This window comes from Phascolarctos cinereus, unplaced genomic scaffold, assembly GCF_003287225.1.
Source record: "Phascolarctos cinereus isolate Bilbo 61053 unplaced genomic scaffold, phaCin_HiC Scaffold_726;HRSCAF=1367, whole genome shotgun sequence".
NCBI lineage: Eukaryota > Metazoa > Chordata > Mammalia > Diprotodontia > Phascolarctidae > Phascolarctos > Phascolarctos cinereus.
In genome coordinates, this window is record NW_027556098.1 from 217,301,874 (window position 1) to 217,446,052 (window position 144,179).

Genomic DNA, 144,179 nt, shown 5'->3' on the forward strand with positions numbered 1-144,179 from the left:
AAACTATAAGTAGACCTCTATCTAGCTGCACCTAGCTATATATAGAGATCTATCTAAAAATTAGCAGATATGATAGGTAATTTGATAAAAAGCTATCTATCTAGCTATAAATAGAGCTAGATATAGACAGTTACATCACAAACAAGCAGAAAAATTACAAGATTTGTCTGCCCTTTGAAATATGTCCTGGTTGGAAAAAAAAAGCCAACGTAGAAAAAAATAACCACTTTCATGTTCTAAATATCAATGCATGATGAATTGGCATAGAATACTCAGTAAAAGATTATGAAAGCAACTATTGGAACCAGAATAAAACTAAGAGGAGGTATAATAGTGATTGATAAATTGAAATTTCATGCAGTAACTCAAAATAAAAGTCTGGATTTGACACAGACTGATTCTTTTATTTGTAGCCATAGCTGTCACTACTTTAAAAGAAGCATAGTTATGAAAAAGGACAGAAAAGATGAAACTTGAGTGGGTACATGCATTTTAATGGTTAACAGTAAACAATGTTCTTACATATTAGTGGTCAGAGATTAACTTATCTTGTGTTTACCTGGAGAAGTGATTATTGAAAAATATGTGGAATTTATGTAATCTACACCTTTCAGAAACAACTGTATACTGTTATAGGTTGAAAAAAGTTCAAGATACTAATATAGCAAATATATGCCTGTATAAGTATTCAGGAAAAAACTGCATATTGCAAAAGTCATTTGTATTAAAAATTACACAAATCCAATAACAATATGAATATAAAAAGTGACACTGCAAGAATTTTTTGCATTAAAGAGCTATGCATGTTTTAAGTCCATAGTTTAATCCACAAGATCACCCTTCAATTCCCTTTAGACAGAAGCATGCTATGAGTTTTAATTTCTACTTAGAATCAGTCCCCAATCCACTACTAGCATAAAGCCCATTTAAGCAGGTATGCGGGTGGCAGCTTCCTCCTCTGCATCAGCTCGGTTTGCGTTAATTTCTGCTAGTGTTCGCCCAAATCGAGCCCATTCATCATTGCGGGGAACAGCGATTTGCTATTAAAAGAAAGAAAATGTTTTGTGCATGCTGAAAGAAATTAAAGAGATCATCTTACCCACTATCATTTCTGTTTGTTTTCAAATAGTTTTTCCACTAAAAAATAATCATTGGCCTGAATGGCCTTTCTATAATCACTGGGACTATAACAATGACTTACAACATTTACAGGAAAAAAAGAACGGTGTTTGTGAAATGTGTTGTGACAGCACTAGAAATGACTTCTCTATTATCACCATCAGCACAAGATACAATAATAATGATGCTTTGTAAATATAATGCCTACATAGCACTTTATGGATTTTCTTTTGCTAGGCAAACTTCTCTTCCCTCTGATGACTAAGCTTTGTAGAGTACACAGCCACCAGCGAAGGTGAAGGACGTGTAAGCTACATGCCATTAAAAAATGCTGATTCTGTGTTTAACTCCTTAGAAGTTTGGCAGTTGGATAGTTAGGATTAAAATGTTTGCTAGGAAGGTTATCTATTGATCATTTATATGACATTGATTACCTTAATGAGATCGTCTGAGCTGAATTCAACCTCAGTGAAAAGGAGTTGTAATACGGGAAGTAGTTTAGGGAGGTAAGAGAAGGAAGAAGGAAAGGAAGAAGAAACTAAAAGAAAAGGAAATATTCCCAAACACTAACAAATGTCAGACTCCTATTCCCTCCCTGCTCTCCTAATTCCTCCTCCTCCTCTTTCTCCTCCTCCTCCTCCTTAATTTTTACTGTGGGTACTTAGAGATTTTCCTAATAATCCTTTCCCTACCATGGCCTTCTCGATGAGAAACTGATATATCTGATAATGACCAAAATAAACCGTGTTTGGTTTGGGGAAGAATGGACATTGAGGAGAGGGGAGATAGGAGGAACTTGGTTTTATTTGTGATTCACAAAATTCAGAGACCAAATTAAGTAAGAAAGACAAGAATACAATCTATATCTTTCGACAACCTTGAATATTAGTTTAAATTTTATTTATGTCTTTCCTGAATATAGGAAGTATGATACTAATGTAAATCTCTCTTTCTTTCCCTACCAATGTTGTTAAATTCAGACACGGAATAATTATAGACCTGAAAAAGGAGACAGAACATCTCATTCACTAAATTTTGCCAGCATCATTCTACCTTTCCAAATTATAGTGCCAACTGTGATGATTTTAAAATCAGTCTTTGGATTCTTAATTCAGTTCACACAATCACCAAATAATAGTGCTAACATTCTGGTTACCACTGAGATAATCAAACAGAAGAAAATTCTGGTTGGATCATTGCCTGGTCTTACTGAATCCAATAACAGAGCAAAAGAGCATCTCTGCATATTGCTATCAATGCAGAGACCAGAACACTTAGCTCCAATTCTTTGTAAGTTTTTCTGAAACTACAGCACCTTTCGTTATTAGAAATACAATACATTATCAAATTTTTATCTTACTCTATTGGGGAGGTGGGGTAGTAGTGGTGGTGGTGGTGGTGTCACATTATCTATTTTTAAAATGCAACTAACTCCAGAATGAGCCAGCTGGGGGGAAAACTTCACTCTGGTCAGTCTGTTTAGTCTTCACAACCACATACAGTTTTGTAAAGTACACAAACCACCACCATGATGCCAGAATCACATTCACAGAGCCTTTTTGCTGTAATGCCTGAAAGCCAAGTACCTGTGTTAGAATTATGAAGAATGAACCACATACCTCTCCCACATCATATATAACTATCTGTCCTTCAGAATCGCCTACAGCAATCTCTCTCCCAGAATGTGTCCATCTCACACGATTAAGAGCAGGATTACCCTCCACAGAAATGCTTGCAGTCGGCACCTGAATTCATTTAAAATACAGTGCATGGTTAAAAGTTTCATCAGGATTTCTATAAAGATGTAAAACAGTATAACTCTTCTTTCCTCTAGTCTGGCTACATTTTTGGAAAACAAACATTAAAATAGATATAGAATTTTTCCAGCATTTGTTCCTGTCAACACATACTAGTTTTATGAATGAAATTATAACCAATCCTTGAGAGTACTTTGAGAAAATTATTTAAACCTTCATACAGAAAGTTCTTCTATAACCTAAAACCCGATTTTAAAGGAAATTTCTTCCTTCGTGATCAAAGAATTGTTTTTCCCACTCTTTTCAAACTTCTTAAAAGTAGTAAGACAATTTAAAAATACATAATCAAAATTCCTTTTAGGAAGACCAGCATCTAATTCTAAACTACAAGTGTGCCTTTTGTGGTTTGCATCTCCATTACCCATAACCCTCAGTTTCTATAAACCACCATCCCAGGCTTCCAGTGGTATTCCATCTTGTTCCACAGAGGAGTCAATGAATTAACTAAAGCAGCAGGGTAGGCTTCTATCATGAGAAATGACACCAAGACAGTGACAATCAATGGGAATAACAAAACTTCTTCCCTTCTAACCAATCTGAATGAAGCAGATCATAACTACTAACTCCTAGTCTATCTATACATGACAAAGAGGGATTTCTTTATCACACAATGAAAAATGCTTGATTTCCTCAAAATCTTCCTGTATAAAAATAGTACTTAAAACAGCAATCTAATGTCAAACAAAAGGCAGTATTTATAGTTCTCTTCCTAAGAGCTTGATGTTTAAATAAACAAAATTAGTGTTACTTGTCTAAATTTGGTTGTAATACAAATGACCTATATTTTAAAATGATTCCCAAAATCTATCTCCAAAGCTATCTGGTTAAAGATACTAAGGAGATAAGGTTAAGGAACTTGAAAAGTAAATGATTCAAAATACCAATGAAGTTGCTTTATTTCTCTGGGTCTCAGCTTTCTCATCTTAAGAAAAAACAAAGGAAAAAAAAGAGGAGTTTGGACCAGATCACTTCTAAGGTCCTCTCCAGGCCTGTATCTGGGATGCTATGATATAATTATAAGCAATGGTTTACATTTGTCTGTAAATGAAAATTGTTACTAACTTTCACAATACAGAAAGTGCTTGATAAGCCATAAAGTGCTCAACAAGAGGATTATCATCATCATCATCATCATCATCATCATCATCATCATGAACTCCCTATATTATTAGACACTATTAGAATCCTCAAGTTATTCCCCCTGGCCTATGAATGACTCCCTGGCTCTGGGGATGCAAAAACAATTAAAACTTAAAGGCCTAGAAGCTAAATCACTGGTCACAGAAAATAGGTGAGAACACACAGGAGACTGGGATATGTACAGACAGTACAAAAAGCTCTGCTCTTGGTGGCAATGCCAACTTTGGGTGCTAATGCTACTACTGTATTTCCCTACTATACAGTAATACAGAATCTTAAAAAAATTATAGGGGCAGTTAGGTGGCACAGTGGATAGAGCTCTGGCCTTGGAGTCAGGAAGACCTGAGCTCAAATCTGGCCTCAGACACTTGACATTTACTAGCTGTGTGACTTTGAACAAGTAACTTAACCCTGACTGCCTCACCAAAAAGAAAAAAAAAAAGAAAATTATAAGCTTCTCTTCAGCTGGTAAATTGCATATGGTTATAATTTGAGAGGAAAAAAGAAAAAGAAATCACATTTATGATTAGATTTCATGGCAAATTCTAGCATATAAGTTAAGAGTTTGGGTGATTTTTCTATTTATTTAGGGATAAAAAAATAGTACTGTTTTCAATTACTTACGAAAGCGACATTAAAATGTTTTCCCTCCCAGTCAAATACAAGTAAGGCCTAGCCAGTAGTCTATGAACAATACACAATTCTAACAGAAAGGCTAACAGTCACTTTAGAAACTCAGAATTAAGGTTAACATATGCCAACTACTGGCAACTATCAAACTTCTATGTTCCTAGTGTAAAGTACCCCAGTTGCCTTGTGAATGGAGACTTTGCCAGGGCATTAGAGACATGATAGTCCTTTTGAGAAATGAAAGGAAATTCCCCAGTGTTCTTGGCCAACATTACTCCTCCTCTCAGTTCTTCACAGCAGGCTCTTTTTTATTTAGTGTACAAAGCTTATTTGGCTTCTTTGTGATGAAACTGCAATCACATAGCCCCTTTTACATTCCTTGGGATAAAGGGAATTTCACAAATTATTCAATAAATCTCCAATTTTCTGTTTTGCAGTGTAATTTTTGTCATTTTGTTGCTCACCTCTGTGTCATTGTTGAGATTCCACAGATCCAGTCTCCCCATGCCATCCACACAGGCAAACAGGGCAGGGTGGGTGGGCGACCACATCACATCATAAACATAATCTGAATTGTCTTCAAATGAGTATAAAGGTTTGTTATTCTGAAATGGAAAAATTGATTTTAGCACATGCAAAAATGTTTCAGTCAAGAAATAGTAAAAATATTTTATATAAAAAATAATATGCAAAAAATACTATCCTTATGGCCTATGCTTCCATGGTATTAACTGTGGCTATGGATTAAGATTACAAAGCTATGGATTACTTTAAAAAAATTTCCTATTTGCTTACATACGGTTCTTCTGATAACCTCATTACAGGGCAGAGGTTTCTCTGGATTCCTGATGGTTGTGCCAGTCAAGCAGAGGCCCTGGCCAGCCCTAAGTTGGGGAGAATTTGAGTTTGGACCTGTGATGGCCAATGCCTGGTGTCTAAAGACCAGAGTAGCTAACTTCACAGAAGTTCATCATCAGAGATCAACCACAGGGTAATGAATATTTAGGACACAGCCTTCCAAATTTCCTTTTGCTCTCTTCTTATATTTTTAATATTTCATTAATGATCTTTTTTTTCTGCATCATTCTCATTATCTACCAATTTCTCCCTTCCTCCCAGTATAAGCCAAGCCCTTTCTTGCAACCAAAGTGTATTCAAGCTAAACAAATGGGTACATTGGCTATATCTATAAATGGATGCCTCTTTTTATACCTCTAATCATCACATCTCTGCCCAAAGGTAGGAAGCAAGCTACATCATCAGTTTTTCTGGAATCCTGACTGGTCACTACACTGATCAGAGCTCTAAAGTTTCTCAATGTTGTTTTACAAAATAGGTTTTCCCAGGTTTCTCAGACTCTATCATATTCATAATTTCTTATTTTTACTGCATAATAATATTCTACTACTTTTATCTCATGATCATCCCACTATATGACGTGCCACTTTTGGGGATAAATTAAGATTTCATAAATAACTTAGAGATAGCTTTGGGAGAATAAGAATGAAATGAGATAAAGCATAGCTAGAGTGGAAAGAGCAATGGACTAAGGAATCAGGACACCTGGATTTTACTTCTACAATTGCTACTTATTAGCTCTCTAAACCTGGACAGCTGGCTCAATCCTCCAGGGCTCAGTTTCTTCATTTATAAAATGAGGGGAGTTGAAATAAATGATCTCTAAGGCCCTTTTTGACCCAATAACATTCATTTTAACAAATATGTTTAGGATTAGCTGGAGTATTTACTAAATATCTTCCACATGTTTGGTATTATAGTAAATAAAATGGAGAATACTGAAATATGAGACACTGTTCCTGCCTTCAGGTAACTTATAATTTAGGTGACTGACAAGACTAACACATTAAACTGCAGTGAACAACATGAGGCTAAATGATAAAATGGCAACCAGGGGTGGGATGGGCTGACATGATTGTAAGTATCATAAATTCAGAGGATTTAATGAGACCTATGAGTCAGAATAGTGTGTGGGAACTAAGAGAGTTTTAAAAAAAATCAACTGCCTAAATATAGGAAGAGGAAGTAGTGAGATGAAAGTTTATTATGAAAAAAAAATGTGGTGTGGTTGGAGAACTGTAAGCTCAATAAACCAAAAGTATGATGTGGTAGCCGGCTGGTTTTATATGGGCATAATTCCAGAACACTGGAGGTGACAGTACCATGGTTAGATGCTATCTGGAGTACTGCATTTAGCTCTGGGTGCCACATTTTAGGAAGGACACTGACAAATAGTGATTCTAGAGGGCAACTAGGATGGTAAGGACCTTGCACCGTGTCATATGAGCATCAGCTGAAGGAATCAGAGTTGTTTAACCTGAAGAGGACATGACAGATGTCTTTATATATTTGAAGGACTACGACATAAAAGAAGGAATAAACCTGTTATGCTTAAACCCGGATAGCAGAAGTAAGATCACTTTGGTTTCATGGGCCTTGAACAAATCAATTTAACCTCACTAGCCTTCATCTGTAAAATGAAGGTTATTGGACTAAAAGATTTTCAAGGAAACAAATTCTTGCACATAGGAGGCATTTAAATTTCCTTTCAGGGAAGCACAACAGAATGCTAGACTTGGAATAAGAAGAGGCTTGGTTTGAATCCAATCCAATGACATGAAGTACCTATGAGACCATGGCAACTCACAACTTCTATGTCTCTAGTTCCTCACCTATAAATACATGGATTAAGTTTCTGGTTACCTCCCTCATGACATTCTTTTGAGGAATAAATGAGATAATGCATATAAAGCACCCCATAAAACATAAAGTGCCATATGAATGTTGGTTATTATTATTTTTTTTGGTGAGGGCAATTGGGGTTAAGTGATTTGCCCAGAGTCATCCAGCTAGTGAGTGTTATGTATCTGAGGCCACATTTGAACTCAGGTCCTCCTGACTCCAGGGCCAGTGCTGTTGTCAGGAAAGACTGCTTTGCTGGTAGTCCTTAAAGAAAGAAATACAGGACTATAAAACTTAGGCAATTACAGCTGTATTTTTAAGTGGTATACTCAAAGGGGAAGTTAGGTGGCAGTTCTAAAGAAATGCAAAGACAATATCCCTGTGAGTTCAATGATCCCTAAGCAGCTGACTCTGGCATGTCCATTTACAGTGCCTATTTCCCTCCTAAGCTCAAGGCCCACATCACCAAAGGTCTGCTGGACATTAGCGGCTCCATAAGCATCTCAAAATCAACACGTCCAAAATGAAGGCCAAATCTCCCTAAATCCACTCCTCATCTGAACTTCTTTATTTCTGTCAAGTGCTACATTATCCTTTCAGTCACCAAAATTTGTAATCATGGAGTCATCTTCAATTCTTCACTCTCACTCATTCCCCATAGCCAACACCTCTCACATCCATACCTCTTTTCTACTCTCATGGCTGATGCCTTAGTTCAGGCCCTCACTGATAAGCTGCCTAGACTAGTACAAGTCTCTTATTTGGATCCCTAGCCTCCAGTCTCTCTCCTCTCAATCTATCCTCCAGATGATTTTAAAATTGGTACTTCTGAAATACCAGCCTGAGCAAGGGAATTCTCTGTTTCAGAAACTGCAGGATAAAACATAAACTCCTCTGTTTGACACTGAAAGGACTATCTTTCTAGACTGATTTCACAATAATTCCACCCCCTACTCCTCAAAAGATGCACTTGATATTCTGGCCAAACTGGAGTAGCTGTTGCTCCCTGTACGTGACACTCCATCTTCTACCTGTGTACCTCTGAACAGACTGCCGTGCACGCACAGAATGCCCCCCCTTTCTCACCTCTGCTTCTTAGAATCTCTATCTTTCCTTGCGGCACATCTCTTCCATCCTACAGCCCCACTGGCCTGACTGGTGACCGACCTTCCCAGACTGCTGTTTAAGGAATGCCCTAGCTACATGTCTCACTTCATTTACCACTCTCTCATCATCTTTTGTCCCACTATGCCACCACACAAATGCCTTTACCTCTTCTGCCCCATGCCTTTCCACTGCTGGAACCATGATCTATCATCAAATCAACTCTGCTATTGTTCCTGGATAGAGTGTGTCAATCTGCTCCCCAGAGGACCCACTCACCCATGTGTATCCTTACCCACATATAGCTCCTTGAAGACAGGGCTGTCTTTGCTTTGGTAATCATATCCAAAGAGCTTAGCCCAGTGCTTGACAAATGGTTTTTCATTCATCCAAGTGCAACCTACAGATGCTCCTTTCTGAATACCCTTCCTCCATAAGCTATTAGTGTTTTTAGCATCTCTCAGAAATTACTTTAAATTTCTGTTGTACATATTTCATATTTATTTACTTGTGTACGTGTTCCCACCCAATAGCCTTTTTGGCATCCCCAGTATCTAACATCCTGCCTGGCACATGGTAAATGCTTGATAAAGGCTCAGTGAATTGGTAGTTTAGCCTTACTTCCCTCAAACACTATATAAGGTTCTCTGATCCTATTCATCTAACTCTGACATAATTTGCTTTGAGAAAGGTACCCAGATGAGGTGTTCTGTTTGTTTGTTTTTAATATGAAAGAGGTCATAAGAGACATGAGAGACTGTGGACATTGCCAAACAAGAAATTCTGAGAACCAATATTCTAAGCTGTTAATGACTATCAAAAAAAATGTCAGACCGGTCAACTTTAAGATAGATCTTGCAACTCAAGGTTTTATTCAGATGGAAATGTTTCATACATACACTAAAGATTTCTTTCCCCAAAAAGTTCAATGTATTTTAATGGCAACATGCAATGAGCACAATTAGGGTAGAGCTCTAAAGTAATCACCAATTTTACTTGTGGAATGTTTTTTTCTGAGAAGCTCTTATTCTCACAACAATTTACAACCTCCAGTATTCTCCGGTTCCTAGCTTCCAAATTCAGTATTCAATGGGGACTGGGAGTAGAGATTTTTCAGAAAGACTCACTTTAGAATGCCTACAGCCACGTATCAGATATAATTTCTTGGTCTTCAAACTTTAATTTAAGGACCAATTTTTGGCCCAAACGAACTGGATTTTTGCTACTTTTTTGCATTATTGAAAACACCTAAGTAACCGTGCTAGGACAAAGAAGTAACGAAAACAGCTAGATGATCTAGGACTCTGTGCAACTGCCTTATAGATTTCCTGACTAGGCAGAGATTAAAGGCTGGCTGCACAAGCAGAGCTACTTTAGACCAAATTAGACACAGCGCCAAGTTGAGATTTCCAGGGATTATAGAAGACTTGGAGAAAGAAGAAGCAGAAAAAGAAAAAAGGGTGTGTGGGAAGAGTGAGGGAGTGCAGGAAATCTTGTTTTGATGCTGGGGCTATGCCAGACTTTTCAGGGCACAAAGTTTCAACAGAACAGGATGTCTAGTACACCCAGTTTCTCCAAGCTTAAATTTGAATATTGAAAACTGTCTTGGGTGATCAAAGCTCTTAAAAGAAGAGGTGTTGAATGAAATTATGTCCTCACTGCTAGAGGACATATGAAATATTCAATGTTTGTTAAATGCACAAAGTTGAAAATACCGGTTATGAAAGTCTGGCATGAAACTGGCATGATGTTCTGTTTTTAAAAAGCAGATCATTAACAAATTATTCCTCCTTCTTAAGGAGGATGGAAATTGATATTATTAGGTTAAATATGAGAAAGCATAATTAATTACATGATCAAAATAATAAACTCTGGAATTAAATTGGGGATCAGGATTTAAATATTTACTCATAAGATTTTTCCTCAAGGCATTTTTTTAGAAGAGATAAGGTTGTCATTTATACATATCTAATATTCTCGTCCTCTTGTGCAAAGCAGAACTGGTACATTAATGTGTAAATGCACATGCAGAATAGTTGAACCCTTAATATTTTCTGGAGTCAATGTGAAGACATATGAAATCATACTTGATTTCACTCCTTGGGCTACACTAACACAGGAGGGTGCTATGTGATGGGGGTAGTCCTTAGGAATAGAGTGTGATTATTAAGACATAGGAGTTATGCAGAATATTAAGCTGGGCCTGTGAACCAGCAGCAGACATTATAATCTTTGACATATCATGAATGACCCTTTTCATATAAAAAAATAAACTAGAACAGTTTGCTTGTGTAGCTTTATGACAGAAAGCATGGCGTAGTCAACTAAGTAAAAAGCCCTGTGTACAGTTTGACGCAAGAGATATATATGAAGACTGTCTTTGTGACAACAGTAAATGGAAAAAGAGATAGGAAGAAATAACATAAAAAGGCAGTAGACATTCATGTCTGTCTTTCTGGGCTGGCTACATATCTTTGTAAGGTACAGGTCTAGAGAGCTACAGGAACCGTCATGGAATCTCAGAGTCAGAAGTTCTACTGGAGGCCCTCTAGTCCAATCTGTACTTACAGATGAATTCTCTTTACAACAGTCCTCGCAAATGTTTACTGAATGGGAGAATTCCTTTTTGGCTTAGTCAGCTAGAAGAATAGAGGAGACAGTTCCACACGGGAAAAAAGAGAGTTGTGCAGTGACCTCAGGCAGCTGGGGTCTTACACCTCAGAAGCAGAAGCCTGAAATGTTCTTGAAGGTATGCTTCCTGTTTAAAGTAATGGACCAATTAGAAATTTCCAACCTCAGAATTGATACTGTTGAGGACTGGGAAAAGTGGAGGTCTCAAATTAATGACCAATAAACAAGACAGTGAAGACATATGAAGCCAGTGAATTTTGGAAGTCAACCAATTCATCCAAGAAGCTAAATTAAAAGGAGGAGATGGCCTTGGAAAACACATTAATTTCTATGGTAGTTAAGGCCAAACCTGGACATATTACTGTAACTCAAGATTTCTAAACTAATTTCTGAATTAGACTAAAAGAGTCAGTAAAGGGCAACAGCGTTTCACGGAATGTTTCACCTCTAGTACTTGTTTTGTGAGGAAGAAAAAAAAGTCAGATCTAAGAGCAGCACATGGCACAGTGGCTGGCTAAGGGCTACAGCCAGGCTGGGCCTGGAGTCAGGAAGACCTGAGTTCAGATCCATCCTGAGACAATTACTTGCTCTGTGATCCTGAGCAAGTTACTTAACCTTTGCCTGCCTCAGTTTCTTCAATTGTAAAATGAGGATAATAGCACCTACCTCCCAGGGTTGTTGTGAGGATCAAATGAGCACAGGTACTTGTAGAGTACCTGTCATACAGTAGGCCCTTAATTCTTTCTTTCCTCACCCCTCCTTCTTTCCTTCCTCTCTGATCCTTCTATAAAAAGACAGCACCGTTGGAGAGACCTAAGCTCGTATCTCAGCTCTAATGGGTACTACGTGTGTAACCTTGTTAAATCACTTAACTGTACTTTACCTCAGTTTCTTCGTCTGTAAATCAGTACTTGGCACCACCTATCTCAAAGGGTTGTTGTAAAAAAAGTAATTTTTAAATTGTAAACTATTAGGTTCTTGAAGAAAGGAAGACAATTATTTTAGCCATTTAGGACGGAAAACTCTCTAAAATATCTTAGCATTCTCTGCCCCTTTGAACTAAAGATACTGAATACAATCCAATTTTTTCTTGATGATTCACAATCCTCATTATAAATAACGATTACTGTTCTCAGTTTTAAAATACGATGTGGCTGTATATACTTTAGGGATCTTTCTATTTTGTTCTTCACTGGCAGTTGTACTTGCTATTACTATTTTAACTGCCCCAACAGTCCATATACTTTTCTAATTTGAGGATTCTAATCTGCTATGGGTTATGAAATCAGATAAAGAAACTTGTTAAGAATTTTGTGCAAAACAAAAGCAAAGAGGTTCTGATAAACAGCAAAGGCCTTTTCTATGCAGCAAAGCATAGGGCTTGAGTGTGAGGCTCTGGGACATCTCTGATGGTCACCAGAAACTGGATGTCTGGATAAGTGGGGTATTACTGGATTTGCTCAGCATATTATGAAGAAAAGAAAATGCAAACTATACAACATATAACATATGACTGTGTTTTATCTTAATCTAATCTGATTTAACTAATGAATATTTCCAAACAATCTGAGTTTAACTTTCCTATGTGGCTTATATTAGAGCACCACCTTGTGTCAAAACTTTGAGAAAATGACCAGAAAACATTCTAGGTACCTTGGTTGTCCAAAGTTTCACTGTCCAGTCAAATGAGGAAGTCACAAAAAGATGTGAGAAGTCTACAGCTCCAACTGCTGCATGGCAATGGATACCAGTTATTGGTCCTTGGTGTCCTTCAAACATCTCACTGATCCCAGCTTTGCTGTTTTACAAAACAAAAGCAATCAGGTTTGTCTCTTTGAAGCTACATTCTCTATAAACAGACAGTGTACACACATTTAAATATCAAACTTTGTCAAAATTTTTCTAAACTTACTGTGGGCAGTATGACACATTGAAATAATTCTAGGAAAAGGGCAACATACTGATATTGGATGTTATCCTGTCCAGATTTATTCTAAAGCTGAAAGTAAAATTTGGAATCACAAACATTAAAGTACTGACAACATACCTCCAATAGTCCAATACTCCAACTGATAGAATAGTGAAAGGCAAAGAAATGCTACACAGAAGAGATATAATTTTGGCTACTTTTAAAGCTAAGAGCTTTGAAGTGAGGGTGATCTGTGTTTGAGATGAAACCTAGATACTCAATTTTATTTAAGGAAGAAATTGATAAGGCAGAGCTAGACAATTTCAAAACAGATGGAACAGCGGGAGAAATACTAGTCAATTGAAGATGTGTGCGTGATGTTACTGTACAATTATCAGGAGGACTAGGATAAGGTTCAAATTCAAATGAACACTGACTGAAATGCAACTGGTAATTTTTACCTTTCTATGTACAGCTGAAGGGCCAGTTCTAGGAATGACAGCTACAGCATTCATATTTAGAAATGCTGAACAGCAAAATAAAATCTCTAATCTACTACCAATATACAGGGGAAAACAATCCATCATTTTCCTTTTGGTGTGAAAGTTTCCATTTTGTAAGTTTGAAAATAATGCGGTTTTCCCACACACAGTAAGTAGTTCCATGCAAATTCTACTAAAGGGGGGGGAGCATAGTTAGTTTAAATATGATTATAAAGGAGAATCTCTATCAGCATTACAACTTTAAAATAAACAACAATTCCAAAGTTTCTAATCACCTGCCATGGCGACACGCTGTGTATACAGAGCCTTCTTCACTTCCAACAACAAAGTTGTTGACATCTCCAACAGGGAAGGACATAGAAGTGACAGCTACAGCTTTGGACTGCTTATGAACCAACTCCATGCTATCCTGCAGAAAAAAATATGCGGAACTATTTAGACAACCAATAACTGTTACTTAAAAAAAGATTTTTCTGATCTTCATTGCTCTTTCAAAACCATTCTGTTCCCATTTTAATCCTATCTTTGCCTAAAGTACTTTTGCAGGTCACTGCAAAAAAATTTTTTTTAATTATACCTTTTCATATAGCTATAAATAACTAGTCACACAGTTTTAGGCTGTCACAAGTGAACTCTACCTGTGGATGGGAAAGCATGTCCAAACTCCATGAGCAAATTTTTCCATCAGTGGAGATGCTAATCAAATTGTGAGCGTTCTGAGTTCCAACTACGTTCACACAATACACAGGGTGCTAAAGGGACACAAAGCAAAAAGAGTTTTAAAGGGTTACTTTGTAAACAAAACCTCAAACTTCCTAAGGTTCAACTATTGGCATTCTCCTTTAGACCAAACCATCCTAATATATTTCTAAAGCATCTTTAATATGAACAGCTTTGTTGTTTTTTAAATCGCTACATTTAAGAAAGAATACTGTCTTGGAAGAAAAAAGGGCTTCTAGTAAAAATGATTTTCCATAGTACAGAATGAAATATGGCTGCTGAATGCTGATGAATCTGTACATCAAAGCATGCTTATTCTGGAAGACCCTGATAAACACTACTAGGCACTTAATAACTAAGGAGTGAGGAATCTTGTAGAAGATGTTTTATTTCCCTACCGTATGTGCAGCAGCTGAAAGTGGGGTTCTCTGGACCGGAGTTCTCTTATTGCTTCGATTATCCCACAATACAATTTGGCCTGAATACGTACCACCAACTACCAGATTTGGATGAAATTTTGCAAAGGTAGCCGACATTACAGCTGACTGCAAATAAAAACAGGTGAAAATGTTATATTTAAGACTTAAAAGGGGGGGGGAAATAATCTAATGGTTTACAGAAATAAACTAATCCTTTCCACTACAACTGAACATTTTCTTTGTTTGTCAGTTAAAATATTTCTAATTAAGTCAATTTAATGGCTCATTTCATTACAATAGTTCACATTTTTATTTCATACGGAAAAGTGTTAGCTTTTCTCTTTAGAATTTTCTTTGCTAAGAGAACGCTATAGAGAAAAGGGAATTAAATATAACGTTTTACATAAATATAATGAAGTAATTTCTGAAGTAAAAAATATTTCACATCATTATAGTATCAAATTGTAAGATAATTATCCCCACACGTTGTCTTGACAGTAATCTGACAGGATCAGATTATATGCTAGTATTGATTCAGTTAAGTGATTTTTCAGAATTATGACATTATGAAAAGACTTTGTCTTATTGCAAACAGAAAAGATTCGCAAATTTTACCTTTCTACTAAATTCATTTTTGAAATCTGCATCTGTTTCCTACTCTGAACATATGTTTCTACTTAAAACTAGTTCCAATTCCTCAGGCCATATAGAAGTAACTTAGTGGGCCAATAGTCTAATTGTATATTCAGTAAAACTGTTCGTGAGAAACTTCCCATGGTAAAGGCATTTTATAAAAGCTTTCCTTTCATATAAATCAATTAGAATAAAGGAAAAAATAACATCAAAAGACAGTGTAGGTGTGATTAAACAATATGAAAAATGTCACAAATGCTACAAGACTATTTTGAACTAATTCTTAATTTTCAGTCAACATCTATTTGCAAATACATGTGGTTTAGTAAATGCCAACCCAATGAAATCACCATGTTGACAAGAAAAAAGAAAAAGGGCATTTGTAAATTCATCAATAGAGGTTCAACAAGCAGGAAGACAGTTTCTCACATCCTACCTGGCAGTGAAACACATACTCTGGGGTAGTTTTTTTGTATTTCATATTCCACACAAGGGCTACCCCATCAGGCTCATGAGGAGCATCTTCATTGTTGTTGTAGGAGGCCACGAGCAATTCTGGGTACTGGTCACAAGAAATCAGATGGAAAAGAAACTTATATCAATGAAAATGGTTTTATGTTCCAACTACTTTAGTTTTCACTACCAAATTAATTTGAAACTAAAAATGTCTGTTCCCTGTCCTCAGAAAGTACTACTTTTATGGTCAAATGCAGTATCCCACTACACTTATGCCTGTAAGTTTAAATTCTGTTTTTATGTTAAAACTGTATTTTATTCAAATATACATTATATATTACACTGTCTTATGTTCTATTAAAGTCTGTAAAACTGGGATTCAGCTAGCTTTTACCCTGGATTATTCCCCCAAAGGATTAAAGTTTTCAGTCTCTTCTTCCAAAGTCCAGAAAATGAGATGAACTTCGTCTGAGAATTATTTTAATAAATGTTTATTAATAAATCATCAATGGTCTCTTCTGTCCTCCAATAATAATAGCCTAACTGTACAAAATGAAACATGATTTAATTATTAAATATCACTTTTGTTCTATTTTACCTGAGATGACCAATCCAGACAACTAACAACACGATGTTTGGACCAACGTTCATCAAAAAACTGCCTGTTTAAGGACAGTTTAGCACCTGCTTGAATTTCTCTGGAATTAAAAAACAAACAAACCCAAAAACATAAAGGATAAGACCTTATATTAGACTTTTTCATCTATAATAATTCAACTCTTATCATGCCACAGGTCTTAGTAACTAAATATTACCCTTCTTTATCTTCCAAATCTCTCCCACTGTAGTCAAAGAAGATGTTAATCTGCTCAGAAAGAGCTCTTTCTACAATTCTTGTGGAATGATCAAAGAAACTTAGAAACTCTTCAGAGTGCAGGATCTGTTGTTTTTCCTCTTCAGTGAGCTCATGAGGGGGGACTGGAAAACAAATATTTCTTTCTTGCAGATTTACTTACATCTGATAAATCACTTATAAACCAACCCTTTCTCATTAAATTACTATTTTATAATACCTTTTGTTGCACAATAATATCGTTCTCTTAAAAAGTGAAATTAAGACATTTAAAAAAAGCATTTGTACCTTCTTCTTCATCATCTTTCTTTAAAGTTTTCTCTTCTTCAGGTTCAATGGGTGGTTTGGGGGTTACAACATCATCATCTTCTTCTTCATCTGAAAAAATAAAACCATTGCGAAAAATATATTTCCACCAGAATGAAAACACAAACAAACAAACCCTGTACAAGGCAATGTTCTTCACAAATTATCATATTAATGAAAAAATAAATCATTTTAAAGATGAAGCAGGGTACAAGCAAAATATGCTGATTTCTAAAAATTTGTCTTTAAAAATAACAAAATTTTGGTTTCTAATTCCATCTCTAAAAGTAAAGAGTGTTAATGAGATCCTATTTTGGGTAAGTTTTTGTATATGAGTATATAGTACATTGACAGTCATACTAAATTCTGTAGTCATGTAAACAAAAATGAACAATTGTAAAGGATTCCTAATATAAAGTTCTGAAATCTTAGAGGCATTTATCGTTCAACACAAGACAACATAAAACTACTGTACAGTTTTATGTAACATGCTTATACCTTAACGTGCAGAATATGGAACATCAAATGTCTGAAATAACCTACAGAGTTACTTGCTTACATGTGATTTAAAACTCCTTAATAACTATTAATAACTAATAGATCTTCATATAGAATAGCAATGGCCTAGATTATTAAATTATTAAATCAAGTTGCTATTCTGAAAGGCAGATCTTGTTAAAGCTCATAGTAATGTGACCACATTCTATTTTCTATTATTATTATTATTAATGTAATTTCCATCACAATCATCATTGTATTTGGCAATAAGAGTTTTAAAATAAAACGTTTTCTCTTAAATTCAATAAAGAATATGCAACAATGATGTCGCCTAATGATAGGCAAGGTTAATGTGACTTTTGTATTCCATATGACTTCTCAAATCCTGAAAACAAGAAAATTACATCAAATTACTTATTTAAAAAGTTACAGAATATACAGCGCCTATTTTGTCTTCCTCTGCATCCTAGAATGGATCTGTGGGAAGAACACATTCAATTTTATTGGTTAAACAGATTTCTCATCTGTCTTTAAGGGAATGGCAGCAGGAGTCTGCAGCATGCTTCATCTCAAGTAATGAGACTATTCAACAAGGGGATTCTACTTGTTAGCCATAGTCATCTCCCTGACCCATGTTCAAAGTTATCTAACACACATATACACACAACATACACAAAGAGTGGTCAAGGGATGGGAACCAGCTGCCAAGCCATGGTCCCAGCAGCCAGGCCAGCTGACTAGATAGCAGCAACCAGATGGTACTGCTGGGATTGTGTCTTTCTGCTATGAGGTGGCAATGGGATGGCATAACATTTTTCTGCCTGACTGCTTCCAATCATGTCTTTCCCCAATGGCAAGCCTGTGCAATTACCAACACTCCAGGAGGTCTACAGACAAGCCTTTACCCTGCAAACAAAATACAGCTTGTAGGCCATACCAGCTGCCAAACCACACACATAGTGTTAGGTTTAGAGAGCTCTAAAAATCTTTCTAACTCTATAGTATAGGCAATAAAGATATAACAGTATCTGTAGGAAAGAAAGCTTTAAATGACACTGCATAATGCACACAATGATACAACCTCCAACTTAATCAAAATGATAATGACGTATGCCAATCCTACATTACTTGAAATTGAGCGATTTTTACGTTCTGACAAGTTTACAGAACTAGGATAAATGGCATGAATGATTTCAATATATGCTCCTACTTTTGAACCAAATGGTGAAGGTTAAAATTTTTCCTTTCAAGGGCCTCAATCAGCCACAAAGGAAAACAGTAATCACTGTCTTTTCAGCCAGCCCAACCGCATTTGTCAGCCCTTTCTCCGTCAATGCAGCCAGAGCAATCAACCTGCCAAACATTCAGAATGGAAAAACAATCTGAAAATACAGGGTATAATGCACCTGCCAGTGAAAATGGCCATTTCAAGAAAAGCTAGTGATCTCAGTGACCCTGCTGAGGAGGTGGTGGTGCAAAGGGGAAAGAACGCGTAAAAGAATTCTTAGTGATCTCCACTCTCTTGCACATTGACACTTCCTTACAAAGCATGCCAATTACAGCTTTTGTGCTACTTAAAAAATGAAAGCTTTTTTGGGCAAAATAATCACACAGAGAAACAGAAAGACACCACTCCTTTTTAGATGAATTCTCATGTACAACGGACTATTAATCTGAAAACAGTATAACCGGTAGCAGCTCTACACCGTACTGTTCAAATATAAAGCTGATATCTAGTCTTTACAGGTGGAAGTAATAAAAATTATTTAATTCCATTTAATGTAAAAGATGACATTAGACTAGCAAAGCAAATGTTTTAAGATTAAAAATCCAACATGTGGAAATACAGATTTCTAACTGCTTCACATGATTATTAATCGCTACTCTAATCAATTCTGCATTTAATCTGAATTCAAAGTTAAGTTCTAAATTCAAAAGGTAAGGGGTTTTTGCTACCCTGAACTGGTCATTCCTTAATATCATGAATTATACACAGTAGCCTCCCATCCTCATCCCTTTCTCCTCCCCCAACTTTATTGCATTACACTGCTTCTAAGTACCATTTTCAATGACAGATGTCAAATTCCTGTCATAATGCATGTGGTCAGCACTTTAGTGCTAAGTGACCTCATAATCTACATATTTTAGAGAAAAGATCTTGTAGAAGATCTCTCTCTTTTAACATTTAAAATGTAAGCGGAATATATTATGCAGTGATCTGTATCCCTCCATATATGACTCTCAATACCAAATGTCCCTATGTATTATTATTTGCATCTGATGATAGCATAGTAGCTATTTAAATATATGTCCTCCAGATTTTAGTTTTAGAATGACTATATTTTAGAATTTATTTAGTTTTAGGATGATCTCCAGTTTAAAAAACTGCTGATTTAAAGCTACTATCAGTACTAAAATTTAGGTCTCAGAAATATTATTCTATAAAAAATTAAGAAAAATGGGGAAAAGTTATTTTATTTGCCATAAGCAAAAGAAAAGCCATGAACTTAATAGTTATAAAACAGATTAAATAATACTATCTATGTAAAGATTAAATTTACCGAAGTAACCAATCTCACTAACTTGATACAATTCTTCAAAAAGAAGAATCTCAACATAAAGCTATTGAAAACAATATACTTCCTTCATCATATCCTAATGTTCTGGACATTAAGTGTTTATTACTCTCTCAATTAATATACATATACATACATATATACACACACATATATTATTAAAGACATTCTATGCTAGTCCTTACTGTATTAGAACATATTTAAAACTTGAAAAAACTACACAGAAGTAGGAAGACTAAAAAACGGGACTGCCATGTCACATCAATTTATTGATGAATATTCATTACAATATGCTAAGTGGTTAACTCCATGCTTTTTCTGACAGGGGATCTAAGGTTATAAACTGAGGAGTAAAGAGTGAACAAAAGTAGCAGTTACTTTTAAAATGACAAATCTCTGGTCAATGAATGCTAAAACTAGGTTTAATGAACCACTGAAATTTTACTTTGCGTTAACATCAAAATTGTGATGTATTTTGGTGAGATGGAAAGAAAAGCTATGCTGTAAATTAAGCTGTATCTAGCAATAACACTATAGTGAAGTTTCAGTTGTCTGAGTAATCTGTTGCTACAGAGTAGGTTAATCAAAGTTAAATCATCTGTGAAATGGGTGGCTTTTGTTAAGCTGAAGGTGTCTTCAGATCAAGTTTTCATATCTGTATTTCACTGCACATTCAAGGCATTTTCTAATAATATCCTAAAGCTATACACACATATCCGCCATAAAATTATTTCAAAATACCCCTGTAATACATATTAAATTAGATAACATTTAATAAAATATTCCATTAAAATGAAAGTTCTTTTTAAAAAACTCACAACACATCTTGATTCTGAATATCTATCCCTAATCAAATACTGATTCATTCATTAAATATTTCTAATTCTATGATTTATTGAATATCTTCTCTGTTGTAATACTGCAAGTCTCCAGTTAAGTTGAATGAATAATTGTGCATAATGTGTACTCTGCTCTATATGAATATATCACATTCTCTAACTTTGTTGGGCACGTGTACCTTACTTCAAGATAATGCAAAACAATCTAATAATATGCAAGAGAGTAAATGCAATTATTTACATTACAAAAAGGACTTACTGCAGTGTTTCCTTAAATAGCACATTTCTATGGTACCTTTAAGATGTGATTCAACTTAGAAAAACTGAATTTATGTAATTTCTGTGAACACATCTAGTTCATAAAATGAAGCACATAAGTACCAGAGAAGAAGCAAACAGTCCCTTCCCATAAGATTTTTTTTTTAGTTTTTAAATCATTCTACTTTTTACCTTTGAAAAATAAAAAAACCCAAGTTTTCAATATAAGTAGAGAATTGATTTTCCATTAGTATTTATGAAGACAGCATTTCTTTTCCGTACCGTTTTCATTTTGAGGAATGTTATTTCCACTTGCCTGATAATTTCCCCTTTCCATACCTCATTCTGTCAAAGGAAAAATGAATATAACAGGATCCCTTTACCTTCCAACAATGAAATTAAGCTAATGTAACTTGAGACACACACAACAGAACCAATTTCATTTGTTATCTATGATCTATTGACACATCCAACCCTCTAAGGTCACATGGTCTTTTTAAATGATTTTGTTCCTCAACAACAACAACAAAAAAACCATCAATGACTCACTTTTCCACTAAGAAACAGCCCACTATTTATGTTCTAATGGAAAAGCTATTTTTCTGACAACACCTTATAATGCCTTTAATAATTCTATTTCTTTTACTTAGTTACAACAGCTTATAAATTTGATCCCTATCCCTCTTCCCCATAAAAATTCAAATTGTTCACTTTGGCTGCTAACCATTTATACCCAACCAGTGATATGTAAAATCTTTACACCTTCTCAAATAATTCATTTTCTCATAACCAAAGTTCCCATCTATTCAGATTAATGCTTTCATCAAGCATAACGCTCAATGATACCATGTTTCATTATATTCCTTGCAGATTCTTTAAGAAATGAAACGTTTTGATTTACTGTTATTAATATGCACTTGAATAACAATAAGAGTTTTTAGAAAACATATCATGTAGAAGACCATTCAAATGAGGATCAGGAAATACAGATCATCTGGCAAGCAAAGCCAATGATGTAATGGAAAGCACTCTGGATCTGGAATCAGAAGCCATAGATCTGAATTTCAAGGCTTCCACTTGGACACTTGGTGACCTTGAGCATATCAATGAACCTGAATCTCAATTATTTCAAGTAAAAAAGAAGAATAATACCTGCTATACTTACCCTTCAAAGTGGTTGTGAGCATCAAATGAGAACGCATTACTAGGTACATTATAAACATATAACATTACATAAATGTGAATTGTAATTCCCATTGTCACAGCCTTGTCCTTACAGAGGAATAAAAGAACAAGAGCTGTGTACTATCTAATTCCCAAAGTCAAAAAATGTACGAGAAAAAAAAATCAAACTTACAGATCAGTTAGAACCAATACCAATATTTAATCTCAAACCAAAACCCAAATCAATTTTGTGAAAAACACTGTCAAACTGGTAGAGAAGGATTCCAATTAAAAAAAGCAACTTTCAAAATGGTCACAAGAACTTTTACAAAAGTAAAAGAAACCCAATAAGTAACCTCACTTTTCCAGTAGTGTATCCACTGGCAACCACTGCTAGAAGGTGGAGGGTACACAGCTCCATGTTCCTACAATGAAGCTCTTTACCTGCAGTTAGTGAAATTGACTGAGATCACATGATCCCAGTCAATTTCGCTCACAGCAGGTGTTTTAAGTGAAGCACCTCAGTGCAGAAACAGCACTACCAACTTACACAGTAAACTTGGAAGAAAGAAAGAAGATGACCAAAGGGGGAAAATAAGGAAAAGGGACAGACAAAAGAAAATTACCTTTTTTAAACAAGGGGGACAGAGAAGGGGAGAGAAATGGATCTACACAAAAAATTTTGAAAGCAAGATAGGCAATGGGTTAGGGCTAACAACATTTTTGTGTCGACATTATTTTTGCACTGATTATCAAGGCTCCCCAAGTTTAGACCGACGACTTTAATTCACTGTCTCTTACACTCAGATGGAGATTTGGGCAATTTTGTTTCGTGGTGAGTCTTGAAAATTTGTTATAGCTCTTAAATGGGAACCAATCAGGATAAGTTTGAGAACCACTGTATTAAAGCAATGGCTAAGCACCATTATAGTTAAGTCTAAAGTGTTTCCATTATAAAAACCCTAATTTCAGGGTTTCTCTCTTCCCTTTTCCCCCCAAGCCCCACAAATTATGCCATGAAACTTAATGTAAGAGCCCTGGACATGGAAGTAATTTTCTTTCTACATCATTTGATAACACTCTCCTTATTTCCATAGTTTCAGAATAGCCCCAGGATCACTCTACTCCAATTATGCACCTCAACCCTGTCATAGAGGAAGGACCACCTCTGCTGAAAAGAGGGTAATTTAGGGTGCCACACATAGTAGGCACTCAATAAGTACTTGTTGAGTGTTTGTGGCCCCTCTGAAATTTGCAACATGATGTAATGAACTGAGCACTGGATTTGGAGTCAGAAAACCTGGTTTCAAATCTCAGCTTCCTCATCTGTAAAACAAAGGGTTTGGAATAGATGATCTCTATGCTCCTTTCCAATTCTAAAATCCCACAAACATATAAGCTTAATAATAAATGCACCCATAAGAACCCATGAAGAGCAATTATAAAGTTGGTTATGATAAGGCAGAAACACCTATTAAAAAATAGCTTAAGTTCGCCAGTTTCAATTTTCACTAGTCAGGCCATGGTGACTCCTACTCTCTACTTTGCTTAAAAATTTTATATATATATATACACACATACATATATATAATACATATATGTATACACACATATGTATATATGTGTGTGTGTATAGATATCTATATAAAATGTTTCTGGATTCAAGAAACACCTACATGTAAAATTCACTTGCTTTATTTACTCTTTATCTCTTCCCTTAAATCTATACAACATTTTACAGTTATAATACACTTTTATGTACATTATCTCATGAGCTTGACAACACTTTGATGATAATAAGGCAGGGGCAGTTATTATTCTCCTTTTACCAATAAGAAAAGTAAGAGTCAAAAATATTAATTTACTTATTGAAATTCAGACTAGAACACATATTTGTTCAAATCCAAATTATAATGATGTATTAAAAAGAACCTGATAAGCTCAGCTGAAATCAGGTTATAGTTGTTAAAAATTAAAATGACTGCTACCTTTTAAAAATAGCCTGCTTTGGGGCAGCTAGGTGGCCCAGTGGAAGTCAGGAGGACCTGAGTTCAAATTCGGCCTCAGACACATAACACTTGCTAGCTGTGTGACTCTGGGGAAGTCACTTAACCCCAACTGCCTTCAAAAAAACCCTACCAAAAAAGCCTGTTTTCCTTTTATTTCAGTCACTGAAAAATTCTGAAGAAAAAAAAACACCTCACTATAATAGTATGACATCATTAAAAAAATCATAGAATCTCAAAATGTGAAGGAACCTCAGAGACTATTTTGTATAGGCCATACTACAACAATAATACGCTCTATACTTCCCTGAAAGTGTTATCTAGCCTCTACCTGAAGACCTCTAGAGCTAATCATTCCCTTTTTGGTTCTTAGGAAATTTTTCCATATATCAAGACATTGTTCATAATTCTGCCCTCTGAGGCCAAATTAAAACAAATCTAATCTCTCTTCCAAGTATGGCCCTTTAATTACTTAAAGACAACTATCATATTATTTTCCCTTCCCAGTCTTTTCTTCTCCAGATTAAACAACCCTCAGTTCCTACAAGTGATCAGCAAATAACATTGTTTTGAGCCCCCTCACCATCCTGGTCATCCTATTGATGCACTCTAGCATGTCCTTGTTCTTCCTAAAATATGGTACCCACATCTGAACACAGTAATGTAGATGTGCCTTAAAATTTCAGAGTACAATGAGACTGGGACAGGTAGGTGATGCAGTATAGAGCTCTGGCCCTAGAGTCAGGAGGACCTGAGTTCAAATCTGGCCTCAGACACTTACTAGCTGTGTGACCCTGGGCAACTCACTTCACCCTGTTTGCCTCAGTTTCCTTGTCTGTAAAACGAGCTGTAGAAGGAAATGGCAAACTACTCCAACATATTTGCCAAGAAAACCCTAAATGGGGTCACGAAGAGTTGGACACAACTAATTGACTAAAAAACAATAGTTAGAGTATTATATCCCTTATTCTGTGTCTTGGACATAAAAGGCACTTAAAAAATGCTGAACTGAATTTAATTCTGGATACCATTTTCAGTTAACATAGCCTAAGACTGCATTAGATTTTTCTGGATGTCACGTCACAATGATGACATACACTAAATTTATAGTAAGCTATAACCCCTGAGTCTTTTTTTTTTAATATAAGAACTATTATTTAGTCATTTTCCCCCATCCTGTAGGAAAACAGCTGATTTTTTAAAACCTCAGTACAGGACTTACTATGTCTCCTTCAGCTTGTTGAATTTGGTTGTTGAGATTTCTTCTGATCCTGATTTTGCCATCCAACATGTTAGCTATCCCTCCCAGTTTCATGTCATCTGAAAATATTAAATTATCTGCCAGAGGAACACTGATGACCACCAGGCTTCATATGACTGAACACTTAAATAATTTGTATCTATGTACTTTTTCACATAATCTTACAAAATTTTAAGGTATTCAGAGTGATTTAATCATAGGACGAAAATGAAAACATTTATTCTATATAATAGTCTCATTCTAATAAAAGTATGACATTATGCTTCTTTCAAGGTCAGTGTAATTATTCAAGGTCACATTAACACTTGAAAATAGCTGAAATTCAATTTCCCTTTCAATTACTCTCCAAGTAAGATTCTAGAGACATAGCATGGTATAATAGAAAGATCACTGGACCAGTAGTCACAAGGCCAGGATTCTAATACAAGTTATGTGAGTTGCATGAAATTTAGTTATGCATGAAATGTGGTAATTTAGTCACACTTTCTGGCACTCAGTTTCATCATTTGTAAAATGAAAGAATTTCATTTATTAAACAAATATTTACTAAGCTGTCACTTAAGCAAGGCTTGGTTGTAGAGACTGGAGATACATGGGACATAGTCCCTATTCTCAAGGAGCTTCCAAAACAAAAGTTGGGAAAACATATGGAAATAATGGATACAAGGGACATAAAGAGAAAGGAAAGATCCCCAGCAAAATGTCATAAGTAATCTTAGGAGAAATCACTTTTTACTTGTGGGTTGGGCTAGATGACCTTTAATGTTACTTCCAGATCTAAGATTGCAGCATCATCAAAATAAAACTCTTTATATACAGTCTTCTGAATAGCTGAAAGTAATTCATTGGCATCATATCAATGATCCTCATAAAAACTAAACAGAATTATTTATATTTTACCAACAGGGAGATTGATATATCCAGAGGCTAACTGGCTTTCCCAAATTACTGAGTGAAAAAGAACACAAATCTCTCAATTCTCAATACAATAATTTATTCACTAGACCATGATGCCACTCGTGTAATTATTTAAGTCATTTGAATAGAATGGAAAAAATGCTGGGTAGTCTGTGCAGTCTTATTATAATAACTACTTATTCAAATTTCTAATCAAATTAAACGCTATAAAATAGTCATATTTTCACATTTGTATCTATCAAAAATAGGCTTTAAAAATGTAACTTCATACAAATTAAATCTAGTTAATATTAATATATTATGAAAGTTTACAAAAACCTTAGAGTACTTTTCATTTCGAAAACATCCAAGGTGTTTAACAAATTGATATATATCATCATGTCATTAAAAACACCATCACTAAGTTTTAAGTTAAATGATAACTTGAAAAAAAGGAGCCTTGTTCTATCTGCATTGCATTTTCTAAGTTATACATCTAATAATGCGGCAGTAAAAAAGTATATTACTAACATAGATTATCTTGTACCTAAATTAAAGCACTGGCATTTTTATAAACACTATAAGCATTTCCTGGACAAATATGGAGAACATTAAGTGTTGAAGGACTTAATTTTTAAATTAAATGGGCCATAGTTTTAATTAGTATCTGTGATTTAAACCATTTCCTCTCCCTAACCACAAAAAAGCTTTACTATGAAATTAAGTTCTTTAAGACTTTTATAAACTAAGTCTATACTCCGTGTGACCTTACAAGTAACTATTTCTCGGGCATAATTTTTGTGCCTTTCCAGTTAACTGGAAAAGACAATTTTTGTAGATGTGAAAATGTGAACATTCCAAAAAAGAAGGTCACTGGCTTGAAACTCTGCAATGGACTAAAAGAACAGATAAAAATAACTACGGGCGACAGTATCAACATTCTCTAGTGGAAGTTTGTGTCCTAAATGTATGTGCTCTTTCATGAGTAAATTACAAGGCCAAATGGAAACTGATATTACGATTCTCCACCCATTTTACTGGACATGGGCAAATGCACTATGATTTCTACACATGACCTCTATATCTCCAAGGTGCAGAAAAGGGTCATTTCAGTACTTTTCAACCTAACCTACATTGCTTCCAATAAAATTTTTGTAATGATAAAAGAAAATTTCTATGACTAATGAACAAAAATGCTCATGTACAAGTCCAATCTAAGCTAATCAAAGGTGTTTATGTAAAAGCAACATAATGGAGCATATAGCTAAAACAGAGAGGCATAGGGGGAGGAAAGTTGGACTAGATGGCCTCTGAGGCCCCTTACAGTTCTAGATCAATGACCCTATGAATGGGTGAATCTATCATTCACCTTCATAGATAGATAATTATAAAGAATATCAAAATGCAATTAAAATACAGATGAAACAACAGAAAATAATTGTTTTATATTCTGAAAACTTGTACTCAAACAGGAATAAGACATTTCAGTTGAAATTTACTGTTGTTAGTAAAAAAAAAAAGTGACAAAATGGAATACATAAATATTAATGTATTGCATAAAATATGTAAAAATTACAAGGTAGACCAGTTTAAACTTCTATCAATTTCTCAATTGAAAAAAATCACTATATTTCATAAACTTTCACAATAAATCAATACAGAATTGAGAATCTATGGGAAATATAAAAATTGATATTTACCTTCTTTTGGTTGTGCCATAACTGGTGTCTGAGTCTCCTTTGTGTATGTGACAATTTCTCGGGGAGGAAAGTCAACTTGTGTAATTTTAGCCATCCCAAGTTTAATTGGTCCTCGTCTAAATAAAGTGAATACAAATATTTTTTAATACAACAAATGGCATACATTTACAATTTCAAACCACTTTAGTTTGGGAAATTAATAATTTAAAATGTATTTTCATCCCACATTGCTAAAGTATATAGTTACAATTTAAATAAAAATAAAAATTACTATAATCACAAATTTCAAATGAATTTAAACTAGTATTTTAACAAAATGAAAAATAACTATAAATAAAATTGTAAGATATTTCTGAACATTATACAACTGCTGATTTTTAAATATACAAAATTATTTTTATTGAGTGAACAGAATAAAAAGAATTTCTTTAAGAAATGAATTTCTGGGTGGAGACATTAATTAAGACTTATGATTGAGCTATTTTCAAATAAGTAATCAGTAACATTATTTGACATAGTTATATTTTCTAAATGAAGGAAAGAGGAAAATTGGGATTCACTCAATAATAGCTCAGTTTCTGTAGATTCAGAATGAAGCAAGTAACTTTAGGGGTTTTATTTAAAATACTATTTTTTATGTATTTCATTTTGCAGGAAATTGGCAATCATGATTATTTCTAGTTTGGGTTCTAAAATTTTTAACTTTTCTCATTATACTTCTGCCTAATCAGTATTACTCTCAACTTTACACAGGGCTAACTGAGGTACAGGAACATTTATTAAATAAATTATCTTTTGAGGACCATAGATAATAAAAGCATATAGGTTCCCCAATAAAACACTTTTTCATTCCTTAAGGCAGGGGAAGATTAAAAAATAAACATTCATTTTCTCATTTTGGGAATGGGTAGGGAAAGACAGGGTGATGAAGAAAAAGGATAACAATCATCCATTTTAGGCATCTGAGCAAATGGATGTAATTTAGAATTGCAAGTGATTCCAAATTTGTGTTTTCTAAGCTGGCATTTATTTAACAAACTCATGAATAAGTTCTCAACAATAATGTCTTAAGTAAACCTTCCCTCAAAATAAGTTATATTCTATATTTATATTCTCTACCCTATAGGATGGTATAGTGGATAGAACATCAGCCTTGGAGTCAGAAAGAACTGGGTTCAAGTCCTATGTCTCATACCTAGTGGCTGTATGACTGTGGGCAAGTCCCTTTACCCTTCAGTGCTCTACACAACTTTCTAGGACTGCCAGTTGCAGAGAATGTACTAATCCGAATTGGTAGAGAGAATTTCCTCTACCAATAAAAACACAGGTTCAGCCCCTCTCCCTATATATGCTGTAATTCCCAGAGTATCACAGTAGTATCACCATAATATTCAAACAAGTGTCCTGTTAACAAGGGATTTTAGATTAAAAATTTTTTTTCAGGGGCAGCTAGGCGGCACAGTGGATAGAGCACTGGCCCTGAAGTCAGAAAGACCTGAGTTCAAATTTGGCCTCAGACCAAACACTTGACACTTACTAGCTGTGTGACCCTGGGCAAGTCACTTAACCCCAACTGCCTAAAAATAATAAAAAAAAAGATAAAAAGAAAAAAAGAAAAATTTTTTCTCATAATGGGGCACTTCCCAGTATTCTGAAACCAAATAAAAACCCCTATGTGATTTGATCTATGGAAATTATTAGCCAATTAAAAAACTCTGCTACAAATGTTTTAAGCATAGAAATTCAATATCTGATGCAGGGTTTAAGAAAGTTTAAAATGTGTTCTCTATTTTAGGACTATAGTAGTCTTACATAAAGAAAGGAATAGATGGCAGTGTGATGAAATTATATATTAAATGGGCAAATTTAGGAGAACTTTAATCTGGAATTGCAATGATCACAATTTTTTAAAAAAGTTTTGTAGACTTTAAAGGGCAAACCATATGAAAAATTAATCATTTAAACTTCTGAAGGGGGAAAAACAGATCAAAAGTTAACTCTAAATCAGTTACATTAGGTCTAGATTACTGATTTGAATGCATTTGGCCCTTATTGCAACAAAATTATAGTATATTAGAAATATATCTTCCCCCTCCCCCCAATACAGTAAAATCTCATTTATCTGGCAATCTCAATAATCTAGAACAACAACTAATGAAAAATAAGAAGTAGACCATAAAGGTTTCTGAATATAACAAAACTGATGTCACAAAACTTAGGCCCTAAGGCTTAGGTTCTCAGAAGCTAAGCGCTTTTATTTGATAATTGAGTTTCTTATAGAATTCTTAATCTCATTTCCCAGATAGCAAACAGATTAGAAGCAGTAATACAAAATTGTGGAAGGGATGCTGGAAGCAGGCACATTGATGGCACCAAGAAATGACAACTAAATAGGGAGAGAAATGGAAAAACTAAAAAATAAGACAAAAATATTCAAAAAGAATAGCATTTTGAGACTTTGGCAGAAGGACAAATGGCCTTAACACCTCAAAAACCACTGGGAGCATCACCCAGTTATAGCATAGTGCAATAACTAATGGTCAGGATAATCTTGAATTATTTGGAAAAGGTTAGATTATGTTCAGCAAAAAATCTGTGCCTGATATTTGCTAGCTTTGTGGCTCTGGACAAATCATTTAGAGGGTCACTGCCTCATGCAACTCCCTCAAACTTGATTCCTGTATTAAGTTACATGTATTAAAGCAAACTTGATTTGGGAAGGTGGGAAAATTTTAGAAATGCTTGCATCCAAAAGGATAAAAAAAAACCAACCCAAATATTTGGTCCCTTAATTATACACAAAGATTCAATTATGTGCCAGATAAATGAGCTATGAACTGTAAAACAAATACTTTTCAATCTGTACTGCTTTATCTTTTATACACAAGAATAATGTCACAAAATATCACATTAACTTATTAAAAAATGGAAGATAAATCTATTCAATACCCCAAATCAGAATCGGAATGAAGCTGGAGAACTGATGGATCAGTATCCCAATGCAGCGTCCTGATTGGTTGTAGGCCAACCATGCAGCATTAGTGAAAAAGGTCATAAGTTAGTGAAGCAAATAATTTCTATAAATGTGTAAAAATCATTGCTTATTCATTGTTTAAGATTTAAACTAAAAAAAAAGATTTAAACTAACATTCTGGTTAGTAGAAACAAAAACAGTTAATATTCAAAGCTTTAGTTCATGCAGTAAGGAAAATATGGTTAAAGGACCAACCATATAATTCAGAGCAGTTAAAAGATATATCCAATATTTTTGGAAAATACAAACTGCACAACAGCAGATAAGAATAGCACAAAGCAAATAAGACTGGCCCAAATCGTACATTATTTGTAAAACACAGCAAGTTAAGGTAGAAAATGTTGCATCCTTATCACACAAAATTAGTTTTAAAAAAATCTTAGCATAGTAACAATCTTGCCCAGGGCATTAAATGTGTGCAGGAAATTGTCATATTGGTTAAGGAAATGAGTCAACACATAAGCCTTTTGGTAAGGAAACCAAAAAAGACTATTCCACTGGGATACTAAACGACTAGAGTTTCCAAAATGTGACCCTGCTGTAATTTACAGGTTAAGCACTGCCTTGGGCTTCTTCTATATGTCATCTGTTTTTGAAAGCAAGTAAACTTGATTCAGTCTTTAAAAATTACATTAGAATATTTAAAAATATAATTACACACATTATTTACACACAGTGTTTATATTACTTTTCTAAAAAGCAAATTTAGCCTAAATTAATCTTGATTTGTTTTTGGCTTTGCTGGAGGATAAACAAAAACAATTGTCTGAATTAGCTCAAACTAGTCTAGCCAGCTACTTCCAATTCTACTAGAGAACAAAAAGACATTTCTTCATACCAGCATTCTTATGATTATGAATGAAAGCTCAGTTATACATAGCAATACATGGAGACCACAATCCTTACACATACATTAAACATAAACACATGCAATCCATTAATGCTATAATTTTAGTAAAATATATTTCCGCACATTTAAAGAAAACACAAGAAGCTACATATGCACCAGTAAAGACACGATGTGATTTTGTCTACTGTATTTACCAATTTAATTGACTTATAAAAGAAAACCTTTATTTTTAAAATGCATACAGCAGGCTTTGGAAGCTTTCTATAAGACAAAACTAAAGACAAACCACAAAAGTCATCTCTCTATTTACAAGAAGATTCTGCATACTTTGCATAGAGAGAGAGAGGAGATGACAGGGAAGATCTGCTTTGTACGAAACAATGAAGCCAACAAACTTGGGCTCTGTTAGACTAAAAGGGGATTTCAAGAGATGTCCTACAAGGAATGCTCTGTCTTCAGACTCTGTATTATAAAATGACTGCTATAGCTGCTATCAACGACATAAAATTTCATATGGAGGAAGAGGTAATTTTAGTCTCTAATCAAACACGGTTTTAATGGATCAAGGAGCTGACTTCAAAATGCCCCCGGAAGTGAAAAAGGCATTGCAAAACAGAGATGCAATGTTTCTACAACTAGCTTTTGATTACAGGACCTTATAGACAGAAAAAGAAAAAGAGAAATGAAATTCACACATAAATCCAAAAGTCTTATCTTAGTCAACTCTTTCAACATTTTCTCCCAACAAACCGTTGACCAGAGCTACTAATAATTAGCAAAATTGACTGCATTTCATCTGGCTTCTTCTCTTCCCCCTCTTTGCCCCCTTGTCTCAGGTAAGGAAAAGGTGGCTACTGAGAATTAAGAAAGCCAGAAGAAAGAGGAATGTGGGGAAGTGAAAAATCAGCACTTAAAGCAAAGAGGTTTAGATTCAGGTTGAAAACTACTTCTTAATTACTAAGATTCAATGTTCATTTCTAGAGAGTTGCCAATTTCATTTCTTATTATCTCTTACATTTTTTCCACTAGTAATGTTCTCGTCACCAAGAAATGGAGGTTATGGCACTTTTATCTTTTCACTTTTGATTGACTATATATCCCAACTATTTCTCTATATCCTGGGGAGTCTATAAAATCCATCCCAAACATTTCTCTCCTCTCCCTTCCCCCTTATTGTTCCATTGCCCCTTCCAAAGTATCTTCCCCCCATGCAATTATAGAATCTTGGCAAACTTGCTAGATCCTTTCACTTGTTGAACTTTTGGGGCTCATAATTTTCCTTTCAATATTTCTTCTTAACATCTCTACTCTTTTACTCTATTCTCACCTTTCCACTTTCTGGCTTTTCAATGCTCACCACTCTCTGTCCTTTTCTGTCAAATAATGTCTTGTATATTGGCATTTGGAAACACCATTCACCTACCAACCAATTCTCTCACTTCTTTCAATGCTAAATTCCTTTGCTTATCTTAACCCTAAGACATTTTTGAAAATTAGGTAGCTATCTTTCCCTCCATTCTTTTGAGAATTTAGGTCTCTATATCAGACTATAATTTTAATAAAAATATACTATAAAATGATAGGACCAGAAAGGACATCAGCATACTCTACAATGACATATTTACATATTCAACTTTAAATTTATAGATGTTTAATATATGTAACAATCATGTCAAATATTTATTGAAATGGAAAAGAAAAGTCAATGTTCTATGACATACTTGTGCTAGTCACTTATTTTTCAAATAAGACATATTTTCAAGCAAATATTTATTTGTTTTACCCTAAATATTTAAGAACATTTCTGTCTAAAAATAAACACTAAACTCTCTCACATTAGTGTGTATTATGGTTATAGAATTCAGGTTAATTAATATTTACCAAAATTAAATGAGGTATTTCACAGAACTTCTATCAGTTATGATTATGCCAGTAGAAAATACCTAAATTCAACTTCTCAAAAATTCTCACTATTACAAAAATAATTTTTAGATGAGTAACAGTAAAATTATTGAGACAAATTTATGGGAGGGCATGGAGAGAGTTTCAGGAATCAATTACAACCTGCATCATTGTAGAGAATGCTCATGTTGATGAGATGACAGATCTATTAGAGTATCTGAGTTAATAGTGAAGTAGAGAAAGCCATCATGAAGAAGCAGTTCCAGTACCTGGTCTCAGAGCCCTGCCTACTACTATGATTTTTGAATTTTCTTTAAGATGTGTATGGAAAAAAAGTTGAGTTTCTCCCTCTTCCTTCCTGGGCAACTACAAAATAAACCTGGGAAAACTTGCTAGACAATATCCCTTCTTTCTCCTTTTCTATAGAAAACAATAGTACATTTTTAAAAAGTTGCTACATAATTCCATGTCATTTAAATTACTTACACTTACAAATTGTATTTCACAGCAAACCTAATGTAACATACTGTTCTTACAGAATTTATGTTATGTCTACAAGTTAAAAATGATAGGGTGAGCAACGAACTTAAAAATAACGCAATCATTTTTCCTAAGAACACTAACAATAATAAAACACGTAACTTATAGATAGTGCTTTAAGTTTTGCAAAGTGCTTTAGACAGCAGTTTCATACTAACTTAAAAATAATGCAATCATTCTTCCTAAGAACACTAACAACAATAAAACATATGACTTATAGATAGTGCTTTAAGTTTTGCAAAGCGCTTTAGATAATAGTCGCATACTACAATTATTAATCCTATTTTACAGATGAAGTAACTGAGGCTTGAAGTAGTTTGAGTGACTCATCCATGTTAATAATGAGTATCAGAGTTAGGATTTGAGAAAAGTTTTCCTGAGACAATCTTGCAATCTGTCCTCAAAAACATGCTGGATCTCAAACTATTTTTGCAACACTTTAAGAAATCTTCTATTATGTTTACTAGAGATCACAAACTTCTCAAAAAATTTTCAACAGATAGTAAATTTAGAATTATTAAATTTAAATTATTAGAACTATTAAATTTAACTTAAGAAACTATGGAGGTACTGTTGTGAAGGTAACTATGATAGGATGAAAAAATTCCCACTCCACAAATCAGAAATTGAAAACCAATTTTAAATGTAATATTTATATAATAGGTAGGCATAATACATCAAATACACACATTTATAAAGTATAATAAATTTTTCCATTATTTTGGAAGGATGTTGATTATGATGATGATGCAAAAAGAGGAATTATTTGGAAATCTATTTGGCAAACAAAAGTATCACCAGATATAGTCCAAAATGTGGACTACTGGGATATCTTCCACAAGGTATCACTATTAAATACATTTGACCTTTATCACCTATAGTTTTTGAATACACTAATTTGATCCAAGACAGATGAACTATCTTATTAAATTATAACACTGTTGATTTTTAGAACTATTTCCCCTGTCTCTGTTAGGAAGGTGAAATGGTTAGTTTTACAATCATCCACTAAATGTAACCAATCTCTATAGTAAGTTATTTTTAGTTGCTTAATTACCTTGCTAATTGCCTCATCTTTCCATTTTGCTCTACCCAAATGGGCATGGCTAGTGAGCAGGGTTCAAGTGGAATGAATAAAGTCTCGGGAGACACATTTTACTAAAGCAATTTACACACACACACACACGTACACGCATATGTGCAACATGTATATTCTGGTCTAGTCAATTACGATAGTACTTAGGAGATTAACACTCTGAACTTTGGTTAAGACTATAGAACAGTCCAGAACTTCATGTCATTTCATTATTTGGACTGTTAAAAAGAACTCTTTAATTATTTAAAGAATAATTATACCATTCATCTTATGGATCACCCAAACCCTTTACTTCTTTTCTTCCTCCTCTTCTTCCCCACTTCTGGACCTTCATTATTTGTCTCAACTTCAATCAGGAAGGCCAAGAAAGGCAAAAATTCATATTTAAATTGCTGCTATGTGTCACATAAACCAAAGCATTTTTGGGGGGGAGGGTGAAGGGGAAGAAACTAATACTTGGCAAAAAACAAGGGCTTTAGATTAGCTATGTATTTTTGTCATACACTTAGCTTTGACTGCAAGAGACAGCTGAAAGCTGTATTTTTAAATGTTTTCAGCACCCAATTAAAGTACCAAAATACAGAATTCAAATATTATTAGAGATCACAAAGAAAAAGGTTAAGACCAAAGTAAGAAGGATTTGGAGGGTTAATACACAAATCCTAAAAGGTTCTTCAGCAGCAACTTAAATTATAACTGAACTTTGCTGGGAAGTTACACGTGTGCAGGATCCTAAGACAAATCTAGAAAGTTATTATTTTTTTTAATAAAGGGAAAGTAAGTTCAGGAAATACTAACAATGAAAAAGGTTAAGTGTTCTTAGCACTTATTCCTAATGCTTTGTGCAACATTTTTTTCCCCTCAATGAGTAAAACCAGTAATTAATACAACATGCTCATATTAAGACATGCTCATATTAAGAAGAGAGAATAACTCATCTATTATAGGAAGAGTTTATCTGAGAAGAGACTTTCCATACTATTTTTTTTATTGACTCCAAAAACAGATTACATAATCAAAACGTCTTCTTAGGGTTTAAAGAAAAACATTTTAAAGTACATTATCTGAACCTATTTTTATCAAGACATAAAATGGCATGAAATCACTTCTGCTGATTTAACAGTATAATAAAATTAAAATCTCTTAAAATTTCCCAGTTTAATACAAGCAACATCCATGCCAATCAGATTTCAAAATATCAACACTAATTCAACATTGTTATTTAGAATTCTCCTAAAGTATCAACAGTATTTGGGCAATGAAAGCATTCCATCATTAAAATATTAAAAGAAAATTACTGTACCTAGATCCCACGGCGCCATCTCCAGAGTCTTGGCTTCCAGCCTCACTTGGAGTACTCACAGATTTGGAGGATGGAGACATAGGAGGAGGGACTAAATAGTGAAACAGACAGGTATCCGCTGTTACTACTCGAAGAGGTTGTACAGCTTATGATGTTTCAAAATTAATTTAACATGAAGTAATTAACACAAAGAAAAATGGCAAACAAAAAAAAAGAAAAGAAACACGAGTGAAAATGGACAGTAGAAAAAAAGGGAAAAAAGACAAAGTTAACAATGCATGCTGGACATTCGTGCAATTCCTCTGACAATGCATTTGGGCTTGATATTAAAAACAAACAAACAAACAAAAAACCTAAAGACAACTACGGAAGTGCATTCTGATCTGAGCCACCACTAAACATTAGCACTAACTTTCAAAGGAGACCATTCCTTCTATGCTAATATTTTACTTTTAAAATCACAAAATAGTTATTAACATTAACAATTACTTCCAAAATTACAACTACAAAATAATTCTAGACCATAAAGTTTTACTTAAATTTTATAAGAATTTGAAGTCAAAGGTAATTATCCCTAATATAATAATGTTAAAACACCAAGATTCATGTTTAAATCACTTCAGTTCTTTTTCCTTTAAAAGTATAAAAATTTAGAAGAGTCATTCTATGAACAAAATACAAAAAAGGAATGAATGTCTCCTTTAAAGGGTCCATTAATTTCCAGCAAGTTGGGTAAAAAATGCAAACAAGCCATAAAGCAACATGCCTTTTAAAAGTGATGCACAACAAAAAATGACAGCATGCAGCTTAAAGAAGGCAAGACTGAAGTTAACTTTCTTACCCCAGTATTCAGATTAATAACTGAAGTGTACAAAGATATAGACACCCAAAATATTCTTAATCCCTTCTTATATAGAAATGTACATTTTTCACAGTAGATAAAGCAAAAAGAGAAAAAACTTATCCCATAAGATGGAAGTTTTCAATGCTATATTATAAAATATCAGTTGGTTGCACATAGTCCAAGCAACTGAATTTAGTAATACTTCACAATTATTATTGCAGGTAGCACAGGAGGATCATCGCTGCCATCTTCTGGTTAAATTATACCATGACGGCCCAGAGTTCAAGTAGCTTTCAAATAATATTTCAATATGCAACATTAACATATTTTAAACTGACTTTACATCAAATAGCTACTTCATTGTAATATTGCCCTCAAATAAAAACCTCTTTTCCAGCTATAAGTGAATTAACCAGAGAAATATTGTTTGAACATTTCTTCAAAAGTTATAGTATCTAGAAATAGTAAAGTCATTTATACATTTATACATACAAATGCTTCTATATACTACCTTTAAACCAGCAGGTAACAAGAGTTTATATAAAGCAAATACAAAACAGTTACCCAAATGGCTGTGATTAGCTAGCAAACCAACTACTGGACTAGAGGACTTCAAATATCACTGGAGTGTCTACAGAAGAATAGCATGGTGAAGAGGTGCTGGGTATAAAGAAAAAAACCCAGACTAGCTCCAAAGAAGTTAATGTTGTCTGAAATGGGAATCGGTCACATCAGGCTCTCCCTATGTTCACTCAGGGTGCATTTCTAACCCTTTCTTCACTTGCTGAAATTTATGAGTTCTTCTGTGACCTGGCCTAGTGAAAGCAATACATAGTTACTTCTTTCAATAACATTGTTTCAGGGTCTAACGCTCAAGGGACAATTTTTAAAATACATATCTTAGATTTCTAAAGGAGAATCATCTCTAAAGGTACTTTTAAATTTACAAGGAACATTTTTAAAGACAAGATATGGATATCTTTCACTTGTTTAATTCTTTGCAATGACTACAACATTCTCTTTCAATTTAATAAACGTATGGCCATTTCACTTATCAATGACCACAAAAACATCAGGTTCAAAAGAACATCACTAATTTGGGCTTCTAGATAGAAACATCAAATTTGCAAAGTAGCCAAAAATCTTTTTTCTCCCAATTTCTTAAATCATAAATTAGGAATATTTTACTATTTGGTAATCAAAGTTTACTAGCTAAAGGGATAAGAGGAGGGAGACAGACAGATAGATAGATAGATAGACAGATAGATAATCATCATCATCATCATCATCTCTCTGCTGAACTACTCAATACAGTTAATGGAAAGGAAGATCACTCTGAGTTTCCACAGTGGTCTCAGGAGTTTAAATAAAGTCCACTTCCACTATTGAAATAATAAATATTCAATAGCACAGCCATGCAAAAATGAAACTTTACATAAAAAAGGAGAATTCTACAGAGCTAGCTGTAAGAGTAGCAGATTTGAGGACTAACAAGAAAAAATAATCAGATGCAAAAACAGCTATCATCTCTATACTTCCAGATTTTAACAGATCATTACTGAAAATACATGGAAGCCTCAATTTTCAGACATGTAGAAAATATATTGGAACTTCAGGAAGATACACAGGCTAATAAGACAAAAGTTAATTCTAGCCACAAGACACCATTAACATTTAGGTAAGAGGTAAGAACTAGAGGTATTAGAGGTAAGAATAAACATTACTACATGAGCCCTCTAGTAAAACAATGCCTTAATCAGATCACTTCAAACAGCATTGATGAATTTCCACTTGATATGGATGTTACATATGAATTAATCCAAACTGGCCCAAAATAAAATCTAAAAGAAATGGTAATATCAACTTAACTTTATGTATATGAATAAATCTAAGTTTCTTGTCAACTAAAAGAAAATCTAAGTGAAGGTTTGTGTTAGAGACACCACAATGCCTTAAAATAATAGTTAAGTCAAAAGTAACTCTTCACATGTAGGCCATTATAAGGAATCAGAATCTAAAAACTAGGTACTTTCCTTTCTCTGTAACCAAAAGTCAGTCAGTCGAAGCCAAGTGGTCTTTTCACACATTCTCTCTCTTCTCATCTTTGCTTCCTAGCCTCTTCCTTTAAGTCCCAGCTAAAATACTACCTTCTACAAGAAGCCTGTCCTAACTCCCTTTAATACTATCTTCCCTCTGTTGATTATCTCCAATTTATCCTGTATAGCTCTTGTTTGAATTAGCTGTTTCCATGCTGTCTCTCCCATTAGATCATGAGCTCCTTGAGAGCAAGACCTGTTTTTGCCCTTCTTTATGTCCCCAGCATTTAGCATAGTGCCTGGCACATAGCAGGTGACTGATCTACAAATGCTTGTGCCCTTGACAGGACTTGACCTTGGAGACTAGTCCAGCATCAGTCCCAAACCTTTCAAGGATAAAAAATAACATAGCTGCCTGTTAGCTTGTTAAGGAATAGTAAATAGTAAAGTTAACAGTTCTCAGACTGCTCCTGGGTAAAAAATCAAAGCTGAAACCAATGGATGAGAATCAATCACGTTGAACCTCAAAGCTTCAAAAGAAAGGAAATGGGGATAGCCTTTCTTGTCTCTCAACTATGAGACTCATCATCTACTCTCACTAAATATCCCATGTTTCTCCCCTCCTTCACAACTCAGTGAAACATTAATTTTTCAGTGAAGCCTCTTCAGAATAAGTTCATCAAAATTTGAGTAACCTCATCAAAATTTAGCCATGGGTATATTCAAATTCTGTAACAGAGGCTCCCAAATGTGGGATGCAGATGCCTTAGTGTCTGCAGGCATCTTTTTGTTCACTTAGTATTGCCATTTCCATTTTAATTCATAATAGATTTTAATCATCATGGATGAGCTCAATTAACACATGTAAATTGTGTAACTATTTGTTTAGTGGGGGCCCTGAAATGTTTTTATTAAGAAGGGGTCTTCATGTTTGAAAAGTATGAAACATTGTTGTATAATAAAGATTCTTGTGATAAGGAAAATGTTCTGTTTGGCTTTTTCTAAGGTCCACAGCCTTTGTCATGTTTCCCAAAATGTAAATCTCAACTATTTAGCTTCTACTATGCTAAAGAACAGCAGGGGAAATATAATTAAAATGTGTTATGAAAAATAAAGATAATGGGTCTTACATCTCCATTTTTCTTTCTAACTATTCAGTGCTCTAACACTCCTTTTATCTCTTAACAACTAAGGCTGGTTTTATTTAAGTTTATAAAAGTGTTACTGTGACTACAGTTTCATATGCACATATTTACTTGTCCTCCTCACTCCCCCCCCAACTCTCTCCATTGAAATTTCAAGCCCCTTGGGCAGGGACACAATCTTCTAATCTTCTACTTCCTTTGTAACCACTTACAGTGTCCAGCAAACATAACAGTGGTTAAGAACATTTACAGAAGAAATAATTAAGTCTGTTGGTCTAGATAATGAGAAGGCTTAATTTTACTTGTTAAAAGAAATCAAATATTTCTTTGTTAACTAAAAGTTGCTAGATCTTTTTGAATGTCACCACATAAAATTAAGATCTTCTTACATTCATGAGGGGGAGATGTTTCAGAATCTGCTTGCTTAATCACAGTTGAAAAATTTCAAAGACAATGTGGCATTCCATGACTTATTCAAAGACACTTTGTGAGAGAATAACTTGCTCTGATGACAAATGGATAACTGCTAACAAGTTACCCCACAAAACATTAAGTAATGTGAATTTGAGCAAAAAAAAAAAATCAGTCAGCCATTTGGAAAAACAGCAACAAAAAAATAGTGCTCTTGAAAATTTTCCTAAATGTATCACTAGGGGGAAAAATTGCCTTTCAAACAATACAAAAATAATAACATAACCTAGTAACAAAACAGGTCTCCTTTCTGCATGAGGCCTTTCCCATTCCCCTTTTCCTCACTGTTGATGGCTTCCCTCTGAAACTACCTCCCATTTGCATTATATATACATCTTGTGGGCACACAGTTGTTTGCATGTTGATTCCTCCATTATATCATGAGCAACCTGAGGGCAGACACACTGTGCTTTGGTCAGCACATCTGCATATGCCACAGTAGCACCTGAATGTGAAGAGAAGAGAAAATCCTTTTTTCCTACAACACCTAGTTTAGCTGCCACTACCTTCCCTACTTTCTTCTTGATACTCTAATATGTAATAGTGCTTTAAATATACTTGGTGCTTAATAATTTTAATTAACTCAAAATGGCTTAAGGGGTATCTTTTAAGTTAGAATAGGGCCTTATTATGCATCATGTAATACAAGGGTTATATCCTCTTTTGTGAAGTGAGTGTTGGGATCACAGAAAATTCAATAAAAATTGAATATCTAAAGAAAATATATTAGCACTTTAGTCCCAAAATGTTACTAACTATAAGCATCTATTTAAATAATCATGCATCACAAAATATGCCAGCATTTCTCCTCTATTTAATTGAGGACCTTAAACTGGTATAATGACTTAACTAAGGCTTGGGGTTCAAATCCATCCCTCTCCTTTTACAACAATATTCACAAAAGAAAACTGAACAACTTTGGATAGAAAAAGATAATAAAGAAATAATCTGTATACATGTTTCCTTCTATATACATACATACATAATATACATAGTAATATATACTCAAATACTAATACTATGGTAATAATACTAATATATTCATTTTCCACAAAGTTTTTTTTCTAGTTCCACATTAAAATAAAATTAATTCTCTCAAATAATCCAGGTACTCTGAAAGATGAAAGGTCACAGACCATCTTACTCATATACAATTTAGATGACATAAAGCATAAAGTCTTTGTCCAAAAGCCTAAGAAAAATCAAGGGCTGACCATAGAGCTCTTTACCAAAGGAAAAAAAGAAAATTCTTTAATCTACCTGTGTCTAAAGCATTGAGGCTCACAGAGGGAACCTCTCCCTGCTATTTAAAAAATTGTCAGTAACGGCCAAGAAGAAAGATAAAATGGTCACCTGAATCATGAATATATGATTATGGGCATGTTAATTCACAGTATAATCCTAGAGAGAATAGAGAACTCAATTATACAATCACTTATGGAGTCTACTATGTGCAAGCACATTAAGCACTAGAGAATAAAGATAAAATCATCCTCTGATCATACATATCTAAAATAGTTGTCACCAGCAATCTCTCTCCTCCCCTCTAGAAACACTGTGCAATACAAGTTATTACAGATACTCTTTAGGGGGGTAGGAAGAAAGATTCCAGTAATGACTCTCCATAGTCCATTCATGTATGAAGTCTCCAAACCAACCATGCTTGCACGGTATTCTGAAGACATGCATTTACAAAGACATATCCTTCATAATGCTCCTTTAACAGTCTGATAATCAGCCTTGGAATGAATAAGAGTCACTGCACTCTATTCTAAGACTTGATTCTATCTTCAGAATAAAGCATACTTTGTTTCTTACCAAAAATTTCAAAAGAATCTAGAACAAACATTAATCTTTATTTGCCACAGTATATTTAAGCTGTCTCCACACCCTTGATTTTAATCAATCAAGTAAGCATTTCCTAAGTACTTAATAAGTGCTAGGTAGTATAGTAGGCTCCAGGGGTATAAAGACAAAAATGAAACAGTTCCTAAAGCATCTATTCTATAGCAATAACAAACATAAAACACACATATATTTTGGGAGAAAGTGATAAATAGTAATTAAAATTTGGAGAGCCTAAAAAAGGGTCTACAACTATTCTATTTGACCAAGAGGAGAGTTGAAATATGCTATTTTACATATCTTAATCTTTAGTATTATTTTTAAAAATTGGGGATGAGAGACGGAAAAATATGATTTCTATGATTTCACTGGAGTAGGGAACTTCCAGTGAAGAAAACTCTCTCTACCAATATAGATAAACAACTTCTGAAATGTATTGTCTTAAAGAGTTGCTTGGGACACTAAGAAGTTAAGTGACTTACTTAGGACTGCATGTCACAGGGGCAAGTCTTAAACCCAGGTGTTCCTGACCAAAGCCAGTTTCCTATCTATCCTATCCTATTCCATGCTCCCATCTATAAACACTGTAACACATAAGTAAGAAATATGACATTGAATGAAAAAGAAAGCAAAAGGAATAATGGAGACATTTAGAAATATTTATACATACATACACACATACAAATAACAGACAGACAGATTTTTATATGGCAGTACCCAATCCTGAGGCCTTTTCAGGATATCACCTCAATAGCTTTCAAGTCATATTGCATTTTTGTGACTAAAGGCATACAGACTCCTCAGCTCTTGCTATTTACTTCAATGGCCATATGAAATTAAGCCAAGGTACAGGCCAAATCCAACCCACAGGTCAGAAGTTCCTCACCCATTTTACCTGGCCAAAGTGATTTATAATTCTTGTCGATAATAATTTTTTTTTTTATGCTTAAGAGAGGCATATTCCTAACACAGTGGGGAATTAATTACCTAAAGTAAATTGATTTTGTTCTTGGCCACAGCTAGGTTCTATAGAACACCATAAGGATTTCTTTATCATACTGACTTGGCAACAGTATGCACCTACAGTATGAAGCCTGGGGACTACATTATATCAAGGGTTCGGTATCTGAAACTCATTTTCCCTATTAGTTTTTAACATTCATCAGTTCTAATCAGGCATGTAAATGACCAAACATTAACATTACTTTGAGAGTCACTTTTAGATAACTAGGGGAATTAAGGGCAACTAGCCAAAGATGAACATTTTAACTAGACCTGACGAAAATGTCATCATTGGAGTTACTCCAAATCCAAAACAAAATTGGAGCCACACATGTTCAAATTATTCTGTAGCACAACCAATTAGTTGATACACTTCTGTACTAGCACAACACAATAAAAATGCTTTTCCACAATAATGTGACTGAGTTTTCCTCAGGTATACTTACTACCATTTCAGGATTTTTACTGGTTTAAGTCTACTACAGCTTTGAATAATCCAGAAAAAGAGCAAACAGACAGTGAAATCACTGTCCCAAGGGATACAATCTCTATATACAATCTCCTCTTATCAGCCAGGGCAGTGGAGTGAAGCTTTAAACATCTCTCTACTTCTATTCTCTTGAGTATCAGCACTGTCAGAAAATCAACCCATCAGTCTTCCTCTAGCTTTCAGGCAGGCGAAATCTCAGGCATTTTGAGGCAACAGTCACTTAGCCTAATTTAACTAGAAAAGTTAGCATAATGAACTAGTGAGTCAGTATATGATGATAAAATAATTAAGTCTGCAATACTTTGAACATTGCCCAGATATGCATGTGTTGGATACATTTTAATACATAAAGACAATTCCAAATAAATGGAGCATAAGATTAATGCTCCTAGAGGACAGACACAAGGAAAATGTACCCCATATCACAAAGCTGTACATTCTCTTGCCAGTTTCACTTTTTAAATAAGTTAATACACTATCCAAAATGTGGGGACATGTTTCTACTCTCACCCAGAGGAGATTCCGGTGTCAGCCCCATGCTCTGCAGCAATGCTTCTGCTTCTCGCCTCTTTTTTTCAAGGTCAGATTCTTCCTGTACTGGAGCAACTGCTTCTTTCTTCTGATCAGTCTAAATTTAAAAAGAAAAAAGAAAAAAAAAGCATAATTCAACTTACTTGTGGTGTGAGACATTTATAACTTCTTGTGAAAAAAAAATTTTAACGGGGTGAAGAGAAGAAGGAGGAGAAGGCAATGACAGAAATGATGAAAACTCTATGTAAGCAGGCCACAAGCTCTTGCATACTCAACCAAGCTAAAAAGAAGACCATGTCTCATGTCTGGAGACCAGCCAGGACAGCAAAAGGCTCATTAGCAGAAGGGTGGCTATTAAGTAATAAATCCTCAGACTCTGGTAACAGATGAAATAAGAATTCAAACTGGCTCTCAATCCTGTGCAGTATCTTTCATGCTCATGATGATGGTGGCAAAGCAGCAGAAAAGGATACTAAGAATCATGTTTAGATTACCAACAATCTAAAATATTGATAAAGGATCTAAAAATTGTGTGATTCTTAGGTATTTATTGGAAGAAACTAAACTCCACTTTATTATGAAAGAGACCAAAACACAAATAAAAAATGGAAGTGATAATGATTTACTTTATTACTTACTATAAAATTCACACAGTACTTTCCTCACAACAACCCTGTCAGACAAATCTATGATCTCATAACATGGATATTCTTTCCAATGTGCAGAAGACAAGTCAGTTGACAGTTTAACCTGTGTGACTACTGTCCACGTCCTTTTATAAATGCTCCTAAAGATCCCACCCAATATGGGAATATAGGCCAGTAGTCTGCTTTCCCATAATCTGCTCACGGGATTACTATTAACCTCAGTACATGATGTGCTCTATGAGCAAGTCAAAATGACACTGAAGAAGATGAAGTGAAGATGAATGATTGGATCTAACCAAACACATACAGAAGAAATCGCTGTCAGAAGTGATATATTAGGCATTCACAGATCAATTTTCAAGGTAACTCAAAAAGGGGAAAATTCCAAAAGAATGGAAAGATCACTAGCTATATTATTACCCAGAAAGTGGTATGCCTACTTTCTCATCTCTGTAAAATCTTTGCAAGAATACTTTATGTACATATTGAGGGCATCCTTTTGTAGAAGACTTTTTGCAACAGGTCACATCTTCAGTGTCACATAACACAGAAAGGAATAATGGCTACAAGATCCCACTGTGTTTAGTTTGCTAATTTTTTTTAAAAGCATGTGATTTGGTAGAGTAACATGTAGCTTTAAACCTTCTCTAACAAGGTGCCTCCTATGCATGCATTAAAATCATACAAGATTCCCTTATACTGGCAGCTACAGAAAACTTTGTTCAATTATCCATTGATCATCAATATCAAGCATGTGTACAACAGGGACAAGTTCTTCAAAGATTATCAGAGATAATTATCTTAGGTAAAGCCCAAATGGAAGCCAGATTACTTACTCCCACTGTTTGTGGGAGACACTGTACTGATTACATGGAGTCCAAGAAGACTACAGAGATTCCTCAATTAGATGAAGAGTCACTCAAAATAGACTAGTTTAGCAAGCAACACAGAAATCCAAATGGATGAAGAATACATATTGCCTAGATTATGACATATAGTTTCACAGGCAGCCCACTGCACTTAGTGCATCAGTACACGTCCTGATAAGCCACTGAAGATAATACTGAGCCAGGACCAGCGATTCACATTTGAAAAACTGCCCAGCAATTTTAATGATCTCAGTCTGATCTCTAACACTAAGTCTCCTGGTGATAACCATATTACTATGAATCATGGAACAACATGGTGTCAGCAGAACAATGTAGACGAACCAAAGGGCAATGGAAAGTCATACAGTAGGTCTAATTAGATTGCAACACAGTAAGAATAACAATTTTTTATGGGGAAGCAGCATAGAAAATATCAGCAAAGATGCATGACTAGAAAAAGATGTGAGCTGATCACATAAGAAGAATGATGGATATGATGGATAGCCTGGCAATATAAACAATATTAAAATACCTACAAGGCTTCTGTTACATTCGGTTGATCATCCGTGGAGGATTTATAAAAGGATACTGTACAAGGACCAGAATCACACATGGTAAGAAAGCATGAAAGGGGTTGCAATCCATACTGGTCTCATATCAGTGAGATCACAGATTGATGAAAGTAAGTTACTACTGCATGTTTTCAGGATATGAACCAAGTTTGGCATAAGAACTAACAGATCTTTTCCAAAGAACTTAAATGAATGCTTTCCCTCTTCTACCAAAATACATTTCTAGTAAGTTGTAAAGAAGTGAATGGAAATTTTAAAGGCCCATATTAATGTTTTCCAAATATGGCAGAAGTCTTCATTAAGATTTTCATAAAAGGAGACCTAGGGAGCATTCAATTTCCAGTAAAATGCACTGTGGAATATCTGTACCCAGTTTGGGAATTGTGGTTATAAATAATCCCAAGGAGAAGTGCAGAAGCAGTACTGGACATCAGAAAGAGTGCCGGATTTGGAGTCACTTACTAACTACATGACTTAAGCAAATCATTTAATCTCTTTGGACCTCCATCTTCTCATCTGCAGAACAAAGAGGATGGCCTAGCTGGCCTTTGAAGTCCCCTCCACCTCTAAACCTGCGATCCTCAATGCAATGGCTAACCACCAATTTCAGGAGAGGGATAATAAAGTACGCTGCCCTTCTCTCAATGAAGATGCGACAGACTCAAGATACAGAATGAGATATATTTTTGGATATGGACAATATGGAAATTTGTTTTGCTTAATAAAACCCTTCTCTAAGGGTTTCCCCCCCCCAATTATGGCTATCATCTCTATGATGATGATTCTTACATCTATTGATCCAGCCTTAACCTTTCTCCAGATTCCCATTCTCTCATATCCAACTGTTTATTAGACATCTCAAACTGGATGTCCTGAAAACATCTTATACTCAACATGACTCAAAATGACCTCATTATCTTTCCCTACAAACCCTCCCTTCTTCCTAACCTCCCTATTATTGTCAAAGGTACCACCATACTTCCTTACAGTCACTCAGGCTCACAATATAGGTGTCATCCTCAACTCCTCACTCTCTTTCACTCACCATATTCAACCTGTTTTCAAGTGCTGTCAGTTTTACCTTTGCAACATCTCTCCTACATGCCCCCTTCTCTCCTCTGACACTGCAACCACCCTGGCACAGGCCATCATCACCTTTTACCAGGTGAAAGACTAGAGAGAATATGAGAAGGCCCAAGATAAAACTTTCAGGAACACCCAAAGTTAGGAGCCTGATATGGCCAATAAGTCAGAAAAAGGGACTGAGAAAGAGAGGTCAGATAGAGAGAAGAACCAAGAGAGAAAATTGTGACAAAAATTCAGAGAAGATAGCGTACCCAGGAAAGAGTGGCCAACAGTATAAGAATAAAGCCTGAGAAAAGGTTATCAGATTTGGCAATTAAGAGATTATTGGCAACTTTGGAGAGAGCAGCTGCAGCTGAGTAATGAGAAGGGTTGAGAAGAGAAAGGAGAGGAAATGGAGGCAAGAGGCATAAATAGCTTCCTCTGGAAATTTGGTTGTGAAACCAGAGGACAGATATTAGGATGAATGAAAAAAAGATATTAAGTCTAGGGAATTTTTCAGGATGTAGAGTCTTGGGTATGTTTGTAGGTGGAAAGGAAGGAGCCAGTAGATGGGGGAGACTAAAGATAAGGAGACCAACTTATGGGGTACTTTCCTCCAGTGATAAAAAATAAATAAGTTCATCAAACTTAAGTCTATGTTTAGAATGTTTAATGTCTTATACACAAAGTAATTTCAAGAGTGGAAGAGTGCTTAGCAACTGCAGTGATCAAAAAAGGTCTTCAGTAGGGAGATGGCCCTCAAGTTCTCTTGTGCAAACACCCATGAAAGATACAAAGAAAGAGGGAAGCAGAGAGAGGGGGTATATGGGGCAGTGAAGCAAAGGCACTGAAGGAGGATAAGATAGGGTAGTATGTATACAGGAGACAATGAGCCTTCTACTTTTGCCAGAGGACACGAGGGGAACAGTGTCAGATTAGACTGGAAAGGGTGTTCAAATTTATTCAAACCCTACCGATATAAATTTAAGGAAAACATCAGGGGAAAAAAAATCCATCAAGATATGTGAACCATCTGAGCTTATTTTACCAACGAAATTATTAGCTTAGTCTTATATTCTGTCCCCTTCGCATGAATATGTATGTCACCGCCAATTCATGGTTTAATCCCATTAAATTAATTCTATGAACATGTTTCACAAACTCTCAATTGGATGCCAATCATATTACAGACAGTCCTGGAAAATTAGATGCCAATCATAACATGATCATCCTTGAAAACTGAAAAGCAATAATTGGCCATCTGTCATCTTTGGATAGATTAATCCTATAGATGATATTCTGGGATAGCTCTTCCAAGTCTGAATCATGATTCTGGCAGTTGCTCATTATTTAATCAAATAATGGCTTAAAACTCCAACTAGCTTATAATATAGCACAGAAAGTTAGGCTGGATGCAAGAATAACTTCAACACACATCATGAATTGAGTGACTGATAATGGTGAACTTAAGAAATTCCTAGTATTTATTTGTGCTACTAATTTTTCCATTGCCCTAAGAAAAGAAACAGGAAGTAATGGCTATTGTACGAAGGACTGAAGAAAAAAAAAAGTGGACAAGAATCCCACAAGATGAAAAACCACAGTGGGGCATCTGTGAAAGGAGTGCCCACACCAATGAAACGATAAATCGACAAAAGTATCATAGAAATTAATTTTTGAATAGACTTCAGATGTAATATGCTGATATGCCATTTAAAATATATCACTAGCTTATTTTCATCTATCTAAAAAACACTTTCTATAAAATAAAGTGATAAAAAGTACATTTGATTGCAATACGTATAAAATATTGCTAGGGCTTTTCTATAGAACTAGCACCTTCTCCATCAGTAAGAAATAAATGTTTCCTCTATCAAATACTCACTATAACATTCAGGACATGGCCACTATGCCACTAATTAGGCCCATGCTATCAGATTATTATCATCTTAGATTAATAAAATATTAAGATGAGATAAATAATTTCAAAACCCAAATTAACTGGTTTGCCATTTATTTGTACTTTATGGCTTGATATGTTAATACAATACAAATGTACACTGCTTTGTGGAAAATTGCACATAAGCTCAACTTTTATAACTCAAGTAATATGGTAAATGAATTAAAAGCTTGCCAATTAAAGGAAGTCTATACTGAGTCCTTTCCTTTTGGAAAGAACCCATTTGGAAAAATGAATAATTATTCCCTAGTTTAGTTTTGTAAATCTTCATTTTTTTATATTAGTTATCAACTCAAAAGTCTTACACTGATACTTTACCAAGGCATGGAGGTGCCACGGGCTCTTGAAAGCTGTGCAGGTGGAATACAGCCTCTGACAGGTTCTATACCATGATGGAAAAGCTTCAATTATGGTCCCAGCATGAGACTGTGTCTGTACACTCTCCAAGAATTGGCGAAACTAAGAATCTAGTAGCCCTGATATTAGGTGATGAATTCTCTAGTCACAGCAACCCATTAAATAGATAACAATACAAACGGATCCTTAGTCCTACGTGGATTCCTTCTGCTTTTGTTTCTGCAGTGATAGTGAGATGGAGGGAAGAGGGTGCTACGAACCACACAGCTTTTTTTTAAATCATCTATGAATATTAATTTAACTATTAGTACTCTGTGTGATCCCTTATTTAATGGCCAATAATTTGCCATATTATTGAAGGGGGTGAATCAAGTCAAACTGACATACTCACCATAAACAAAACCATAAGGAATTGCAGCTAAATAGAAGTATGGCACCTAGGTTCTCCTTGAAGAAATAAATTAAGAACTGATAGCACTGGTTTTAACCCTTTCCTCTACTCTCCACATTTAAGTTCCTGAGCAAAGGAACTTTTCAATTTTCTTTCTATCTCCAGAATCTAGTACAGTATTGTATAGTATAGATAACAAACACTTAAATGTTTATTGAATTTAATTTGGGGACCTCTGTGCCCCAAAGTAACAAGAAACATTATCTTATGGCATAGCTAGTTATCTTGCCTTTGGATGCTCACGAACAGCTCATGCAAAAAATCCATGAGGTTTGTGTAGCAAGATCTATTGCTGAGAAATTCTATGAAGAATGCACAAGATTCTCTAAATCAAATCAACATGAACATGTACAATTATGCTCCATGACTTCAATGTGAAGCTGCACAAGAGAAGAGGATAAAAAATGTTGAAAAGTGTATTTCAAGACTAAGAAACAAAGGCTTTTAGATTGTGAAAAAGCACATGTATTATAGATTCTTTCTTCCAAGAGAGTTAGAAAGTCCTGAGTATGGTGAACACTGAACATTATAAAAAATCAAAGTAATTATATCTTAACAGATAAGAAATAACTATTTGCTGATAAGGAAGCCATTTCTGAATCAACTGTCTATATGCAGATTATCCATGTGGTAGAGAAAATGTCAAAATCAACACCAACCTAGAAGAATGAGGATGAAAAGATAACAACTACAAAGGTTCCAATCTGATCTACTGAAACAAGCTACTGGAAAATGGATAAAGGAAAAGATATTGATGTGGGCTTCCATCATTTTTATATAAGTTTAAATGATGTAAAGCAATTGACCAAACAAGTAGGCCAAAAGAGCTCAGAAGCAGCCTCAGCCAGCCAGCATTTAATCACCTTGCCAAGCAGAAAGACATGGAAACCAAAAGCAACACTAAAGGGGTGCTCAGGCCCCAGCTGTAAGATCATGTCTCTGGAAGTCTCCCAATTTCTCAGTAGGCCTCTGTCCTTGAGAAAATTTTCTCTTGTTGAAGAACATATTCTCTTATTAAAACAGACACAGGGGCACCTGGCCCAAGCATTTTTGTCCCTGGTTGGCCCGAAGATCTCCCTAGTGCCATATCCCCAAGGTCCATGCCTCTGACAACTCCCTTAATGTCTGGTATCAACAAAGTTACTTCTGCAGACTCCCTGCATTTTCCCACCCACCTGGACCCCTAGATTACTTAATTAGAATCCTTGGCATTCTTTCCCTGGTCCCTTTTCCATATAAGCCTCAGCACCATCCTCACTGGCTTGCAGGTTCTTTAAGAACCCTTTCCCACTTCTGTTGGCATCACAATAAACTTTTCGCCACTTGACTAAGAGAAGGCTTGAGTGTGTGAATTCATTCCAGGCAACTCTGCCTTGGCATTCTTGGGGTCCCAGCACCCCTTTAGAATATAAACTCATTTTCAAAATGTTACAGCAAAGGGTGTTGGAGCACTTGTACTTCATAAGACAGCAAAGATCAATGGAAGAAAAAATGAATCTGAAGAAAGTTTGTCCTGACACCCAACTATGCCAGATCATCAATCAATCAATCAATCAACAAGCATTTATCAACTGCTTGCTGTGTGCCAGGCACTGTGTGGGGCCCAAGGGATAAAAATACAATAAATGAATCAATCTTTACTTGCAAGAATTTTATATTCTAACTGGGAGAGAAAAAAAAAGATATATAGGATAAATGGAAAGAGAAGAAATACAAATAAAAAGTATTCATACTTATAAATAAATACAAGTTAGCTTGAGAGGAAGGGCAATACAGTTGAGGGGATCAGGAAAAGCTTCATGTAAAGGTGGTACTTGAGCTGCATTTTGAAGAAAGAAAGGGACTGAAGGTGACAGAGGTAAGGAGGGAATACATTTTAGGCACTGGCAACAGCCAGTGCAAAGACATACATATAGGAACTGGAGTGTTGTTTGTGAGAAACAGAGAAAAAGGCAGGTGTGGTTAGGTCAAAGAATGAGAGGAGAATAATGTTCATTGAGGATAGAAAGGTGGTTTAGGGTCAGGCCGTGTATGGCTTTAAAACCTAAAAAGAGGAGTTGATATTTTATCTTAAAGGCAACAGCGAACCACGGGAATTGACAGAATAGGTAAGTGATATGGCCTTAAGGAAAATCCCTTTGACAGCAGTGCAGGGAAGGAAAAGAGAGGAAAGAAGTAGGGAAAGACTCAAGGCAAAGAGAACAATTAGGAGATTGTTAAAATAATCTAGGCGAGAAGTGATGAAAGCCTGAACTAAGGTCTTTATGTATAAAGAAAAAGGCTTAGGTGTAAGAAATGTTGTGGAGGGAGAATGACAATATTGGAAACTGATCAGATATATGGGGAGAAGAACTGAGGATAACACCAAGTTTACAAACCTGGGAAACTGGAAGAATAGCAGTATCTTTGACAGAAACAGAAGTTTGGAAGGTAGGTAGTTTTGAAAAGAAAGACAATAACTTCAGTTTGGGACATACTGAGTTTGAGATGTCTCAGCAACATTCAGTTTGAAATGTCCAATTAGGCAAATGGTGGTGCAGAACTGAAGGTCCAAGGAGAAACTGGAGCTGGATTTCTAGATCTGAGTCAGCTGAAAAGTGATAATAATTAAACACAAGGGATGATGAGGTCATGGACAGAGAGTATATAGAAAATAAAGTAGAGCACCTAGGACAGAGCACTTATAGGTGAAACTGGGAGAAAAGAAAACAGATGAAAAATGAGGCAAATCTGCCTTTATTTCTATAGTGACTAATTTTCATCAACTAGGATAGTGGAACCACCACATTAGTACTCTTAACACCTCAGTACCTAATGTGTGTTTAGGGAAGTGAAAATGCTACTTAAGAAAATGAAGCAGGCATTGTACACAGTAACAGCAACATTGAATGATGGTCAGCTGTGACTGACTTAGCTCTTCTCAGCAATATAATAATCCAAAACAATTCTAAAAGACTCATGATGAAGAATGCTATTCACATTCAGAAAGAACTGATGGAGTCTGAATGCAGACTGAAGCATACTATTTCACTTTGTTTTTTTCATGGTTTTTTCCTTTCGAAAACTGTATATTTTTTTTTTGCAAACTGTTTCCTCTTTCACAACATGACTAATATGGAAATGTATTTTACATGATTGCACATATATAACCTATATCAAATTGCTTACCATCTTAAGGAGGGGGAAAGGAAGGGAGAAAATTAGGAACTCAAAATTTTATAAAAAAGGAATGTTAAAAAGTGTCTTTACATTGGAAAAAACAAAATACTATTAAATTTCTGTTTAAAAAAAAGGAAAAAGAAAATAAAGCAGGGAAGAATAGCTGGATTATACCAAAAAAATACACTCATATATGCTTGAGGAAGCAATGTTGAAAGCACTGTGAGATCAATTTTCCATATATTTTAAAAAGGAAAAGATACCAATTGACTAATAAGAGGAAAATTACACATTGTTGGGACCTCCTTGATTAAATTTCTGATTACTCAAAAGAATAAATACAAAAAAACCAGATAAATGAAGAATGCCTCTTGTCCAGACTACTACACAACTGAGTAGAGTCCACTGAATTAGTCCATTAGTGCACTAATCTTAGACAGGACCTACAGACAAACTATGAGCTGGACCCAGAATTAAAAAGAAGGAAGAGAGGAGCCCAGCAGAATGTAAATTCCTTGACGGCAAGACCTATTTCATTCTCGTCTTTGTATCCCAAGCACTGTGCACATAGTAGGTCCTTAATAAATGTTTGTTGAATTGAATTGACTTGCACTCGGGAAAGTATTTTCAACAATCCCACAGAAAAAACCTGACACAAAACCTCATCTTTTTAACAGCAATAATCAATAACTATGCGACTATGGCTGTGATTTCTAGAATACTGAAATCTCTAAAGAAGAAAAATTATAGGTAACCCACAGTTCAATGGAAATGTGCAGGGTGGGTATAAATGGGCCACAGCAAATGACCAATGATGATCTGTAACACAGTGAACAGCATAAAAGACAGGTTCTTCCAAGAAATACAAGATGGGAAAAGGAAGTGAGCCAATCAGGAAGTGAGAGTAAAAAGGCAGAAAGCCTAAGTGACACATTCACTGTCTGTTTCTCAGACAGTGTTTAAAAGACCTAGAGAGGAGACTTCAGCACACAAGGCAGATCCTTTTGGAGAAGAGAGGAAAGAATTTGAAAAGCATGGATGAATCGTCATCTTTAATACTGGGTGGAGCACCCACATCAATGAAACTATAGATCCACTGAGGAATTCAAGATTTGTTTCAAGTGTGATAAGGCATGAAACCAGAGTTGGATTCACAAAAGTAAAACTACCACAGTTTAAAATACTATGAAATCATGAAGCTAATGAATAAGCAGGTTATTCAAAACAGATTAATGTAATTAAAACATAATCAAGCTTACTTCCTTTTTCTTTCTTTCTTCTTCCTTTCTCTTCTTCTCCTCTCTGATTTGAGCCAACCGCTGCTTCTTTCGCTCCAGTTCAGCCTTCAATTCACTTTTGTCTGACATGGTTGTGACCCTAATGAAAATACAATTATTTAAAATAATCAGAATGCTGGCAATAACTTAATTTTGCTAACGTTAGATTTATAAAAGAAATACACTTTAAACAAATGCCATCAGTAAAACAAAAGTTCTCACAATTTCTTAAGAGCTGGGAGTCGGAAAGATTACAAACATGAACAAGAGACAAAGTGATTTCTATTTAAACAATAGTATATTTTATGTTTTTTTAAAACCAGAAAATCCTCAGTTCTTCAGCTCTCCACAATCTGACTTCCAGCTACATTTTTAGACTTATTTCACATTATCCACCCTTAGGTAGAGAGGCAGGATGGAATAATAGATAGTCAGCCTCAAAGTCAGGAAGACCTGGGTTCAAGTCCCACTCCTAACACACACTGGCTATGTGAATTTGGTCATGTCATTTATACTCTCAGTTCTCTAGGTAGGTCTCTTAAGACTATAAATTGCCAAGAAGATGTGGAACTGTGTTGATAAGAGGGGGTTTTCTTGAGGTAGAGGCAAAGTGGGGGAAGGGGGATGGAGGGGAGGATCTCTATACCAATGAAATCACAGGTCTAGTCCCCAGGTTATCCCCTTTAGGCGTGTTCCAGCCAAAGTGACCTAAAGATGCTTCCCTTCTAACTCAATATTTCACCTCCTATCTTCATGATTTAAAAAAAAACAAGTTTATTTTTACAAGTGTTTATTACCTCTCATACTGCCTACTCCATTGCAATTAAAATCTAAAACCAGTATCTTCAAAATAACTACTCAGAGTCTAACAAAACAAATTCTCACTTTGACCACTAGATATATATGTCTCATTTCTTTGGCAGGAGGTGAATGGTGTAATCCATCTTCAGTCCTCTGAATTCGTGGTTTCTCATTTGCATTAATCAGATTTCTAAAATCTTTCAAAGTTGTTTTTTGTAATGTTGTTGTGTAAACTGCTCCTAGTTCAGCTCACTTCACTGTGCATCTGATCATGGGTCTTTCCCAGTTTCCATCATTTCTTATAGCACCATCATATTCCAATGTATTTATATACCACAATTTAATTAGCCCTTCCCCCACAGAAGGGCACTCCTTTAGTTTCCCACAAAAAGATTCGCTATAAATATTTGTGTAAATATGGGCTCTTTTCCTTTTTCTTTAATGTTTTTTGGGGTATAGTCCTAATCACAGTACGTAGTTAAATAAAGTTTAATAACTTTTGGGACATAGTTTCAAATTGCTTTCCATAATGGCTAGACCAAATCACAGCTCTATCAACAATGTATTAGTGTGTCTGTTTTCCTGAATTCCTCCAACATCTGGATTTTCCTTTTTGCCAATCTGAAGAATGTGAAGTGAAACCTTAGAGTTGTTTTAATTTGCATTTTCTTAATTATTTGCAGTAAAAAACTGCAAAGATTTTTTTACCAGTTATCTATTTCCCTATAAATTTTAACTGCATTAGATTTATTTGTGCAAAATCTTCACAGTCAAAACGACTTTGCTCTAATCACCACCTGGTCCTGGAATGTACACCTTCCTCATTACTGCCTCTTGGAATTGCTAGCTTCTTTCAAAGCTTAACTTGGGTACCACCTCTGCCATAATTCCTTCCTCCACGACCTGAGTTGGTAGTGTTCTCTTCCTCCTAAAATTTTTGGCTATCTACTTATCTGTGTACATTTTCCATCTTCCACACCTCAAAACCTCTCTACAATTTCACTTAACCTCTCCTCCTTCATGCCAGCCTCAGAAGGTGAAGTGAATCTCTTTGCCAATACCAACCACTCTACTTCTGCCTTTGATCTTATCCTCTCTTTTCTCTTCTGAGAGCTTGGTCCATTGATCTCTCCATCAATGCTGCCAACCCTTCATGTTACAGTCCCATAGATATTCTTACCCGAAAAAATAAACTTCTGAAAAACAGCAATTTATATTTGCTCCTTCCACTGACTCACCCTACTCTTACTCCTAACTCTTCACTATTCCAAAGAAACTGCTCTCTCCAAGGTCATCGATTACCTCCAGTTATTGGAAACAATAGCTATTTCTTAGTCTTCACCCTTCATGGTCTTTCTGCAGCAAATGACACAGCTGACAATGTCAAATGACAACAAACGGTAACTCCTTCTAATGCTCTCTCCTCTCTTGGCTTCTCTGACAATGCCCTTTTCTGGTTCACCTTTGCTGGCTCATAATCTTTCCACTGTCTAAGAGTGTGTGCGTGTGCGCGTGTGTGTGCTCTACTACTCTGTCTTTGGCATTCTTTTCACTCTTTGAGTGATCTCATCCATTCCCAAGGCTTCAATTAGAAGTTTAAAGCAGATAACTCTGAAATCTACATATACAAGACCTTCCCATGCTCTTCAGTTCAACCATCTATTTGACATCTTTACCTCAATGTCCCATGGATACTCTGAACTCAACACGACTAAAACAGAACTAATCATTTTAGGCTTTGTGCTCCACCCCATAGAGGACATTCTACTCCCCTTTCCTCACTTCCACCGAATATAACTCCAAGCTTCCTTCAAAGCTCAACTCAAATGCCAGCTCTTCCAGGAAGACTATTCTGACCCTGCCACTTGTTAGTATCTTTCTCTTTGTAAATTATTTTGTACTTTAAGTTTTGCATTTACAAATATAAAATGTATTTGTTCCGATAGAATGTGAAGGTCTTTGAGAATGGAGACAGTTTAACTTCTTATTTTATCTCCCCAGCATGTAGCACAGTACCTGCTACTTTTTAGGCACTTAATAAATACTTCCTGAATTGGAACTGGTACCCTTCCTCTAATCTAGCTTTCATATAGTTTCCAAAGAAACCTTCCTAATGCACTGGTCTGCCCAAGTCATTTCTGTGCTCCCAATGGGGTAGAGAGAATAAAATATAACTATCACTTAAATTCTTTCACAATTTGACTCCTTTGTAGCTGTATTTCACCCTGCTCCTGCTCTTTCTGTACCCTATGTTCCAACCAAACTAGATATTTAGCTGTCTCTTGATTCCCTCTTCCCATCTCCATCTCAATGCCTTTGTGCAGACTGACTTCTTTTTTCTTCTTTTTTATTTCACAATGCCTAGGAAATACTATCATCCTTTCCACAGCTCAGGTAGTACCTTATCCATGAATCCTTCTTTGATTGTAGAATCCTAGATTTAGAACTAGAAGGGACTCCTCACTGCGGGTATTCCCCAAGGTTCTGTCCTAGACCCTTTTCTCCTCTTCTTCTACAATCTCTCTTGGTAACCTCATCAGCTCCCACGGGTTTAACTATCCAAATAATTCACAGATTGATATATCCAGCTTCAGTCTCTCAATTCCACATTACCAACTGGCTATCAGATATTTCAGACTGGATGTCCTAGACACATATGAAACTCAATATGTTAAAAAAATGAACTCATCTTTCCTCCCAAATCATCCCCTCTTCCAAACCTCACTATTTTTGTGCAAATGACCACCATCACTCCAGTCTCTCATGTTTGTAATCTCAGCATATCCTCAAGTCCTCATTTTCTCTCACTCCACATATTCAATTGAGTTGTCAAATCTTGCTCTTTCTATCCGTAAAACATCTCTCATTGGACCTCTTCTCTTCATTCACTCAGCTAAGACCCTAGTGTTAGTTCAGATCCTAATTTTTCTGCCTAGATTATTGCAATAACCTCTTAATTAGCCTCTAGGTCTTCCAACGTTCACTACTGTTCTTCATCCTAAACACTGCTGTCAAAGTGATTTTTCCTTAAGCACAGATGTGATCATGGTCCTTTCTTATTCAGCTCCAATGGTTCTCTACTGCCTCAGAGATAAAATGTAAACTCCTAGTTGTTGTTTTTTAGTTTTTAATAACCTGATCCTAAACTACCCTTCTGTCCTCAGTGAATGTTATTCCTCCTCCTTCACTCTCTAATCCAGCCAAACTGACCTGTTTCTCACCTCCTGTCTCCATATCTTTGCATGGGCTATCCCCAATGCCTCCTAGAATCCTTTTCTTCCTTCAAGATACAACTCAAATACCACCTTCTATAGTGAAGTCTTTCCTGAACTCTTCAATTGCTATTCTCTTTCCCTCCCAAATTATTTTGTATCAAAAGGAATAGAGAATATAAGATCCTGCTATATTTACTGTTTGTTGATCAGGAGGAAAAAAAGGGTTTGCCTAAGAGCCCTAAAGCCTCTTTTCCAACAAGGTGTTTCTCAAATATACGACGTTAAGATCATACAAAACTCTTTGATAGATGCCAATCACAGGGATCATTTTATTCAATCACCTTCTGATTATCAATATCAAGTGAGGCATAAACAGGGAGCCTGGAGAATATCATGTGCAAAGTCTAAAAAGAAGAAGGCTTTTCAATAGATGGCAAAGCCCTTTATTTCTAAAAAAAATTCTGTAATTTTCTTTTTTTGTTAATACTTAATATGTTAATTTTTTGTCAATACTATGAGCGATATTCTTTTTTATTAGTACTTCTTGGTTTCTATTGTTAGTATCTAAGAATGAGGATGATTTGAGGACTTGTTATCTTATATTTTGCTACCCTGTGGAACTAATTTATTTTTCGTCAAGTTTCTTGCATTTCCCAGGCACATATGGGTTAACATGCTGATTTTTTCAAGTCTTATTAATATAGGGTGCATTTCTAAAACTACTTTACACAGTAGTAAAATTGAACAACTTTGTTTTGTACCTATTTATAGTGGGAATGCTTCTACTATTTTCCATTGCATATGTAGTCAGCTCAGCAAACTGTTTCTAAAATGCTAAGGATGTGTACCTATACTGTCACTAGGGACTCAGCACTTTTAAGTTGACCTGAATAACTGACATTCAGTCTATGGTGGGAAGAGAAAGATAATAAGCATTACTTATAGCACCCCGGAGTGATTTACACAATTTGCAGTGTGTCTACCCTTTAAGCTGTTGAATAATTAAGGTGGACCAGTGAGAGGTGGTTGGTTAGAGAAGAAAAACCAAAAAGGGGGAACAGACCTAGAAAATGGAATATTACTCGCCTTAACTGAAAGAGGAATCTATTGAAACTGTAGCAGGTGAGGTGAGCTTCTAGGTTGGAACAAAATGGATAGAAAAGAAAGGAGTATATTCTGTGTAGAATGGCAAAACTTTTGAGTGGTTCCCCAGAGACTGTGGGGAAGCAAAGTATAAAAAAAGGAACTGTTGGTCTGGTAATCAGTTTTAAATTTTATGACACTAACCAGATCACTCTATATAAGTGTCCTTTATCTGTACTTTCAGATGAGGTGAACTGAAATAGACAGATTGAGGCAGCAGCAGGAGAAACCTGAGCTAGAAAATTATTGCTTGTGTTGCATTAGTCCAAGGGTGGGGAATCTGGACACATGTGGCCCTCTAGGTCCTCAAGTGCAGCCCTTTGCCTGAACCCAAACTTCACAAAACAAATCCCCTTAATCAAAGGATCTGTTCTGTAAAACTTGGACTCAATTGAAAGGCTGCACCCAAGGACCTAGAAGGCCTAAGGTTCCCCACCCCTGAGGCTTAATCCATTAGACTGTGAGCTCTTTGAGAGCAAGGACTAATTCTATTTATTTATTCATTCATTTATTTTTTACTTTTTTTTTTTTAAATATCCCTAGTTCTTAGCACAGTTCCTAGAAGATACTAGACACTTAATAAATTCTTGCTAACTGAGGGGCAGGGGAGGTGATCTAATCTGACCTCCTCACTTTACTGATGAGGTAACCAAGGCACAGAAAGGCAAAGTAACTCGTCCAAGATCACACACACATTAAGTGGCACAGTTTTCATTAAAACCAAGGTCTTTCAACTCCAGTCTCATCATTTTTCTACTACACAATGTCCCCATTTTAAAAAGGTCACTTGCACCTTAAACTTTCTCCCTCACCACATTCAACCTTGCATCATACCTTCCCTAATAGATGGTATGCTTCTTGGGAATAGGAACTGTGTAATTTTTCCTGTCTCTTCTCCCTTCCTCCCTCCTCACCCAATAACTGGCACAGGACCTTACACACAGAATGTGCTTCATAAATATTTGTTTAAATTAACTGACACTCTCAATCACCCTCTTCTCCTTGATACTCTCTTCTCTCTGGGCTTCCATGACATTATTTTGTCTTGGTTGTCCTATCTATCTGACCTCTCTTCAGTCTCTTTTGTTATTTCTCCATCCAGGTCACCCTTTGCTGTTCCCCAAAGCTGTTCTGGGTCCTCTTCTCTTCTTCCTCTATACTATATCACTTGGTCATCCATGGGATGATGGTCAACATCACCTCTGTACTAATGATCCTCAAATCTACTTGTCCAGCTCTAACCTCTTCAGACTTCCAGTTCTGCATCTCCAACTGCCTACTGGGCATCTCCAACTGGATGTCCCAGAATTCATAAACTAGATTTTCCAAAGACATACTTAACTCAACATGTCAAAAACTGAATTCATAATCTCCACACACACTCCCACAAACCTTCCCCTGTTCCTCACTTCCCCGCTGCTAGCTAGGAGACCACCACCTTCCCAATCACGCAGGTGTACAAGGTAGGTGTCATCCTCAATTGCTCCCTGTCTATTACCCTCCATGTACAACCTGTGGCCAAGTCCCATAGATTTTACCTTTGCAACAGCTCTTCTAGAGGCTTCCTTCTCTCCTCTGACAATGCAATGCCTTGACAGAAGCCCTGATCACCTCATGCCTGAACTATTGCAATAGGGTTCTGGTCTCCCTATCTCAAGTCTCTCCCTACTCCAAGCCATCCCCACTCATCTGTCAAATTTATCTTCCTAAAATGCAGGTCTTACCATGTCCCACTACCTACTTCTCATTCAATAAACTCCACTGACTCCCTATCACCTCAAGGATCAAATATAAAATACTGTTTGATATTCAGACTCCATCATAATCTGCCCTGCGCCCCTGGACACACACATTTCCAGACTTCTTATACTTATTCACCCATTTACTCTGCAATCCAGTGACACTGGCCACCTTTGGGTCCCTTACACAAGACATCACTGCATTTTCACTGACTGTCCCTAGTGCCTGAATTCTCCCTCTCCTCACCATCCTTCCTTTAAGTCCCACCTAAAATCCCACAATTTACAAGAGGCCTTTCCGGATTCCCTTTAATGCAAATGCCTTCCCTCAGCTGATTATCTACAATTTATCTTGTACTTATCTTCTTTGTACATAGTTGTTTGTATCTTGTTTCCCCATTAGATTGCAAGCTCCTAGAGAAAGGGTACCATCTTTTGGCTTTATTGGTATCCCCAGGGCTTAAGCACAGTACTTAGAACGTAGTAAGGGTTTAATAAATACTTACTGACTGATGGACTCATTTAATTATTGAATTGAACAGCAACAAAAAATTCCTCAAAATGCAAAAATTGCTAGCAAGTACTACTTTTACAAGAAGAGTGGACAAAAATATATTGCTTTATTAAACATCAACTGAGATGGGCAAAAAGACATCTCAAAGGTAACATATGCAAAGCTGAACTTAATTCCTTCTAAACTCAATCTTTCTCTAAAGATTTTTGTTGGGGGCACCATCTTCCTAATCTCCCTTATTTCCATCTCTGTCCCTCACCCCTCATATGCAATCAGGAGCTAAGCCATTTCAATTCTACTTCCATAGCACCTCTCATATCTATCCCCTTCTTTTCATTCGTTTGGCTACTACCTGTCTTTAGAATCTTATTATCTTTCACCTGGACTATGGCAAGAGGCTCCTAAGTGAGGCCTTTCAGTATCTCCCCTTTCCAATCTATCTTCCACACAGTTGCCAAAATAATCTTACCTAAAGCACAAGTCTGAATGTGTTGTTCCCCTGCTCAAGAAATTTCAGTGGCTCCCTACTGCCTTTAGGGAAATGCAAAACTCCTTAGCTTGGCACTTAAAGTCCTTCACAACACCTTCCAGGTATTTCCAGGTTTATTTCACATTACTCCCCTTAACATACTTACCATTCCAACTAAATCAGCCTACTTGCTAGTTCCCTGTACATGACATTCCATTTCCCCACTCCATGTCTTTGCCAGGCTGTCTTCCAAGCCTGAAATGCAAGTCCTCCTCTCCCTTCCACCTCTCAGAAATCCCAGCTTCCTTCAAGCTCAGTTCGTGTACCATCTCCTACTGGAAGCCTTTCCTCATCCTCTTAGCTGCTGGTGTCTTCTGCTTCAAATCCAATCATTAGGTATGTACTTTTTTGTTTCTATATTGTTTCTACACTCAGCAGAAAGGAAGTTACTGGAGAGTTGGAGGGAGAGGAGTGTTGTGGTTTGTCTTTGTAGCCTAAGACCTAGCAAAATGCACTGCACAAAAAAAGATTATTTAATAAATATTTGAAGGATTGTATTAAGACATGAATGTCTTGTACAAGCATGGCCTCAAGAAATAATTAAATGGGCACAGTTTATCATCCTTAGTTTCAGAAAGACCTGAATATTTATTTATTGAAAATTCAGGGGTCTTTACTGAAATAATTTTATATTAACAGAGAGTAAACTGTATTCTACTTCAAATCACTAATTTATTAAATAACAGCCAATTTCTCTGTGCTCTTTAAAACAGTAGTAAAGCTTTTGAAAACTGTGGCTTTAAAACTGTTTCAAAGTATTTGGGAAAATTCTAAAGAAACACACGCAAAAAATTATCACTATTGTTATATTACCAAAATGGCAAGTTAGGAAAGAAAAAAAATTCAACTACTGATTAAAGCACAAAGGAAATTTCAGGAGGCAATGCTTTCCTTTCATGGGTAAGGAAGGCTCTGAACTTCAAACTGACAACCATCCACTCCCCCAAATAATAGAAAGTATTTCCCCAGTACACTCTTTAAAAAATTCAAAACAAAAGGTGAAACACCTATACATATCTGAAAATAAAAACCACAGGAGAAATATTTTTCCTGTTTCCATCCTTACTCTAGCCCCTTACTACACAGATGTGGTCCAGGGATTCTTGGATTCCTATGGCAGTCTGACAATATGGAACCCTTCTCAAAATATTTTTAAATATATGAAGCAAAATACAAAAGAAACCAAACATATCTAAACAGTTATATTTTGAAAAGCAAACCAAGTTCACGGCCCAAGGTTATGAACCTCTAATATAGAGTCCGCTATCAATAACTAATGGGTATCTCCTATACTGCCTATATTCATCCAACAAACTGCCAAATTATACACGAGATACTGTACTAAACGCAGAGGAGAAAACATCGTGTCGCCCAAACCCCGACCTCGTCCCCGGGGACCTCTCCCTCTGGGTGCATGTGCGCTTAGAAGCTGCAACTCGGACTCCGCGACCTCCCGGGGGAGCCTGGGGGAATGGGGGCTCCGTGACGGACCCCCGGGGAAAGCTCCGGGTCTGGGGGCTCAAGGCGCCGTCCAAGACCACTGGGACCAAGCCGGGGCTGCGGGCGCCCACTGGGGCGTTTTTACGGGACAGGAGGCGGGGTCGGAGCCGGGGCCGGAGGGGAAGCAGGGGCGCAAGTGTCCCGGGATGCAGCTGCAGGAGCACGGCGGTCCGAGCGCCCCGTTCCCGCAGGGAGGTCCCGGGCCTGGCCTGGCCGGGCATGGGCGGCTCCCGGGGGCGGTGCCCTCCGTCTGCTCCGGGCCGCCCTGGGCCCACGCAGGGCAGGCCCGACTGACAGCGGCGACCCCGTGCAGGCAAGCGGGCGGCTCTCTTCCGGCCTAGCCCGTGGGCTCGGGCGGGAGGGGATTGCGGGAGGGAAAGGCCGACCCACCTGACGCGGGGGCGGGATGGGGAGAGCCCGCCTGACTGACCACGACTCGCCCGGAACTGGGTCTTCTGCCTCCACTGACGGCCCCAGCGGCTTTCGCCGGTTGCTTGGCTTTCCCGATCACACAAAGAGGGATGGGCGTCGGCTACGGCCAGCGCCAAGGGACAAGTAGCTTCTCTGGGACGCGGTTGCTCGTGGGACGGAAGGGCGGAGCCTTTTGGATCTCCTCGAATTAGCCTCAAGTAAGCCACCCGACGCGAGGAGGGAAAGGAGGCACTCGCCGCACCAGGTTTATATCCTTCCGAAAGTCAGAGGAATCGCCCCGAATTTACACAAGCTGGGAAGGCGACCACGGCGCCGGGAGCAGGTGATTGCCTAGAGAACTACAATTCCCAGGATGACGCGGAGGCCAAGTGCGATGCGCGGTGGATTCTGGGATTCTGGGAAGTGTAGTCTTTTTTTTTTCCCCGTCCTCTTGTGTTCTGGGACTTGTAGTATGTAAACAGCGAGTCTTTGCGGAGTCATCTCTCTTTACCCTTTGCTTTTAATTGTACTCTTAAAGAGAAATTAATAATAAGTTTCAGCACCTCTTTCGGATGTATCCCTGTCTTTTTTTCCCCCCCTGGAATTTGCTGTAAATAGGAGAGACGGTGTAAGTGGCCTGAAAACTAGGGAGACATGAGTTCAAGTGCTGCCCCCGAACACATATTGGCTGTGTGTCTCTGGGCAAGTTACTTAACCTCCTTGTTCTGGGCAGCTCTTTTAGACAGGGGATCTCAACTCTTTTGTCTCATAGGCGCCTTTGGCAGCCTAGTGAAGCCTATGGACCCTTTCTTAGAATAATATATATTTTTAAAAGTTTATTTATTTTTAGGTTTTTTTAAATTTTATTAATTTATTTTGATTTATCAACAATCACTTCCATATGCTTTTGAGTTTAAAATTTTTCTCCCCCCTTCCTCCCCACCACCCTCCCCAAGACGGCGCACAATCTGATATAGGCTATACATTTACATTCCTATTAAACATATTTTCACATTAGTGAAGTTGTAAGTAAAAATTAAAACCAATAGGAGGAACCATCAGAAAGAGGAAACAAAACTTAACAGAAGAGAAAAAAATGATAGCGATTCAACTTTATAATTCTTTCTTTGGATGTGGATAGCATTTTCCATCCCGAGGCCTCTGGAGATATCTCAGATCCTTGTATTGCTGAGAAGGGTTAAGTTTATCAATATTAGTCTAGATCAGGTTAATTGCTACTTGCTAAATAGATTTGAAAAATTGTTACCAATTCATTGCTGTATGTAAAGCAAAAGTTCCTGAAATAAGCAACAACAATTTTATTGTAAGGTTGAGACATATTGGATGGAAGGATAGGCTTCCATCAGCCTGTCAGGCCAGGAAGACCTAGGGCCAAGTACTGCCTTCCCCATACACAGACCATCTGATTTTGCACAAGGTCCTTTAACCTTCAGTGCTCAGAGTGATTAAATTGCAGTGACGGTATCAATCTGTAATAGTAGAGGGAAATTTGTCACCTGAGAATTCTCTATACTAGTGAAATCACAACTTCAGTACCTCTGCTTAATAAGGTTGATATTCAACAAATATACACATTTAAGATGTATTACAAATATCCTTTATAAGAATGTTATCTAAAAATATAAGGACTTTTTTCAAGGGAGGCTTATGCCAGACAAATTTCATCATTCTTTTTTTGACAGAATAACTGGACTAGCACATTTTCTGATAGAGATATGTAATAGTTGATAATAACAGCTGATATTTATCAATCAATAAATACACATTTATTAAAACATACCATGTTCCAGGCACTGTGCTAAGAGCTGGGGAATAAAAAAAACAAAAACAAAAAACAAAAGACTGTCCCTGCTCAACTCACAATCTAATAGAGAAGACAATATGCAAACAAATATAGACCAAACAAATTATATACAGACTAAACAGGAAATAATTAACAGAGGGAAGGCACTAGAATTAAAAGAGATTAGAAGAGGATTACTGTAACAGATGGGCTTTTAGTTGGGACTTAAAGGAAGCTAGGGAAGTCAATAGGCATTGATGAGGAGGGAGAGTATTCCAGGTATGAGGGACAACCAGAGAAACTGTCCAGAGCTGAGAGATGGAGTGTCTTGTTTGTGGAATACCCAGGAGTCCAGTATCATTGGATCAAAGAGTAAGTGGTAGGGGGTAAAGCGTAAGAAGACTAGAAGAGTAGAAGGGAGCTAGGTTCTGAAGAGTTTTGAATTCCCCGGGGAAGGTTTTGTATTTGATGTTGGAGGCAATAAGGAACCTTGGGAGTTAGCCTTGGGAATTTATTGAGTAAGGGGGTGACATGATTGGATCTGTACTTTAGGAAAACCACTTTAATAGCTGAATGGAGGATTGATTGGAGTGGGGAGAGCCTTAAGGCAGGCAGGTCCACCAGCAGGATATTGCAATAATCAATTTATAGTATGATAAGGCCCTATATTAGAGGGGTGGCAAGTCAGAAAGAAAGGGGCATATTTGAAAGATGTTGCAAAGGTTAAATTGACAGGTTTTGGCAACATATTCGATATGGGGGGGCGGGGTTTGAGAGATATTGAGGAATCCAGGATGGTTTCTAGGTTGTGAACCTGAGGGACTAGAAGAATGGTTTTGCCCTCTACAGTATTAGGGAAGCTGGGAGTGGGGAGATTTTAGGTGAAAAGATAACAAATTCCAATTTGGACGTGTTGAATTTAAGATGTCTTTGTTGTTGAGTTGTTTTTCAGTCATGTCCGAATCTTCATGGCCCCATTTGGGGTTTTCTTGGCAAGGATACTGGGAATGGTTTGCCATTTTCTTCTCCATCTCATTTTACAGATGAGGAAACTGAGACAAACAGGGTTAAGTGACCTGCCCAAGATCACAAAGCTAGAAAGTGTCTAAGGCCAGATTTGAACTCAGAAAGTTGAGTCTTCTAGAATTCAGGCCCAGCACTCTATCCACTGCACCACCTAGCTGCCCTATTAGCTGTCTACTGGACATCTAATTTGAAAAGTCTGAAAGGCAGTTGGAGATGTGAGATTGAAGGTGAGCAGAGAGATTGGGGCAGGAAAGGTAGATTTGAGAATCATCAGCAAAGAGATGGTACTTAAATCAATGGGAGCTGATGAGATCACCAAGGGAGGTAGTATACAGGGAGAAGAGAAGAGGATTCAGGACAGAACCCTGAGGGACACCGATGGTTAGAGGGCATGATCTAGTTGAGGATCCTGCAGCGAGACAGAGAAGGAGCCTTCAGATAGATAGTGACATGTGTCACTATCTGTGTGACCTTGGCCAAGTCACTTAATGTCTCTGAGCCTCAGTTCCCACACCTATAAAATGAGGATGGCAAATATTAATTTGCCAACTATTACCAACTTATTCTACCTCTTGGAGTTGTAAGAATAAAATGAGGTAATATACATAATGTGAGCTAGTGATTAAATGGGAGTTAAAAAGTGATAAGTCTAAGCTGCTAATAGGAACATCTTTTTTTTAAATAATATTTCCCCCAGTTACATGTAAAGACAATTTTTAGTATTCATTTTTCAAAAAAATTTTGAGTTTCAAATTTCCTCTCTCCCTCCCTCCACTCCCCAAATTGATATAGGTTACACATGTTCAATCACGCAAAGCATATTACCATATAAGGGTAAAAATACGAAAAAATACAGAAAATGAAAAATAGTGTGTTTCAATCTGCATTCAGACTCCATCAGTTCTTTCTCTGGAGGTACATGGTATTTTTCTTCATGAGTCCTTTGGAATTGTCTTGGATCATTGTAAGTAAGTCATTCACAGTTGTTCATAATACAGTACTGCTATTACCATGTATGATGTTCTCTTGGTTCTGCTCACTTCACTTTTTATCAGTTCATGTAAGTCCAGGTTTTTCTGAAATCATTCTATTCATCATTTCTTATAGCACAGTAATATTCTATTGTAATTATGTACCACAACTTGTTCAACCGTTCCCCAGTTGATGGACAGCCTCTCGATTTCCAATTCTTTGCTACTATAAAAAGAGCTACTTTAAATATTTTTTTACAAATAGGTCCTTCCCCCATTCCCTTTTTAAAATCTATTTGGGATACAGACCTAACAGGAGCATCTTTGAAATGACTGCCCATGGGGTCCAGCCTGAGTGACTAGGATCATAGACATAGAGATAGAAAGAACCATAGAGATCACTTAGTCCAAGCTCCTCATTTTATAAATGAGAAATCTGAGGCCCAGAGGGCTTATATGACTTGCCCAAAGTCCCCCAGGTAGCAACTGGTAGAGTTGGGAATCAAATCCCAGAACTCTGACCCTCAGTGTAGTGCCCTTATCATTACACTCTGACCATTGACAAGAAACCTCAATAAACATTTACTAAGCACCTACTGTGTGCCAGGCCCTGTGCAAAGTATACAGTCAGGAGAGACTTCAGTTTGACTCTAACTTTGAATACTTACTACCTATGTGACATCCATACTTGGAACTGTTGGTTACAGCAAATGGAGAAGTTTTGAATGCTTTGGATAAGTTCATTTACCTTGGTAGTGTACTTTCCATGGATGTACACATTGATAATGAGGTTGACACACACATTGCCAGAGCTAGCTCAGTGTTTGAGAGGCTCTGAAAGAAAGTGTGGGAGAGAAGAGGTATTAGAGTGACTACCATACTGAAGGTCTACAGAGCCATTGTGCTGAACTCGGTGTATGCCTGTGAAACCTGGACGGTATACCAACGCCATGCCAGGAAACAGAATTGCTTCCATTTAAACTGTCTTAGGAAGATTCTGAAGATCACCTAGAGGGATAAGATACCAGACATTGAGGACCTTTCTTGAGCTAAACTGCCAAGCATTCAAACTCCGTTTCAGAGAGCACAACTTCAATAGGCTGGCCATGTTGTTTGATTGTAAAACATACCCTTGCCCAAAAGACTGTTTTATGGAGAACTCACACAGGGTAAGTGTTCACATGGTGGTCAAAAGAAGCCATACAAGGACACTCTCTAAGTCTCTCTTAAGAACTTTGGACTTGATTGTGTGACATGGGAAACATTGGCAGAGGACCACTCAGCATGGCATGCCCTTATCAGAGAAGGCGCTGTGCTCTATGGGCAAAGCAAAATTGAAGTAGTTCAAGAGAAACACAAGATTCACAAACTTAGAGAACCCACCCCAAAGGTTCACAAGGCCTCTTTGTGCCTGCCCTGTGGTAGAACATCCCAAGCTCATGTCGGTCTGATCAGCCACAGGCAGACACACTGTAACTTGACTCTGGCATAATGATGTCATTTTGTTCCTCTTCAAAAACAAAGGGCAACAACAGCAGCTGTGTGACAAAGTCACTTATACCTCTCAAGGCCAAAATTTCCTCATCTACACCATAATAATAATAATAATAATAATAATAAAACCAATGACCACCTGTCTTACAGAATTATTGTGTGGGTAAAGTGAACTAATGTACATAAAGTGCTTTGCAAAACTGAAGCTATTAAATGTTATTATTGAAGGAGATAGCATGACATAGTAGAAAGAACTTGGAATCAAGAGACCTGGTTTTGAATCCATCCTTGCACACAAACTAGTTGTGTGACCAGGTGTGAGTCATTTAATGTTTCAGAACCTTAGTTTCTTCATCTGTAAAATGGAGATAATAATGTGATACACTACGTATACTTCACAAACTTTCAAGTGCCATATGAATGTGAGTTTATTAGCTATAAGGTATTCAATTGAACCTTTATTAAGCACCAATTATGTGCAAGGCACTACGCTAGGTACTAGGAATACAAACATAAATAAGTTCTTGCCCTCAAGGAGCTTACATTCTACTGGGGAATATGATATGATTCTACATCCTGGCTGTCCAATATGAGGCCCACTGGACAGATACAGTTAGTCAACATTTATTAATCACTTTTTATGTTCTAGGCACTGGGTATAGAAAGAAAGGCAAAAACATGGTCCCTGCCAATTCGTCTGACCCCAGAGTATAGCTTCTCCAACATTTTCAACAAAAATGTGTAGCTAATTAGCTAGCACATATGAAATAGTAGGCCATAGGACCTAATCTACCTGCCTGCTTGCTGCTATTGTGATGTAACTGCTACCAGGAATCCAGCTAGCAGACTTAGATCAATTGGTAATTATAATTGAAAATGATTAATTAATTACTTGATAAAATAAATGTAATCCCCTCGTGTTAATTTGTGATTATGAGATTTCTTACTGAAATAAACTTGGGTACTCCTGCTTTAAATACAGTTACAGGGTCAATTATAACACAATAAGTGCTAAAAATTTTGTAGGACAAACTATAAGTATTATGGGATGTCAAAAAATGGAGAGAATTTTTAAAAAGAAATCTTCCTTAGACATTATCACCAACACCTCTGCATATAGCTACATTGGGGAAAGGCCAAACAAAAACATACCCTTGGTGGTTATTATTCCAGCCACCAGGATCATCATTCCTTCTAAATTTTTCAAGGCCTGATAGGGAACCATCTTAAGTATGGATTCTCAAAATGGTTCCTTACCCCTTCCTTCTGCGATACTCCAATGCCAGAAAAGGACAGCAAGAGGCTATGGAAATGCATGTGGTTAAAGTTGTTACACCAATTCACTTCATTTTATTTACCTGTAATTCATATCTTGTTGAGTCAATGTACAAGTTTATGGGATGGGGGGGGAGAATATAAATTCCCATTCTGAGCCAAGAGGTTTGGCTCTTAAATGGAAAAAACCCAGCGGTAGTGGCAGTGAGTCATGAAGCCATCTGGTAATTATATTCTCAGCATTCCTCTCTGGCTGCAACTTATAAATCCACAGGTTTTAGAGATGGATGGAATCTTGGAGATCTCTTGTCTAATCCTCTCATTTTATAGATGAAAAAACTGAGGCCCCGAAAAGGGAAAAGGGAAATGACCTCCCTAATATATTCACTGACTTATAATAAGTAGCAGAACTGGGATTTGAACCCAAGCCTTCTGATCCAAAATTCAGTGCTCTTTCTACTGTACCATGTTGTATGTCTTGCTATTAAAATAATATATATTAAAATGAAAGCTCCAGGTTCTCCCAACCCTCTTATCAACTAAGACCCTGGACCTCACACAAAATTCCTGGATTAGATTTTTTTAAAGTGTTAGGCATGTGTGAGACCTTGCTTCTCATATACAGGAATATGAAGATCACAATATTCTATACCTGGGAATAGGGGTGTGCTCTTTTTTTTTTTGTAGTTTTACAACTCCAAAATGATCAGGAAAAGAGGCAGACTGGTTACATAACAAAAGTGAAGGAAAAAAAAGATGGACAGTCACAAAACAGTAAAAGAATCAGAGGAAGGCCTCCAGCTCATTGGGTAGACCCTTAAGTGAAAGATTTATGGAAGGATATGAGCAAGAATCCCTTGGGATGAAAAGGTATACAGATGGGCTTCAATCTGCTTGAAGAAATCATGGCTCCAGTAAAGTAAATTGAACCTGTTTTGTTTTTTTAATCCAACTTTTATTTCATCTTCAAAAAATGAAATATATCTAGTGCTTTCTGTTTATGGAAGCACTGGCATATATGTAGTAGTGTGCTGATAAGAGTTTAACAACCAGCTTTCTGATAAAAAGAATATATGAGGGGCACCTACGTGGTGCAGTGGATAGAGCACCGGCCCTGGATTCAGGAGGACCTGAGTTCAAATGTAGCCTTAGACACATAACACTTACTAGCTGTGTGACCCTGGGCAAGTCACTTAACCCCATTGCTTAACCCCGCCTCTAAAAAAAAAAGAATGTATGTAAGACATACTTTTAAGTTTAATCTGCTTTATTAACTTTTTCTCCATTATTTTGGATTTGTAGCATTTGCTGGTTTCCAAGGTGTATTTTTTTTTTGGGTGAGGCAGTCAAGGTTAAGTAACTTGCTTAAAGTCACACAGCTATTAAGTGTCAAGTGTCTGAGGGCAGATTTGAACTCAGTTCCTCTTGATTCCAGGGCTGATGCTTTATTCACTGTGCCACCTAGCTGCCCTTCACCTGGAAAATTTAACAATTCACTCTCAAGAGCTGGTTGGAGCTGACTCCAGCATACCCCTGCATGTATGTGCAGTTTCTGCCAACTTTGAGAACTATTTTAACTTTCCCATTTCCTGTCCTCAGTCAGGGAAACTACTCAAAGAACACTGTGCACTCAATGAAGTACATGTGAGCTGACCAGCAAATCTCCTCTCATAATCTAGCGGTATTATTTTTCTCTTATCCTTATTATTCTTCTGGTCTGTATTTTTCCCCTTTGGAGTGTTTACTGTACTGTTAACTTAATATAGGGTTTTTTTTCATTATTTCCTCTACTTGTCTTGATGCACATATTTTCTCTCTTAGTGTCAAAATAAGGTGATGGTGAATTATGAGCCCCTTCTGAGCTCAGCATACTTTTGTAATCTTGTAACCTTTGGCATGAAACACATATACTAGTGAATGATGGAGCACTTAAGAGTGATTCACCACTGAGCATTACAGAAAATAGGCTGACAAGTTCAAAAATTCAAGGCAAGTTCCTTCTACTCAGCATGGTGTATATACTGTGCTATCACTTTTTTTCCCTGTATTATGTGGTTAAGAAGAGAGGAGATAATGATGGTTTCTTAAAGTTACCTATAATGCACTTAAAACTCTGTTAGATGTAATGGTTTTAAAAGGTAGAATGAAAACACAGCTAGGAGATCAACACAAAAAGAATCATTTTCAGATAGAGCTAGTGGGGTATGTTCTCTTCTGGATACATACATGGAGTTCCCATTAACTATAATGGGAATTATATGTGTGCATCAAGGGAGCGTGTCCATTCCCCCCTCCTTCTTCCAAAGGCGTTATAGGAAAATACTGTTTCTTTTGCAGATCTTCTATTGATTTTATTCACCTGTTGGGCTATACTTGGAGAGTAAGACCATGGAAAGATAGTGTGCCATTTTAAAAGTTATCCTTTTGTGTTTCTCCATTTTAGCTTTCTGATGAGGAGTACAAATTAGTGAGTGAGTAAAATACAGGACAAAATGCATGCAGTCCAAATAGGACCCCAAATGATCCATTTTCAGTTCGGAGGCATCAAAACCACAATGTTTCTCTTGGGCAAATATCACATTAATTGGGATTTCAAAATTAGTATAAAAATAAATTGATAGATGCACAGAAAAATAGCTAGTATTACTATACATAGTGTGGAAAGTTGGATATTCAGGGGTCTTTCCAACCACACATTGAACCCATAGATCTTGGTTATTTAGAGAAGGTCATTTTCAAAAATGAAGAATGTGCAAGCATATGTGTGTTGGTGAGAGGTGAGGGATGAAACAGCCCAGTCCATTTGTTTTGAAAAGAGAACAGGGAGGAGGTATAAGTATTTATTAAGCACTTACTATATGCTAGGCATTGTGCTAATTTTGTTGTTGTTGAGTAGTTTTCAGTCATGGCTGACTCTTTGTGACCCCATTTAGGGTTTTTTTGGGCAGAAATACCAAAGTGGTTTGCCATTTCCTGCCCCAGCTTATTTTACAGATGAGGAAACTGAGCAAACAGGGTTAAGTGATTTGCCCAAAGTCACACCGCTAGTAAGTGTCTGAGGCCAGATTTGAACTTGGGTCTTCCTGACTCCAGGCCCAGCACTCTATCTACTATTCCACATAGCTGCCTGTGATGCTAAATGCTTTACAAGTATCTCCTTTGATCCTCACAACAACTTGGGGAGGTAAGTGCTATTGTTATCCCCATTTTCCTCAGATGAGGAAACTGAGGCACACAGATATTAAGTAAGATGCCCAGGGTCACACAGCTAATAAGTGTCTAAGGCTGCATTTGAACTCAGATATTCCTGACCCCAGGGCCAGCACTCTATCCACTTTGCTACCTAACGGCCAGGTAGTAAAGGAAAGGAAGTGGGTATGTTAGCATACTGCATTTTATAGGTGAAATTAGGCAAAAACTTGTAGCCTGGTGTGAAGAACCAAAGTTAGGTAAATGAGCTGTCATCATGGTGTGGGGAAATGTTTGAATCTTGACCTGAGAATAAGAAGTATCTAATTTACATTGGCCCTACCTCTTGGTAAATTCAATTCACTGCTATGGGGAGGAAGAGGAGGGACACAGTAGGACACGAGCTTAGAACTAGAAAACAAACGTAGCATGGGACAATTGTCCACCCTGTAGGAGAGGATGATGATGTAGAAGGAAAGGCAGCTGTCGTCAAGGGTCAACTCAGCCAGAAAATATCTTTCAATTTTACTCATTTCAGCAAACCGGCCAGAAGATAAAGTGAAAATGAGATCACCATAAGGTTTCAGTACCCTGGAGAGAGAGCTTTGGGTCCAGACAGGGAACTTTCTCTTCTGAAATCAAAGCAGGTAGATAGGATAGGTCTTTCCAGGTCTGTAGGCTACCAAGTTGCTTGAGGAATCCAATAGAAGAGTAAGATTTGGGGAAACATAGGACCTGGATTCAAATTTGGCTTCTGTCATATACTACCTGTGTGACCTTGGGTAAGTCACTGTCTCTGGGCTTCAGTTTTCTAATCTGTAAAATGAGCAGGTTGTACTTAATAGCTTCCAAGGTCCCTTCCAGTTGGGAAGCTATGGCCCTAGGAATTGTAGGAGTTAAGGTACTTGCCTTGAACAGACACTAGAGCCTAGAATTATATGTGTGCTTCAAGGGAACATGTCCATTCCCCACTCCTTTTTCCCTAAGGCATTATAGGAAAATACTGTTTCTTTATTCTCTAGTCTAGTCTAGTGACTAGACTTTTGTTCCTATAATTTTAAGATGCCAAAGAAACAAATTTAATAGGCTGAAATGCATCAGCTGGACCAGCCAAAACTGTTAACGGAGCTAATCCAGAGCTCTTATGAAAACTACAACCAGGCATCAGAACTTAGGAAAATGGAGGAGGGAGCTAGGATAAGGAGGATGAATGTACTGCTGATGGACAGGACAAAATTTTAAGGACTATTGCACTTGGTGAAACAGTTTTCCCTCTTATCTGTTACTGTGACCTCCTTCCTTACCACAGTGGTCTGTCATAAACCCTCTTGAAATGACTGAGAGGATGGTGCTACTTGGAATAAGAGGGAAGGGAGGAAATGTTGCTACCTTCCTCCTGCCAAAGGACCTAGGAAAGATAGGTCAGGGTGCAATGGCAGAAACTTAGCAGGAAGCCCCAGTTTGCTCTGCAGTTTTAGGCATTGGCCGTGGAACCCTGCTGCCCAGGCCTAGTGGCACACTTCTACATATATGTGTATGTATATACACATATGTATGTATGTATGTATGTATAGTCAGTCAAACACAATTATTAAAACTCTTCCTATGTGCAAAAGCACCATGCTACTTTGGCATTTAAAAAGCTTGAGAGACATATTTAATCATTTTATTTAATCATATATATAATTTATATGTACATAATTTAATCATTTTATTAATAATAATAGCATTTTAATAAAAGGATGGTCATTTGGTTTTCTCTCTCTTAGGCCAAAGACAATCATGGTGGTGTCTGGTGTGATCACAGCTTATGTGCCCATTAGAAGAGAAGTATTCTGAGGCTGGCAATCAACTCTGACTGGTTAACAATTAATGAAAGAAAGAATACTACAAGGAGGGGTGGAACCTATTCAAATAAACTTTGATTATGTCATTTACTTCTAAGTTACCCCCAGCCTTGGACAATCTATTCAAAGAATTTATCCCCACTCAAACCTGAGTAGCACACAATGGCTTCCCCACCTGGGTGGGGTCTGTTAAGAAAGTTAGTCCAATTTCATTATCAGTAATGTCCTTCAAGAGACTGAATTTTTGAAATCAGGACTTTAGAAAAAGGGGGCAACTCTGGATCTCCCCAAATCATTGGTTATTAATGACTGCTTCTCTCACTAGGCTCTCACATTTTAGACAAAAATGTAATGGCTCCTATCCTCAAGGAGCTTACATGTATGTGTGTGCCCAGACACACATATATGCATATATATATATATATACATATATATACATATGTATACATATATATATATGTATAGTATATAACAAAGATAATAATAACTAGGATTTGCATACAACTGTTAGGTTTATTGAATACTTTATGTATATTATCTCATTTGATCCCCCCAAAAAAGGAGGTAGATATATAGGTATTATCATCATTTTACAGATGGGGAAACTAAGGCTTATATGATTTGCCCAACTTATCAAGCAACTCATAAATATCCCAGGTAAGATGAGAACCAAATGTCTCCTGACTACAAATTCTGGGCCCTTTTCACTCTATGATGAGGTTCTCTGGTTCTAGGTAGTTGGGGGAGTCCTATAATCTTTCTGGGCTTCAGTTTCCTAATCTGTAAAATGAGAAGGTTACCCGTGGTATTGTCTTGGTCCAAACAGAATCCTCAGTTCTCACCTTCCCTTCCCATCTGTTTTGTATAAACCCTGAGAGCAGCCTATAATAGTTATTTTTCAGAGCATGACAACATGATAAAGACCATTCATCTATATTAAAGTACCACTTTTTGCAAAGTATTTACCTTTAAATCACAAATCTGTAAGTCATAAATTATTTTCGGTTGTTTGAGCACTTTCAACAAGTATAATGACTGGGAGAGAGATTCTTCCTGCCAGAATCCAGATCCCTGTCTGAGAGGATTCATAAAATCCACTGTAATTTTTTGTGGGTCAGAAATGAAATTTCTGTGGAAAGTAGAAAAAAGTATTGGATTTGGAACTAGAATGTCTGGGTTGAAATCTTGACTTGCTTACTAACTTTTGGTGTGACCCTAAATAAAATGCTTGAACTCTTTGGGCTTGTTTCTTTTTCCATAAAAGGAGAAATTTGGACCAAATGATCTTTAAACTTTCTTCCACAACCTAAATTTATTATTTCTGGGAATTTAATTTCTTCTTTAAAAAAAAAACTACTGTAATCAGACCTAGTTTTAATGTATTCTGAATTCTCTGACTGAATTTCAGTGCTCAGGCCTCTGGATATAACTCTTATTGATGGTGAAGAGTTATTGACAGTTGGTATTGACAAAACCACTTAAGAACCCCATATGTGGTCTGAAGAACACTATACAGCTTCCTTTCCTTGAGTCTATAAATATAGTTTCCTATTGATCTCATTGGGAGATTCTTGGTACTAGGACCAAGAGAAGGAACTAATAAAATATTGTTTGGCTTCAAAGAAGAAATTACAACCATAGTTTCTATTCATTTACAAAGCTCTTTATCATAGCAACCCTGTAGACAGTGCGAGTATTATCCACATTTTACAGATAAAGTAACTAAGGTTCAGAGTTAACGTGACTAGTCCTGTAGGAGTTTGGGCACAAGTTTCCTGACTTTTTTACTGTTTTCACTATACTGCTCAGCCTCTCCAAGAAAATGAGCTTCCTGCTGCCATTTTATGAGAAGAATTTAGTTTGAAAGATTCTGTGCTGTGGATGAAACACTGGGCCAGGGGTCAGAATACCTGGGTTGTTGCTCTGGTCCTGCCATTTTTTTAGCCATGTGATCTTGGGCAAGTTATTTGATATCTCCGAACCTAAGTTTCCTCTTCCATAAAATAATGAGGATAATAATAACTGTCCTACCACTCTCAAGCAAATTATGGAAGTGCTTCATGAACTTTAAAATATTACTTATAAATAAGTTAGTTATTAGACTATGCTATAGACCTGATGTGGGAAGGTAGAACTGTACTATGAAATACACACACACATACATACGCATATATGTATGTGTAGATATACATATGTATAAAATATTGGGGTTGAGTATAGCCTGCCAAGCTGTTGTTCCTCAGTTGATACTATTACTGATGACAGCAGGTGATGATCATGGAGTGGATAACTATTGAAACCGGCAGAAAGTGCAGAGGAGAAATGGAGGATGAGCTGAACTCAATACAGGTGACTTGAAAGTCCACTGGAATTCAAAGACCATCCTCATAGAAAATACAAGGAAAGGTCTTTGGTTGACAATGGCATTGAGGGCATAGCAGGGAGGGGCAAGTAGAATGGTCAACTCGGTGGAAATCACAAAATACCTTAGATGGGTAAGAAGGAAAAGTCAGTTGTGAGTCTCAGGCATTAAGTGAAATTTATAGTCACATACATTGAAGGCTTCTACGAAGGCAAAAGTATATATGGTCAATAAAAAGTTAGAGTTAGAATATGAATACATGGGTTTATGTATCTGTACCAGTCACCATTTTGCATGCTGTCGTGGATCAGATGAATGTTCAAAGTTAAGGAACTGGGAAGATGAGAGGAGAAAGAGCAGCTTTGTCTATGGGCCCAGCAGCCACACCTTTTACTAGATCACACTGCCGTGGAAGCACTGAAAACTTCCAGTCTCACACAGGAGAGGGGAACCTGCAGCCTTGAGGCCACATGTGGCACTTTAGATCCTCAAGTGTGTCACTTTGACTGAATCCAAACTTCACAGAATGCTCCTGGCTCAGTTCCTCTCTTAGGAAAGACATTTGAGATTGGAATCAAGGCAATAAACATCACCTTTTTGCGTGCTATACATTCCTAGGTATTTCCTCACGTATAAAATGAGAGGGTTGGACTAGATTATCTCTAAGGTCCTCAAATAATATCCTCAAATATCCTTGTCATTTTGGCCAGCTGATGGAGAAGGGCCTTGTAGGCACAGAGTTATGATCTGAGATCATGCGCATTATATATATATATATATATATATATATGTATATATACATATATATATATACATATATATATATACGTATATATATATATATACATATATATATATATACATATATATACATATATATATATACGTATATATATGTATATATATATACATATATATATATATATATATATATATATATATATATATATATATATATATATATATACTATCCTGTAGACTATTGCCAGATTAACTTTCCCAAGTCCTAATTTTAAATGTCAACCCCTTGTAGAAAACCTTTAATGACACCCCATTACCTACCAAATAAAAGTCAAACTCCTCATCTGGCATTCAAGGGCCTCCACAGTTCAGTTCCAACCTATCTGTCTAGCTTTACATCAGCTTCATCATCCCATCCTACAGTCATACTGATTACATGACATTCCCTGAACATACTCCATGAGGAGTGGGGGTCAGGGAGAGACGATATGCCAGGCAGAAGGAACAGCAAAAACAAAAGTGCAGAGGAATGCTGAGCTTAAAAGGCCAAAGTGTACAGATGACTAGAAGGCAGGTGGCAGCTGGGAGCTGTGATTCTGGAGAGAGATTAGGATTGCACATATACTTTTGGAAATCTTTGGTGAAAAGGTGATAATTTAACAGATGAGGTCATCTGAGGAAGAGAGGATAGAGAGAGGAGGAGGGATGAGGACAGAGTATTATGGTAGAAAGACATGGCAAGAAATGATTTCAAAGCAAAAAAATGCAGATAGATTGAAAAGTTGAACAAAAATCTAATATGCAAATACTAGTATAAGGAAGACAGGAGTTAATGATCAATAATTTATATACTCCAGATGACATTGTAACAAAGTTCATGAAAGAAACACTGATTTAAAAAAAAACAACAAAAGATGAGATAAAAAGAAATATAATTGCAGTGGGAGACCTTAATACCCTATCATCAGAATATGAGAGATCCAGAAGAATAGGAGAAGACATCAAAGTACCTAGATTTAAAGTCAAAGGACATAAGTTCAAATAATGTCTCTGCCACTTATAGCAGTGTGACCTTGAACAAATCTCAACCTCTCTGGCCTCAGTTTCCCCATCTCTAAAATGAAGGTGTTAGATTAAATGACCTCTGAGTTCCTTTTCACCTTTATATCTGAGATCTTATATGTGAAGTAAACAATAATAAAATCCTACGTATGAACAATACATAGCATAAAATTAATATTATGAAAAGAACTACATGGAAAAATGAGGTAACATATTTTTTCCAAGGATATGCAGATCCTTAACATAACTTATTCATATTTTGAACCATAAATTTCTCTTTTAATACAAAAAGAAATTTTACATATCATGATTGTGAACCAGCATGGTAGCATGCTGTAGTAGATAGAAAGCTGGCCAGGAAAATGTGAGTTCAAGTCCCACTCTGACATGTAATAACTGTGACCCAAAGCAATTCATTTAACCTCTTAGTACCCCAAGCAACTCTCTATGATTAAGTAGTAGAGAACATGGTGATCTGATTGCTAGAAAAACTCCCTCATTGTGAAAATGCTATGGAAATCAGAGATCCAGTCCCATGCCATCCATGCTGCTGGACTAAAAATCAGTAATAAGTCAGGGATCTCAATACAGAACTTGAAAACAAAAATAGCAAAGTAGAAAAAATTAATGGAAAACCTCTGCAAAAAAGTAGAAGCTGTGAGAGAGAAAATAACAGATTTGCAATATAAAAGTGCTGACATGGAGGAAAACTTAGGAGAAAAGCAGAAGGTTAAGTAACAATGGTAAGAGAATGTATAAACTATGTACAAGCAAAGGTAACTGATCTAGAAGACCAGATACACTGAAATAATACAGAATAATACGGCAACTCTAACAACCAGAATACTATACTGTAGGAAAAACTAATAGAAAACTGTCCAGAATTTCTGAATACAGACAGCAAAGTTCTTATCTATCAAATCCATAGATCACTTCTTCCTCTTCTCCCCACAAAAAGCATGCCTCAAATTCCAAAGTAACAAAAACCAGATTTCATAAACAAACAGAAGTAAGCTCTTCAGATATCAAGAGAAGAGAATTTGAATAACAAAATTGAAGTTAAAAATGGAATAATATATCCCAAAATAGCAAGGTGATCAAGGGGTAATCCAAAAGTACATATCCTTAAAACCTGAACCTAATCAATAAGAAAAAGATAACAGTCTAACAAAAGAAAGGCAGTTTACCAATTCCTGCAATGACAACAAAAAATAGAGTAGATCATTAGATTTACAAATACCCCAAATGACAAAAACACAAAAAATGTAGAGATGTACAACTATCAATAAAAGGCTAACTAATTAGATACTCTCATGCTTATAGAGGTTTTTAAAGAGATTTTGTGGAAGACAATTACAGAATGGGAAGTTGTAAGAATGAGGAAAGAGGAAATCAGAGACAGAAAGTGACAGTTCATGCATCCCCTATTAAATCCATAGGAATACTGGAAGGAGATAATTCCTTTTGTTTCTCAACAAGACAGTTGGGTTGTGGAAAATTAGGGGGGAAGAGCAATGGAGGGGAGGGACTGCAACCTCAAGAATACGGGGAGAGGAGGTTTTCACCCCAGAAGGAAAAAGGAAAGAGTGACATTAAAGAATATTTTAATGGGAAAGATGTATGTCTACAAAAGGAGATGGGGAGCTTATAATGGGTTTTGATAGGATGGAATTTTTCTGAGAGAGAATTGTATCACTTTGGACAATATCCCACCTCAGGAGAAGAGATAAATGCATCCCGAAGAGCAACCAGCCCCAGAGTAGTAATGGAGACAGAACCAGAAATAGATTATCTCTGGCCTCAGGAATAGAGATTGATCATGGTAAGGGCAGGGAGTAGGACCAGGCCTCATGACCTGGATAGGGTAAGATCTATAAAGGCAATTATATAGAAACCTGATTCTTCAGAAGCTTTATCCTCATGACAGATACATAATGTGGAAGAATTAAGTAAAAGTGTAGCCCATGAATTAGAAAATAAAATTAGAATAGAGTGGAAGAGAAAACAAATAAGAGGGCAAAGTAAAAGAAAACTTCTTGGAAAAAGAGAGTTACTTAAAATAAGAGCTAAGGAGATGTGGGAAGAGAAGAAATCTAACCATTCATTGGACAAATGAAAAAAAGGAATCAAAATAGGGGAAGAAATAGATTAAAATATTAAAATAATAAGAAAGGAAAGAAACATTTATTAAGCATCTGCTATATACAAGGTGAGACAGCTGGATTGCTCTGTGGATAGTGTGCTAGCCTGGGGTCAAGAGTACCTGAGTTCAAATCTGACCTTAGATATTCACTAGTTGTGTGACCCTGGGCAAGTCACTTAACCCCTGTTTGCCTTAATCCACTGGAGAAAGAAATGACAAATCACTCTAGTATTTTTGCCAAGAAAACCACAACACAGGATCATGAAGAGTTGAATGTGACTGAATGACTACAGTGATGTACCAGGCATTGTGCACTATGTGCTTTACAAATATTACCTCATTTTATCTTCACAAAAACCCTGGGAGTTAGGTGCTATTATTATTCCCATTTTACAGTTGAAGGAACTGAGATAGACAGAGGTTAATAGCTTTTAAGTGGTCGAGGCTGTATTTGAATTCAGTCTTCCTGATTCTTGGCCCAGCATTCTACCCACATCTCAACCTAACTGCCTCTGAGAAGAGAAATTAACAGTACACGTAAATTCAAAGAACGTGAAATAGTGCAGGTAATCTGCAACAGAAGGGGGTGGTGATAAGGAGAGAGGAGTCTGTAGGAATAGGAAAGCATAAAAGTCGTGTAAGCAAGGCAAAATACTAAATGAAAAGAGGAAGAGGGGCACAAAAACCAATACAAAAGAAGTGAAAGAAGAAAAATGCAATAGATAAGCCTGTATTGTGTTAACTGACATCTAACAGTGCATCAGAATTGAGATCTCATTTGCTTCCTAGACTGGTCTACTCCTGGGGAACCATCCTAAGCCACCACAAATGCTGAGTGGGGCCAAATCCTGACTCACACTACTGAATAGATGTGATGGCTCAGAGATGTCTCTGTGAAGTCTACCACAGATCTGAGTCCTCAGAAGTATATGTCCTCTAGTACGTCTGGTTCCTAGAGGCTGGAAGGAAAAGAAAGATAGGATGTATGTTTCAGGTGTGATGTCTTTGCTCCACCCACTTTGTCTTTCGTTCTCAAAGAGGACCACAACATCAGGAGAGGATGCCATGACTTGCAGGTGAATTAAATTAAAGTGAGGGAGGAAGGTGCAAGGTCACCAGCCTCATTTTCTCCTCTAGAACCATCTGGGTCCAATAGCAAGATATAGATCAGGACAACTGGAGATGGCCCTAACTATAGAGGTAGAGAAGGAGAAAGAAGAGAGAACTATGATTCTTTACGAACCATAGAAAGTTGGGGCAGCTAGGTGGCACAGTGGATAGAGCACTGGCCCTGAAGTCAAGAAGACCTGAGTTCAAATCTGGCCTCAGACCAAGTACTTGACACTTATTAGCTATGTGACCCTGGGCAAGTCACTTAACCTCAATTGCCTAAAAAAAAACAACACAGAAAGTTTAGTGCTTACCAAACACTTCCTCTAGAGTAGAATTGAGTGTATAAATACCAAAGTGATTTGAGAATTCCTAGGGCCCAGTCTTTTTGATGAATGAGATCAGTTTAGTGGCCAGCAGCACCATTTGGTGGTTAAATATATTTGGAGAATCATCTATGTAAAGGTATGACAGCAAGGGATGAAATATTAAGTTTGTGAGTGATTATTTCCTTTTTTTCTCCCAGCACTGATGCCAATGAGCAATTTAACAAATTCTCTGAACTATGAGCTATGAATTTATGGTAGAGAGGGGAAAATGGAGGTGGGGGCAGATGCTAAAGTGATGAAAATAGAAGTTCACTTGGTATAGAGCATAGGGTTAAGTTGTTTCATGATTTTTCTTTTCATTTTAAAATAAGTTACTATTGACATATTTTGTTTTTTTTTAAATGATCCAACCATTCTGGAGATCAATTTAGAACTATGCCCAAATGGCTATAAAGTTGTGCATACCCTTTGATCCAGCAATACCACTTTTAGGGCAGTATCTCAAAGAGATCATAAAAATAGGAAAAGGACCCACATGTACAAAAATATTTATAGCAGCTCTTTTGGTGGTGGTCAAGAATTGGAAATTCAGGGAATGCCCATCAATTGGGGAATGACTGAACAAGTTGTAGTATATGAATGTAATGGAATACTATTGTGCTATAAGAAATGATGAGCAGGCCGACCAGAAAAACCTGGAAGGACCTATATAAATTGATGCTGAGTGAAGTGAGCAGAGCCAGGAGAACATTGTACATAGTAACAGCTATGTTGTGCGATGACTAATATTGATACACTTAACCCTTCTCAGCAATACAAGGATCTAAGACATCTCCAAAGGCTTCGTGATGGAAAATGCTATCCACATCCAGAGAAAGAACTGTGGAGTCTGAATGCAGATGGAAGCATACTATTTGCTCTCCTTTTCTTTTGTTGTTTGGTTTTATTGCTTGATTCTCATGGTTCCTCCCATCAGTTCTAATTCTTCTTTATAACATGACTAATGAGAATATGAATTTGAATATATGAATATGAATAATTAATATGAATGTATAAGTAAAGCCTATATAACACTTCACACTGCCTTGTTGGGGGGGGAGGAGAGAGAAGGGGAGAAAATGTAAAACTCAAAATCTTATGAAAGTAAAAGGTGAAAACTAAAAATTAATTAATTAATTATTTAAATAACAAAAATAAATAAATAAATGTTAGCTTGCTTGGGGGGGGAAAAAAAACAAAAAACCCATAGTTTTCCCTAGAACCCACCCCAGAGAGCCATACCATATAACAAATTGTATTTTTAAAGACAAAAAAGAGGAAAAATTAGCACAAACTGATCAATATCTTGAAAAAGTCTGAAAATATATGCAATATACAACACATGGGCCTCCCACCTCTGCAAAGGGGTGGGAATCACAGTGTCTTCTTATATATTTTCTTTCAAGACAGATCTGTTCGTGGGGCAGCTAGGTGGTGCAGTGGATAGAGCACTGGCCCTAAAGTCAGGAGGACCTGAGTTCAAATCTGGCCTCAGACCAAGTACTTGACACTTATTAGCTATGTGACCCTGGGCAAGTCACTTCACCCCAATTGCCTAAGAATGAAAAAAAAAAAAGACATACATGTTCTTTATAGTTCTGTGATATTCATTTTAGATTTATTTTTGTGGTTGTTCTTTATGGTTGTTTTGTTTAGAAAGATTATTTTGGTAATAGGATATTGGATGGATTGGACTTGGAAGGGACTCAGACAGGAGGCCAATCAGGACCAATTAAGATTATGGCAATTTAGGGATAGAGGTGATAAGTGCCTGAATCAGGGTTGTGACTGTATTAGTGGAGACAAAGTTACAGATGAAAGAGATGTTGTGGATGTAGAATGGTCAAGACTTGGCAACAGATTAGATGCAGATTATTATATATTAAATATAGAGGTGGGATGATAGAAAGAGAAGGGTCAAATAATCTGAGACGATGAGCCTGGGAGGCTGGGAAGATGGTGGTGTCATCTTCAGAAACTGGGAAGTGTAGAAGAAGGGCAGGTTTGGGAGAGAAGCTAATGAGCTCTCTTTTGGATACGTTGTGTTTGAGATGCCACTGGGATGCCAAGGGGGAAATTTCTAGCAGAATTCCCTGGTACAGGCTCAAAATTCAGGAGATGGATTATGGTTGCCTATATCAACTTGAGAATCATCTGTGTAGGGATGATACCTGAATTCAAGACAATACATTTGATCACTAAGGAGAGAATATATTGAGAGAAGAAACACAGCATCTCAGGGAACAATCATGATTAGGGGGCAAGGATAGGTGATGATTCAACAAAGGAGATGAAGAAGGAGCAATGAAAATGGTGGGAGCATGAGGAGGGGGCAGAATCATAGAATACAAATTAGGTGAGTTTCTTCAGTGTATTCAGGAGTGTTGGCAGTCAAAGAAGCTTGAAGTCATAGAAGATGAGGACTAGAAAAGGCATTGGATTTAGCCATTAAGAAATTATTGGTAAGTTTCCTGGATCCCTTACCTCAAGATATCAGCGGTTCCTTGAAGCAAGAGGGCTTCTGCCAAAAGGGACTCAGATCCATGACCTCGGATCCCAAACTCTGCAAGCCACAGGTAGTAGAATGCCAAAATTTCTAAGGTCTCAGAACCTTCAGAGACCAAGTTGGAATTATCTTCTCCCTGTGACTCATCTTCTGCTAGCTTGGAGTTCTTTGATTGAGACTAGCAATCATATGTGACTTTTGATCACAAAATACAAACTATTCAGGGAAGATCAAGATGATTCTGATCTTCCCTGAGTAGTCTGTATTTTGTCCTGCAGGCAATACAGAGACATGACAGGATTTTGCACAGGGAGCAACAAGTTCCCACCTGTGCTTTAGAAATATGAATTTGGAAGCTATATAGAGAATATATTGGAGAATAGGAAGATGGAGAAACAGATGGTGTAGTGGACCAAGGCCTGGCCATAGAGAGGATGCTTCACATTTTAGTTCCCCAGGCAACAATTTATTAGATCAATAACTTGTGAGATAGCTCTCAATTTGCTTTGGAAAGAGTTTTCTGAGAGTCCTCTACTCTGGTGAAATCCAGGTCCATAGAGGGAAAATGTCATCTCTCTGGAGACTGGATTGGAGAAAAGAGAAATTGGAAATGGTTATGTTTTATTTTCTTTTTTAAATTTTTTAAAATTTTAATTAATTTTTAGTTTTCAACATTCACTTCATAAGCTTTCGAGTTTTAAATTTTCTTCTCCTCTCTCCCCCTGCTCCTCCCCAAGATGGCATGCAATCAATTTATCAATATGTAAAGTCCATATCAATAGGCTGTACATATACATTCTTATTAAATGTATTTTCACATTAGCCATGTTGTAAAGAAGAATTAGAGTGAATGGAAAGAACCACAAGAAAGAAGAAACAAAACAAACAAACAAAAGACAGCAAATAGTGTGCTTCCATCTGCATTCAGACTCCATAGTTCTTTCTCTGGATGTGGATAGCATTTTCCATCATGAGTCTTTTGGAATTGTCTTAGATCCTTGTGTTGCTGAGAAGAGCTAAGTTGATCAAAGTCAGTCAGCACACGATGTGGCTGTTACTATGTACAATGTTCTCCTGGTTCTGCTCACTTCACTCAGCAATCAATTCATATAAGTCCTTCCAAGTTTTTCTGAAGTCTTCCTGCTCATCTTTTCTTATAGCACAATAGTATTCCATTACATTCATATACCACCTTTTGTTCAGCCATTCCCCAATGGTTGGGCATTCCCTGAATTTCCAAGTCTTAGTCACCACCAAAAGAGCTGCTATAAGCATTTTTGTCCATGTGGGTCTTTTTCCCCATTTTTATGATCTCTTTGGAATATAGCCCTAAAAGTGGTATTGCTAGGTTAAAGGGTATGCACAGGGATATGTTTTTAAATAGTCCAGGAGAAAGTTGATGGAGACATAAATTAGGGCAATTGAAATGGAAGTGATTAGAAAGAGATGAAGTTGGGCAATATTATGAAGGTAGAATTAGTAATGAGGCAGCTCAAATCTGGCCTCAGACATGTATTAGCCATTTGACCTTGGGCAAATCACTTTGTTTGCCTAGGAGGCAGCTAGGTGACTGAGGGCATAGAGCACTGAGTTTAAAGTCAGGAAGACCTGAATTCAAATCTGGCTTCAGACACTTACTAGCTGTGTGACCCTGGGCAAGCCACTTAACCTCTCTGTTTACCTTGATCTACTGGAGAAGGAAATGGCAAACCAGTCTAGAAGAGTTGGGCATTACTGAAAACAACTGCACAACAAATAATTTGTTCATTCATTCTCCAATCAGTCCATCTTCCTCCCAGTTCTTTACTACTACAAAAAGTGTTGCTATAAATATTTTTGAATGCATAGGTTATTTCTCTCTTCCTTTGACATCCTTGGGGTATATGCCTAGGTGTGGCATTACTAGATCAGAAGTTATATACAGATGAATGATTTTGCTGGTATAATTCCAAATTGAAACACATTTAGGTGGCACAGGGGATAAGCCTAAAATCAGAAAGACTTGAGTTCAAATTCAGCCTCAGACACTTACTGACTATGCCATCCTGGGCAACTTACTTAACTTCAATTTGCCTCAGTTTCCTCATCTGTAGAATGGGGATGATAATAGCACCCACCTCCCAGGGTTGTGTGAGGATTAAATAAGATAATAATTGTAAAGTGCTTAGCACAGTGCCTGGCACATAGTATGTGCTATATAAATATTTGTAATTACTATTATCATTATTATTATTATTATTATTAATCCAAATGATCATTGTGTGCTGAGTGTTATATTGGATATGGGTATAGATATTACAAAGAAAGAAGTTATGCTTCTCTTTCTTACTTTCTAAAGTCTCGTAGTCTAAATGGGGAGATAACATTAACATACAAACCCCCCCAGCATTTTAATGTATGTAGCAGCAGCTTTCCCAAGCCAGTCAGGCTGGACTGTCATTGTGCTGGATTGGAGCAAAAGTCCCTTCCTCCTCCTTTCCTGGAGGTGTGGCTTTCTTAGCCCACTCATCTCTCAGGAGCAGAGCTCTCTTTTAATACCCCAGCCCTCCTCTACAAAAAATAGTGACTTGCCAGTGGTTTGAAAATGAAAGTAAGATTATTTGTTGGCTTATATACTTGGGGTTTCTTATCAGATAGTATCTCAGAAGGAAACTGGCCCCAGAGATTGTTCTCTTTCTCCCTCTAATACACTGTAATTTCATTTAAATATATGTTTTGAGCTGAATAAACTGTGGTATATGAATGTAATGGAATACTATTGTGCAATAAGAAAGGATGAGTAGGTGGATTTCAGAAAAACCTGGGAAGACTTGTATGAACTGATGCAAAGTGAAATGAGCAGAGCCATTTGTACAAAGTGACACCATACACAGTGACAGCAACATTGTGTGATGATCAACTATGAATGATTTAGCTCTTCTCAGCAATATAATGATCCAAAACAATCACAAGGGACTCATGATGGAAAATGCTATCCACATCCAGAGAAAGACCTGATGGACTCTGAACACAGATCGAAATTTTCACTTTATTTTTTTCATGGTTTTTTTTTCCTTTTGGTCTGTTTCTTCTTTTCCCAACTGTGACTAATATGGAAATATGTTTTACATAATTGCACATATATAACCTATATCAAAATTGTTTATTGTTTTAGGAAGAAGGGAGGAGAGGGAGGAAGAAAAATTTGGAACTAAAGATTTTGTAAAAATGAATGCTAAAAATTATCTTTACATGTAATTGGAAAAAAATAAAGTACTATTAAAAATAAATACATGCTTTGACTCTCCTATGCCCCATCCCCCAACTAGTTTACACTGGCAAATCCAAATTGGGTTTGTGAAACTTCTGTATTTCAAATCTGCTTCCCTTCTGGATTTGTGCATCTTCCATTCCTGGTCTGTTCCTTAGTATGCAAGCAAACAGAATTTGCACAGCTCAGAATGGACATCCAGATTTTTAAAAGGTTGTCACACAGAGACTGAGGAAAATGCTTGCAGCAATACTGTTTGCAGAATAAATGTTTAAAAAGTGGTCATAGTTTGCTACTGCCAGAAAGGGAAGGGAAAGCAGGAGTAGAGTGGCTGGCTTCCCCTCTATCCATCTGTATGTTAGAGAATGGATAGATAGAGCGGGAGTAAATAGAGCAGATAACAAGGGAATGTGTCTCCGTCCAGGAAAGCACAGGGAGAATTCTCCAAGGCAGTCTCACCAACAATTCTTCTGGCATTTGGGGTGGTCCCTGGCAGGCTCTGAAATGTCTATCCATGGCTGCCTGGGATTCACCTGTATCAGTAGGATAAACTGAGCCAGATGCCTCTCAGCTCAACCCACAATGATAAAGTTCAGCATATTGATTTCATCTAGGTTGCCATTATGGTTTAAGTCTTTTCTATTTTCCACTTGTCTTCCAAGGTTAAAGTCTCTGGTTTTCCGGGCTTGCTTCTTTGTGTCTCACTTTCTCGTCTTGTCTGGTCTTGTCCTCCAGACCTCTTATCTAAAAGCATCTTCCTAAGGTTAGGGTCAGAGGAAGTTTGCATTCAGGTGAAGTCTGAAATTCCCTCGAAGCTTAGGGAATACTGGAAAGAAGACTATCTAACTTGCAGACAGTCCACACCTCTCCCTTTGCTCCATATCCAAGCCTTTTATCTGAGTTCCAAAAGGTTTTTAAAAATCATATTTAAGTGCTTAAAAGAAACCAGGAGACAGGTTGGGGGAGATACAATGGTGTCATCATCACCAAAAATTTAAATGCTTACTTGCACAAGGTATTTTGTTAGGCATCAATCAGTAACATTTATTAATACCTACTATGTATGAGGCACTGTGCTGAGCACTGGGGATACAAAAAGAGGCTAAAGACAGTCCCTGCCCTCAAAGAGCTTACAATCTAATGGGGGAGACAACATGTAAATAAATGTATACAAAGCAAGCTATGTACAAGATAAAAAGGAAATAATTAACAGGTAAGGCTCTAGAATTAAGAGAGTTGGGAAAGATTTCCTATAAAAGGTGAATTTTTAGCTGGAACTTAATGGAAGCTAGGGAATTCAGTAGGCAGAGTTGAGGAGGGAGGTTCCAGACATATGGGACAGCCAGAGCAAATTCCTGGAACAGAAAGAGATGGAATGTCTTGTTTGTGGAATAACCAGGAGGCCAATGTCACTGGATCGAAGAGTATGTGATCCAGAGTAAGATGTAAAGAGACTGGAAAGGTAGGAGAGGGTCAGGTTATGAAGTACTTTGAACACCAAGTAGAGTATTTTGTATTTGATGCTAGAGGCAGTACAGAGCCACTGGAGTCTATTGAGTAGGGGAGTCACATGGTCGGACCTTTGATTTAGGAAAATCATTTTAGTAGCTGAATGGAGGATGGATTAGAGTTGGAAGGGAACTTGAGGCAGGCAGACCCACCAGAAGACTATTGTACTAGTCCGGGCAAGAGATAAGGAAGGCCTGCACCGGAATGGTGGTTGTAGCTATAAGGTGGTGGGATTGGTTTCTTGTATTACTTGTGAAAATCCATCTCATCTCAATTTATAATCACCCCTCTTAGAAAAATAATTAAACAGACAAACTCCCCATGTTTTAGGAATCTCCTGTCCAAGTCACAAATCTACTGTACCAGAATATCTCTTTTTTTTGGTCATCATTATTTCTTTATTTCCTCATTTTTTTATATAAATTTATTTATTTTTAGTTTTCAACATTTACTTCCACAAGATTTTGAATTCCAAATTTTCACCCCATCTCGCCCGTTCCCCCACCCCAAGATGGCATGCATTCTGAATACACCTTCCCCTAGTCTGACCTCTCTTCTATTTCTCCTCCCCACCTTCTCGCATCCCCTTCCCCTTTTATTTTCCTGAAGGGCAGGATAGACTCCTGTACCCCATTTCCTGTATTTCTTATTTCCCAGTTGCATGTGAAAACTTTTTTTTTGACTGTTAACTAATCACTATTTTATTGCCCATCTCAATTACAGGAGAGTCAAGGAATAATCTTTGGAACATAAGACTTTCTTTAAAATAATCACATTGGTTGAAAACGCTACTTTTTAATTTTTCAAATATAACCCTCATTTGACCTAGTTTTTCTTTTTTTCTTTTTAAAAAAATTTTATTAATTTATTTTGATTTATCAACAATCACTTCCATATGCTTTTGAGTTTAAAATTTTTCTCCCCCTTCCTCCCCCCACCCTCCCCAAGACGGCGCACAATCTGATATAGGCTTTATATTTACATTCCCATTAAACATATTTTCACATTAGTGAAGTTGTAAGTAAAAATTAAAGCCAATAGGAGGAACCATCAGAAAGATGAAACAAAACTCAACAGAAGGTAAAAATAAGTAATAGTGATTCAACTTCCATAGTTCTTTCTTTGGATGTGGACAGCATTTTCCATCCTGAGGCCTCTGGAGATGTCTTAGATCCTTGTAATGCTGAGAAGGTTCAGTTTAACAATATTTGTCATCGTGTAACGTGGCTATTATTGTGTACAAAGTCCTCTTGGTTTTGCTCACTTCACTCAGCATCAGACCATATAAGTCTTTCCAGGTTTTTCTGAAGTCAGCCTGTTCATCATTTCTTATAGCACAATAGTATTCCATTACATTCATATACCACAACTTGCTCAGCCATTGCCCAATTGATGCGGAAATTTCCAATTCTTTGCTACCACAAAAAGAGCTGCTATGAATATTTTTGCACATGTGGGGAAAACTTTTTTTTTGAACATGTGTTTTTAAAACTTTGGGATCCAAATTTTCTCCCTTCCTCCCTCCCCACCCACCCTCATTGAAAAGGCAAGCAACTCGATATAGGTTATACATGCGCAGTTATGCAAAACACTTCCATAGTAGACATGTTGTAAAAAACTAACTCTATTTCCCTTAATCCTATCCTGCCCCCCATTTATTCTATTCTTTCTTTTGACCCTGTCCCTCCTCAGAAGTATTTGCTTCTGATTACCCCTTTCCCAATCTGCCCTCCTCTCTATCATCCCCCTGCTCTCTTGTCCCCTTCCCCCCTATTTTCCTGTAGGGTAAGACAGATTTCCCAGATTTCCATACCCAATTGAATGTGTATGTTATTCCCTCCTTAAGCCAAATCCTATGAGAATAAGATTCACTCATTCCCTCTCACCTTCCCCGTTTCCCCTCCACTGTAAGAGCCTTTTCTTTCTGTTTTTTTTGTGAGATAATTTACCCATTCTACCTCTCCCTTTCTTCTTCTCCTAGTATAATCTCTCTCATCCCTTAATTTTATTCTCCAGATATGACCCCTTAATCTTCAACTCACCCTGTGCCCATCTATCTATCTATCTATCTATCTATCTATCTATCTATCTATCTATCTATCTATCTACATACATATAATTTTTCCCCTCCAACTACCCTAATACTGACAAAGGTCTCATGAGTTATAAATATCATCTTTCCATGCAGGAATGTAAACAGTTCAACCTTAATAAGTCTCTTATGATTTCTCTTTCCTGTTTACCTCTTCATGTTCCACTTGAGTCTTGTATTTGAAAGTCAAATTTTCTATTCAGCTCTGGTCTTTTCATCAAGAATGCTTGAAAGTCCTCTATTTCACTGAATGACCATTTTTTCCCCTGAAGGATTATACTCAGTTTTGCTGGGTAGGTGATTCTTGGTTGTAATCCTATCTCCTTTGCCCTCCGGAATATTATATTCCATGCCCTGCAGTCCTTTAATGTAGAAGCTGCTAAATCTTGTGTTATCCTGATTGTGTTTCCACAATACTTGAATTGTTTCTTTCTGGCAGCTTGTAATATTTTCTCCTTGACCTGGGAACTCTGGAATTTGGCTACAATATTCCTAGGAGTTTTCCTTTGGGGATCTCTTTCAGGAGGAGATCTGTGGATTCTTTAATTTCTTTCTATTTTCCCTCTGTTCTACTATATCAGGGCAGTTTTCCTTGATAATTTCTTGAAAGATGATGTCTAGGCTCTTTTTTTGATCATGGCTTTCAGATAGTCCAATAATTTTTAAATTCTCTCTCCTGGATCTATTTTCCAGGTCAGTTGTTTTTCCAATGAGATATTTCACATTGTTTTCTAATTTTTCATTCTTTTGGATTTGTTTTACAGTGTCTTGATTTCTCATAAAGTCACTAGCTTCCAATTGCTCTATTCTAATTTTTAAGGAAGTATTTTTTTCAGTAATCTTTTGGACTTCCTTTTCCATTTGGCCAATTTTGCTTTTTAGGGCATTCTTCTCCTCATTGGCTTTTTGGACCTCTTTTGCCGTTTGGGTTAGGCTATTTTTTAAGGTGTTATTTTCTTCAGTATTTGTTTGGGTCTCCTTTAGCAAGCTGTTGACTTGTTTTTCATAATTTTTTTGCATCACTCTCATTTCTCTTCCCAGTTTTTCCTCTGCTTCTCTTACTTGCTTCTCAAAATCCCTTTTGAGCTCTTCCAAGGCCTGGAACGGATTCATATTTTTCTTGGAGGCTTTGGATTTAGGAGCTTTGACTTTGTTGTCTTCTTCTGGTTGTATGTTTTGATCTTCTTTTTACCAAAGTAAGATAATATAGTCTGACTCTTTTTGCGCTGCTTGCTCATGATCCCAGCCAATAACTTGAGTTTTAAACTCTTTGTTAAGGTGAGAGTCTGTTTCCAATGTGGAGAATGTACTGTTCCAAGCTTCAGGGGTTTATACAGCTGTTTTCAGAGATACTTGTAGGGACCTATAAATTTTCAGTTCTTGCAAGGTGATATGATAAGAGTCGAGGTGTTTACTCCTTTCCTGGCCTGTGCTCTGGTCTACTAGTGACCACAAGCACTCCTTTCTGTTCTGGAACCGTGAAGAAGTTTTCCTTTCCACTGGCACTACAAGCTCCACCACGCCAGCACTCCTCTCTCCCCAGGACCACCGCCCAGAACTGTGACCCACATCCAAGCACAGGCAAAGCAAGATATTCCTGCCTCAGCATTGGCAAATAGATCCCTGCAATCCCCCTCTGATCAGCCACTCAATTCCCCCCCAGTCTGTGGGCTGGAAGGATGCAGCCACTGCCCTGGCGCCCTCACTCAGCACTCTGCGTTGTAGAGCTGGCTCTGACCTAGCTCCTCTCTCAGCACCCCAGAAACAGACTTTTGCCACTGACCTTCTAAATTGTCTTTGGTGTTTGTGGGTTGAGAAGTCTGGAAGGCACCACAGCTGCCTGAGATTCAGTCCTCTGAGGCCTGCTCCAGGTTCACTGCAGCCTGTGTGCCCATGCCACACTGTGCTCCTCTCCCCACCTAGCACGATATACCTTTCTGATTAACCATCCAGGGTGTCTTGGGCTGGAAATTTGCTTCACTCTGTCTTTTTGTGGGTCCTGCTGCTTTAGAATTTGTTTAGAGCCATTTTTTATAGGTATTTGGAGGGGTTTGGGGGAGAGCTCAAACAAGGCACTGCTTTTACTCTGCCATCTTGACTCCACCCCCCCCCCCCCAATGTCTCTTAACAGGAGCTATAACAAACAATTTTCACCTGGCACAAGCAGTGAGAAGAAACCTTAAGTGGAACCTAGTGGACAGAAAGAGTAACTTTGGATGTCTCATCCTGTCTGCCCTACTTTTGTTATTGTTAGCTAAACACTAAAAGGGCAAATCTTGGACAAAAGAAATAGCTTTGATTTGGAAGACTACAGCAACCTATAGTCAGGAAAAAAATCCTCTAGAACAGTTCAGTTTGACAGTATATACCTCTTCTAGAAATCTTAGCTTTAAAAAGAAGACTTCTTAGATATACTATATTCTTTCGAGTAATGCCATTCTTCAAAACAGGTGCCTTTCCATACAAGGTATGAGGTATTAATCCATTTCCATTTACAAATTTTTTTCTATTTATTGTTGTTATGGAAGTACTCATAAACCATCTTGCTAACATAGGAATAGAACAGCTTTAATTATCTCTAGATTTGTCCAGTCATTTCAGATGTTATCAGGGTGGTTGTCAAAATCAGCAAGGGTTGCATAGGACCTGTAGTCCAAGAGAGATGCAAAGTCCCTCTGACTTTCCCACCAGCCTTCACAATCATCATACATAGCATGTATCTCAGCACCTCCAATTGTTTTCTTGATGTCCAAACACATAAATGGTGGGTCCTGTGCAGTCTTTCTTAAACTCAGTGTTGTTTATCATGAAAAATGCAGTGTCATCAAAGCTCTCTGCAGTTCTGAAAGCTACCTTTTCAGCAACCTGATTTCACCTGGAATTTTTTACACATTCATTAGCTATTGATTATAATCAATAACAATCACAGAGCTATTATACTTGCACCATCAATCAATCAAAGCAAAGGCTAGCTCTTGCATGGTACTATATCAGAAGGAAATTCAGTCCACAAAGAGAATGAGAGTATTGAGTTTGTTGACTTGCAGGATCATATTTTTTAATTAATTTTTTTCATTTGACAAAAATCTATTTTCCCTCCCAATACCCTCATTGCAAAAGAAAGAAAAATAAAACCCTTGTTACAAATATGCATAGTCAAATAAAACAAATTTCAGTATTGTCCATGTTAAAAAAATATATGTCTCAGTCTACATCCTGAGTCTATCAGCTCTCTTTTAGGAGCTGCTTGCTTTATCATGAGTCCTCTGGAATCATGGTTAGTTAATGTGTTGATCAGAGTTCTGAAGTCTTTCAGAGTCTTTACAGCGTTTTTGTTATTGTATAAACTATTCTCCTAGTTCTGCTCATTTCACTTTGATCAGTTCATGTAAGTCTTTCCAGGTGTTTCTGAAGCCACCCCTTTCATCATTTCTTACAACACAGGAGTATTCCGTCACATTCATATACCTTCATTTGTTTATACTAATTGATGGGCACTCCTTAGTTTCTAGGACTTAGCTACCATAAAATGAGGTGCTATGAACATTTCTGTGTATATGAGGTCTTTCTTCTTTCTTTAATCTCTTTGGGATATAGACCTAGTAGTGGAATTGCAGGGTAAAAGGTTATGTATGCACAGTTCAACAGCTTTTTGGACATAGTTCCAAATTGCTTTCCAGAAAGACTGAACAAGTTCCCAGTTATACCAACAGTGAATTAATGGATCTGTTTTTACTATAGCCCTTCCAGGATTTGTCACTTTCCTTTTTCAACCCTTGTTAACTTTGTAAGGTTGGACGCTTTGAGTAGCTTTAATTTGCACTTCTCTATTAGTGTAGCAAGGTTATCTCCCACATCTAGTATGGGGCATCATGTATGACTCATAGGGAGGCAATAAAACACTTCTCTAGCCTCTTCTCCCCTCACCCTTTTCCCAGGGAGTCTTTAAGTCCTTCTGGGAGGAAAAACAGGAGGTTGGTTTCAGAAGCTTGGCCACTCTGTTCTCCTTAAAGGGAGGGTGAGTGTTGGGTTAGCATTATATCACTCTGACTCTGTAAAAATCATTAGTTTAAGGGAAATGATTTTCAGGTTCAAGCTAAACTTCTGATTGCTCTTCATTAATGAAGAAATGAAAATTCCAAGCTCTATATCCAAAGCTTGACTTCCTTCCCAACAAATACCAGTTCTGCCATGAACATATACATGACAAATAACAAAGAAACCCATTTATCCAAGTCAATAGCAAAACAGAAATCAAAGAAACTATAAGAGAATAATAACATAACATAATAATAACATAAGAGAATATATACCAGACAATACAGAGTGAAGGAGCTCTCCTGCTGGGAGTGTGGTAATTCAGCTCAACCAACAGAAGATTCCCTAAAGTCTCTGCTGTAGCAAGCTGAGGATAGGGACATGATAGAGACTACCAGCTCCTTTCACTCTAACTTCTTCCCGGGGTTGCTCCTCAGCAACCTGAAATGGAATTGGCATCATTCATCTTTTCTCTTGAAGCTGGAAGCCAGAAGCACCCAGAGCAACAGCAAAACTCAAAGAGACTGAAGAGAACAGATCTCTCCTCTTTTCCTTGTTCTCACCCACTCAACTCCACCCTCAGGCAGGAAGGGGACATTAATCTCCACCAATGAGGAGAGAGTCCTATACCAATGGAGCATTTTTTCATATTGTTATTTATGCTTAGATTTCTTCCTCTGAGAACTACCTGTTCATATATTTGGTCCATTTATCAATTGGAGAATGGCTCTTATTCTTACAAATTTGAATCAGTTCCCTATATGTCTTAGAAATGAGGCCTTTTTCAGAGAAACTTGTACAACATTATTTTTCAGTAGGTCTAAGTGGTCAACCCCTCATAGAGTATAGTGGAGACCAAGTAAGAGGACCAGGTCAGTAGATAGCTTCCCTTTCCTGGCTGGACTCTCACAATTGGATCAGTAAAGAACAGCTTTGTGGGTCCTTGCTTCCTCCTTGATCCGTAGGCCTGGGTCTTAAATTCAGAAGTACACAGGGGAACATGAACTTTGGTAGATGAGGCTGGCTACAGGGTGGGCAAGAGAGGAAACAAGACTGAAGTGAGAGTAGTACAGGACAGAGGAAGAAGGGCACCTGTGGATGAAACTGGTTAAGACTGGATTGAGAAGTGTGCAAAAAAAGAAGGACATCTGTGAATGAAATGATTACAGAGGTGGGGAAAGGAAGGAATAAAGTGGCAACCTGAGCATGAGGGCAGGACAGGAAGCAATCAATGGTTGCTAGTGATGGTGTCAGGACAAATGCCTTAAGAAAAGTGCAGTCAACGACCTCTAAAAAGCGCTATCCAGAACCACTTACCATACCCTATCTCATAAGACATACTGCTCAAGCTACAGTTCGGTCTATAATTGACATTGGGTTCCTCATAAAGATTCTAAAGTATTTGAGTCTAGTAGGGTCCAATCTTCTGGGCTGAAGAGTTCAAGGTTATGGTTCTCAGCGACAAGATTGAGCCATGGAGTTCCCATTGTCTTCAGCAAAGCCACTCTTTGTAGGTAGCGATGTGCTTTATTGAACACCATCCCCAAAGCATGTCCTTTGTAAAGCTGATCCTTGACTCTGCAGTGTATTTATTTGAAACCATTAAGATTCAAGCTGGAACTCTGATGTGGTCATTTATAAATGGTATATTATTGTATTTACCCTTCAACTTTTGGGCCTAAATAATGGCTCACATTTATTTAGTGATTTCAGATGAACAAATAACTTTCTTCATAATGATACAGAGGTAAGTAGTGCAATTTTATTTTGCCCCATTTTGTAATAATGGAAAATGAGACAGAGAAGTTAAATGACTTCTCCAAGGTCACATAGTTTAGAAATGATGAACCTTGAGCTTGAGCCCAAGTCATGTTTCCAAAGTCAATGATCTTTCACTGTGACTGAGGGGAAAGGCCTTGTGGACTGCCAACTTGTCAATTTTCATTTGTCATTTGGAAAAAAAATAAACATGACATGGAGCTTTTGCCTGTGTAAATCATCATTATTATGCTCACATTTTAAATGTTCTTTCTTGTCTGCTTTTTAACTTAGGTTCCAACTTTCAATTGAAAGTACATATTATTTATTTTTTACTCTAAGTCAACAAACACCAATTAAAATGAGCATTTTTGGGGCAGCTAGGTGGTGCAGTGGATAGAGCATTGGCCCTGAAGTCAGGAGGACCTGAGTTCAAATCCAGCCTCAGACCAAACACTTGACATTTACTAGCTGTGTGACCCTGGGCAAGTCACTTAACCCCAATTGCCTAAAAATTGTTTAAAAAAATTTTTTTTAAATGGACATTTCCACATATGAGTAGAGCAGATATTGAGGACTGAACATGAAACTATGATTCTCTATAATATGCTTCTTGCTTTTCCTTTTAAGTATGTAATAAATTTAGTATGTTACTTTCAGAGTTGTCCTGCTCTTCTGTATTTCCTGCTAAACATCTTCTTTTCACATGTGTGCATTAAAAAATGCTTCAATGACCCCATTTTATTTATTTTCTTCTTTTTTTTTTTGGATGATACTATTGCTAGTCTCTCTCTTCCAACTCCACCAACTCACTTTAAAAAAAGGAAAAACAAAGTCTTTGTTGTAAATATGCATTGTCAAACAAAATAAATCCACACATTGGTCATGTTCTAAAGGTATGAATCAATATTTACCTTGAAACTATCATTTTTCTGTCAGGAGGTGGGTAGCATGGTCATATCTGCTTTTCCCCTGTTCTTACTAAAAAGGCCTCTCACATTTTTTCATTACATATCTTGGTGGCTTGTGATTTTAGATAGATATTATTTACTGTATTAAGGAATGCTTCAATTACTCCTTTTTTTAATGTTTTTAACAGAAATAATAAGTGATTTATAGATGCTTGCTAAGTAGATTGATGAAGATGGGTATTTTATTTTACTGCTTTGTAGCATAATTTGAAATCTAGTACTATGAGGTCTCCTTGTTTCCCACCTCTTTTTTCCCATTATTTCCATTGACATTCTTGACCTTTTGTTCTTCTGGATGAATTTCCTTATTAGGTTGTCTAGTTCTTTAAGGTGAACTTTTGTAGTTTGATTGGTGTGCCACTGAATAAAAAAATTTAGGCAATTTGTAATTTTTATTACAGTCGTATGGCTTAACCATAAACAATTAATTTTTTCTACTTAGGTTTGTCTCTATTAAAATTAAATTCAGATCATGCTCTATTTGATTTCTGCTTCATAAAACCTGTCTTGCTTCAAGACGCAGCTCAAGCACTGCCTGCTATATGAAGCCTTTCCTGATCCCATGACTGCTAATGCCTTTCCTTTCAAACTACATTGCATTTAATTTTATATTTATTTTGTATATACTTGTGTATGTACATGTTGTCTCCCCTTTTAGAATGTAAGCTCTTTTAAGTAGAAATTATTCCATTCTTTTTGTATGTATTTCTAGTGTCTATCACTGTACCTGACATGTAGTAGGTGCTTAATAAATGCTTGTTTAGTGATTGATTTTCAGAGCATTATATTTAGAACAGGAATTATCTTTAAGACTGACATAGATTTCAGAAAAACCTAGAAAGACTTCCACGAAATGATGCAAAGTGAATTGAGCAGAACGAGGAGAACACTGTGCATAGTAACAGCAATATTGTATGATGAGGAATTGTGAATGGCTTAGCTATTCTCAGCAATACAATGATCCAAGACAATCCCAAAGGACTCATGATGAAACATACTATCCTCCAGAGAAAGAACTGATGCTGTCTGAATGTAGACTGAAACATACTGTTTTTCACTTTCTTTCTCTTTTTTGTTCAAGTCTTTTTGTACAAAATGAATAATATGGAAATGTTTTACATAATTGCACATATATAAACCTGTATCAGATTGCTTACTGTCTCAGGGATGGGGGAGGGGAAGGAGGGTGGGAGAGAGAATTTGGACTTCAAAACTTTATTTATTTATTTTTCTTAGGCAATTGGGGTTAAGTGACTTGCCCAAGGTCACACAGCTGGTAAGAGTCTGAGACCATATTTGAACTCAGGTCCTCCTGACTCCAGGGCTGGTGCTGTATCCACTGGCCCACCCAGCTGCCTCACCCCCCAGAACTCAAAAGTTAAAAAACAATTTTTAAATTATTTTAATGTGTGATTGGGGAAAAATAAAATATTATTATTATTATTATTTTTAAAAATATGTTTCTTCTAAAGCAATGATCCTCAAAAGTTTCAGGTTTTGGACCAATTTGAAAAGGCAAGTGCATCATAGGGGTTTAACACACCCTTTATCACACACACAAAAACCCCCCAACTATGATTCCCCAAATCACCAGAAGTTTACACACCAGGAGTGAGTAGTTCATTGCATATTAATACCATGTCTGTATGGCTGGGCAAGTCTTCAGCTTGAAACATACAAATCAATTTGCAAATAAGTTTGGAACACTGCACACTTGCTTTTCAGCTGTTACTGCTTTCTTTCCACCTCAGGTCTGTAGTTAAACAACAAGGAAAGGATAATCATTATAGCCCACCTAAGTTAGTCTGTTTATTGAAAGGACATTTCATTCCCTCTCATCAACTGGAGTTTGATCTTGGAGACAGAAATCAATTTTGTATTTGACTTCTTCTCAGGAATAACACCTGTAACAAAAAAGCAGGCTTTTAAATGGATTCCTCCCTATTTTCCAAGATTAACACTTCATAAAAGGAGTAAAGGCTGTTCAAAACCAACTTTGGATAAATCCAACTAAAAAGAATCCCCTTAAGTCCACTATGAAAAGAATGCCCCAAATGCTCATCTATATCCCCTATTTTCATGTTACAAATATGTATCCTGTGGCATTTTTGCCATTGTCCATAATAGGTGTATCTAGATGTGGCTACAGCAGTCTCTGTAGGTATGTAATCCTTTCTCCAAACCACAGTACGTGAAGATAGCACTGTATTTAAGTTATTGGTATGCCTAGATAAACGCCCCAAGGAATGACTACAAAGGTCTGATTATCCTTTAAGAATCTTCTCCAGTAGTTATTTGTCTGTGTGCAGAAGCCGGCATCTTCTCTTCTCTCTGTGGGAAGAAGTTGTGACAGTGAATTCAGTAGCTGTTCTAATGGCTGCTAAACTGCCAGGGCGATATGAGCCCTTGCTCAGGCTGGCAGATTGCCACATGTTGGGCTCTTGTGGTCCTCCCACAGAGAAAAGAATACAGGTGAGGTTAAAAAAAAACAGTTGTGTGTTCTCAGAAAATGCTATTAATCAAAGCCTGTATGTAAATGAAGCCATCTTGTACAGAACTCTATGCTGCCTTGGTGGCAACCCTGGAAGAAAGAGATGGATTCTTTGCCTTCCCTCCGCCCCTGTCATGTGACATCTGACTGAAAACTGGTCCAGACATGGACAGTGGGGTCTTTTTTCTTGCCACGGCCAGACATGAAGAGAGTGGCTGCACTGAAATCCCTGTAAACATAGCAAAAAGAAGTCAGAGAGGAAAATGAAGTAAGGCGGGGCGGGAGTGGGGGTGGGGAATTGAGTAAGTGTGCGGCTTGAAGGAAAGGAGGGTAAATAAATCCTGGAAACGTTGACGGATCACAGTAGGTCTAGTCTCTTGAGCTCCTCAGTAAGTAAAGGGCTTGGGAAGCTCTGGGGATTGGCTAGGTTTGGCTTAACTATCTTTTTCATTACTATTGAGAATCTGGAATGTTCCTAACAGTTATATACAGAATAAGAAGATGATTCAGTGTGTAGTTTAAAAAAGAAAAGCATGGATCTAGGGAGTTTGGTTGAAGGGAATGCTCTTAGTTACTAGCCATCCAAAATCTCTAGGTAAATAGTTTTCCCCACAGATAAACTGGTTGTTGAGAAAATTGATCCATAAAAAAGTTTTATCTCCTGGCCTAGGGATGAGAGTACTAGATTGGGAATCAAGAAGACCTCACTCCAAATCCCACCTCCGACACTAGTTAGTCATTTTAATTAATTCATTAAATATTTATTGTGCATATACCAAGCACTGTGCTAAGAGGTGGAGATAGACAACATAAAAAAAAAGTTCCTGTCCTCAAGAAGCTTGCATTCTACTGGGGGGAGGGGAAGAACATGTATACAGATAAATATATACAAAATACATAGAACAAATGCAAAGTAATTTTGTGTGTACGCACAGGGCAACTGTGGGGACCAGAACCTAGCTATTGACTGTAGGCAAGTCACTTAATTTCTCTAATTCCCTCTTCAAAAGAGTGATTAATCAATAAGTATTTATCATATTCCTACTATATGTCAGGCATTTTGGTAGATTCTGGGTTTACAAATGCAGTGAACGAAACAGTCCCTGCTGACAAAGAGCTTCTAGATGAGAAGGGACCTCAGAGGCTAAAATCCTTATTTTACAGATCGAGAAACTGATGTCCAAGGAAGCTTAATAACTTGTATAAGGTGGCAGCTAGGTGGTGCAGTGGATAAAGTACCAGACCTAGAGTTAGGAAGACCCATCTTCCTGAATTCAAATCTGCCCTTAGACACTTCCTAGTTGGGCAAATCACTTAACCCTGTTTGCCTGATTTATTTTTATCTGTAAAATGGTGTGGGAAAGGAGGTGGCAAACCACTCCGGTATCTTTGCCAAAAAAATCCCAAATGGGGTCACAAAGAGTCAGATGTGACTGAAAAATGACTGAACAGCAACACCAACCAATTTCACAAGGCTGTGGTAAATCTTAAATGAGATAATGTATATAAAACACCTTAATGCATTACATAAATGTCTGTTACTATGATTATCATTACTTCAGTTAAGGGGGTATTGCTGAAACTTTTGTCTTTAAATATGACCTTTAACACCTTGTACATATGCTCCTTTGGGGTGTGGCTTTCTTGTCTCAACGACATCCTTGTCTTTGTCCGTAGAGAGCAAATCTGAAACCTGAAAGTGTTTTTAGAAGGAATTTTATTAAACTAATTTGGCAGAGGGGAGAGACAGAAAAAAGTGTGGCTGGCTCCCCCTTGCTCCTCAAATCACTGTAAATCTGATTTTATATTGTATTCAAACAAAGATACAAGCTGAATAGCCTACACATAGTTTCCAAAAAAGTGTGGTTTCTAGATAAGGTATATAAGTTGTTTGACATGAATTTCAGCATGTAAGTCTAAACATTCAATAAAATTTGGGCAAAGCCAAAATGCGAGCAATTGGCTTAACCCAAAACACAAGGTTTGGTTAGGTCCCAACCATTCCTTCAAATAATGTCTGGCTCCCCTAGTGATGCTGTGGTGTCAGCATGACCTATACATGTCTTGAGTTAAACAATATCTAGCTACACAAGGATAGATTCAAACAACATTAAGAAATAATAAAGTATTTTCCCTATATCCTACACTCTATGGGAATGTTCAAAAGAAAAAAATACTTTCACTGATCTGTGGGTTTGTGGAACAGAAATAAGAATAAATTAATTGTGTGGATGACAATTGCTTCCTTATATGTCAAGTAAATTTGGTGAGTAGTACTAAATCTTGAGGGATTTAATGTTTTATTGATTAGGGGAGAATGCAGTATTAGGAGACATAAAGAAAATTTGGAAGGTTTCTCTACATTACCAAAAATATCCTTTATTCTTGGGGAAAAACATATATGTATATGTGTGTGTGTGTATGTGTGTATGCTTTTATAGATTCAAGTTTATACATATGTACATTTAAGATCTAGCCTAAAAGATACCAATTGCATGAAGCATCCCCTGTTTCTTCTGATTGGAACTTCTTGCTCCATTAGCTGATCTTACAGTACACATCGTATTTCTCTCCTGCACTAATCCCATTCCAATTTGTATTATAGTTACTTATGTACATTTTCTCATCCCTAATGCATTATAAATTCCTTGAGTTAGGATTTACATCTTATTTATATTTGTTTCTGTCTCAGAGCCTAACATAATGAATTGTACATGGCAAACACTTAATAAATGTCTGTGGAATAAATTGTAAGCAATGCGCTGCATATTTCAGGTTGATAGTTTGTAAACAAATATTAGTATATGAAATAAATATAGGGAACTAGGAATCAGGCGCCTATCCTACTTTATGGCCTTTAGAAGGGCACCATCTCAGTTTCTCCACTTAAAAATGGTAATGTGTACTTGCATTCTTTGGGTTCCCTTTCATTATTAAAAAAACCCAAACCTTTCCCGTCATGACTCTTTTGAGAATCTTGAATAAAACTGAACCAATAAGGTTATTTTTTGTTGCAGGTTCCAGAGACACTTTAGGTCATGAAAAGAGATTGAAGCTAATGTCTAGAGAAAAAAAAGAAGCTAATGTTTGCCTTCCTGATCATGAAGTGTGAACCAAATGATACAGCCTGCCTAGGGCACTGAGGAAGTTATTGTACCATTCTCCCACTAGTCGAGGAGAATGATAAGGTAGACTTTAATAAGTGTTAGTTGAATTAAATTGATCTGAAATAGAATTTATCTGGAAGAGGTCTTCATTTTCTCAGGTCCTGGTAACCAATTATAATCTTTCTGCTTCTCTCAGAACTAAAGGGAGCTCTGCCTTCTAGGATGCCATCTGGAGAATTGATAATGAAGCCCCACTTGCCACCATTAGCACTGTATATAGAGAGCTAAATTTTCTCAAAGGAAAAGACTGAGATGTTTACCCTGACTGGAGCCATAACTATCATGGGGCAAACAGGCTTTGTTCTAGATTGCCAAGGTGCCAACATGCTTGTCTCACTCATCATGCTCTCAGTGACCCAATTCAAAGTTGTCATTTGTTATTATTTATGACTACTTTCCACTAATATTAACCTGATTAATTTCACTATGGTACACTAAACTATACATATCCCAACACCAGAATTTCACGGAAGATGTGTTAAGGAGAAAAGTCAGATAGAAGTAATCAGTTAGGTGGTCTGCAAACAGACAAGTTTTAACAATGAGATCTTAGATACAGATACACCTTGCATAGCATAGCCTCAGCGAGTTTTATTTTGAGATGACATTACCTTCTTAACATTGTAAAACTGTATTGCGATATCATTTGACTAATAGTCCAGGAGAAACAAACTGGAAGGTCTACCTGCCCATTATAATGTTGCTTTGTCTAATATGTTTTCATGATATTAGCAAATACAAGTATATGGTGAATCCTACCTATATGATAATTCCTAAAGAAAGGAGTAAGGGAGGGAAATAAAGTGTAGGCAGTAGTGGAGTGACTTCAAAACCTGACTACCTGAGAAGCTGGACTGATTTGGGGTGGGATACTGAGGCCAAGTCCAGTAATAGGTAAAATTTGTCTTTGGTGCCCTCCTCCCTTTGGTCACCAGTTAATACTAAACAATCTATTATAGCACCTGATTAAGTCCTGTCTTCTGATATAAAGGATGAAGTCACAATCTTGAAGGCTTTTCAGTATTAAGGCGATGTGGATTATATCCCAATCTAGCATCTCCCCAGGGAATATCAGAATCTGTCTTTTGTTTCTCAAAGGGCTGCTATGGCCCTGGCAAGTACTCTGGGTTTTAAAAAAAAGGCGTTAAATATAGAGTAGGTTTAAGGTAGTAACAAGAAAGGACTTTTATTTGAGTCTATGGTAGAAGCATATGGAAAACTTTTTCCAATAAAATTTGTTTCCCTTCCTAGAGGCTTGGCTCACAGTTCCCATAAACTCACAATACCAATTAGTGAAGTTGCTGCATCATTCATTTATTCATTCAAATAGTATTTTAAAGCATCTGCTATGGGCAAGGGACTGTGCTAGGTGCTGGAGACAAAGACATTTGTCTGACATACTATTGTGAGGAAACAATGTACATTCATAAAATCAAACTTAAAATATTTATTCATTTCAGTCGCGTTTGACTCTTCATGCTCCCATCTAGGGTTTTCTTGGCAGGGATATTAGAGTGTTTTGCCATTTAATTCTCCAGCTCATTTTACGGTGGAGAAAAGAGAGGCAAACAGGGTGAAGTGACTTGCCCAGAGTCACACAACTAGTAAGTGTCTGTGGCCAGATTTGAACTCAGGAAGATGAGACTTCCTGACTTTAGGCCTATCACTCTATCCACTGTGCTGCCTAGCTACCCAAAAGCTAAGCATAAGCAATTGTATTTTATCCTAGAGGCAAGAGGAAGCCACTGGGAAGTGACGTGGTCAGACTTGTATTTGAGGAATATCAATCTGGCATTTGTTTGAAGGATAGATTGGAGATGGGAAAGAATGCATGCAGGACGATCAGTTAGGAGGCTGTTGTAATAATGTAGGCTGTCTGCTAGGTGGCGCAATGGAGAGAGGGCCAGACCTGGAATCATGAAGACTCTTCTTCATGAGTTCAAATCTAGCCTCAGATACTTACTAGTTGTGTGACCCTGGGCAAGTCACTTAATTCTGTTTGCCTCAGTTTCCTCATTTATAAAATGAGCTGGTGAAGGAAATGGCAAGCCACTCCAGTATCTTCGCCAATAAAACTCCAAATGGGGTCATAAAGAGTCTGGTGCTACTGGAACGATTGAAGCGCAACAACAATAGTTGGCCAGAGAATATCAAGGGAATTATTGAAAAAAGTAGGAAGGATCTGGCAGTACCAGATCTCAAACTATTCTACAATAATGATTAAAACTCTTTGATACTGGGCAAGAAATAGAGATGTTGATCAGTGGAACAGATTACATACAATATATAGAAATAAACCAGCCTAGGCCAGAGGTGAGAAGATCTTGAAGTAGGGTGGTGGCTGTGTGAGTGGAGATAAGGGGAGAAGGATGCAAAATACATCAGGGAGGCAAAATTGACAAAATGACAACTGGTTGATTGGAAATGGGGAGTGAGAAAGAGCCATGAGCATAGCACTTGGGGAAGTCAGAAAAATTGTGAATTCATTGAGGAAGGAAGAGGAGTGTTCTGGAGGTCTGTAGACAACAGCTACAAGGATTTTGATCGGATTGTAGATAGGAATAGCATGAACCTTGGAGGAGAAAGGTAGGGGAAGAACCTGGAAGTGGCAATGGGGAATAAGGAATATTTCAACTCTCCCACCTCAACCAGTGACCCAAGGGGAATGAGTGAAGGTGCAACCAATACTGTCAAGGGTGGCCAGGAAGGCTGTGTCATCAGAGGAACCACATTTCTGTAAGAGTTAGTAGATGGAAGGAGTGGGAAAGGAAAAGATTTAGGATGAAGGAAAGTTTGTTACCTATGGAACAAACATTCCACAGGGTACAGTGGAAAGGACTGGGTGGTATTTGGTAGAAATTTTGGGATGGGAGAGTTGAGGGGGGATGGGAATAAGGAGTTGGGAGGTGGAATAAGGAATGGGGTTTGGATGCTGACTTATAGGTTCAGAGTCACTGGGATGGTTGACTGGGTGTGAGAATGTTTATCATTGAGTGGAGGGATGCCACTCCACTTCCCAAAGGAGGATGGAGAATGGGCTGGAGAAAAATGCATTATGAGTTCCTATGTATCTTAGAAGTGAGACTTTTTATCAGGGAAACTTGCTACAAAGATTTCCCCTCTAATTTCCTACATCTCTTCTAATTTAGGTGCATTGGTTTTGTTTGCGTAAAAAAATAATTTTATGCTATCAAAATTGTCCATTTTACCTCCTGTGAATATCTCCATCTCTTGTTTGGTCATGAATTCTTCTCCTATCCACAGATTTTGCATATAATTTCTTCCATCTTTTCTAATTTGTTTATGATATCACTTTATGTATAAATAATGTACTTATTTGGAGCTTATCTTAATATATGATGTGAAGATTGGTCTATACCAAATTTCTGTCAGTCTGCTTTTCAGTTTTCACAATAGTTTTTGTTGAATAGTAAGTTTTCATCCTAATAGCTGAGATTTGGGGTTTATCAAACACTAAACTTCTGTTTGTTTCTCTATATTATACCTGATCTGTTCCACTGATAAATATCTCTATTTCTTATCCAGAATCAAAGTGTTTTAATGGTTATTGTAGCATAATTTGAGATCTGGCACATTTTTTCACTAATTCCCTTGGCTTTTTTTTCCCCTCCAGGTGAATCCTGTCATTATTTTTTCTAACTCTATAAAATAATCTTTTGATAGTTTGGTATGGCACTGAATAAGTAAACTAACTAAGGTAGTATTATCAGTTTTATTATTTTGGATCAGTCTATGAACAATTAATATTTCCCTAATTATTTGGATCTGTCCTCATTTTTGTAAAGAATATTTTGTCATTGTATTCACATAGTTCCTATATGTGTCTTACCAGGTAGACTACCAAGTATTTTATATCGTCTGCCATCCATACCTTTTCATTCTGTGCTATTCTTGTCCATGTCCTCCTATAAATTCTCCACAGGTGGCCCACTTATTGTGCCCTCCTCTAGATCTCTTAATATTATCAGTACCAGTGAAATACATTGGGTTTCCCTCTATTATACCTATAACTTGCTATATGACTACCCCCAACTCATTTTCTGATCATATATCTCTTTGGTGATGTCTTTTATAATGTTCTGGTGTGCGATTCTTCATTAGTAACGTTTCAACCTATTCATGCCTATTATGTATCTTCATTTGGTAGAAGACTTGCCACATTGATTCTTCAGAGTCTACGGCACTTACATGATATAACCATTTGGCATCATTAGAAGAATATTGATGTTATAAGGAATGGTATTTGATTCAGGGAGAAGGTCGGTGTCAATAAAAGCACTGCACAAGTTCCTAAATGCTATCTAGCCTGTACTCTTTCTCCTATTCAACTTGGGGCCCAGTTCATTGTCCAACTTCAGTTTCTATCCAAGATATAAGAACTGGTAAACCACCTCTGTGTATTATTTTGCCCAGCTGTTCATATGCTCCACATTATTTATCCACTTGTTCCAGCAACCACATCAACCAGAAAACATTATCTCTTTATCAAATGGAGAAATATAGTAGCCAAAGGGAATATAAATTTTTTTAGAGAATTTAATAGAGGATAATGTTAAAAGGTTTTGAGCAGTATTACCTCATTCAACAGTGAGGAAAAGTAGAGGGAAAAAACAAGATTACAGAAAGTTTGGTAAGAGAATCAATTAAGACAAGACATTAAAGGATGAAATCGGAAGAAGGACTGCAAACAGACAAAAAAATGGAAAAGATCTGTAAAGATTTGTATATCTATTTCTTCTATCAATGACAGTGGAGTCAGCACATTTATGCTCTAACATTACAGTCCTTGGTGTTCTCTATGAGGATTTAGAAATGGTACTAAAGAGGACAAAGGCAAGGAGTGCGACAGTAATAGACCAAATACGCAGAGAAAAGGTGACACAATTTTAAAAGTTTTCTAGCAATCAATTTTCAAACTATCTGAAAAAGAGGAAGATACCAATGCTTTAAAAAAAATCAGGACATTATTACTACTGATAAAAGGTGATTAAGAAAATATCAAAAGCTATCAATGCATATGCCTACTTTATTATTCCTACAAAATCTTTATGAGAAAAATCTACACACATATCAAGGACATCTTTGGTGACTGTGTGAGAAGAGAACAGCAGGCTTTCACAAATGAAATTCTATTGTAGACTAAATCTTTATAGCTGCACAATTGACTGAAAGGTGCAGAGAATACAAGATCCCACTGTGCTTGTTATTTGCTGTCTATAAAAAAAAGCATTTGATTCAGTAGAGCCTTAAAGGCTCTCTTCCAGCAAGGTGTCCCCCATGTGTATTTTAAAATCATGCAAAATTCCTTAAAAGACACATACTGCCCCCCCACCTTTAAATCTTTCAGTTCAAAGCAAAAGACATTTAAATTACAGCACAGCAAAAGAAGTGACAAGAAAGATTCCTGCAGCACACCCTGGGGTATACTTTCCCACACTCCACATCACTAGTGAGAGAGGGACATAGGGATCATATGTACCAGGAACATGCATAGCTAGGTATCATGCTTGGAGAAGGCACACATGTAGAGAACATTCATAACTATGGAGCATATATGACTGAGGAACACCTGTAGCCAGAGCAATACATACTTCTAAAAGAATATCCTCTCTAGAAACCTTTTCTGCATCAGAACTTGATGCCTGCTTTCTTGTAGAGCTTCCGAAGTCCTCTGGTCACATGGAAGGGTTCCTAGCTGCTTTTTCCACTGATGTAGACTCCTCGGATTATCAGCAATCCTGTGAAATTGTCTCTGCTGAGCTGCTTTCTGCTGCCACCTGCTTGTCATAAGTTGCTATGTACCTCTTTCCCAGCTGGGGAGGAGTCTATTCATCTCTTTTAGTTCGTTGGGCTTTTTCATCTCCTTTGTGATATAGACCCCATCCTGGAACAACCAACAGTCATCTACTTTCCCTTCCTTTCTGCTTCCATGATACCAATCATGGCACAAGGACATTTTACCCCCTGTAGGACATTGAAAAGGGCTGGGTGGAACTAGTACTCATTTTCTGCCTCCTCTCCTATTTGTAAGGTTGCTGCCCTCCGTGCAGATGCAACAGTATCCACCTTAATACCAAGTGAGGAGGCATAAAACAGGAAAAGGTATGCTCCCCAAAAATGATTGCCACTGCCACATAGAATATTCTGCTCAGGTGCCAAATGGAAGAGGTATTCCCTTTAGTTCAGGGGTTATTAACCTTTTTTTTGTGTGGTGGATGCCTTTGGTAGTTTGAGGGAGCCTATAGACCTTCCTCAGAATAATGTTTTAAAATAATTGAAGAACATGCTAATTTCACTTAAAGGTTAATGAAAATAAAGGTGTAAATTTTTTCCCCTATCCTAATTTATGGACTCCCTGAAATCTGTCCATAGACCCCAGGTTAAGAACTCAAAGTGCTAATGATTTTGAATGGTATTATGCAGATTACATTAAGCCCCAGAACTTTACAGAGCTTCCAAAATGAAGGCCATTATCGTTCAAAAAATCAGCTAGATAGAAGTAAACTTTATAGTTTTTAAGTTTTTATTTTTAAATGTTTTAATATGCCTTAGACCACTAGAATTCAAACATTAAACCCTTGTTTTAGTAATGATGTATTAATGATTGTGCTATTGATATCATAACCAAAATATGCAAAGATCTAGGATATTAAAGGAAAACTATAGAAGGGTGTTAGAAAATCACAAAAGTATACTTCATAATACTTCATATTCCAGAAATTCCTGTTTTGGAAACCAGAGTTTGGCACAATTAATGAGAAAAGGGCAATCAAGCATAAATTTCCAAATTTTAACATTGTCACATTCATGCATTCTTTTGAAACTGACTTTTATTACAAACAGTATTAAGCATAAAAACTATATATGTGTCTAATAACTATTTACTATTGAATTAATTTATTTCAATATAAAAATTATTAAAACTATTTTTAATGTCTCCCTCCACGTTGGGATTCTCTTTACATTCTTTCTCTTTTACTTTTCCTTGTATGATTGTATTTAGTATAGACTCCATTTGTCTTGTTCTACTTTTTTCATTTTGCATTATTTTGAAAGGTCTTTTCAGGTTAAAAAAATTTTTTTGCACAATTACTTTATAACATTCCAGTACGTTAAGGTAATATATTTTATTTAACCATTTCTCCATTGATGGACATTTTATATTGCTTCTAGCTTTTTGCAGTTACACATAGTACTGCCGTGAAAATCTTTGAACAAATAGCTCTTTTGTTTTTTACAACATTGTTAAGGTATATTCCTAACAAAGGAACTATTGAGCCAAGAGGTATCATTATTTTTATCACTTCTGCTGCAAATTATCCTATTGCTCTCCAGAAAAAAAATCTACAAGATTGCAATTCCATCGGTAATGAATAAGTATATCTCTTTTTCCACAACCTCACTATCAATGAGTATTATTATTTTTATTGTCTTTTTTCTGGTTTGATATTCATCAAATAGCTATTGATATAGTTAGATGTTCATCAAACTAACACATAAAGTAGTATCTCAAAGTTGTTTTGATTTGCATGTCTTTGATTATTAGCAAGGTTGAGCGTTTTTCCAAATGGTTATTAAAATTGTGTTTTTTCTTTTGAAAATGATTCTTTTATCTATTGGCTATTTATCTATCATAGACTAGGAATTACTATTGTAAATTTTTAATAGTTTCTTTTATGTTTAAATGTCAAGATTTTACTTATTACATTTACTATATTTCCCCAGTATGTTATTTTTCTTTTAAATAAATTATATATGCACATATGTACATATAGTTGTATAGTATATGTACATATACACACATTATATATATATATATATGTATATATATATATATATATATATATACATACACACAATTTTATTATAGTCCTGGAATATTGTATATTTTCCTAGAAGAGATTTCTAGCCACTCAAAATAGTTTGTGCTAATGATCCATGTTAAAAAGCTATAAAAAGGATGAAGGATAAAGGATAAAGGATAAAGACGAGCTGTTGCCCACATTATGACATGCAGTTGATAGACAACCTATACAGCTTGTCCATTAGTACATTTATTTGGACAAACAATAGCTGTTTGATGTAATGGAATACTATTGTGCTATAAGAAATGATGAGCAAGTGGACTTCAGAAAAACCTGGAAAGATTTGTATGGACTGATGCCGAGTGAAATGAGCAGAACCAGGAGAGCATTGTACACAGTAACAACCATGTTGTTCAATGACTAACTTTGATAGACTTAGCTCTTCTTAGCAATGCAGGGATCTAAGACATCTCCAAAAGTCTCACAATGGAAAATGCTATCCACATCCAGAGAAAGAACTATGGAATTTGAATGTAGATCGAAGCATACTATTTGCTCTTTTTTTTTCTTCTGTTTTGTTTTGTTTCTTCTCTCTTGTGGTTCCTCCTATTGGTTCTAATTCTTCCTTACAACATGACTAATGTGAAAATATGTTTAATAGGAATGTATATGTAGAGCCTATATCAGATTGCATGCCAGCTTGCAGAATGAATTGGGGAGGGAAGGGGAGAAAATTTAAAACTCAAAAGCTTTTGAAAGTCAATGTTGGAAACTAAAAATAAATTAATATTAAAAAAAATAAAATTGGAAGGGAACTTTGAGATCCCCTGGAACTACATCTAAAGAAAACATGTCAATACTGCTGAGTGCTGCCCAAACCACATTAAAATGTAATTGGGAAATATTTAAGAAAAAAAAAAGAAAATACAATCAAACACACACACACACACACACACACACACACACACACACACAAATAAAAGATGGGGCATGCAAAAGGCCCTAAAATTGTGCATACCCTTTGACCCAGCAATACCACTACTAGGTCTCTATCCCAAAAGAGATAAAAAACGAAAAGGATAAGGATCTATATGTACAAAAATGTTTATAGCACCTCTTTTCTGAGGACAAAGAATTGGAAATTGAGGGGGTGATCATCAATTGGGGGATGGCTGAACAAGTTGTGGTATATGATTGTGATGAAATACTATTGTGCCATAAGAAATGATGAGCAAGATGCTCTCAGAAAAACCTGGAAAGAGATTGAGCTAATGCAAAATGAAATGAGTAGAACTGGGAGAACATTGTACACAGTAACAGCAATATTGTAAAATGATCGACTGTGAATGACTTAGCTATTCTCAGCAATACAGTGTTCCAAGGGAACTCTAAAGGACTTATGATGAAAAATGCTATCCAACCCCAGAGAAGGAACTGATGGATTCTGAATACAGATTGAAGCATACTTTTTTTTCTTACTTTTTTTTCTTGAGTTTTTTTTTGTTTGTTTTGATCTATGCTTTCTTTTACAATATGACTAATATGGAAATGTTTTGCATGACTATACATGTATAACCTACATCAAATTGCTTTCTGGGCAGGAGGAGGGAGAAGGAAGAGAATTTGGGATGTGAAATTTAAAAATTGATATTAGAAATTGTTTTTACATGTAATTGGAGGAAAATAAAATACTAAAAAAGAAATCAGGAAAAAAGAAGATGGGGCATGGTAGAGGATGTCTGGAGTACAGCCTGGAGAGGAGGAAGACGTGGCTGGCCTGGATACTATTCTTAAATGGAGATTCTTGGAGGGGCCTTCCAATAAGAGGAAGAGGCTAGAGGAGTTGAGGGAAGGAAGGAATCAAGTATTTACTTATTACCTACTGTGTGCCGCATACTATGTTAAGCACTTTTTACAAATACTGTCTCACTTGATCCTCACAACAGCCCTGAGAGGTAGGTGCTATTATACCCCCATTTTACAGTTGAGGAAACTGAGGCAGACAGAGGTTAAGTGATTTGCCCAAGACACACAACTAATAAGTTTCTGAGGCTACATTTGAACTCAGTTTTTAAGGACTCCAGGACCCACACTCTATCCACCGCGCCAATGGAAGGTACTTCCAATTTGAGAATTCCAGGGCTGGAGTGGGGCATCAGGATGAAATCTGGGACAGAGTAGGAGTCCAGATTGCAGCTTGGAGAAGAATGGAAACTTATGGAAGACATGGACAAGGAGTATTAGTGTCATTGAAAGGAAGATTCAGATTGAGCTCTTTGAGAATTTACATATTTGGATATTTAAATTTACTGATCCCAGATTCCAGATCTGGATCCCAGAATTGAAAGAATTTCATCTACACCCCATAAATGTGATAATATTTTATTCCATTTCCTTCTGTCTTTTCTAGAATGCATACTTTTTAAAAGAGCAACATGTGGTTTTGAAAAAAGATGTTTTCAATTAAAATTAGTCATCTTTTTCCACCCTCCCATGCTATCAGTTTTTCCAAACTCAGAATTACTATGACCTGTCCGTTGCATAAGCCTAACTATTTTAGATTGTAGTATTCATCCACTCATTTATCCATTCATTTACTTACTCAGTAAATGTTTATTAGGTACCTACTACATACAAAGTTCTGCAGTAGATGTTATGGGAAATACAATGATAGATAAGACAGTCTCTTATCTCAAGGAATTTATATTCTGATAGGAAAGATGTAATATATCCATAAAGAACTGTAATGAAGGTTATAATGTGACAAGTACCTAAGAGAAGTACAAAGTGCTTGAATATATTAGAGGAAAGAGGTCTTATATTACAACAACCTCATCAGAAAAGATGTGGGAATGAAAGCTATTTAGAGAATTGCTGAGCAGAATCCTGGGCTGTTAAGATGAAACAGAGCAACCTAAACTCTTAGTAATTGGAGAATCAACATACATATATACATATATATGTAATGTATATTATATTTTATCCTTGGAAATGAAGGTAGAGTTGGAAACAACGTGATCATTCACATATTCTAGAACTGATCTGTGATTGAACATGAAAAGCAAAGAATGAAAGCCTCTGTTTTTCTGCAGTTTTCTAAAGCAACATCAGGGAATAAGCAGTCACCTTATATACTACCCTTACACTATAGAGGAAATACAGGGCAAAAACTTGGAGGTGGTGATCCTCCAGGAGATAAGTTAGACTATACAGGAAAGATTGTGGTAGTAGAAAAGTAGGCGTAAAAGTATTTCCGGGCATGCCCCTGCTCTTCCTCCCTGTTATATCCAGAATTTGTGGTTACTTTGTGGGTTCTGCTGCTTTAGAATGTGTTTAGAGCCATTTTTGTAGATATTTGGAGGGGGTTAGGGGAGAGCTCAAGCAAGTCACTGCTTGTACTCCGCCATTTTGGCTCCAACAGTCTCGTGGTAACTTTGAAGAGCCCACAAGTCTCCTTACCTTAGGCTTGCCCAGTGATTTTTAAGATTTGGTGCCTTGGTGGATAAACAGGCCACATACATAACCTTAGATCAATAATCTTTACTCTACTTGTCCATGTTTTCAGTGCCATTTATCGGCTGCCTTTTTACATTAGACTTTTACCCCAAATTCACACTTTTATTAATAGACCAAGGCCATGCAGAAAAAGAAAATGATTAGAGAATTGGTCTCAGAGCCAGGAAGACTTGGGTTTCAGTCTCACCTCTGAAATACATTAGCTGTGTGATCCTGGGAAAGTCACTTAATCTCCCTAAGCCTCAATTTCTTTGTCTATGAAGTGAAGGGGTTGGATTAGATGGTCTCTGAGGCCCATTCCAGTTACATATCTGTGACAAACTAAATTATCAGATATGCAGACCATTGAATAAAGCCTCTGGATACAAATTTTGGTTCCACAGAATCTTCCCTGTAGATAGCAAAAGATGCTATATATGTATGTCTTGGTATATAAGATGTTACCATGTCTGTGAACCCTCCCTTGCAATCAGGGTTAAGTGACTTGCCCACGGTCACACACCCAGTAAGTGTCCAAGGTTGGATTTGAATACAGGTCCTCCTGACTCCAGGGCCAGTGCTCTATCAGTTGATAGAGCTGCCACCTAGCTGTCCCCCTTCCCTTTTCTTTCTTAATACACCAAAGGCCTTGACTACTTTAACCACACAAAGTTGTTTCTTTACCCCCATTTTACGTTATCTTTTCCCTTTTAGACATGGCCTGATTATGCCAACTGACAAGAACACAATTTTAATTGTGTGATAAAATCAAAGTTGGATTGTGATCTTTTCAAATCAACTAGCATTTATTAAGCATTTTCTATGCAAAGCACTGTGCCAGGTGCTAGAGCCCCTAAGAATAAGAAGACAAGAAAAGAAACAACTTTTGACCTCAAGAATACCCCCACCCATTAGGGGGTGGGGAGATACCACCTATACACAGATAAATAAATGCAAAATATGTACTGAGTGATTTCAGGAGGGGCTTGAGAGATACCACAAAAACCACATGTAGAACTGAGCTTTGATGGAAATTAAGGATTCCAGGGCAGCTAGGTGACGCAGTGTATAGAGCACCGGCCCTAAAGTCAGGAGGACCTGAGTTCAAATGTGACCTCAGACCAAACACGTGATACTTACTAGCTGTGTGACCCTGGGCAAGTCACTTAACCCCAATTGCCAAAAAAAAAAATGTGGAGGTCAGGCTATATACAAGATTCATAACTTTGGGGCAGCTAGATGACGCAGTGGATAAAGCTCTGGCCTTGGAGTCAGGAGGACCTGAGTTCAAATGTGGCCTCAGACACTTGACAGTAGCTGTGTGACCCTGGGGAAGTCACTTAACCCCATTGCCTCACCAAAAAAACCCAAAAACAACAACAACAAAAAAGAAATTAAAGATTCCAAGAGGTGTTGGTGAAGAGCAGTGCATTCTAGATATGGGAAGTGATCCTTGCAAAGCCAAAGAAATGGGAAATGGAATGTAGGTTGTGGAGCACAGCAAGTCGGCCAGTTGGGTCTAACAAGCTTCCTTGACCCTGAAAAATTTGACCAGAAGTTGCACGGGAGACTTTATTATGAAATTTCTAAATTCTTTTGCTTCTTATTACACAAAGAAAACAAGGTTTCTGAGTTCAGCAGTTTGCTCCCCCTTAACATTTACCATTCCCCCCAATCCTTCCTCCCCTCCCGCCCCTACCAAACTCCATGGAAACCCACTCACATGTTAGGTAGAAATCACTTCTTAAGGATATTACCTTTACATGGATTGAAGTGGGGTTAAAAGCTTAGAATGTGGACTCTGGGATTTCTTGATAAATGGAAACCTTTCCAGCGCTTGCTTTAAAATGGAATCCAGGAGGCAGAGTTTAGAGCCTTTTGTTACTAAAGAAACCAGGTAAATTAGCGAGTAATACTTAGTCGGAGGGAAATCTTTTTGATTACTGAACTATTACAAAAGTCTCATGGCCAAAGTATAACCTCTTTCTGGAGAGAAATGTTCGGAAGGACCTTTTGCTTAAACTCGTAAAATCTCTTAAAGCAGATTTCATCTGTTTCCATTAAGTCGGCAAATTACTTCTAGGGGGAAAAGGATAAAATGCGGGCAGTAAAGTGGCTGGGCTATGTTAATGATAGGAGGTGGGGCTGCTAAGGTGGAAGAATTGATGCTACATTTACGGCAGCAGAAAATTCAGCCCTTTTCATCTGTGTTGGGCTAAATGTAAATGATGTCACCTTCCTTCTCCTCCTGGCGATGCAAAGTTATCAGGCAGCAGAAGCTTCGCTAAATGCACCGTGTGCCTGACATTAAAATGACTACAAGGTTATTTCTTTCCATATCTATTCTTTTGGAAATATTTCAAGATTTTATTTTAGTTGGGGGAAAATGCGAACTGCTAAAGGAAACAAAGCCTCAGCTACACTCTGACTGCTGGATTATTGCCATTCTATCTTGATGCTGATTGAAATCCAGGACTTTTTGTATCAAAGCCTTAATGAGATGCTGGCAAATATCTTTCTGCCCCACTGGAAATGTAATCTTTCTATTGAACATGTTGTCCCAGTGAATTTCATCTGCAATAGCATTTTGCATTTGAATCAAAGAGGTCACTGCTTTAGATCAGAGGATGGGGTGGGTATGCAGTACACCTTGAGATGAAATTGATCCCGGAAAGTGTTGAAAATATAGCCACTGAATCATTATACATAATTAGCTCATTGTTTCATCTAGATGGATTTGTGATCATTATACCACTTCCCTGTTCTGATCTGCAGATTTACCTGTAAAAATAACTGCCAGGGTAAATAAGGCTACCCCATGGTCTGTGGCTCCTGGGGAATTAATTTAGGCTTTTAAAAAAATTAAATGCCACTTAAATATTCCAATTCCATTTATTTCATGAAACCCATGCATGCGATACCAATTTCCCCTCAATGGGCCCATCTTCTGTGCACTTTCCTCCGTTTTACACGACTGGAGGGTTGTCCTTGCTGTGAACGAAGGCTTAAGTTTCAGGCTGAAATCCTCTACCCCTTGCCTAACCATCATAAGCATTTTCTGAGCTTCTGAACAGAGTTCATCATCAGGCAAAGTACTAAATTACACTCTTGTTTGCTAGGGTTGAGATGGCAGGATCTAGCTCATATAGCTAAAATGTATTTTATGCAGTTATAAAATAATAACCAAATCCAAATCCTTGTAGTACTTAGATTGTGAATTAAACATCCTATGTCAGCAAGCAGTAAACCACTTCCACTAGAAACATATCTGTGTGTATATAGGTGTGTTTTAAAAATTAATTTTGTTTGACCAAATTAATAAACTGATTGTTTTTCAAGCTGCATTAATATCAAAAGCTTGTGAACTGCTTTTGTTCAGGTGGTGCTTTCACAAGGGATTTTGCGAATCGAAGAAGGCTTTAGGTATTGATTTAAATTCACATAAATTAAACAATAGCATAATTTTGTAGTACACTTCATTCTTTTGTGCAGTATAATTGATCTAATCAAAAGGTTGACATAATCACTGGGAAAATTAGCCTGCATTAATAGTCCACGAGATTAGGCTGCAAACCAGCCAGGCAAATTCTCTGGGTTCTATATGACCAGGAGCAGAAAAGAATTGAACCAAGGATCCACAGTGGAAGAATTTTAATTTTGATTAAAAATAAGTCCCACAGTATTTTCAAACCAATAGCATTCATTACATATATAAGTATATATATATACATACATATATATACATATGTGTGTGTATACATACATGTTTGCTTTCAAAAATTTATATATTACATATTACATATATATTACATATATTACATATTACATATTACATATATTACATATACATACATATATTACATTATATATTACATTATATATTACATATTAGATTGCTTGCCATCTTGGGGAGAGATGAGGACAGAGAGAGTGGGAGAAAAATTTGCAATTCAAAATCTTATAAAAAATGAATGTTGAAAACCATCTTTATGTGTAATTGGAAAAAATAAAATACTATTTGCAAAAATAATTGCATAGTGAAAATTTTTGGAAGGGATCATTCTGTGGAGTGATAGCTTTATTTTTGCCATATATGCTATAAAAATAAGTAAAATATGAGTAGTATCTCTATTTTGAGAACCATGGTTCTTGAACCTCATTTTTAAAAGCTCATTATTATCACCATAATATTACTTTATTGCTATTATTATCAAGTACATACTATATGTCCAGCACTGTGCTGTGAAGAAAATGAGAGAAAACATTGTCCTTTCTTGTAAGGACTTTATTATAATCAGGCTAATTATTTTTTGTAAATTTTTTAGTTTAAACTTACATACAAAATGAAAAAAGAAAAAAAATGTTGCCATGTACACAACAGACCATAAGAGAAGATTCAATATAAAACAATAAATTTCCATTTCAAGAAAACCTATATAATGAATACTACACATTGTTTTCAAAGCTGCCCAGCTTTTCTTTGCTTCCTTGTTGGTTTTCTTTTGTTCTCTGCTGGGCACTTTTACTTTATTTTTTCCCCTCTCTGCCTCCCCCAAAGAAGGCTACAATTAAAGATGGATATATACACATACATACATATATACATGCATATGTATGCACATGTGTATACATACATATACATAGGTGCTATAAACATATACATAGATATCCATAAACCCTATACATATATACACTCATACACATATGTTTAAGACCATACTATTATTTCCTCCTATCATCTGTTTCTCTGAAGGTGGATAGTGTCTTCCTTCATAAGTCCAAGTCTTTCCACGTTTTTCTAAATCATTTAGAAAATCATTTCCTGTACCACAGCAATATTCCAACCCAATCACACCCTGTCTGAGAGATTGTCTATAAAAGTTTTCCCCCAAAATTTCTGCATTCCTTTTATTCTTGGCTACGTTAGTTTTATTTTTACAAGAAAATTTTAATTTAAAATAATCAAAATTATCCTTTTTACATGTTGAAAATACTCTCACCTTATAATATAGTTTAAGCCAAGGTCTGATATTGCTGAATCTACTTAATTGGGCTAATTATTATCACTATATTCCTTAGAGAGATAGGAAGCAAGTCCGGGGAAGAGAAAACTGAGGATTGACCTTCTCATGTAAGGTGGATGGTTCTACAACCAGTGGGGAGGAGCTGGCTTTTATGTTCACTGAAGATGGGGTCAGGAGAAAAAAGGGCTTGACCAGCAATCACCAGCAAGCTGGATTACTTTTTAGGTAGTCATTCATCTAGATTGACTAATGATTTTATACTTTGGAATTGAAAATAATATGGATGTTCTTTTTGTGGTTAAGAAGGTCTGTTTTAGAGGCTTCTCTAAGCACTTGTGGCAGGCTGCCTCTGCTCTGGGGCCCTGTCTTCCTCCTGTCCTACTCTAAAAACATCCATAGCTTATACTGGAAACTTTCAAGTCTTGTGCCTACAGTCAGGGTTTCTTCGGCCATTTCTTAGCATTTTCCCCTGCCTGGATCATCAGAGAGAAGAAACCAATCAGATGTTCTGCAGCAAGAACCTGCCTCCATTCCTGTGAAGTCTATCATCATAGGCCACATCACTGAATTGCCCTCTTTGGGAGGAACTGGAAACTAGTAGTCTCCCACATCAACAAGAAAGGATGCTGGAGAACTGGCAGATCTGGGTGTTCCAAGTCTGAGGGCAGCTTCACCACAGGATCATTGCTGATGGCTTCTGGGGTCATCTTTTCTTGTTGCTCCTATGTTCATGAATCCCATTTTAGGCTTTTTCTCTTGTATGAGTTAAAAGTGTTATATAGCCTGTTGCTTTATGTATTACTGAGCAGTATGATAAAAGACCTCTCTAAGTCCCAAAAGTCCTGGGATACACTTAAGACAGCTTTATAACCTCCTTTACTGTCTGGGAACGCATTATAGAGAAGGTAAGCTATTACAGAGGTGTGCGGGTTTATGACATTTTCATGCTTGCATGCAAAAGCTGGGGGGAGGGACATCACAGGCAGGATAAATGAGGATCAAAGGCTGAAAGGAGGGAGATCACAAGATGTCTTCAGGGAACAGTCAGAACTCTGGTTTAACTGTGTTATGAAGTGTGTAAAAAGAAACAGTGGGAGATAAAACTAGAAAGGTAGGTTGGATCTAAGTGGAGGGCTTGGAATGGTAGGTGAAGGAGCTTGCACTTTATTTGTCAGGCAATGGAGAGTCATCAAATGTTTATGACAAGAATGCTCCAATCACTAATAAGAGAAATGCAAATCAAAGCAACCCTGAAGTTTTACCATACACCCAACAAATTGGAAAAGATGACAAAAGATGGGAGAATCAAAGTTGGAGGGGTCATGGGAAGATAGGCACATTAGTACATTGTTAGTGGAGCTGTGAATTAGTACAACCATTTTGGAAAGTGTTGTAGTAGCAATCTACTAACCCCTCTCCCCATGCAGGTTAGGCTAGTTTTTCCTTAAAAGGTATTAGGAATTCCTTGAGATTCAGTTGACTGGGGACTAAGGACTTTAAACTGTAGCCATCATTTCCTCATTTTCTGAGTACATAGCAGTCGTGAGGAGCTAGAGATGCCATCAGATTCTTGGCTAGTAAGACATGATGGGAGCTTGGCTCAGCTGACTAGTCTGAAGGGATTCCCAATGCCCATATTTGTTGAATATGCTTTTCCTGATATGGCTAAACATATCTCTTTTTGTAACTATGGGATTGACTTACAGGTACCTCATTTTGTTCCATTATTGAACCTGAACTACCAAAGAACTGGCTTAAATCAAACCCAGTTCAGTATCTCTAGTACTTCACATAGTGCCTGGCACATAATAAATAATCACTAATTGAACTAAAGAACCATGAAAGTGTGGTATCACTGAAGTAGAGAGAGACAAGAGTATCACAGGGAGTGGGCAGTCAGCTGTGATAAATGCTATAGAAAGGTCCAGGAGGATAAGGACATAGAAAAGGCCTTTGGATTTGGTGAACATTCATGACCTTTGAGAAAATTGTCACAATAGAGAGTCAAAGACAGATTGCAAGAAGAATGAAAACTATAAAGGACACATGAAGGAAGACACTATCTGCATCCAGGGAAAGAACTCATAAACAGAAGTATGTATAGAATTATTTTACAGATACATATGCAGCTAATGCTAGTCATCTCCAGGGTGGCGTGGGGGTGGGGAAGAAAAAAAAAGGAAAAAAAATTTTAAAACAAATTTGCGTGATAACTTCATTATATATTTAAAAGGAACAACAAGTTGTGCATAATAGATTTGCAGTTTCATATACAATCATCTTTTTTTTATCATGCTATGTTATGGAAATGCTTGTTTTATTCCATAAATTAAAAATAAAATAAATTTTTTAAAAAGAGGAATGAATTGATGATTATAAGGAGAAGAGAGAGAATGAAAAATGTTCTTTCAAGAAACCTGATGATATTGTGCACAGTAACAGCAGCATTGTGTGATGATGAACTTTGAATGACTCGGCTCTTCTCAGCAACACAAGGATCTAAGACAACTCCAAAAGACTCACAATGAAAAATGCCATCCACATTCAGAGAAAGACCTGATGGAGTCTGAATGCAGATCAAAGCATACTTTTTTCACTTTATATTTTTGTGGCTTTTTGCCTGTGGGCCTGTTTCTTCTTTCACAACTCTGACTAATGTGGAAATACATTTTACATAATTGCACATATCTAACCTATATCAAATTTCCTACCATTTTAGGAAGAGGGGAGGAGAGGGAGAAAAATTTGGAACTCAAAATGTTGTATGCTAAATTGTCTTTACATATAATTGGGAAAAAATAAAATACTGTTTCAAAAATGAAACTTGATGAAGGCAGGGCAATGGATTGAAGAGATAGCAAAATCAAGGGCAGATTTTTTTTTAAAGCTAAGTGAAACCTGGGCATATTTATAGACAGAACATGAGTAGCCAGTGATGGAGAATGTATAATCGATAGGGTGAAGTCCTAGAAGAATCAGGAAGGAACTTGAGAACATAAATGGCAGGATTAGCTTGGAAAGAAAAGAGAACACTTCTTATTCTGAAACAGGAAGCATTGGGAGGAATAACTAAAGATAAAAAGAAATTTTGGGCAGAGGAAAATTTGAGAGGTCTCATGCCTCATGGCCTTTATCTCAGCAAAGGAGACAGGGTCATTTTCTTAAGTTAGGGAGGTCTGAGGTAGGGTTGCAGGTTTAAAGGGTAGAAAAGGTATGGACTGGCCATGATAATAAATTCTAGGAGGGTCTAAAGAGACTGCCAAAAGACTCTAAGGTTCTAGATGAGATTAGATAGTGTGAGTTTGTGTGAAACTAATTGGTGTGGTTTTTTTGTTCATTTTTTTAGGCAATAGGGGTTAAGTGATTTGCCCAGGGTCACACAGCTAGTAAGTGTCAAGTGTTTAGTCTGAGGCTGAGTTTTAACTCAGGTCCTCCTGACTTCAGAACCAGTGCTCTATCCACTGTGCCACCTAGCTGCCCTAATTGGTCTAGTTTCAAGACTTGCTCTAGGATTGTATTTACCTGGGAATAAGAGTAGAGAAAGTAGACAAGTGTAGAGGACCTCTTCACAGTGGAGATTGTTTAGCAGGGGATGGAAGTTTACAGAATCTCTTTTATTTAGAGATCTTTGAAAAAGTAAGAGAGATATTTGTCTGTCCAGGGTGACTTAAGTACATAGTATTTCCAAATCAAAGAGTTAATCAACTAGTACTTGTGGACTAATTACAATGATTGCATTAGGCTTCAGGGGAATAAAACAAAACAAAAATATGAAACATTTCTGTCCACAAGAAGTTTACAGCCTAGTAGGAAAGTGGGGTGTAGAGACAGTTTGGTAAGAGTGGAAAGGACATCAGACCTAGAGTCTAGATATGGGTCCAAGTCCTGGTTCTTCCCTTTACCAACACTTTCCTTGTACAAGCCACTGAACCTTTCTAAATGTCAGAAAGCTAGGTGGTACATTAACAGCGTTCCAGGCTTAGAGTCAGGAAGATTTGAGTTCAGATATAGCCTCAGGCACTTACTAGCTGTGTGATCCTGGGCAAGTCACTTAACCTCTGTCTGTCTCAATTTCTTTATATGTAAAAAGAGGACAATAATAGTAATGTACCTCCCAGAGCTAAAATAAGGATTAAATGAGATAATAGTTGTAAAATGCTTTGTAAACATTAAAGCACTATATAAATCCTAACTATTATTATTAAATAAGGCCCTTTCTACCTCTAGGATCTATAATTCTTCTCTGCCATTCATAGTGTTTTTTGTTTTGTTTTGTTTTTGGTGAGGCAATCAGGGTTACGTGACTTGCCCAGGGTCACACAGCTAGTGTCAAGTGTCTGAGGCTGGATTTGAACTCAGGTCCTCCTGACTCCAAGGCTGGAGCTCTATTGTGCCACCTAGCTGCCCTGCCATTCATAGTGTTTTGAAAATTTTTAAGGTTATACAAGTAAGTGTTATTATCATTGTTGTTGTTCAGTTGTTTCCTACTCTTTGTGGAGTAGAAAACCCCATTTGGAGTTTTCTTGGCAAAGATACTGAAGCATTTTCACCATTTCCTTCTCCAGCTTATTTTATAGATAAGGAGCTGTGGCAAACAGGGTTAAATGACTTGCCCAGGGTCACACAGCTAGTAAATGTCTGCAGCTGGATTTGAACTCAGGAAGATGAGTCTTCCTGACTTCAGGCCCGATGCTCTGTGCATTATGGTGCCACCTAGCTGCCCTTCATTATCAGTGGTGAGACATAAATATATGCACATTAGAGAAGAAGATACTATATAGTTATATAGTACAGAAAATTATGGAGAAGGACTCAAGGTTTTCATCTGATGAAAGGGCTGGTAGTTCCCCTGAAAAAAGTACTGGTTGATCCTAGTCAGCCTCTACAGTTTGCCAATCATTAGGCTGCCAAGCCCTGCATGGTTGTAATGTGCAGGGCTGATCCTAAATACCAGATGGCACTGTCCCAGAAAGAGTAGAGGAGAGAAGGAAGGAGAGGAAGGAAGGAAGGAAGGAAAGAAGGAAAGAAGGATGGATCAAAGAGTCTAATGATTTGGATTTTCCATATGAGACAAAAATCTCTTCTTTTGGCTAGGCAATGGGGTAAGTGTCACACAGCTAGTAAGTGTCAAGTGTCTGAGGCCGGATTTGAGCTCAGGTCCTCCTGACTCTAGTGCCAGTGCTCTATCCACTGTGCCACCTAGCTGCCCCAGTACAATCTCCTGTTATCACTCTTTCTTATGGGTATTTATTCTATAGATGTAGTTCACCATAGAATCATCAATTTTCCCACTCCTTTACTTTTTCCTATCCTGAATCAAATCTCCTATATTCTGCCTTTCCATGTATTCTTGCCAACAGGCAAGTTCGGAGAATAATGACTAGTCGAGTTTGATTGGAGTTTGCTAGGCGCAAAGTCTGGATGCAGCCATATGTATAAATCCTAGAATGCTATAGTAAAGAGTTTGCATTTTATTCAAGAGACAATATGGAATTCTTGAATTCCTTTGAGCAAGAATCAGACCTGTGCCTTAGGAAGAATACTTTGCAGTGGTATAAGAGATAGCTTAAGGAAAGGAGGGACTAGAGGTAGGAAAAGCACCTAGGAAATTATTGCAGTGATCCAGATAAGAATCAGAACTTCTGTATATAACTGCAACAGGAAGAGATAAAAAAGAGAAATTCCATTTAAAATAATCTACAGACAGTATAAAATACTAGGGAATCTACCTGCCAAAACACATACACAGGAACACACATGAATACAATGAAAAATATTATTTATGCAAATAAAAATAGATCTAAGTAATTGGAGCAATACTAATCATTCATGAATAGTCTGAGTCAAGGTGGTGAGTGTAAATAATGTTTTGAGTTATCTGAAACAACTGTAATATGATGTGAACGTATCTGTGTTTTCTGTTGGTAACAAAGTCCCAGCTCCTGCTAATACCACTAGGGTTTATTACCTATATTTGTCATGGAAGGAAATGTTAAACTTCAGTTAGAAGTGAATGAAAAACAAAGCTGTTTTTCTTAGCCAAGTTCATGGGTATCACATGGTGTAGCCCAGGTTAAGAACTTATGTATTATAAAGTTTCTTAGATCACTGAAAGGTTAAGTGACTTGTCCAGGGTCAAACAGCCAGTATGTATCAGAAGCAGGACTTGAATCCAAGTATTCCTGGTTCCCAGGCTAGCTCTCTATCCATGCCCCGATGCTATCTCTATAGTCATAAATTACAAAAAATGAATCTAACCTTCCTCACAGGAGAGAGGGCACTAGCAGGCAAGGGAGATACAGGAAAGGTTTCATGTAGAAAGTGGGTCTTGAAGGAAACCAGCGATTCCAAAAAGGGGAGCTGAGGTGGGAGTGAGAAGTTGTTGGTTTTTGGGGGGCAGCTAGGTGGCACCATAGTGCATGAAGTGCTGGGCCTGGAGTCAGGAAGATTCATCTTCCTGAGTTCAAATGTGGACTCAGACACTTACTAGCTGTGTGACCCTGGGCAAGTCACCATACCCTGTTTGCCTCAGTTTGCTCATCTATAAAATGAGCTGGAGAATGAAATGGCATCTTTGCCAAGAAAATCCCAGATGCTGTCATGAAGAGTCATACACAACTGAAACAACTGCAACAACAAACAATATTGGGAATCGTTAAAGAGATCCAATAATGTTCACATAAGGTGCTTAGTAAAGTTGGAGAGGAGGCCCATATACTTATATGTTTTAAAAGGAATAAGGAAAGGGGAGAGGGCTTTTAATTAAGTCTTAAGCAGGTCTGCACAGGTAAGATAGTAAAGAAGGACACAACCAATCATGAATGAATGGATGAACGAAAAAACATTTATTAAGTGTTTACCACGTGCAAAGCACTAGGGACACAAATAGAATAGCAAGACAGTTTCTGATCTCAAGATATTCATATTCTAATAGGAGGTAATAAAATCATAGCTTTACAGCCAGAGCTCAATCTTTAGAGGTCAATTCCCTCATTTTACAGATGGGGAAACTGAGGCACAGGAGTATCACACAGCTGGTAAGTGTCAGAGGCAGGGTTTGACTCCAGGTCTTCACTTCTGGTCCAGTGCCCTCTCTCTTACACCCTGCTGCCTCTCACATATAGGTTTCAGTCGCAAGTCAAGTGATATTTTGGGTATAGGTGCAAAGCAGAGGACAATGCCTCTTCTTTAAAGTCATTTCCATTGATGTAATGATAGCCCTTTTTTAGGTGAATCATTTTAAAATGTTATGGACTTTGGTGACAAGAACTTTGTCGTTGTAGTTCCAGGTCTCGGTAGCTGTGGCTGGGGAGAAGGTGGGGCCTGCAGCGTTGCAGAGGCAATTCCCACATCACAATGTCATCAGGATTGTGCCTTTGGATGACGGCTATCAGAGGGCCAGACTGGAGTCAGGGCTGATAGTTTGGGAAGCGTTGTCATTTCTAGGGTCCTTGGACTTGCCTGACTGTAGGTGACATTTGGTCAACTAGAGTTGACTGGAGTTGATTGAGGTAAGAAAAGCACCTAGGAAATTATTTCAGAAGTCCAGATAAGAATCAGCATTTCTGTTTAATACCAACAAAATCCAGCTGGAAGAGATAGAAAAGAGAAATTCCATTTAAAAGAGCTACAGGTAGTACAAAATACTTGGGTATGATGGCAGCAAGAAACATGGCCCCCTTTTCCAAAAGGTTTATTACCCACTCTGATGGCTTCAGAAACCAGAAGAAGGGCTGGGGGCCTAGCTAGTTTCTTACCAAGGTTCTTGGGCTCAGTGGTTTGGGCTCTCTCCATCAGGATCTGAGCGCCTGACCCACCTGGCACACATTGCCTCCTGTCTCTCCCTCAGGTTACCTTGCTGCTTCAGCTAGGCTGCCTTTTCTGCTCTGTTGATGCTAGTTAGTTGGCAGTGGATATTACAAATTAATTCCTAAACAATTAACTCAGCCACAGAAGTTGGCATCAATTTTCAATCTGCTGAAATGAAAGAATCATCCATATCCATATGGTTCAATGGCCCAGCATAGACAAAGCCCTAATTGGTGATGATCTTTTAGACAGATCTAATTTGCTGCTGCTGTCTTGCATCTCCACTGAAGGATATTTTTGCCATCATTTTAAAAGACTTCAGTAGTCTTTTTTTTGAAGAGGATCTGTGCAGCAATGGAGATGGCTGTGCATCTATAGCCCTTTAAAAAAAAAACTCAGAGCTGCAAGCAATCCAATTATAATTACATACAAACCTACATATGCTGTAACTTGATTATATCTCATATAGGGCATTCAAATTTTGCAAGTGCTTTGGGCATGTTGCAGCTAAATAATGCTAAGAAAAGAAATCAACTTGATATTGAAGGCTTTTTTTTTAATGTTTAAATCCTTCCATTTCCAATAAAATAAAGGGAAAAAGGTCCTTAGGTTTTGTTACACAGAATTAAAGTAATCTTTCTCATTCAGAAATAATGCTCCATCAAGAAAATTGCATTTGTGCAATTTGAAAGGGGAAAAAAGGTATCTGTGAAACTTAGAGTATGGAATGGAAGGTTTATAGAAAAAACCTGGAAAATCATCCTAGTTTATTTGTGAAAAGGCTCTTGCCCCCACGAAATTGTGATGTGTTCTTTCTATCGTTGGATTGTTTCTCTTCATTGTTGAGTGTCACAAGGCAGAAAGGTCTAGAATTACCATGTTATGAATGTGACTGCATTGGTTTCAAATACATTTCAAAATAGGTGGTTATGAACAGAGGCTGAAAATTCTCTTTTAACAATCAGTAAGGCTTTAAATGACTGTCCCTTAATACACATTTAATTTAGACTCTTGGCAAGATTTTTTCATGTCTAGACAGGACTAATTGGTTACAAAAATATACACAAAGGAGTCAAGCATTTGATACATTTGAATAAACATTGAAAATGTTTATTTTTTTAAAATCTTCCGAGATTTAGACATCTGAACAAAGACTAGTCCCTTTGATACTTTCACATCAAAGTTCCTCTTATTTCATTTCCTGGAGGTGAGAACTGTATAGGAAGAAGGAGGGGAAAAGGAGAGCATGAGGTCAAGGACAAAGAAGAAAGAAAGGAGAGATGTGTCCTATAAAGGAAAGAGCCTTAAATTTGGAGTCAGCTGACCTGGGTTGGAATCCTAGCTGTGTTATTAATTGCACTACCTCTCAGAGCCTCAGTTTCCTCATTTGTCAAATTAGGGGATTGGACTAAATGATTTGTCACTCTTCCATTAGCACAAAAGCACAAATTAATTTATTCAGTTATTCAACAACAAATACTTATTAATTACTTACTATCTGCAAGGCACTGTGATAAATACTTGGGATCCAAAGGGGGAACCAGTCCCTGAGCAATACAATATGTACATAGAGAAATAAATAGAAAATAATATGAGGAGGAAGAAAGCTAACTAAGGCCTTGGGTGTAGAAAGGGCAACCTGTGTGACATATTGCTTGTGGTGGGTACTTAAGGACTGATCCTTAAAGAGAAGAGCAGATTCTAAAAGGGGAAAAGGACAGGGGGGTAAGGAGGAATTGAAGACAAATTTTGTTACTACCCAATTTGGTTTTGGGCCAGTTCTGATATTGAGAAAGGGAAAAAGGATGAGTATGTCTCCTTTTTTCTCCCAGAATTGTTTTCAGTAAATTGAAATTAAATTATTTAGTTCATTAAATTGTCTCCACCTGCTCTCTCTTCCCTGAATTTCTGGTAAAGGGAGTGGAGGGAGAGTGGGGCTGGGAAAAGGGAATTATTAAATTGTGGAAATAGAATTGAAATCTAAAATCCACTTGGAGCAGGATACAGGATTGGTTTACTTCATAGAGTAAATGTTTAAAAATCACTTTGTAAATATCGAAGCATGATATTGCTATAGGGCCATCTATTATTAATATCCATAGAATCAAAAAATTCAACAAACATTCATTAAGTGCAGATTCTGTGAAAGTGACTGTGGTACTCATTAAGCATACTAAGAAAATAATAAAAATAGTCCCTGACCTCAAGAAGTTAATCTTCTATTGGAGATTAATAAATGTACACAGATTTAACAGAAGACCTTTTCAACTCTAAATCTAGGATACTATGAACTTCAGTAAAATATACTGATATTTGAGGGAAATGAATTAGTGATTAGAGAGATTAAGAAAGACTTTGTTGAGCCTTGAAGGAGGCTAAGAATTTATTCCAAGAGGCAAAAGTGAGAAGGGAATATACTCTAGGCATGAGGGGAGAGTGCGTGCAAACACAAAGAAATGACAGATAGGATCCCCAGTTGGGTGAACAGTAGTAAGGCCAATTTGGCTCAAGTGTAGGGTATGTGAAGGGGGTTCATGGGATATATATCTGGAAAGGTTGTTATTATATTGTGGAGGGCCTTACATGCCAGGCATTTAAAAAAGTAGTTTGTCTTATCCTAGAGGCCATGGGGAGCCACTAACACTTTTTGAGCAGAGAAGTGACTTGGTCAGATCTGTACTTTAAGAAGATAATTTAGACTGCTGTGTGGTAGACAGATTGTAGAGGGGAGAGACTGGAAACAGGGAGTCCAATTAGGAAATGTGGTAAAGCCCTGAACTAGGGTAGTGGCTACATTAATGGTGAGAAAGAGAAAGATGGAAGAGCTATTGTGGAAATAGAATATGCAAGACTCAACAGCTGGTTGGGAATGGAGGATGAGAAAGTGAGAAGAGCCAAGGACTCAGAAGCTCTGAGATTCAGAGCTGAAGGGGGTCTTCACTGAGTCCAAACCCCTTATTTTACAGATAAGGCCCAAAGTGAGTAGGTGACTTCCTATTAACACATAAGCATGTGTCATATAAGCAGAGACAGGCATAGGTTGGATTTGAACCCAGGTCCTCTGTTTCTAAATCCCATGCCTTTGTCACTATACCAATGAGAGAAATGATTATTTCTCTCATATTAATAATCAATTATTGAATTAAGACCAGGATTTTTCAGAAACCTGTAATTTGTTCGGTCTCTGAAGAGATTGCCCCAATTCCCCAGGGTACATGATTTTCCATCCTGGGTGAGAGACCTCACCCAACTAGAGACTCTTACAAAGAATTTAATCTAAGGTAAATTCTGGCCCATTGTGTTCTACTCAGGCTTGGGTGGGGGTGGATCCTTTGTCTAGATTACCCAAGGCTGAGTGTGGTCTGGGATTGAGAGTGATCCCCCAGCCCCTCATTAGAATGGGTCTACCTCTTATTATGATATTCATTCTTCCCATTAATTATTAACCAATCAGAGTTGATTGCCACCCTCAAGCACACTCACTCTTCCAAGGGCATATAAGCATTGAATGGGTTCCATGAGGGGTCTCTGGCATTTGAGAGTTCCACTGACCCCTTTTATTATCTGTTATCATGATTAATAAAATGATTAAATACTCAGAAACTATGTCTCTTGAACTTTTTATACATCACACCAAATTGCTTCCCAACAACTCTGAGGTTATTATTTGGGATACTGAAAGGATGGTGGAGCCCTTCCCAGAAATGGGAAAATTTGGAGGAAGAATGGAGTTGAAAGAGAAGATAATGAGTACTCTCCTGGACCTATTGGGTTTGAAATGCCAATGGGACACCAGTGGGGGATATACTTGGTTGTACAAGACTGAAGTTCAGGAAAGGTTAGGTCTGGATATATAGATTTGGAAATTATCTGTATGAGAACTGATGAAAACACCAAGGGATAAAGTGTAGAGAGAGAAAAGAAGTGGGTACAGCACAGAACCTTGGAAAACATCCATTCTTGGGAGCAAAATGCAGGTGATTATCCAGTAAAAGAGACTGAAAAGGAAAAATCAAAAGGGGGAGAGCCTGTAGAGAACAGTGACAAGGAAGCCAAGGGAGCAGAGAGTATCCAGCAGAATACTTGGTGTCAAGAGTTTTGGAGACGATGAGTAGAATTAAACCTTCAAAAAAGACATGGGATTCATGAGTTAAGACATCAAGTAAGAGGGACAAGCTGAATAGTGTAACGATGACTGTGACCAGGATATCAGACAATCTTAAAATTAATCTTGAATTAAGAAAATCATGGAGATATGGAATGAGAGTGCTTGGAGATACTCACATGAGTGAGGGTCCAGATGATGGTATTTTACATAACTATAATTTATTGCCATTGGTAAATCCACCATCATTCATTCAGAAACCTCTTTGAGGTTTACTCCATTGGTCTATATCATCCTGTCCCTATCCTTGTTGCAGTCATTTATTAGTTATAGGATCTTTGCCTTCTTTTTTTCAAGTTCACCCATCTTAACTCATGCAATCCAATTCCACTGGGATCTTCTAAAGTCAGATGACATTGCATTTTCATGCAAACAGAATGAATAAGGAACATGCTTCAAAAATTGTAAAACACTTCATTGGGATTAAAACAAATAATAAAAGAACAGACAAATAATCTTATACATATTCCTGAGTGAATTAATCCTCTCCTTCCACTCCCTGCCCAACAGCATTTAGGAAAAAGTTCCTCCAAAACACACTTCAGTGTTGTTACTTAACCAGAAAAACTATCTGAGACATAGGAATGAGGTTGTTGCTGAGACCATTTTAGAACTTTATTCCAATCCCTAACTCCATCTTTGGGGAAGGTCAGAACTAAGGCATATACTCCCCTCTTATTTATTCATTCCCTCCCTTACTTTATCCTTTTCCTAAAGGAGGGAAAACCAACTTCTGACTTCCCCTCCTCATTCTGGCAGTTGTAGACTGCAGTCGCCACTTTTAAAATTCTATTTCTGTAGACAGGGTTGTTTTAAAGTGCTCTTCACTATGCAAGTGACAGTGTATTAAAATGTGAATAGCCATTTGAATCTGCTGTGCCAGTTCTTACCTGAATGATAGTGGTGAGATTGGGAATTGGAGGGAAGACATTCACAGAAGGGAGCTGATTTGAATTACTGGAGTTTTATAAAAGCAATTTGGATTTGAGCACACATACAGGAGAGTTAGGAGGTGGGTAGGTATGGTTTAAGCTATATATTTAATTGAGTTTATAGCTTATTAGAGGGAGAAAGATAATTAATATTCAGGGCTAGATTCCTCTTGAGACTTGAACTGATAAGCCCTAGGCTGCAAGCAGCTAAAATATGGGTAATTCACTTTCAAGCAGCTGGAGGCCATTCTTGGCACCTGAGTTTTAAAAGAAAGCCACTCCAGGGAGGGAGGAAGGAGCTAAAAGAAGGCCATGCCCCTCTTTCAAAGGGACAGGGAACAAGGTTTACCAACACCATCAGTAACTCTGGCTGGCTCAGTGGATGACTGACATCTGCCTAGCTCTCTGGTGCCACCAGCTGCTTACACATAATATTTAAAACAACCCCTGGAAAAAGGAAATTCTTTTTCAGTGTGTCCCTTTTGTAAGCTTTTTGTTGTCACCCCGATTGTTTTCCAGACTTTTCCAGAAACTTTGACCTTCAAACCAGTACAGGTATCTGGCAACCTAGGTGAATAAGTAATATGAGGAATTTGAGGCCAAATGAAACTTACTTCAAACCACTGAAGTTGGAGCCTAAAATGCCAGCATCACTGATGCCATGGCTCCATCTAAGGACTGAGTGTATTCTTGAAGGAGTCCACAAAGAGGGAGATAAAACATCTGACGTCTCTGGGGAGGCATTGTTATCTTGGCAATATTATCTCTCACTCCCCTACTACTTTGCAAGGAAAATGCCCTTTTATAGGCCCAAAGATTTAGCTCTGTGCCACAACAGTCAATTTATCCTCAATAACTGAGATTTAAAGAGATGTCCCTGGTCTTCTCTAGGTGTCTATGAACATGTCCCCACTCTCCTTAGGGAGATACATTTAAAGTCCCAAAACAGAGGTTCACTTCTCTGTGAACTCATCAGATTGATCAGCTTCCCCTAATCCATTCTCTCTATCTGACTGGCTATTACTTACTATTTTGCCTACTTACCATTAAGTAATTTCCAATTACTGCTGCCACACTTAATGGAAACACTACAATCTGAAACACGGTGTACCATTACTAAAAACTAATGCAAGGGTCTGAATCTCACCAGGAAAAAGGCTAGAATTCATGGAACAACATCATCTCTAGAAAGGCCATGATGAACTTCAGAAAGAAAAGAAAGGATGCAGGTATGGCTATGGAAAAAATTTTTTATTTGTGTTACCTGGTTAGAGTGCCCTCATGTGTCTCTGCACTGCAGTGTCGTTTCAGGTCAAATGATTGTCTTTGGATCGTGGACATAGAGCTGGCCTGAAGAGCTTAGAAGGCATGTAGCCCGACTCTCTCATTTTGTAGGTGAGGAAACTAGACCCAGGGGAGTTAGGTGACTTGTCCAAGGTCACAAAGGTAGTAAATGCCAGAGATGTGATTTGAACCCAGGTCCTTGAACTTCAGATTCAAAGCATCCCTACAATTTATAATGACCATATTTAGTACAATATGATTACTTCAGAGGTTGCATATGATCATCTGGAGAGCTTGCAAGCATCACAATTTGGCTACCCCTTGGTTTAACATATTTGTATTTCAATTTGTGTCAGAAAATCAACAGTCTTACTATTATTGTAAAACAGTATGGGAAATACCATCAACTTGCTGGGAATTGCAAAACAGTATGATAACAGCTAGGTGGCACAGTGGATAGAGCCTGGGCCTGGAGTCAGGATGACCTGAATTCAAGTCTGGCCTCAGATACTAATTAACCGTGTGACCCTGGACAGGTCACTTTCCCCTGTTTGCCTTGGTTTCCTCATCTGAAAAATGAGCTGGAGAAGGAAATGACAAACCACTCCAGTATCTCTGCCAAGAAAACCCCAAATGGGGTCACAGAGAGTCAGATGTATCTAAAACAACTCAACAACAACAAATAGTACATGAAGGATTGGTCTTGGAATTAAGATCTTCAAGTCCTGCTTTTGGCACATACTTGCTATACAAGCATGGATGACTCCTTTCTCTGCCTCCAAAGAAAATCACTTTGTGTATATTTACATAGGTATGTTTATCTGTCCAGGGGTGTGCTGGTAAATGTTCAACAGCAGGTGGTACAGCATGCTTTTAAGTTTCATTGACATTATTAACATTTTCTCCATCCTTTTCTTAAGTCTAGACGAACAACAAAGCAGTAAATCAAGCCTTGATTTGTAGCATTGGCCAATTTGGAGGTACAAATGCTCACACTGAGAACAAACACTCAGCCCTCCCTCAAGCTGCTTTGACCTGGATCCAGCATACATGTTGTCCCCTCTCCCCCTCCCCAAATAGAATGTAAGCTTCTTGGACTGTCTTTGTGTAACCATCACCTGACCCAATGCCTTCACATAGGAAAAACTTAAACTACTTGATGAACTAAATTTAGCCTCTCACTGCTCCCAGGTAAAGCTCTTAGATTATATGTTATGCTAGTGGAGAGGGTGTCCACACCGAGTTAAAACCACAGGTCCAGACTGTAATCTACTCCAGGAGGTCTTTTCTGGTGCTCCCCCTTATTGACTGCTCTCTTCTATCCCCAAATTGCATTGTGTATCTTTTGTACTTATTTGTACTCTGCGTACATATTTCCCTCCTAGGAAACTGTAAGTTTCTTGAAGACAAAGATTGTTTTGATTCTGTCTTTATATCCCTAGTAAGTAGTACAAGTTGTTTTTTTTAGACAGGGTCTGTGATTGGCATAGGAAATTCCCAGCAAGGACCAGCCCTCTATCTGCCACAACATGCTTAATTACGTTATCTCCATCATCGTTCTTATTATCATCATCACCATCCTCCTCCTCCTCCTCCTCCTCCTCCTCCTCCTCCTCCTCCTCCTCCTCCTCCTCCTCCTCCTCCTCCTCCTCCTCCTCCTCCTTCTTCTTCTTCTTCTTCTTCTTCTTCTTCTTCTTCTTCTTCTTCTTCTTCTTCTCCTCCTCCTCCTCCTCCTCCTCCTTCTTCTTCTTTCTCTTCTCCTTCTTCTTCTCCTTCTTCTTCTTCTTCTTCTTCTTCTTCTTCTTCTTCTTCTTCTTCTTCTTCTTCTCCTCCTCCTCCTCCTCCTCCTCCTCCTCCTCCTCCTCACCATTGGGGTTAAGACTTTGCCACTTTTCTGACATGAATTACAATAAGCCAGAGTCCAAGGCCAGCTTTCTATCCAATACCCATTCTTCCTCTCATTTGGCACATAGTAGGAACTCAAGAAATGCATGTTATATTGAATTGAATTGAATTAAACCCAAAGTTAAGACTATGACAACTAAAAATGTTCTATTCCTTTGAGAAATCAGTCTCAAATAGATAGTAGTACCTTAAATCTAAAGGTTTTTTTTTTAAAGGTATTTAAACCAAATTGCCTTTATCATCTTGCTTCATGTTTAAAACTCTTCCCATTTTGCTCTCTGTCCCAAGATACCACTGCTTGACAGGAAAGAACTTTCACAGCCCCACTGCAAGAAGTCAGAGCTATTTATTTCAGAAAGGTTAATTTCAAGTTGAGCTGTACTTTATCTTTTAAAATAGATTTTTTTTAAAGAAAGATTATCTAATCTCAGCCTCAATTTAATTGGTTTAGCACCTAGAAATTTGAGTTAAAGTAAAGGTATTTGTAACAAAGAGAAACTATCATGATAGAAATGACTATATCCTCTATGCCCTTCAGGCTTTTAATTCATTATTCTACATTTGTTAGAGCATTATTAAGCCCTGCCCAGTATAATCACTTTTAATTTTATCATTTCTCCATCCCCCAAAATATTATATAGCAGTATCAGTTGAAGTTGATGTAAAACCCAGACTGTTACTGTTTGCTCAACTTTCTACTTTTAGCCTGCATGACATTAAACTCTGGATTCACATAGACTTAGGTTCAGAGTGGAGGTATTTTAGATAATTATTATCTCTTCTGGTTTAAGCCCTCACCCAGTTTGAAGCTGTGAACTTCTAGAAGCAAGCTCCTCTCTCTCTCTCTCTCTCTCTCTCTCTCTCTCTCTCTCTCTCTCTCTCTGTCTCCATACACACACTTAGTCATCTCCATTCTATCAGACTGAAGCTTACATTAGAATAATAAAATATTTCATTGTGACAGAATGACAAAGTAATGAAAACAATGGACATTAACATAGCATTTTAATATGTTACCCCATTAGGAGTCATAACAACCCTTTAAGATAAGTAATACAAATATTTTTATTTTCATTTTAAAGAAGAATAAACTGTTAAAGAAGAATAAAAAGTTACATGACCCATCCATGGTCACATAGGCAGTAAACATGAGAAGCAGGATTTGAAAACAGGTCTTTCCAACTCCACATTCAACATTTTATACCTTTCAACCACTCATTAAATCAAAGCAACAGGAAAAGATAACCACCAATTCCCACCAAAGTGGTAAATAAAAGCAGTTTTTCCAAAATTCATATATCTTCAAGGTGGAAAATGATCCATTCCCTAGTGTAGACTGGGTGTATCAAACTGAGCAATTTGAATCAGATTAAAATGTAAATGAGAAATGTTTAACAAAATGAAAAAAAATACAATAAATACATGTTAATATGTGGTTTTCTAAATCAATATGTGTGACACCAGGGTTCCTTATGTATGATTTAGTGGCCCTCATTTCTATTTGAGTTTGACATCACTGGTGTAGACAGTCTAAGTTTGTACAACTATACCTACACAGCCCAGGATCTCCATTCAGAGCATTCCCCAGTCTCACTGTTTTCCTCCACCTCTGACCTAGATGTTTCCTTTTCTTGCTCTGTTGGCTCTTAGGAATATTCTGGGAATCATGGCAGCATGGATACTACCACTTCAGTCTCAGACATCCCTCACTTAGATCCCAAGTACTGATTTATCTCCCCTTCCCAGAAGTCTCTTCTTCCTAACTATGGTCTGTACTTCATAAATTGATTGCCCTGCAACCAGGCACCTAGCTTTCTGAAAAATGAAGACCTGGGGACTTCAATCTGGCATGGAAAGAATTAAGCATAGACAAGTTTTCTTATATAAGACAACCTCAGTCTGCTTTGGAAGTAATTGCTAACTCAGCCAGGCCACCAACTACACACATTTCCAGTGTGTTTCAGAATTTTGGGGGGGCTGAGAGAAATTATTTTTCTGTTATGTTAATAACCAATTATTAAATTCAGATTAAGTCTTTTTCTCTTTATTTCTTTATTTAGGATCTGTCCATGTAGGTCTGTCAGTCAGTCTCTGAAGGACACAGCTGATAAATGAGATTGTCCCAGATTCTCTGGGGACATGTTCTGCAATCTTGGGCGGGACCCCACACCATTTGGAGACCTTATTTCTGTCTAGAGTGTAAACATCTAATTTAGGTGAATTCCAGCCCTGAAGCATCAAGTCTATGCCCTTGCACCCTTCCATTAGAGTTTAGGGTAACCCAGCTCATGAAGGAGAAGATCACTCCGAGCAGTCTGGGTAGAGATGCATTCCTTTGTCTGCACTGTTGGAGGTGGCTGAGTCACACTATCAAGTCACATTCTTAGCAGGAGGAGCGGAAGTCTTTTAGCTTGTCTCTTCATTTAAATGCCCGCCTCCTCACTAATTGTTTCCCAATCAGGGTTGATTTCTCCCGTCAGGCGCATTCCTTTTCAAAAAAATATTTAAAACATTCAGTGTCTCTGTGATTTTGTCTTTCATTACTGAGAGAAACCACTGACCATGGATTTATTGTTTATCAACTAGCCTAATTAATAAATTGATTATTAATTACCCAGAATCTCTGTCTCTCTGGTTTTTCATTCATCTCAGGGCACATTGCCTCTCCTCCTGTTTCACTGCCTTTTCTCCAACTTGTTATGTTCCTCTTCCTTGGTTTCTACTCCAAGTTACCCACATGAAAGCAGCCATTCCAATCCTCATACAATGATTGCCATGGCATAGTGGAAAGAGCATTGGAGGGAGGTAACTTGACTTTTAATCTCTGCTTTGCCATATACTCACTGAGAGACTTTGGGTAAGGCCTGGGAACTTCTCCTGACATCGATTTAAAAAATATATGTGTAAGATTAGAGAGTTGGACTAAGTGAACTCTAGAAGTCCTTTTAGCTTTAAGCTACCTAAGAAGTTATTTAGAACAATGATATCATCCCCATTTTACAATTGAGGAAACTGAGGCAAACAGAGGTTAAGTTACTTGCCCAGGGACACACAGAGTGAGGCTAGATTTGAACTTAGGTCTTCCTGGCTCCAGGCTCAGCATTCTATCCACTGCACTACCTAGCTGCCTCTTTAGAAAAAAAAATATGAAAGAATGGCACACATATTATGGAATCACAGATTCAGAGCTAGAAGGTACCCTAGAGTTCAGCTGGTCCACTCCCCTTACTTTACATATGAGAAAACTGAGAAAGAAGGGAAACAAGCATTTATTGTCTTTTATGTGCCAGATAGTGTTAAGCACCCTGAAAAATAGGTGCTATTACTATCTCCATTTTATAGTTGAGGAAATTGAGGCATAGGGCAAGTGGTTTGCCTAGGATCACCCAGCTAGTAAGTGTCTGACACAGGATTTGAACTCAGGCCTTCCTAACTCTAGGCCCAGTACTCTGTGCATTATGGCGCCACCTAGCTGCCTGAGGACCAGAGAGCTTAACTAACTGTACTCGCCTATAAAATAACAGGGTCAGTCATCAGTGGGCTGGATTTGTTTGCAGTTAGAACTGGGTTTGATTCCAACTCTGATATTTACTTCTTAGGGGTGTGTGAATTGGGTGAATTTGGGGGCTTTAGTTTGTACAATTCGAACACTGAGGTCTCTTTTAGTTCTAAACCTATGATGCTACAATTCCTAAGGCCCCTTCAGATTTAAGATTTTTAAGACATTTAAGATGTCTCAAGTTAAGTTCAGTTGTAGACATGGTTTGACTAGTAGCGAATTTCAAAGTCAAATTCAAAGGTCTTTAAAAATATTCTTTTCATAGAATTATTCTGTAAAAGATCTCCAGAATTTACCAAAGGGAGATAAATATGAAGTACCTTAATCTATTAGATAAGATTTAGTGATAAGTTTATGAGTCCCAATAAAATAAAAAGATGAATTGTTTGTGCAAAATGTAGAGACAGAATAGTAAAAGGAGATGTCATCTTCCCCAGTACACAGATCTTTCCTCATCTGGAAAATGGAGAAATAATAATATTTACCCTCCCAGGGTCGTGGTGGCAATAAAATGAGATAATATGTGTCCTTACTAATATATATTTTCCAATTACATGTAAAGATAGTTTTCAACATTCATTTTTGTAAAATTTCGAGTTCCAAATTTTTCTCCCTCCTCCTTTCCTTCTCCCCAAGACAGCAAGCACTCTGATATAGGTTATACACATGAATCATGTTAAACAAATTTCCACATTAGTCATGTTGTGAAAGAAGAATCAGAACAAAAGGAAAAAACACAAGAAATAAAAAACAAAAACAAAAAAGTGAAAATAGTATGCTTCAATATGCATTCAGACTCCATAGTTCTTTCTCTGAATGTGGATAGCATTTCCCATCATGAGTCTTTTGGAATTGTCTTGGATCATTGTACTGATGAGAAGAGCTATGTCTACAAAATGAGGTAATATTTGTAAAGCACTTTACAAACCTTAAAGCTAGATAAATGTGAGTTATCGTTATTATTACTGTTGTTATTTTTTTAAGGGATAATCTCAGTTTCCTCATCTGTAAAATGGGGATAATAATAGCAATCCACCTCAGAAGCTTATTATGAGAATCAAACAAGATTTTTGTAAATCACTTAACAAACTTTTAAAAGTGTGTTAGCAGGGCATTTAGGTGGTGCAGTGGATAGAGCAACAGCCCTGAAGTCAGGAGGACCTGAGTTCAAATCCAGCCTCAGACCAAACACTTGACACTTACTAGCTGTGTGACCCTGGGCAAGTCACTTAACCCCAATTGCCTGAGGGGGGGAAGTGTGTTAGCAAAACTTAGATATGAGATATCATTATGATTATTATTCCTTCATTTTCTGAACTTTTCTGCCACTTAACAGTCTACAACACCACAGTTTTATATTTCCAAAGGGATTCTTTGCTCATCTGTGTAAAAATAATTGAAACTTGACTAAGGTAGTATCAGGGAGCCTATTTGCATTGTGCTTTTCTCTAGACCCTGGGTTGATTTTTCATGATTTCAAATCATGACTCATGTGGCAATCTTGATTCCAAAGAATCAGAGATCATAGAATCACAGATTTGAGGCAAGAAGAGACCTTAGAGGCCATCT

The 144,179-nt window shown here is 37.1% G+C and overlaps 1 protein-coding gene across 3 annotated transcripts; it reads right to left on the bottom strand.

Moving 5' to 3' along the window:
* Nucleotides 1–383: 383 nt before the first annotated feature.
* On the bottom strand, nucleotides 384–65,778 carry DYNC1I2 (dynein cytoplasmic 1 intermediate chain 2). Of its 3 annotated transcripts, none has more exons than XM_020990958.2 (17): nucleotides 65,417–65,778; nucleotides 55,568–55,685; nucleotides 45,208–45,325; nucleotides 36,865–36,955; nucleotides 31,089–31,148; nucleotides 28,140–28,255; nucleotides 16,923–17,012; nucleotides 16,597–16,759; nucleotides 16,380–16,479; nucleotides 15,762–15,887; nucleotides 14,672–14,818; nucleotides 14,192–14,305; nucleotides 13,829–13,962; nucleotides 12,795–12,939; nucleotides 5,171–5,311; nucleotides 2,739–2,864; nucleotides 384–1,040 (listed from the first exon to the last, which is right to left on the bottom strand). In XM_020990958.2, exons 2-17 carry the CDS (start codon nucleotides 55,673–55,675, stop codon nucleotides 927–929), a joined length of 1,893 nt encoding a protein of 630 aa, XP_020846617.1. In that variant the 5' UTR covers nucleotides 55,676–55,685; nucleotides 65,417–65,778; the 3' UTR covers nucleotides 384–926. The 3 variants fall into 3 exon arrangements, with proteins under 3 accessions (XP_020846617.1, XP_078003098.1, XP_078003099.1); XM_078146972.1 differs by lacking the exon at nucleotides 65,417–65,778 and adding an exon at nucleotides 64,910–64,933; XM_078146973.1 differs by lacking the exons at nucleotides 31,089–31,148; nucleotides 65,417–65,778 and adding an exon at nucleotides 64,910–64,932.
* Nucleotides 65,779–144,179: the final 78,401 nt, after the last annotated feature.

Coding starts and splice junctions, on each gene's coding strand:
- DYNC1I2 (XM_020990958.2), bottom strand. CDS start 55,675: ATGTCAGACAAAAGTGAATTGAAGGCTGAACTGGAGCGAAAGAAGCAG. Junction 36,956..45,207: donor GACACCGGAATCTCCTCTGG/GTGAGAGTAGAA, acceptor TTCACTATTTAG/TCCCTCCTCCTATGTCTCCA. Junction 16,480..16,596: donor GATTTGGAAGATAAAGAAGG/GTAATATTTAGT, acceptor TTTTAATTCCAG/AGAAATTCAAGCAGGTGCTA.